The sequence below is a fragment of the Anabrus simplex genome, chromosome X (genome assembly GCF_040414725.1).
Source record: "Anabrus simplex isolate iqAnaSimp1 chromosome X, ASM4041472v1, whole genome shotgun sequence".
Classification (NCBI taxonomy): domain Eukaryota; kingdom Metazoa; phylum Arthropoda; class Insecta; order Orthoptera; family Tettigoniidae; genus Anabrus; species Anabrus simplex.
Window position 1 is genome coordinate 211,802,076 of NC_090279.1, and position 144,179 is coordinate 211,946,254.

Here is a 144,179-nt window from a genome sequence, read left to right on the forward strand (position 1 = left end):
TTCTGGTACTACGGGGTGGAACGTGGAGGGAGAATAAGAGAACTAAATCTGGAGACTAAATACTTTAGGTCGGCTACTTTCCTCTGAGCAGAAAGAGTTTTGAGTTTTAGTTTCCCAAGCACTTGGATGGTGCTTAAATTGCGACACGCAGGGACCCTGTCTCTGGTGATAGCACAAAAAAAGAGATTGTACACGGTGAAGGTGGCTGAGATTTGAAGAAATAGAAATGGACCAGACTGGAGAGGCGTATTCAACAATTTGTAAGATACAGGAAACGTAGAGTGCTCTGAGGGCATTTACATCTGTGTTGTCAGAAAACCTGTAGAGTAAACCAAGGAGTGACATAGGACATGAGGTGACCCTGTTTATGTGCGAGACAAACAACAGTTTACTGTCAAAATGCACTCGTAAGTCTTTTTGATTGTCAACAATTGCAACCGGTAAGTGATATTCTTGTAGAAAGGGGGATTTACGAAGTGTGAACGAAATGATGGAACACTTGGAGGGATGAGGTTTAAGACACCATGTTGTACACCAACCTGATCGTGAATCAAGTGAATTTTGCAATTGGATTGTATCTGTGGGAGAATCGATCTGCTTTAAGATTTTACAATCATCTGCAAAGAGAAGGATTTCACATGAATGGTGGGAAACAGTATTGATAAGGTAATCAAAAAACAGGGTAAAAAGGAGACCTAGGACGATTGTGCTGATTCAAGTGCAGTTTGTAGAGGAATACAGGATCAAGGTACACTCTCTTTTTTCACGTCACTATCCAAGGCCACCAATTTGTCATTTTTTAATCTTTCCATTATTTTCATTTTAGTTTTACTGTCTAACACTGCATTTACTTTTTTTTTTTGTAGACGACTTGTCACAGAATACATTAATGGTCAGAGTGAGAACTGATGATGCTAAATTGACTATAGTTGATGAGAGCAACCTTGTGCTTGACTTTCTAAAACTTTCCGTGTGTGATCAGTGAGGTTTGCTAGGCTGGTCACAAATGCAGCCGGTAAGGCTCCCACTAACTCAACGGACATATTGAGAATGGGAACTGTAGCTTCACACAGGGAACGATGCTTTCTAAAAATCTACCTGCTGGTGTTATCGTCAGATCTCAGAACTCCGGCTGGATGAACAGTTCACTTGTGGAAGACTGGGTAAAGTGTGTCTGGCAACGTCGCCCTGGTGCATTATTGGGACAAAAGAGCTTGCTTGTTCTCGATAGTTACCGCGGCCACACAACAGACGCTGTGAAGAAACATATCAAGAATGGGCAATTCCGGGCAGGATGATGTCTATGCTTACAGCCGCTGGATGTCCGCGTGAACCGTCCATTTAAAACAGTCTTGAAACAGCTTTATACAGAATGGATGGCGGCTAATAATCACACACTGACGCCAGCTGGTCGCATACAGCGCCCGGAAGTTCAGCTGCTGTGTTCATGGATTTTGATTCACGGCTTCTGCTTAAATGAGGCTTATGTAACACGTGTCTTATGTAAAATCTGTTCCATGGAAAAATGTACATATAATGAGGTGTCCGCTGAGTAAAGGTATCCGTTAGGGCAGGTTTGACTGTACATGCGACTCGGGACCGGTTCTACCACCTACTGGTAAAGTAGCGCATAACTTGCCCTCCGCGTAAAAGGATGTTTCCTTTCGACCACCCCCAGGTAGCGCTATCGGCAGCATAAATCGTAGTTACCCGGCGCGTAACTTATCAGCCACTTCAAGAGCCCGATAAGACTTTACCTGCCGGACAAGTTTTGAGAGTTGAACAGTATTAGCTGTATTTCTGGTGACATACAACTTAAATTAGCTTAGTATACTGAAAAAAAGCATGATACTGTAACAGTGGCCGATATTGTATTGCAGGATCTTGAACATTAATGCTTCCCTTGAGTTGCAACGGTCACACCAGCCCCTCGCATTGGTAGCTGAGGGAACACATTTTATAGGTCAAGCTTTCATAAAAAAACTTTAAAAGGATATAAAATCAAAATCTATTTGGAAATCATTTCAAATGGGCTTTGATTTTCTACTTTTTCAGTTTTCAGACACGAGGTATAACTTAGTGTATATATCCTAATTACCTTAAGCGTTCTCGTAGCGTAATGACTAACATGCTCACTTCATAGCACGAGGTATGCAGGTTCGAGTCTTTATTATGACAAATCTTTTTTATTTCCATTATTAGCGTTTGCCTCTTTTCATATGTTCTTTTGTTAATAATATATTTCATTGAAATATTTAATCACAATATTAAATCTACTAGGAAATTGCTTTATATGTATGCTACTTTAGAAACTGATGTTATGATTAATAACACATAGGACTGTCGCCCAGGTAGCAGATTCCCTATTAGTTGTTTACATAGTCTTCTTGTAAATTATTTCGAAGAAATTGGAAACTATTCCACCAAGCTCGATAGCTGCAGTCGCTTAAGTACGGCCAGTATCCAGTATTCGGGAGATGGTAGGTTAGAACCCCACTGTCGGCAGCCCTGAAAACGGTTTTCCGTGGATTCCCATTTTCACACCAGGCAAATGCTGGGGCTGTACCTTAATTAAGGCCACGGCCGCTTCCTTCCCACTCCTAACCCTTCCTTGTCCCATCATCGCCATAAGACCTATCTGTGTCTGTGCGACGTAAGCAACTAGTAAAAAAAGGAAAAAAAAAAAGAAACTATTCCATTCTCGAATTCCTCTTCCTATGAATGGATATTTATCCCGATTAGTTCTTTACATTTACAGTACCTTCCAACTTTATCTTCATAAAGTTAAACATTAGAATGAAATGCTTTATCAATAAATGGAAGCATGTGGAACTAAACGAGGTCACAGAACTAGTTGGAATTAGAGCATCATGGAGATACTTAATCAATTCACAGAAGCTTGCAGATAGAATGCTCAAAGGCAATAAGTCCGTAAAGAAGGTGTGTATATACGTATATGGAAGCACGTAAAAGAGAGTTAAGAACGAAAATACATTTTAAAATGTAAATTAGAAATACGATGAAAACCTGTGTACCTTCTATTACGGAGCGAGCGACTTGACCAATCCTCTACGAGAATACTTTTTTGAAACGCTTCCTACCGAGCTTGATGGCTGCAGTCACTTAGGTGCGGTCAGTATCCAGTATTCGGGAGATAGTGGGTTCGAACCCCACTGTCGGCAGCCCTGAAAATGGTTTTCCGTGGTTTCCCATTTTCACACCAGGCAAATGCTGGGGCTGTACCTTAATTAAGCCCACGGCCGCTTCCTTCCCAGTCCCAGCTCTTTCCTGATCGTCGCCATAAGACCTATCTGTGTCGGCGCGACGTTAAGCCAATAGAGAGAGGAAAAAAAAAACCGCTGCCTTACATGACAGGTTATAACTGGCGTAAGAAAATGTAATCTTGAGATTTTAATCCCAATTAGGTATTGATATTGAAGATCATAGTTTAAAATCACGAAAGCTTGACATAAATCGTTGTCCATAACTCTTAAGACTCCCCTTATTAGGTTTTTTGGTGATAATCAGTAGACGCAAGCACAGGGAAATAAGACAATCGAAATGTTTTCATGCATCTGACGATAGATAGCATCACACTCGAAAGCGAGGAGTCGCTGAAAATCAGTCTAGCCAACTTCGTATATTGGTGTCTTGCTCTGGATAGCTACCTAGCGCTTGCGCTAAGGTGGTCGGACGCAAGCCAAAGTACCAGCCGATTTACACCTCCAGGTAGTTTACCTGCTGGGGCAGCTGCCAGCCACTTTACCAGCAGACGGTAGAACCGGCCCTAAATCTCATAATTTACCTTACTTCTCACACATACGATGTACTGAAATTACTGCCAGTTCAACAGTGTCGCACATTAAGCTCTTTAGGCCAGAGAATACAGTAGGATATGGAATTGTCTAGCTGCCTTTTACTAAACAAGGAGAGATAGCTGCTGGGAATAAGATAGCAGATTATGTTAGACAGATCAGCCTTGAGCTTCGACGGTCTGAATTGTATGGAGGGCGTGTAATCAAGCGCTGAAATCCATGGCGCCCTACAGGGAGACGTTGGACCATCTTGCTAAATTTTTTGTTATAGGATTTAGCTAAGACCTTCAATTACCTAGCAATGACAGAATATCGAATGTGTCACATTTTGTCAGAAACAGCTTGTGATAGGCTGATTTTCATAATGCTACTCCGTGCATACTGTCACAGCAAAAAATAAGACTTTTGGTTAATCCAAAGATTGATTAATCAAGAGATAGATAATGGAGGTTCTACTATACAAACATACTCAGACTTTCCTTATAATATTAATGTAGATTATATGTGAGACTACAGTTTTTTTCTTTTCCTTTTTCTTCTAGTTGCCGTCTCCGGAGTCATCATGCAGCAGATTTCGAACCGGTCCAAAGTGCCAACCATGATTTGCTACTTCTGCAAACACACAGAAGATAATGAAGTCTTGTATGGGAAATTTTATACCATGGAGGACATTATGATCCATTACTTCTGCTTGCTGTTGTCTTCAAACATCGAGCAGAATGGTGCAGATGATGAAGGAATTCTCGGTTTTCTAATGAATGACATTCGCAAAGAACAACGTCGTAGCCAGCGTTACTTGTGTGTCTACTGCCACCGAGGTGGCGCCACCATCTGCTGTTCCACCAATAAGTGCAAGAAGGTCTTCCATTTGCCTTGCGGTTTGAAGAGAGGCTCACTCCATCAGTTCTTCGGCCAGTATAAGTCTTACTGTAGCGGTCATCGACCAGTACAAAGAGTTCCTGCCCCGGTATTGAAACAGTTACAAACTGGAGACATCAATTGCACCATCTGCTTTGAGGAAGTTCCGCCAACCTTGTGTAGGGATAATTTGTGGGCTCCGTGCTGTAGTAAAAACACGTGGTTCCATCGCAATTGTGTCCAGGCTTTTGCAATGAGCAGTGGGTATTTTTTCAAGTGCCCTCAGTGTAATGACAAATCTCACTTTGAGAAAGCCATGTTGCAATACGGCATTTTCATACCGGAGCAAGATGCCTCTTGGGAGCTGGAACCGCATGCTTACGAGGAGCTGCTTCACCGTCACAATCGCTGCGATGCTCCTGTCTGCAAGTGTACCAAAGGGCGGGAATACAGCGACGCTGGCACACGATGGGAAATAATTTTGTGCAAGTTTTGTGGTGCTCAGGGGATACACAAGGCTTGTGGCCGCGAGAAGTGGAACAGTTCGAGATGGGAGTGTCAGGAGTGTATTAACATGCTACAGAAACGGGACTCACCTGAACAACCCGCGAATGAACAGCGGGCCGTACCTTCGAATAGTGACGACAACTTATCGAGGGCTTCGTCCTCCACCGCGGCGTCCCCCCCTCCGGAAAATCCTGTCCGCTTTGAGCAACACCAAGAGGAAGAAGATGACATTATAGTGATAGATGACGAAGATGACAAGAATTTAGTTCCAACAACAACTGGAAGAATAGTTGAGGTGAGATCTTCTAATGCGTTTTTCACTATGAAAAACAATAGTTATGATGATGAGGATGACGAGGACGATATAATTGTCATTGATGACAGTGATGGTGAGGACAATGATGTTAGGTCTAGATTGAATACTCCCTCCCTTCTATCTCTTTTATCAAGGAACAGCATGCCAACCCAGCCAACCTTTGCAAGGAACACATCTGTGATCCAGTCTGTTCCCAATAGGGTTAATTACCCAAACCTGTCTTATCCCCGCATGGATAGTGCTACTCCTCAGTCAGGTCCCAACAGGAACAGCATTGCATCCCACTCATTTCCTGATAGAAACAATAACGCTCCTACTAGACACAGTGTTGCAACTCCTTCAGTTTCGTCTAGGAGCAATACTGTGGCCCCATCTGCGCCTTCCAGTAGCAGAGTTGTGAACCCTTCAGTTTCCACCAGGAGTGGTGCCTCCAACCAAACGGTGTCCAACAAAAATAGTGACTTTGTGATCGGTAAAGACGGAGCTGCCATCGAGGTAGTGCGCTTGAGTGACATTCCGCTCAACGGTCAGCCCTTGCAAGTGGAAGGGGATGTGAATGTCACTGCTCAGCCGTCTTGTGGGTCCATGATGTTCCTGTACCAGCAGCCGGTCATTGTGCACACAATGCCCACTGCCACGGCCTTCATGCCGGAGACTGTAAAAGAATTCATTTATTCGAAGAAGAGAAAAATGCAGTAGTAGATCTTATCGTTCTGTCAACAACCGTATTTAGTTGCAGAATCACCTGTCATATTTCAAAGCAGACTGGACAAGTGATGAGAAATGAGTCTGCCCTCAGATGGTTATCAGGTATTTGTGTACAAAGTTTTGTAGGAAGAAATGTGGGTAGTCCTTTTAGTCTGTCAGTAAAGTGCAAGTAGCAAATCTTTCTTAAACCATCCTGGAAAATCCAAAGCAGGTTTTTAAAAGTTATTTATTTTATTTATTTTTTCCTGGTAAGTGGAAGATTTTAGGTTATTAATACGAGAGATTTGCTACTTGTACTTAAAAAAGTCATGAATCAGTTCCTCACAAGCTAAAACATAGAAATAAGCATTAGACTAAATAACATCTAAGGAAAAGAAAGATTGGAGATAAGTAGAATCAACATATTGATCAGTAAAACATATGACAATATTCACTTGTTTCAAGATCTTGGCTGATGTATAGAAAAAAATTTTCAAACCCTGTACTGGTAGGAAACGTATCATATAACATCAACATTTGACTGGCCATTCTGGCTACATCTTTTGAGGCATAGCTTATTTACCATGCAAGATATATGTATTATGAAAGAGGTGTTAAGTCGATTTGAAATCAAGAACAAATAATCTTTAAATCACTATAAGAATGATTTTTTCATTGAACAATATCCTCCTTATTCATTAAGTTATGGTTAATGTGAAATTAAAAAAAAAAATATTTGTCACATATATACATGTTTCAATCCTAATTGGATCATCTTTAGTAGACTGCTGAAAATTGACATATACATATTGTAGTTAAAACATTTTAAATTGAAGCAAGAATGATGTTATGAATGTTAAAATGTTCTTTTTAAGGAAAAGTTCATGCTCTTATAAGGTTGTGTTGAAATCTTTTCGCTACAATATGTATACGGTATGTCAATTTTTAGCAATCTACTGAAGATGATCCAGTTAGGATCAAAACATGTGTAGAAGTGACAAATGTGAAATTAAGTTTTTAAAATTCACATTAACCGTAATGTATTGAATAAGGAGGATACTGTTCAATAATAAATCATTGTTATAGTGGTTATAGTGTTATAGTTTAGCTGACAATACGGAAACGTGAAATTTATATTTTGTAAAATCAGGAAGGCATGACCGTTTTTATGGATAATCAGCGTATTGTTTCCAATTTGATGTCCTAGTTCCTTTCACAGCAAAAAAGAAAATGTTAATGTTTCCTTCTACAATATTTGTGTGTGAAGAATAATTTTGCATTGTGGAGGCATAATAGTCGGCCCCCGTGGTGTAGGGGTAGCGTGCCTGCCTCTTACCCGGAGGCCCCGGGTTCGATTCCCGGCCAGGTCAGGGATTTTTACCTGGACCTCAGGGCTGGTTCGAGGTCCACTCAGCCTGCGTGATTAGAATTGAGGAGCTATCTGACGGTGAGATAGCGGCCCCGGTCTAGAAAGCCAAGAATAACGGCCGAGAGGATTCGTCGTGTTGACCACACGACACCTCGTAATCTGCAGGCCTTTGGGCTGAGCAGCGGTCGCTTGGTAGGCCAAGGCCCTTCAAGGGCTGTAGTGCCATGGGGTTTGGTTTGGTTTTGGAGGCATAATAATTCCCGTGGAGAATCTGCACTGTGATGCCAACGTGTTCCTGTAGCTCTTGTTATAATGAACAGGCTATATTATTACAGGCATGTCAACTCCTCTGATTTAAGCGGGAGACTCCCAGTTTTTCGTCCTTCTTCCCACTCTCCTAATCGCAGAGACTTAGCTTCCGATTTTGAGAGCAGACTTGTTTACGGTTTGAAAATACCATGTTGTTCCTCATTCCTTAGGGAGCTGGAGAAAATTTTCAGTCGGCACTGGCAGGGCAAATGCTATCAGCTCGTGGTGATCTTAAATATGGCAGAATCTCTAACCTAATGCTTTATATTTTATCTTCTCGACATATCAGTGCCGACTGTGTAAGCAAGGTCAAAAGCACAGTTCAGATCAGTATATCTCGAAAAAGAATCCTTGAAATAGAAAAGACAAGCATCTGTTTGGCAAGGAATGTGCTTTGAGCAAATAATTTACTTCAGAATTTTTGAAGAGGTCTAAGGCAGTTACAATGTAGAGTCATGTGTTCAGCTGTGTGCAGTATAATGTGTTAAATATTCTTCAATTGATGCAAGTTGCTTCATCAATGATGGGTTGTATTAACCGACAACAAAAGAACCCTCGGCTACTTCGGTTCGCGCAGCTTGTTCCGGTTCATCCCGATGTTACCCGACGAATCAAGGACAAGCACATGCGCAACTGGCTGACAGACATGCCAGCTGTCAAGCTGGCGTTAACACTGCAAGTGCAGTCAGGCTCTTCGATTGAGGTTATTCTTTCATTAAAGCTGGAAACGCAATGCAATTAAAAGAACAAAAGTATTAAGCATTGAGTTTAATGGAACTACTTACATTACCCAAGCTGTAAACCATATTTTAAAAAATAAAAAATAAAAGTATACTGTTCCAATAAGCGTACACACAGAGGACATAATATGAACAACACAAAATAACCGTCGAAGATACTCTCTGCTACAGTCAAGTATCTTTTCCGATTTGAACACACTTCAATTTGTCCAGTGTAGATACAGTATTTTCATCATGTAAAATTCGCTTATTTTCCGACGTATCACATCTTTTGTGAAGTCGTCTGTTTCGTTCCTTTTCTTGCCATCAGGTGTAGAAAAATGCAAACGACCCTTGGCCATAGACGTCTTCCCTTCCGCTAAAATACGTTTCACCAGTTACTTTGAAACACCTGTTGCTTCACTTGTTGAAGCCACTACATTATAATTCAGTTTATGGACTGTTTTCTGTTCTTGTAAGTGAGCAGCTACGTTGTATACTATTTCCCTGGCTTGTCCCCGTACAGCCCGTCCAGATCTGCTACCAGACTTCGAAGTAGCAGCCATACCTACTGTACATTCAAATGACACACTCACTAGAATAACATGGTACACAACACTATATAGCTGAAAGACTGGGCTGCCATCAATTATTTCGCTGCTGAGTGGCTTTAGGTGTGTGTGTGTGTTTTGGCATACCAGTTGCGCAACTGCCGATACTTCTAATTCTGTTTTTTACAGAGTCAAGAATTTAGTTTATTCACCTGGTTAATGTGCTCCGTAATGAGTAATGACCCTTGAAGGTCGCTAGGTGACACTGTTCAACATTATATACATAAAAACATTTACCAATACAGTACACGCTACACGCGAAGGAATTATAGGACTATAATTAATACAACTAAAGAAAGAAATGCGAATAAAACTGACAAAACAACAAGAGTGCTAAAACGGATACAGAAGTGACAGCGAAACTCTTGTGTAACCGCGCTTCACAGTGTGCACAGTACGGTGGCCAGGCAGCATGTGACCCTCTCCACTATTCCCTATGATGTCAGACATCCACTCGGAGAGAATGCGCGGAGAAATGAGCTTTGTGCAGGTTCTTTTGTTAGTTGCAGGGTAATAACATATGCCGATACACCTTAGTCTCCTTATTTTTACTTTTGAAAGTTGGCAGTCTGTTATTATTATGATGATTATCATCGTAGTCATTTGTCATCGATTTCTCTCGCTCGGGATATTCCATCTTTCTCTATCAAACCACCATTGCTGCGTTCGGCTCTTCTAATTCAGGTAGCTTATTTACCATGTAAGGTATATGTATTTTGAAATAATTTAAAGTAGTAATAATATCATCATCATCATCTGGTCTCAGCTACCGTGTGCAAGCATTTTAACTTGACGCCATCTGGCTGCTTGCTCGTCAATTTCGACGTTCCGTTTTACTCTACGTCTACTAGATGGCACAGTAAACCAGATTTCTCTTGGGTGGTGTCGGGTATACACCAAATGTGTCGACATCGTGCGACATGGAGTGTCGAACGGACCTTTTTCCTCCCTTCAAAAATGCGACCACCTCCACCGGGTTTGAACCCTGTATCTTGAAATCCGGGAGGCTGACTGATCCACAGAGGGAGCTAAGAATTACAAATAGAAGTGTTAAAAGCCCTTTTCATATCATGAAAGCATAGCAGTTTTTATAGAGAATCTGCTTGTGATAATTTTTTTTCCATAATTTCATTAACTCATTTATGCCTAATTACTTTTTAGTTTTTTTTTCTGCAGATACGTTCAGTATGGACATAAATATGAACCAAAATTGTTTCATTCATTTAGGTCCTGTATGAACACATGGGTCCATTAACAACGAGGTGCTTCTGAGAATTACCAGAAATTTTACCAGGCTACAAATATATATATTTTAAGCAAATGTACATTGTATATAATTATAAAAAGACTACTTTCACTTCAGTAATCGTTTCTGTTTCCTTTTATAAGGAGAATATTTTGTTTGCAGAACAGATAATTAGATCTAGTTTAGATTTGCTCATGATAAATTGCAAAGTGAGTATCAGAATGAGGAAAGTTACATCTAGCACATAGTTTGTGTCTTATTACCACAAATTTTGAATCAGTGCCTAGGTTGTTTACTTTTAGGAAATGATCATGATGTTCTTCCCTCTGTCGTTCATTTGCAACTTCAAGCACCAGAAGTCAGCATCATGCCTTTAGAGCTCTTCCTCCTGTACCGAATTACCTTAGTACATTTCTGGTAGAATTACAGAACATCTAGAGAAATTTCATAGCTACAGTTGAGAATCCAGTTATAATAATCAGTACATGCATCCAGAAAAGCATCCAAGTAATGTACAAGGTGTGACTAAGTTGTAAACTGAACTTTTATCAAGACAACAAAAGATAAATATCACGTATTGAAAGAGTGTGATGTACTTATCCAAGTCTGGTTAGGGGTGCGCGGCTGTGAGCTTGCATCCGGGTGATAATGGGTTCGAACTCCACTGTCGGCAGCTCTGAAGATGGTTTTCCATTTTTACACCAGGCAAATGCTGGGGCTGTACCTTAATTAAGGCCATGGCTGCTTCCTTTCCAATCCTAGGACTTTCCTATCCCTTCGTCGCCGTAAGACCTATCTGTTACATAAAATCAGCTTCATGGTCCGTATCGCACTTCAATAGATGTTAATTTTAAGGACACTTCCTCTAAAGCATTACTTTGTCAATTTTATATATTTTTCATCTAAACAGTGTTATGTGGCTGAAGATGTTGATAATATACGAAACATGTACCACTTTTGACCATTTAAAAATTGCCTTAAGCAATCATTGTATCGACTAGGTGGAAAATAAATTAAATACTTAATTGTGAATAGACCTATCTGTGTCGGTGCAATAAAGCCAGTTGCAAAAATTGCACTACCCGGAGATCCAACGTTTGCATCCCGTCACTGACATGGCTATCCTTGGTGTAGTGTTTCTGGGGGTTTTTCTATACCCACTCCTGGCAAATACCATGTTAGTACTGTACTTTAGGCACACATCCCTATCCTGCACTTAAATAGTTATTGATACACACACACACACACACACACACACTATCCAAGACCTGACAGTTTTACAGGTTATCAGACAATTTACTCACTCTTTTTTTTTTTTTCCTAGTTGCTTTACGTTGCACCGACACAGATAGGTCTTATGGCGACGATGGGACAGGAAAGGGCCTGGAGTGTGAAGGAAACGTCCATGGCCTTAATTAAGGTACAGCCCCAGCATTTGACTGATGTGAAAATGGGAAACCACGGAAAACCATTTTCAGGGCTGCCGACAGTGGGGTTCGAACCTACTATCTCCTGAATACTGGATACTGGCCGCACTTAAGCGACTGCAGCTATCGAGCTCGGTATTTACGCACTCATCCGTAGTCAGGGCTAATAAACAGATGCCCCTAAAATGAACCAACATCATATGAATATCCTAATTGTTTTAATGGCGATAGCTGTCGGAGATGTACGAAGTGACCATAAACCGATAGTTTCCTTCGCTTCCATGCCTGAGTGACTGGGAATGCGACTGAATTCAGTCAACTTGTTTCGTAAAGTAGTCGACTGTTAGGATAGTGATAACACCCCAGCGTCAGTGGGTAGGGTCTGACATATCCCACTCTGAAGAGTCTAGTGTCAGACCTAAGACGAAACGCTGGTTAATAGAGCAAACGCCTGAAAAGCCTTACATCTAATTTTTGATCTGATAGTTTAAACTGTCGACTAGTTCGATCGTCCACATCTCTACCACCACCTCTCGTACCTTGCCGGCCAACATTCTGGTGGTGAACAATTTTTCCCACCAGCGGGACTTGCACCAGCTAACCACGGTGTCAGACCATAGAGATTTCATGCCTTAACGATCATGAGCTCCAGACAGAGCTGCTGATAAACTTAACATTTTAAGTTTCTTTCTTTTCCCCGTTGAATGGTGACTTTCTCTCAGTGTCACTTAAAATTGAGGAATGATTTGAAATGTCTTCACTGGTATTCAGAATATTATTTGCAAAGTATGATTCCAACCTGACTACCAATTTGGTAATGAACACAATACTTCAAACATTCCTGTCTCGGAAGTCAGCTGCTGACAATGACTGTTCCAAGTACCGTTTCAGTTGAAACAAGGTAATGGCCTTACTATTTAAAAACAATTAAAAAATCCATATAATTCTTTGCTAAGTTTTGTTATCAGTATGTAATCAACATTAGCATTGTAAAGACCAAAGAAGTGAGAATAATAATTAATTGTGTTATTAGAACAGTCGCAGTCATGATAAGTGAAGTTTTTTTTCCTGAAGATGTAAAGCAAAGTCTTCCCGAAACTTAAGATTCCCTTTCCTGTAGAAAAAAGCCCAAAATATATCATGTCTAATAGTAAATTAATAAGATGTTGTACTACAGGAAGCATGAAGAAAATATGACCGTATTCCTGTAACTTTTTAAAAGCTGAATTAGCAATTTACTGTTCATTACCTCAGTGCTGAGATTTTCATTCTCATGTTATATTTTTTTTTTTTTATTTAGAAGCAGTAATTTTAACTTACCAGGAGGGGGACAGATTTAAATTTAAATGCAAAAACCCCTATACTTGTTGAATTATCGATAATAAAATTTAATTTCCAATTTTTGTGCCCTCCCCTGTGTTATACAAGCTAAAGGAACAAAGTAAAATTATTTCCTAAAAAGCTGCCTCTGGATCAGTGGTAGTGTGTTGGCCTCCGGATCCCAAGATAGAGGGCTCAAAGCCGGCAGGAGGTAGTCGGATTTTTGACAGGAATTGGTTGAGGGATGTTCCACCATTCAACACTTTATACCTTTAATAAATGAAGACTAATTTTGATTCTCTTGGAATCATCATCAGTTCAAACAAATACATAAATCAGAAAAGGTATCACGACTAATACACACTTTACATCGAATATGCCTTTAAAAATACGCTTAAGTAGTTAACATGAGTTGTACGTCATAAAAACACCTTGAATTTTAAATGACTTCCTTAGAGTACAAGTCTCAATAATTGAGCACCCTATGCACAATTTTCAGCAAAGTTTTAAAAAATTGTGTAAAAGCTTGTGGTTAAGAATCTTACAAAGTTCCTGTAGATGCTGTGGATGTAACCATAGTTATAAAGATATATATGTCAAAAATGTAAATGCTTGATTTGGTTAATTTATTCATAGTCAAACCGTAAGATAGGTTAAAAACTAAAAAACTTGTGTCAGAGTAGACACTTTAAATGTTGTGAAAAAACCTTGTAAGAGTGCCGATTTTTGAAGGGCGGAGGAAAGTCCATTCGACCCTCCATGTCATAAGATGTCAACATGTTAAAGATCTCTGCCAATATATTTCATGTTTACCCCAAAACATTTATTAAAACTCAGCCCTTGCTCCTCCCTTGCAAGTAGAAACGTTAACATTTTAGCCCATTTGATAAAGGATGTTCTAAAAGCAAAAAAATCACAATGCGGCAAAAGAACTTTGTTTACATCGCAGATAAATTCCAGCTATAGATGACAGATATCTACAGAAAGCTCTAGGCGGGCATAACACTCATGGACCGGCCACATAAACCAGTCTATGGAACGAGAGATTATGATGCTGTAACAGTGTGTCTATGGATCTTCAAGGTAATTTTGACCCAAACAAAGAAATTTAAACACTGTGGAACAATATGATTTCTGTCTTATCTCCAGCATTCTTCTGGTACTTACTTTTATTCTTCTCTGAATTTTTGTGTGTGAAGTCCGCTTGTATGTAGTTGTTATTCCTTATGTGCTGTTTGAATACCCTTTCAAAAAAATCCTAGATTACCTATGATGTTCATCTGATCATTTGCACATTGCCTTGTGTAATTTTAAATAACATTCAATAAGGATGTTTGTTATGCACACTTCATTGAAAGTTTCCAATACCACCTTAAGGTACTCTTGTTCCCATAATGTAGAATTTATTTGAATAGTTAATGATTGAGTAAGAACTTCTTACTTCTGTAAGGTATGGTCAAGAATGTGATAATCTAGAAGACACTTTTGGCAGTATTCCTACTTTTGTTGAAGAGTGTAATTGTGCTCCAGTTTGTAATTTGGCTAGTGCTTATTTGTATGTGCATATGTCCACCCATCAGCCTCATTTGCTGGTATGATTAATAATATATCCATACTCCAAGTTAATTGTTTTATAATCAGCAGATATTATCATAGAATGTGCATTCATATGTTCTACAAAGATTATAGCGAGTAGTTGCCAATGTTTACGTTTAATCACAATGTTAAATATTGAGTCCGCAATATATGAACACACTAGGCCGTGGATCTTTTTTTAAGTATGCAAGCACGAAAAAATCAAATAGCTTAAATGAAATCAAATCAAAGTTTATAATTTTTATGTTCTGTATTGATGACAATATAATTATTATAGACAGATGAGGTTATCCACGTAATCAATACAATATAAAATTAGTACTTCCAATTTATTTTAATCATGGTACTAGTTCTGGCCTATTGATATTTAGCCATCATCAGCTTTGGCAAATCCGTCCGTTCTACTGGATCGTTTTGCTTCATTTCTGTTCTGTTCTCTCCGGAATTAACCTGCCGGTGAATCACGAGACATCGCTAGGTCTCTAAGTTCAGCCAACTTGGAGTAATCCTAAAATCAAATCATTAAATTATCACTCCAATAATTGCAGGCGAAGGCTTACCCTAATTTTAAAAATATTACTAAAATTTATTAAGATCAACCTAATGAATACAATTGAGTTCCTAAATTTAGGATTTACATCTTATTATACTAAAATTTGAAGGGACATGTTTTGCCCGTTATAAGGGCATCATCAGCCTTTTTACACTCATACATAAAAGATAAAAATCAGGATCCTGATTGTTTTGGTCAAAATATAACATTAAGAATGAGTATTATACAATGTGAGGGGCTGCCTGGTCTAGGCGGTAAAGGCATGCTCGGTTCACCCGGAAGGACGTGGGTTTGAATCCCCGTCAGGAAGTCGTAAAATTTAAGAAACGAGATTTCCACTTCCGGAGGTGCACATGGCCCTGAGGTTCACTCAGCCTACACCAAAAATGAGTACCAGGTTAATTCCTGGGGGCTTCTGTATGACCATTAATAAAGCACAGGGACAAACTCTTGAAAAGTGGGTATTCTGCTAACCCGAACCAGTATTCAGCCATGTTGTAATATCTTGGGCAAGATCGTTTGATGTTCAGAGCACAGAGAAGTGATATAAACTAAATTATGAATGGATCAGTTGTTCATAAAACTATTAAAAAGGGCAGGCAAAACAATATGACTGCAAGAGGCATATCAAGACGGGTTATCTGACCTATTTATAAGGAATGCGGTGGAGCAGCACAGGTCCTCTAGTAAGATGTTAAAACACTTGAAAAACTAATTGGCTGTACATGTAACAACCTATTTACCTTTGTTTCATAACAATCAACTAAGATCTAATTTAACATCAATCTATTATAATCTTCATTTTTCACCAATTGCTTTTAATTTTATACAAGTGTTTGGCCTTTGGTCACAGGAGTCCCGGGTTCAATTCCTGGCAGGATTGGGAATTTTAGCCATCGTTGGTTAATTTTGCTGGCTCGGGTGTTGAGTTTGTGTTGTCTTCATCATCATTTCATCCTCCTCATGACGCGAAGGTCGCCTTCGGCGTCAAATCAAAAGACCTTCACCTGGCGAGCCGAACATGACCGCACACACGACATTTCATTTCATTTAACAAGTTTTCAATCAGTTATTTATAGACCTTCAAGACTGATTTATATTTACTAAAGTATACCAAGAGATCATAAGAATTTTCAAGTGTTTTGTTATATCAAGACATTTTAATGGATATTGAATATTACATCAGAACTATTTTCAAGTATTATGCTATCTATTTTTGTTATGTATGGCCAATTCGTTTAAGTTACTATCCATTCATAGAAGAGTAATTTATTGCAAATAAAAAGGAATTTCAAAAATAATTGAGAGAATGTCGTATTTACAGCATGGGTCATTTTCGACCCCAGCATTCAATTCGACGTTTACCGACATAGGTACGCGTTAGATATTACTTCCAAAGCATTGGCACATACCTTTTTTGGTAATTCGTTGCTATTCAAAAAGAATAATAAAATAATAAAATAATAAAAGTGATATGTCAATATTTTATTCTAACTGGACTTAAAATCAAAAACCTCTCTTCCAGTAACCTCAAAACTGGTTTTATACATCACTTCTCTAAGTCTACATGCTTGGGACCATTTCTTGAAAATATTTTTATCCATTCCAAAATGTCCCTTTTGCATTACCGAGTGAAATGAAATGGCGTATGGCTTTTAGTGCCGGGAGTGTCCGAGGACATGTTCGGCTCGCCAGGTGCAGGTCTTTTGATTTGACTCCCGTAGGCAACCTGCACGTCGTGATGAGGATGAAATGATGATGAAGACAGCACAAACACCCAGCCCCCATGCCAGAGAAATTAACCGATGATGGTTAAAATTCCCGACCCTGCCGGGAATCGAACCCGGGACCCTCTGAACCGAAGGCCAGTACGCTGACCATTCAGCCAACGAGTCGGACTTTTAAAACATTGTAGAAAATAGGTAGTTTGCAATAATTGTAACACATTTATATCATCAAAGATTTAAAAGTGTCTATTCTACAGATTAAAAAGTTGCATTAAGACCTATTGAATACTTTTCCCATTACACATTGTCAGACTCTTTGGCTGAATGGTGAGCATACTAGCCTTCGGTTCAGAGGGTCCTGGGTTCGATTCCTGGCCGAGTCGGGGATTTTAACCTTCATTGGTTAATTCCAATGGCCTGGGGGCTGGGTGCTTGTGCTATCCCCAACATGCCTGCAACTCACATACCACACACAACACTATCCTCCGCCACAATAACATGCAGTTACCTACATATGACAAATGCCGCCCACCCTCATCGGAGGGTCTGCCTTACAATGGCTGCATTCGGCTAGAAATAGCCACACAAAATTATTATTACACATTTTCCAATAGTATGCCTTTTAAACAACAAAAAAAGGCTCACAACAAAGTCTTACACATAATGAGATTGAGTGTGTAATAGTTTGAAGCATTCAGATACACAAAGTGCTACAGAACACAGACACTGCCAGCATGTCTCTTTTCTCGTTACTTTCCCATTTCCTGCTTTTCCTTTATCTGCACAGACTTTACAAGTGCATCCAAATCACCAGAAGTACCCAGCGACTGCGAATCATTCCCTGCCTTTGAATTATCATTGCTTGCATCACTTTGTTCTAAAATAATGAAAACTACATTACTAATTTGTTTCTGAATAAATCTCCAGTCATAGGAAGATCATGAAACATTAGCTAAATAAACTACAAAGTGCAAAATCAAACTTGGGTAGAATATGATAGAATAGATAAATACCTTCATCACTAACATGAAATTCAAAATCAAAGTCTAGATCTGAATTGTCTACCCCTTCTTCTGAACCACTGTCATCAAAATTCTCTTCTAATATTTCTATAATTCCACTTTCATTCAATGATCCACTCATGATAGCAGAAACAAATCACAGTCTAAACACTTCACACGATGTAAACAAAACTCTGAAAGCATGTGTCTTCAGCAGCTGGAAGCATGGAGTGTAGAAGCGAACATGTGCAAAAATAGGTTTGAGAAAACAATGACAGAGGACACGAGCGCACAGTGTAGTTGTTATAAAAGATCTACAAGGTGATATATATAGAGTTTCCCCACAATTCTCGTTCTGGCTGTGTTGACAATGTAACAAATATGCGGCCAGTCTGCGCTGTTACCCCACCCCAGTACACACTCGGTCTCCAGTGTGTTAATAATGGCTTGGGACCTCCAGAGAGGCCTGATGCATGTCTTTCCGAGTTGACACCATGTAAGTGATCTGTGGGGATGGGGCCTAGCATGATGAATACACAACACACAAAACAAACACACACACACACATCCATTGGAATTAACCGATGAAGCTTAAAATCCCTGACCCGGCCGGGAATCAAACAAGGGATTCCCTGGACTAAAGGCCAGCATGCTAGCTCTTTAGCTGGACTGTATTCTGTTAATTTACAAAGATGCTCATTTTAGAGCAAAGTCCGGTTTCTTGGCAGAATAGTCAGCATACTGGCCACACCAGTTAATTCCTCTGGCTCGGGGACTGGGTGTTTCTGTTCATCTGCATACAGCACACCACACTACCAACCATCGCAGAGGGTGCCTCTATAAATGGTTTGTGTCGGGAAGGGCATCCTGCCATAAAACTAGGTCAGCTCCACTTTAGTGTGAACCCTAAGAAATTTGAAAAAAAAAAGCCAAGAATAATTATGGATCAGGAAAGCTCTGTGTTCTGCCTAGCGTGTTCATATATGCATGGTACATTCTACAAAAATGGTTTGACTTGGAGACTCTTTTATTTCATGTAAAGAATAAAGATACAATACCACTATTCGGGGAGAAAACTAAAAATTCCTGCATTGAAGATTTTGAACATGTTTTAGATTTCAGTTTAGGTGTTTTTTAAGAATTTTGCCACAAATCTGCAGTGTTTTCATCAGAGAAATATGCACATTGTGAAGATGCAAGAATGGGTGTGTGTTATCATTTTCATCCTAAGAAAGCTCTTAATTTATTGAACGTCTAGAAATCATCTTGTGAGGAATATTTTTCCTAGTCTCTGTAGTGTTTTCTAGCCCACAGACTCAAGTATTATGACGAAAGGGACACGCAGTAGAAGGTCTCAAAATAATTGTTAATGACAAAATGACTATTGTGGGGTGAAATGTGATTGTTTTGTATATGTGATCGTGCTACGGAGTCGTGTGTTTCACACGTTAAGATCACTGCCAAGACTTTATAACTATTGAATCGTCTCCGTTTGTTTCCTTCTAATTTTGTATTGTCGTTAAGCTTGTTAATACTATATACATCATCAGTAACTATTTAAATGCAACTTGGAATGTCAGTTCTCTCTGTGCATTGAATTTGAATGAATAATTGGATCGTGAGAAAGGAACTGTGGTGATATCTTAGGTGTCATAATTTGTTGTTCCTTTGACCATAAAAAACTGCCTTGACTTTGGTCATACTACTGTATTTCCAGTGACCAGTTTCACATTGCTTAAGGGTGAACAAGCATCTGACTTCAAATTTTTTTTTTTTTTTTTTAAAAATCCTGTGTCAATAATTATTATGAGTCCATTATTCTCCCAGGTAACCAGTCATCCCCCCCACCCGACTCGCATGTCCTCATCACCAAAGCCAGTTTATACGCAAAGCTTCACGCGAAGATCATTATCTCATTTAGGTTGTATCTTTTAATCTTGAAATCATTTGTTAAGAATGGAGTGGATTTTAACACATGTAGTAGAATTTCTTGTGAATTTAGACATTACAAGCAGAAAACACTTCCTGTTGTTAAGGTAGTGTGCCTCGTTCTTGTGCAGAATTTTACAAGTTTCCTGCATTTTTCTTGTAAACCATCAAGAATAGGCCTCAGGCATAACTGCCATGCCTGGAAAGGATTTTATCCAGTACAGAATAAATTCTACATATTCTCTATTATATCCACCTTTTGTGTCCTTGCTAGAATCAGCTATTCAAGAAAAATCAGTTTTGTTTTTGTTGTATGACTGAAAAGAGAGTTCATGCTACTTTGTTGTTAATTACGAGGGTTGGTACTTTAATAGTTGTAACCATTTTGTTTCAATTATACAAAAGAAATACATCTGTGAAACTTCTACAGTCCCACGATGAAGTGTGGAGTGTAGTACATTGTCGCTGGTTGCAGATGTTGTAGAAATGGACAGTAAGATAAAGATACCCTTTAGAGTATATAATTTGCATGATTGCATGCATGGCTTCGGGGTTGTCGTTTTCATGAAAGCACAGGATTGGTTTAAATATTACATGGGGAGAAGGTGCAAGTTAACAGGCAGGTGGTCAAAAAGACCCCGGAAAAAGCATTACACTGTGTTATATTCATACGATCTCCACATCCATTCAAATGATTGTCGTTTATTTTCTAAACGGCGAATGACAAAGACGATCTTCATACGTTGCTAGCTTCGTATAAAAGGCTCTCTCCCAACTTCTTCAGGAGGGTTGAAGGGCGTCTTTATGTGGAAATTGTAGGATAAGCAGAAAGTGTTATTTGTAGTCAGTGGGTGAACAGATAAAGAGACTTCCAAGATGAAATAAATCTTTGAATTTTCTTCAGATCAGTGAAGAAGGCATTCAAAAAACTTCTCCCCCATGTACATTTCACTCTGTTATACAGCATATTTGTGATTCCCCTTGTAAGTCTTATATAACCCGAGAAATGTTGTAATATGTGAGATAATTAATTTGAATCAACCGTGGCTTCTATTAACCATTTCTTATGATGTAAAGTACCACTTCACAAAACGTGCCTGTGAATGTTGTCGGTACTCTGTGAAGAGGTGGAAATGTTTGCCTGTGATCACAGACTTGTCTTGCACCTTACAGATGACTTGTCTGTTGACGAAGCTGATTAAATCACTCTTAAATGCATTAACCAAAGAAGTTGTAATTGCATATGTGAAAAGTACTTGTTTATGGTTCATTACATCAACATTATTTACGTGTAATGGAATCAAGTGATAGTTTAAAATGTTGTGTTCAAGTAATTTAGAGTGGTTAATTTTTAAGTACCGTATATTATTTTTCATATAGGAATTAAGGATAAATTGGACTGTTATAAGTATATTTTTTATGTTATTTATAGATTTTTTAAAATTGAGTTACAGTACAGTTCTGTCCAAATTAATTGGAACATGACCATAACACTATTATTTTGCACAATTCTCTTTCTCTCAAACATAACGTGCATTGTGGACACCAAAGCAAATGGAAGTTGGTCTGTGCATGTTTATGAATAATACTAAAACCATGCTAATCAGAAGTATATTACAGCTGAACAGCAGCAAACTGAATAACTGCAATGGTTTATGTTACCTTGGTAACAGTCTTCCACAAGACCGTCGTGGGGAAATGGACGTTACCCACACTCTTGACAAGGCCACGGTGGCGTTTCAGCAGTTAAACCCTATTTGGTCACAAAGAAGTAACAAGACCAACTTGGCGAGTTTCAGCACAGGTAGCTAAATGTGTTTTCACTGGCATTGCCTATGTAAAATTTCTAATGTCCCTTAATATGAATGTGGCTCAAATACTCTAGCGGAGTGGATTCACGATGTTGCAAGAGACCACCGATCCATCTTCGGGATGCATTCCAAGTTTGCCAGAAAATGGATATTTGAAGAGTGCAGTCCCATGGGTATCGTTTTTGAGATTGAACCAGTCTGTTTGTGCCACTCAATAATTTGATTTACAGTGCCTGCACCGACACAGGAAATATTCTGTGTCAATGTTACAATTGCATTACGCTTCCTGGACGTCATATCCACACAAAGTAACCTCAAAAAGTGCAGCACATGCAAATCAGTGCACTTGTAACTTTAAGTGATAGTTATGCAGAGCGGTTACTGTTCAGTCAACGAATAAATGATGCACAGAAAGCACCAGGATCTAAGAATAAGCAATGTATGATACACTGTTACCAACCACTGTCAATATTGTTTAAAAAAAACTTGTCCCAATTAATTTGCACAGGATTGTGCCATAGTTTTATGTGTAATGACAATTGTTTAATGCATCAATACATGAATCCTGCTGGAACAAGGGTTTGTAGGGACAAAGGTGTATTCTTGATCAGGTATCTGCTTTGGAAAAATGCTTCAGATGTAATACGAAAACTTTCAATGCCTCAAAGAAGTGTTTAGTATCGAGTACTAGAGGGATATATTTAATGTTTTCACAAAACTTCCAGCATGTTGTGAGTTATTGGAATGTTTTGGACACCCATCTTTTCTAAATTAGTTCAGCATGCTCTACTTCTGTAAATACAATTGTATCAGTCAAAACAATTGGATGCAGATGTTCCATATCTTAATTCCTTTTTAAAATGAAGCTTAATTGTGAGGATTGTTTCATAAGTCGTGTTTTCCGTCTTCTGATAAAGCAACAGCAATGTAAATACACAGTTCAAAACAAATTAGGGGAACGTGTTTTTGAATGTATGCCATGCTCCACAAAACAATACCTCACACCCAGATATATTACCAACTAAACCTTTATTCTTTATCGTTGGAGTATACAAAAGAACATTGATGGATTCATGTTAGCCGGGCTGAGTGGCTCATACAGTTAAGGCGCTGGCCTTCTAACCGCAACTTGGCAGGTTCGATCCTGGCTCAGTCCGGTGGTATTTGAAGGTGCTCAAATACGACAGCCTCGTGTCAGTAGATTTACTGGCACGTAAAAGAACTCCTGAGGGACTAAATTCCGGCACCTCGGCGTCTCCGAAGGCCGTAAAAGTAGTTAGTGAGACGTAAAGCAAATATTATTATTAGGATCCATGTTAATTTTCAGAACACAAACAGAAATGTCCAAATAGGGGCGAAAACAAAGTGATAACAGTCCTCCAGGGTGGATTTTTATCACAGAGAGCTTCAGTATGGTGTATATCCTCCACGAGCATTTATTACAGCTTGGCACCTACGTGGCAGTATCAGGTCCCATTCTTCAATGAGAGCCCGTTCGAAGTCTTAGAGTCTGTGGTGGAACAGGACGCCCATGAACACTTCCGTCAAGCTTATCCCACATGTTCAATGGGATTAAGGTCAGGACTCACTGGTGGCCATTCCATCTTTTGAATGTCCAGTTCTTGCAAGACAGCTCTGGTGATGTGCACTACAGAGCCCTGGCATTGTCGTGCATGAGTACGAATTCAGGGCCAACACCGTATGCAGCAACCAACACATGCTGTAGTAGTATCTGCTCGATGTACCCCGCAGCGGTCGCCTTCCTGGACAACATTGGCGTGTACTGCTCACCATAGCGTCTCCATACACGTTGACGTCCACCACGCTGTGTCGGGGGAAATCTGGATGCGTCTGAACAACACAGTTCTCTATTGGTGAAGTTGCCAGTTGACGTGGGTACAGGCAAACAGAAGGCGAGCTGCACGATGTTGCTGCATTAAACGGGGCACTCGATCAGGACGTCTGGGTCGTAAGGACACTTCTCTTAACCTGTTTCTTACTGTCTGGTCAGACACCGTACTCCAGTGACCCTCTTGAGGTCTTGTTGCAGTTCTCTGGCAGTTGCTGAACGTCGCCGCAACGCACAGATGGTCAGATATCTGTCATCCTGAGGGGTTGTCATGCGTCCACGACCTTGTCCAACCCTCCTTGTGAACTGGCCTGTTTCATTGTAGCAATTCCACAAGCGGTGAGTAACTGACGGAGAGACATTGAGATCCACAGCAACACGACTAAAAGTCCATCCTTCCTGGATCAAAGTGACAACCCTTGCGACTAGAACCTTGTTAAGATGTCTCATTGGATGAGCTGGTTGACGTACCGCGCTTAAATGACCGCAGTAGTCTGTGTACCTCACGACACACGGTCGCACTGCTATTCACTTTGTTTTGAGGGGTCACCTGACAGTTTAATGGATGGCTACGCCTACAGATGGAGTATAACTTTGACATACCCTGAGTAGCTAAGGTCTCAAGGTTGCTATACAACCATTGGAACCCCATCTACCAAATTAAGGTTCACATACCAGACGTTACAAAACATGTTCCCCTAATTTTTTCGAACTGTGTATTTAAAGCCACTTAAATGTGCTTCTCAGTGCTAGTGCCAAATTGGGTCTAGGTACAGGAGCTAATGGCAAAAGGCAGTCAAAAGATTAGGAAATAGAAATAGAGGTTTTGTTTTTGAAATTTGGAACACTGACAACAGAAATACCCATATGAGAGTATAATTCTTCCACAGTCCAATACTTGTCTACTGAGCATTTTTCGATAACGGTCACCAACACCTTTGTGTGGGTAGACACAAGACGTCCAGTCTGCAACAGTTACTTGTCTACATTTGACCTGACACTTCTCTCTTAGCTCCACTTGACACCGACTTTAATTTCTCTCATGGAGCCTTGTAGTCTTCACTCACAACCGTTCAGCTTCATCCGTCTTTGAGCACGGTTGGTAGCACACATTGTTAATAAACCACTGATGCACACAGACACCATCGGACTGAACGAGTTGACTGAGCTTGCTTTCAGGTGATAGTGGGTTCGAACCTCGCTGTCAGCAGCCCTGAAGATAGTTTTCCATGGATTCCCTTTTTCACACCTACGTCACCGAAAACCTTCGGGAAGGGGCATTGGTAAGACAGATGTAATCAGCTGGTGGAGTTCTTAAATATGACCGAATCTCTAACGTAATGGTTTTTATTTTATCGTTTCAACATAGCAATGCCGACTGTTGCGACTATATTTTTTTGGCATATTTACAAGGACAAAAATTCAGTTTAGATCAAAGCTTCTGGAAAAAAGGCCAGTGCTTTTAGCATAAATCCAGTTCAGAAATTTATGAAGAGACAATATGTCAGTATTTATGAATAAGTAAATAAGAGAAATTACATAATTGAGTAGTATAATGTGTTAACTATTCTTCAAAGTTACGTCATAAACATGTCGGGATATGCCGCAAAGAAAAATCTGATTTTTTTACTTTTGAAAGTTGGCACGTCTGATTAAATATATTTGGGACTTAATTGTTCAGAAGATATAACATGGCTCCCACGACTTATGAAACCATCATCTTCAGCACATCATGCACAGCTGCCAGTCATTGGTGGGGTCTGTTTAGAACGTAAGCCTCTCCATCTTCTGTCGTTACTTCACTTGTTTCAGGCACCTATCCCTCTACCACTCTGTCGTAGATGAACCTTTTTTTCTTTCCCTACCTCTTATTCATGTAGCTCTTCATCATAATCATTCTTTGACATTAATTACATTGTTTCTTTCCCATTTTATGCTGTTGCTCTTTGTACAGAAAACGTGTAAATAGATAGTAACTTTGTTAATTTGTCGAGTTATGCTGAACTGTGAGAAACTATAACCTGCAGTGCTAATCTGAAAAATGCAGGTCCTTTAACAGTGACTGCAGTGATGTTATTTATTAGTGTAAGATAAGTGACGTGCAAGTTCACCTGTATTTTTTATAATAACTATTACTTGGCAATGGAACAGTGTGTGTTGGTGATAAGTGTAAGATTGTAATCTGACAGATAATCAGTAACTATGTTGACACTAGAGTTTAAGTGCACACATTTATTGTAATCTGATGAGTATTTAGAGAATGTATATCGAATCTAAGTCGCAATAAATACAATTGCCGAAACATTTGTCTATGTTTCTTAGTGTCCACGTCAGCCCCACTTTGGCAAACAAGCGAAAGTGACAAACTAGGGAGTCTATAGTTCTGAAATTTTGGTCTAGATTTTATCATTTATATAACGCCTACCCTCTGACAAAGTCTCACTTCTGCTGCCCCCGCCCCGTGCCCTAATGGGTGCATTACGAATTGCCTTTCTTGAAAGTTGGCATCTTTGCACATAAAACCAATCATTACATATAAAAATTGACTTGATATGAGTAATCACAACTTCTGAACAAAATCTCAACTAGAATAATCTCTACACAGGAAAGGGCAAGAATATCAACACGTATGAAATAGTACTGGGAGGATCGCAAGGCTCCGAATTCCTACCAAGAAATCGAAAAACCAAAGGATTAATTAAAATGATCCAATGTGGTCTCAAAAGAAGAAGAATCACAACTTCTTTCAGCTCTCCTAATTTTTTGACAATTTGCCGATTCGTTAGTTTGCTAGAGGGAGGACGATATGATTTAGCCTTTCCAGATTGATGTATAGGTACCCTTGAAGACAAAGATGATGATATGGCTATGTTTGGGGCTGGGGATGTCTGGAATTAGTCTTGAATTTCCCGACACCATTGTACGCATGGCAACCGGTGTTTGTATGTTTACTAGGTCAGTAACAGAGTGAGCTGACGGTTAGGGGCGTGCAGCTGTGAACTTGTATTTGGGACATAGTGCTGTGAACTCCATCGGCACCCTTGAAAATGGTTTTCCATTTTCATACCAGGCCAATGCTGCAGCTGTACTGTAAGGCCACGGCTGCTTCCTTCCTACTCCTAGCCCTTTCCCATCCAATCGTCACTGTGAGACCTATCTGTATTTATAATCTTGACCGTAATAGCCACCAATGGTCCGTATTGGCTTAAAACACTTATTAGTTATTTAAAGGTCCACCTTGTCAATACAATTCAAAGTTTTATATATTATATGTATCAGTAAATATACTAAAGTACATGTTTTGAGAATCCATTAATATTCTCTTCTTCAGCTTACAGATTAAAATCACATGTATGTAATAGACCTTATTTTTTAAAAAATATGCCCTAACATAAAACTGGTTTAGTATATTTGTGTGTGAAGATTAACCTGCCAGGTTAAATTGAATTTCCATTGTATTGCATGTGAAGGCCTTGGAGATGTGTTGACACTATCGGCAGACTCAAGTAGTTTACGGTATGTATTTGGTGTATTAGTAAATATACAAGACTTTGAATTGTATTGACAAGGTGGTCGTTTAAATAATTCATAACGGACCTATCTGTGCGACGTAAAGCCATTTGTAAAAAAAAAAACACACACACACACACTAGGTCAGTAGTGACATCTTCTCACTGTGTGCTTCCTTCCTGTAACGAAGGGCTGGGGAGTCTCATATCAAGTAACCCCGTTCTTCTACTCAGTCCAGAATCAGAATCCCTGAATTGGCTGGAAAACTAACCCGGGGCCCTGGAATAACAGACACACTAACTACACCACATGGCTGGCTAATAATAATTAGATTAGTATTATATTTACAAGGTCTAGAATGTCTTTCATACCGGGCGAGTTGGCCGTGCAGTTAAGGGAGATAGTGGGGCCCTGGAATAACAGACACACTAACTACACCACATGGCTGGCTAATAATAATTAGATTAGTATTATATTTACAAGGTCTAGAATGTCTTTCATACCGGGCGAGTTGGCCGTGCAGTTAAGGGAGATAGTGGGTTCGAACCCTATTGCCGACAGCCTTGATAATGGTTTTCCATGGTTTCCTATTTTCAAACCAGGCAAATGCTGGGGCTGTACCTTAATTGAGGCCACGGCCACTTCCTTCCCACTCCTAGACCTTTCCTGTCCCATCACCATAAGACCTATCTGGGTTGGTGCAACATTAAATTTTTTTTTAAAAATCTCTTTCATTTCCTGACAATTCGTGAGCCTTGCCATCCTTTTGTGCAAACAATCACTTTTCTTACAATTTTTCAGATCTCCCCTTGTCTGGCTAAATGGTCTTTGGTCACAGGGGTCCCGGCTTCGAATCCTGGCAGGGTCGGGAAATTTAACCATAATTGGTTAATTCTGCAGGCACAGGGGCTGGGTTTATGTGACGTCTTCATCATCAAATCAAAAGCCATACGCCATTTTTTAAAATCTCCTCTATGGGTGGAATATAAGGATTTATTATCTGTACCCCCTGCATGTCATAAGAGGCTAAGAGAGGAACAACCAACTCGCTCTCTTATATTTTAAGCCCAGAACATATCCATGATTCTGTGCTTCTGCAGCTCCAGATCTACTAATGAACCACAGTGGGAGCAAGGATGTTCAGAATTTCTAAGACAGGAAGAGAATTCTCTAAGAGTTGAATTGTATGGATGGGAAATAGTCTTGTTCGAGGTTACCATGCTACATAGCTTTCAGAGAATTAATAACTGGGTACACACAACAAAGGCTGAGGAATTGCAATTTTTATACTCTGCACAGCGGCCGGTGTCTTAAGTAATGTACAGCCCCAACATTTGCCTAGTGTGAAAATGGGAAACCACGGAAAACCATCTTCAGGGCCGCCGACAGTGGGGTTCGAACCCACTATCTCCCAGATGCAAGCTCACAGCCGCGCGCTCCTAAACACACGGCCAACTGTCCCGGTAAGAAAATTAAACTTCACAGAAATACAATAGGCATTCTCTTTTAACCCCTTGACATTGACCTCCATATGTCTTATAGTTCTTGTTTTCTTCACTTGCTGCCAACATCCACAAGTCCTGTGTACGCCTAACTTCATTTTGTTCTAGCTTGTAATGTTTTAATGCTGTTACACATCAAATCGCACAGGTTTACAGAGGCCCATTGTTTAAAACCTGCTGACCCAGCCACAAGAGTGAGATACTGTGAGTAGTTTCTTGCATCATTGAAAGATAATCTATTTGACCCACAGCTTGTGTTCTTTTCGGATAAGGCCTGGTTTCATCTGAACAGTCATAACTCTCCCTATTAGTGTGCAGAAAATCCTAATGGTGTTTTTGAAGTCCCTCATTATGGTAGGAAGATTGGTATTTGGTGTGCTGTTAGTGTAAGACAGATAATTGGGCCTATGTTTTTCGAGACGTCAGTAAATGCAAAGAGGTACCAAGATGACATTTTGACGCAGTTCTTCCATAACTTAACTAAAGAAAAAAAATGCGTGGATGGTTTCAACAAGATTCAGCCCCTGCTCATACAGCAGAAGATTCCCTTCCTTCAATCTCGGAAGTGTTTGCAGACAGAGTGATCAGTGGTGGACTCTTTTCCCCTCGTTCCCCAGATCTAATAGTGTGTGATTTTTACTTGTGGGGTGTCTGACTCGTTGGCTGAATGGTCAGCGTACTGGCTTTTGGTTCAGAGGGTCCCGGGTTCGATTCCCGGCCGGGTCGGGGATTTTAACCTTAATTGGTTAATTCCAATGGCATGGGGGCTGGGTGTATGTGTTGTCTTCATCATCATTTCATCCTCCTCATGACGTGCAGGTCGCCTACGGGTGTCAAATAGAAAGACCTGCACCTGGCAAGCCGAACCCATCCTGGGATATCCCGGCACTAAAAGCCATACGACATTTCATTTACTTGTGGGGTAAGCTGAAAGAAAAAATGTATCGAACAAATCCTCACACATTGGAGGGACAAAGAAAAACATTACGAATGAAATCAGAAACATTACAGTGGCAGAACTCACTCATGTCAGCCAAAATGTGGTTACCAGATACAATACCTGTATAACCCAGGAAGGACGATACTTCCAGCATCTTTTGTAAGGTAAGATTTCATATAAATTATTTAAATGCTTAAAGCAGGACTGCCACGAGCGACATAAGTTCGGCTGAGGCAATTGCCGTAGCGCAGGGTACAAACACCGTGCATTCAGTCTAGTTTATATGGGAGCCCTGATGCACTGTATGTCCAGCACTGGGTCACTACGTCAGCAGTTCGACATACAATGTACGACCAACGCAGCGCAATATTTGAAGCTTCATATCTCATAAGTCAATGCTCCTATGAACACATTTTTGTGCCATTTCAGTATTCAAGTAAGTCCCTTTGCTGCCATCTGTGGAACGCGCAGGAAATATGATCACTTTTGATCAGTCAATTTCCTCGAAGTTCAATTGCGTGGGACTTCAGAGCACTCTGTTGTGCATCTAATGACTTATTCGAAATATAAAAATCACTACAGTCAGCTACACCCACCTACTGCAGGCAGTGTGCTTTCACTGGTTCGAGAGGGGAATCCCATGTTCTTCTATGTCCTGAGTTCCCAAACTTTTACATAGAAGTAGTGAAATTGTCAATTATGAGATCAATAATTATTCTGCCCAAGGAGAAGTGGCAATCCAGAAAGACGAAGATGATAGTAATCTAGTGACGGCACCCGATGTGTCAAGCTTAGAGTAAGCATGGCATGATAAAACAATTTGCAAACTACACTCAAAATAACTTTCTTAGATCACCCAGGGCTTCAAAAGGACTTTGATGATGTGATGGGAGCCTGATACAAAAGCCTATCCTAAGGAGCTGTTTTAGGAAGGATGCCTTCTTGATATAAATTTTTAGAGAAGTACTTACAAGTCACTGGAGTCAAGTTCAATGTTTTAAGTATCTTGACTTCGTACGTGATCACATGTGGAACAATACTGCTGAAACTAGGTCCTGGATTGTACAGGCAAGGATTGCATTCAAGAGAACAAGTAAATCCTCTGTAACAGTGATTCTAATATTAATCTCAGTCTCCGTTTACTTTGGTGTAATGTATTCTGTCTTACAATATAGTGCCAAGACCTGAACCATGACAGAACACAGCCAAAAAATTCACTCCTTTGAGATATGGTGCTGCAGACGCCTGCACAGAATATAATGCGTTGATATGTAACACTAAAGTATTCCAACATCTGAACAAAGAGCTGGTGGCCATACATAACATCAAAAACAAAGAAAATAGACAACTTTGGCCATATCATTTGAAATGACACACACTTCTCTACCTTATCTTACAAGGTAAAATTGAAGGGAGGAAAAGTAGGGGAAGAACATCTTGGCTATGAAAATGGTATGGACTCAGTACCCCACTCTTTTCTGACTTGCTGAGAACAAGAATCAGATCAACCTGATGACAGCCACCATCCAATGAGGATGGCAGAAGAAGAAAGCACACGTTCTTTTTGGATTCTTAAAAATTATAATCGATCACTACTGATCTGCATTGAGGGCAGTCGCTCAGATGGAAGATTTCCTATCTGTTTTCCTAGCCTTTTCTTAAATGATTACAAAGAAATTGAAATTTATTGAACATCTCCCTTGGTAAGTTATTTCAATCTCCCCTTCCTATAAACGAATATTTGCCCCAATTTGTCCTCTTGAATTCCAACTTCATCTTCATATTGTAATCTTTCATACTTTTAAAGACACCACTCAAAATTATTTGTCACCTAACGTCATTCCATGCCATCTCTCCACTGACAGCTTGGAACATACCACTTAGTTGAGCAGCACGTTTCCTTTCTTCCAAGTCTTCCCAGCACAAACTTCCCAACATTTTTGTAATGCTACTCTTTTGTCGGAAATCACCCAGAACAAATCGAGCTGCTTTTCTTTGGATTTTTTCCAATTCTTCAATCAAGTAATCCTGGTGAGGGTCCCATACACTGGAACCATACTCTATTTGGGGTCTTACTAGAGACTTATAAGCCCTCTCCTTTACATCTTTACTACAACTCCTAAATACCCTCATAACCATGTGTAGAGATCTGTACCCTTTATTTACAATTCCATTTATGTGGTTACCCCAAAGAAGATCTTTCCTTATATTAACACCCAGATACAATAATCCCCAAAGGAACTTTCACCCCATCAACACAGTAATTAAAACTGAAAGGACTTTTCCTATTTGTGAAACTCACAACCTGACTTTTAACCCTGTTTATCATCATACCATTGCCTCATTGCACTCATTTTTGCCATTAGTCTCCCATGATCTACCCTGCTATCTGCTATATCTTGCTGGAATTCTACAAGTTGAGCTTCGGTTAAATAACCTTTCCTACACCCGAACTGCCTTCTATCGAATCAGTTATTAATTTTGCAAACATGTTTAATATAATCAGAAAGAATGATTTCCCAAAGCTTACATGCGATGCATGTCAAACTGACTGGCCTGTAATTTTCAGCTTTATGTCTATCAATCATTCCTTTATACACAAGGGCTACGATAACAACTTTCCATTCATTAGGTATAGCTCCTTCAGCAAACAATAATCGAATAAGTACTTCAGATATGATACTGTAAATTATACCAATTTATCGTCTTTAGTATATCCCCAGAAATCTTATCAATTCCAGCTGCTTTTCTAGTTTTCAACATGCGTATCTTATTGTAAATGTCACTGTTATCATAGGAAAATTTTAATACTTCTTTAGTATTAGTCACCTCTTCTATCAGGACATTATCCTCGTTACCAATAATCTTCACATACTGCTGACTGAATACTACTGCCTTTTAAAGGTCCTTGCATACACACTCCCCTTGTTCATTAATTATTCCTGGATGTTCTTCTTGGAACTTGTTTCTGCCTTAAAATACTTATACATACATTTCCATTTTTCAGTAAAATTTGCATAATTCCCAATTATGCTTGCCATCATGTTATCCTTCACTAACTTCTTTGCTAGATTCAGTTTCCTAGTAAGTTACTTCCACAGCCATTTCTAACTATTTCTTTCCAACCTGCACCTCCTTAGTCTCTTCCTTCTCTGTTACAATATAGTGGGTCTTTACCATTCCTTACAACCTTTAAAGGTACAAACCCGTTTTTACATTCCTCAACAATTGCTTTAAAACCAACCCAGAGTATGTTTATATTTTTATTTACTATTTTCCACGATCATATTTACTTTTTTTTAAACTCCCTCAAGCCTGTTTTATTAGCCATATGGTACTGCCTAATAGTCCTACTTTTAAGACCTTCCTTTCTATCACATTTATTTTTAACTACGACAAAAACAGCTTCATGATCACTAATACCATCTATTAGTTTGATTTCTCTATAGAGCTCATCTGGTTTCACCAGCACTACGTCGAGAATATTCTTCCCTCTAATTGGTTCCATCACTTTCTGAATCAACTGTCCTTCCCATATTAACATGTTTGCCATTTGTTTGTTATGCACTTGTCGTTCGCATTGCCTTCCCAATTGACATTTGGTAAATTGAGATCACCCACTACAATCACGTTCCTTACCATATACTTTCCCACATAGCGGATTATCTTATCAAATAATTCTGAATCAGCATCAGCGTTACCCTTTCCCGTTTTGTACATTCCAAAGACATCAAGTTGCCTATTATCTTTATAGAGATGAGCCTTACACCTAGAATTTCATGTTTATCATCTTTAACTTTTTCGTAGCTTATAAATTCTTCTTTCACCAGAATGAATACTCCCCCCTCCTACCATTCCTATCGTATCATTATATCATATATCATTTCTCAGCCATGATTCAACCCCTATTACAATATCTGGTAAGTATACACAGTATTTCTAAATTCCCATCACAGACTTTGAGGGCTTGCAGTGGGGACTAAGACGGTTAAGTTTATCAAAGGAACTTGTGTCCGGAAATGTACCACCTTCCCGCTACCCGCAAAAAACTACCACAGCACACTTTCACAGCTCCCACATTTTCGGTGCTCTGTCCGTCTTCTGCTGCTTTTCGTCTGGGTCCAATTACAGGCGGGGCTCGATGTGACGACCACTGACGTCAACACAGATGGTACCTACGTATCATGTTCTCGTACACACGATCATCAGTACCTGGTCCTCCAACATCCGCTGCAGCAGGGGTTTCGTAAATCAAGTTTTCAAACGAGCACATAGGTAGTAGTCTAGCGGTGTCAAGTCGGGTGAAGGTGCAAGCCAAGCAATCGGGCCACCACACCTACCCAATATTGCCCAAGTTTTTGGTGCAGAAGAATTATTGTATGTACAACTTACTGCTGTGTATGTAGTGAAGAATTATTGATGTACTGTAGAACGAAAATCACAAGTACATCAGCAGGTACAACACGTCTCCATGTGGACTACACACTTAACTGAACGGCATGGAATGTAAACAAACCTGTAGGGGTACGGGGCATCACATGATCATTCAATCACGTACGTACTCTAGTCGGTGGCGCCGAAAATGCAGGAGATTTGAACGTATGCTGTGGTGGTTTTTTTACCAGTAGCGGAAAGCCTGTACGTTTTCAGACACGAGTTCCTATGCTAAACTTAATCTTCTTGGTTCCCACTGCAAGCTCAAAGTCTGTAATGGGAATATAGAAACACCCTGTATATCCATTAAATTACTTAATTCTATTTCTTTCTTTACAATACTTCTACATTCAACACTAACATTCTTAAGTCATCACCACTTGATCCCTGTACCCTTATCACCGCTCCGTAGACCACCCCATTTCCCTGAATGTACCTCCCTGTAACCCTTCTAAACAAATTTCCAAACATATGTACCACTGCGATTTAAGTGAAGACAGCCTGAGCGCAGATCCCTTTCTCCTACCCACCCATTAGGATCCAGAAATCTCACTCCATTTCCAACATACCCACTCCATGAAAAGAAATTAATTTCATTTTTTAATGGTCCGTATTGAAGTTAAATTATAAATTAAGAGTAAAATATTTCCATCTTTTCAATACAAAATCAAGTAATGTGGGTTACATTACGGAAGAAACATTTATTGGAACTAGTTTCGACCTATTTTTTAAGCCAAATCGCGAGTTGCACAATGTATCTGATAGTTCATAGAATTTGTAAAAAAAGTTGTGAAAACACAGTGGCTTGACACTATAAATGTGAAAAAGTCAAAATTGTTGTAAAAGTTTTGGATAATGCATAAATTGATACAATTAGCTGTCGAAGGAAGAATTCAAGAATAATAATTTCGGCGTTGATTCTTGAGGTTTGTATATATATCACTCCTTATTAAGTTCTGATAGTTGCGCTGCAATGTGTTGGACGTATTGTAGGTAAGGTCTCATTGGTGATCAAAGTTTCAGGTTGTTTAAAAATGCATACATCAATGCATATAGTTGTTTAAGGATAACAAAGATTCTTGGGAATTGTGCATCACACGATGCAGAGTTTTGAAAGCTGCAAATCATCAACGGTAGTAGTAGTGCTGAGAAAACAATCCATGAACACGCAGTGAACAATGTAAAAAGATGGTAAATAGAAGTCATTCAAAGAAATTAAAGTCCTTAAAAAAGTGAAAGTAGCGCTTGAAAGTTAAAAAATTTAAAAATGGTGGAGAAGATTCGCAGTTTAATGCGGAAATAAATTAAACAAATAAAGTTGTAAATAGTAATAAAAGCCAAATTAGTGAAATAATAATTTAAAAAAGGGGAAAAATATGAAAAAATTTAAAGAAAATATGTAATAAGTGACTCACCTTACTTTGCTAAGTGTTGGACGAATTGGATAACTTATGTGACGGTAAGCAAGATAAAGCGAGGGGAAATTTCGGAAAGAAATGGGGAATGGAAATGGGGGGAGAAAACGAATGGAAGAGGTGATAAAATATGTAATAGGTGAATTAATTTGCAGTGCGAAGTGTTGGACGTATTGCATAATTTATGTGAAAGGATGCAAGAATAGGAAGGTAAAAAAAGAGAAAATAGTTTGGAGATAATTGGGGAAGGTGATCTTGTACTGAAAAGGTGGAAATATTTTACTCTTTACTTTTAATTTAATTGTACCCACTCCATAGTCTTATAGGCTTCTGTAGTGAATATTGCCGTTTTCTTACTCGGACAGCATCACCTGAATTAACAGTGCACTCACTGTGAAAATATTTTTCAAGCCCCAGTAGAGTAATAACATTTTCGCTATAAATTTATGGTGGAACGGCCTTTCTAAAAATTTAACCAGATGTGAGAATATATTGCCTCACCTCTGATAGCAGTGATGTACAGTACACTGCCATATCTCTATACTGCTAATAATAAGAGATGGCTTGTGACATTTCGTAGAGGGAGGTCCGTTTACTGCCTGCCGAGGCGGGATAAAGGGAGTGGATGTGTGGTTGCCATGGAAACGAGGGTGGGGCGACTGCGGTTGCCATGGAGATACAACTTCTGGGAGGCTCGTCTTGCTGGGAGTTGCCAAACCTCTCACTTCACTTGTGAGCTAGATCTTGTTGCAAGCAGTTCAGTGTGAGTGGCCGTTAGTAAGTTTCTAATTGTATTTTAAATACTATTTACGTACGTATGCACGTGCAATCATTGTATTTATATTTTGAGTACGATGAATACTCCTCGAGGGAGAGGGAGGCCCAGGACTCGTCCATCTCGTGAAAAAAATACCGCCGGCCATGGTGTGACAATTCATCACCAAGGAAGAGAATTCTTTGAAGAGGAGGCTACGAGTTTATCGGGAAGGAATGTTCCCTTAATTCCATTCCAGAGCAAAATTTGTTCTATTTGCGACCAGTTCCATTACAGTGGAAAACAAGAATGTGAAGAAAGACCAGTTCTTGTCTCATTTGCGATCACTGTAAAATTTTCAGCAGCCTGTCAGGGTTTCCCAACTTTAACGCAGCAAGGGGACTGCTAATTAAGGCATAGCTTTATATAATGGATACTCTTACAGAAATTTACGGAAAAGTGAGGATGTTTGGTGACAAGGGTTTGTTTTACCACTGGATTTACGTCGCAGCGACACAGATAGGTCTTACGGCGACAATGGGATAGGAAAGGCCTTGGAGTGGGAAGGAAACGACCCTGGCTTGTTGTGTTTGTTGTGAAAATAGGAAACCACGGAAAACCATCTACAGGGCTACCGACAATGGGATTCGAACCCACTATTTTCCGAACGCAATATATTCTCTTCGCGCTATCATTATAGAATCGTCATTTCTTCAACTTATTGTAATCTAAACATTTTCTTAACATTAAGTTCTGGAATCTTGTACATCTAATCGAAGCGTACAGACAAAAATTATAATTTTATTTTTATAGATGAAAGTAGACCGAGTGGCCGCGCGTTTTAACGCTCTGTGGCTATGGAGCCAAGCTCTGCATTCGGGAAACGCGTGGGTTCGAATCCCACCGTCGGCTCTTCTCAGAATAGTTTTCTGTGGCTTAATATCTTCACTTCCAGGCAAATGCCGGTACAGTTCCTATCCATAGGCACCCCTTACCCAATTTTATTCACCATAACACATTTCGTCTTCATTAGCTCCTCAACTGAGGTTGGTGCCAGGAAGGGCATCCGGCAGTAGAAACATGCTGTGTAAATTAATTAGGAAACCACGGAAAACCATCTTCAGGGCTGCCGACAGTGGGGTTCGAACCCACTATCTCCCGAATACTGAATACTGGCCGCACTTAAGCGACTGCAGCTATCCAGCTCGGTAAATAAAAGGTTTATTTGAGTCCTGTTTATTCCCTGTCAATCCCGATATAAACGCATCAGTCTCAAACGGTAAATATAAGTAATTTAATGACTTTCAACATACGATTCGTAAGATTCCCAGTTTCGCCAGTTACTTGAGGGATGTCTTCCTGTACTAATCCTTCAGTAAGGATTTCCCTCACAGCAACCTGACTGTTTGTATGTCACTGATAAGAACCTGATTGTATAAGAGTGATCGCAAATGGGACGACACCGCCTGGCCAGGCAGTCTACAACAGATTACAGTGGTCAGAATGACGGAGAGAACAAGTGAGCCGGAAGCGAGGGGTAAGAGCATGTACAGAAAGGAATGCTGGAATGTGGCAACATCGTGAAATGCCACGTGCAGTGCTCCTCCCTCCAACCTTACCTGTCAGACGCCATCTCTTCTTATTAGCAGTATAGAAGTAACGCATTCTTTTTTAATTTCCATACCTAGTATTACAATCAACCAATCGTTTAACACAGCCTCTATTCTCAATGAGTTAACAACTGATATCAGCCACATTATTTGCGCACTTACTGTAAAAACTAGTTTTCCTTTCAAACTTGAATTGAATGTTTGTTTACACCAGTAGTAGGAGTCGTGAGTCAATGGGTATTACTAAAAGAATTTGACAGCACCACAGCTTTGAATTGTTGATAACTTTGACTCTTTGTCCAACCCTTGTCCTGTTTCTCTATGAGATCTGGTATGACGAGAAATGAATCTGTCATGGCAGGTTTTTCTTTTATGACTGGATGCCCTTCCCTGATGTCAACCGCGTCAGAGGAGTTAATGAGATTAAATGAATGGTGATATATGATAGTAGGAAGGGGGAGGTTGAAACCCGGTGCTGGCACATAACCTACTCCTGTTGAATAGCACCAAGGGGTCTGCTCAACGCTTAACATCTCCATCCGATGGACAAATCACCAACAGCGTCATGTGCCCTCATTCCGTATGAGCACTGCGGAGGGGTTTGGAATTCAATCCATCCTTTTGGCACGCAATCTAGTGATTAGAAATCGTATACCACCACCTCCCCTAACCTGCCGGCCAACATTCTGATGGTGATAATTTTTCTACCAATGAGAATCGAACCGGCTAAACACGGTGTCAGACCGTTTAGACATGAGCGCCTTTAACGATCATGGGCACCAGGTGGGCTATATCTTTGACTAAATATGTGCGGTTTACTCCTGTATGAACTTGTATTATCTCATTAAAAACTATTTAAAATAGGATGCTGGATAAAGACTCGCCTTGCCAACACTTTATGTTAATCAGTCTTATTTATTCACTAAAAATATTATAGGCCTACATGTTTTGAGAAGAACAAACATTCTCTTCCTCAGCAATATCGTAGATCTCTCAAGCATCGTATTTTAAATGGTTTTTTAATGAGATGAGAGGCTTGCTAGTGCGCACAGTGGGAAGTTCTCATGGAAGATGATTGATCACATTCAATATTCAGTATAATCCCAAATACTACCCACACTTTTTTTTTTTTTTACAGAAATATTGCTCTTTAAATTTGGGTGCAGGTCATATTTAAGCCGTTCATATCGTGGTCTCACAATACAATGTTCCGAAGACACATCAACAGCAGTTTCAGGTCACGAGACTTGGCAATGGCTGAAATCAAACTCCCGTCGCTTGCTTCCGTGTTACCGTTACCAGATGGTGTGCTTGATTAATACTTAGTGTTCCGAGTGAAGAAGCATCAGTGGTAACAAGTAATGAATTCAAAAAAGCGTTTGTGGTCAGTTACTGTGAGTGAAAAACTTAGAGGTATAACAGAAGCTGAAACTATCTGAAATCATGCCATCAGCAGAAAATATGATGATGAATTATGTATTCGCGATTGGAGGAAGAAGGACATGTTATTAAAAAGTAATGGTTAATGTAGAGCTCTCTGAGGGGAGAGTGCACAGTTTCCTGAAATTGAAGAACGGCTATATAAATACATGACAGAAATGTGAACTAGGTTATGGTTTATCAAATGAAATGTGTCAACTAAAATCATTAGAGATCACAAAGGAACTTTAAAAAAGGAGGGTTTTACTGCAAGCCGGGGTTGGACAAGGAACTTTTATCGATGAAACAGATTGTGTGTGTGAACACATTAATCTATTTCACATCTCTCTGTTGCCTACAATGAAAAGCTGATGGCCATTCATCAGCACGTTATTCGTTTATGGAATCAAAATTCCTCTTTGCATTCTCAAACTGGGAATGCTGATCAGACGACCATTTATTTCGAAATGCTGGTAGACAATACGGTTCACATTAAGAGCTTTAAAAGTGTTACTGACAGGACAGGTAGTAACAAAAAGCAATGCTGCATGATAATACTATGCACGTTAGTTGACGGAACCAAACTTCCTCCATGAGTGGTTCTGAAAATAAACACACTTCCGAAAGTAAATTTGCTGTTTCGTATTTTAGTTCAAACCCGAGAATCCGGCTGGATGGACAGTGAGCTAATTGAGGACTGGGTGAAGTGTGTTTGGCAACATCGTCCAGGAGCTTTAACGCAAGATAAGAGCCTGCTTGTCGACAGTTATCATGAGCATTCTAGACACCATGAAGGAAAAACTGATCTGGCAATAATTCAGGAGGGCTAAACTCTATGTTACAGCCATTGGATTGTGTCGTTAGAAATTCAGGTGTGCAGCTCTTATTTGGTGGTGGGTGGTATGACGGTATAAACTAAAGCGTATTAGTGTCAATAACGAAAAAAGTACGCTTACGCGCAGTCGGATACTTCAGTGAAAGGGCTCCTGTTATAACTGAGGGGTATTACACAGGTTAATATGGCAATTTTCAAGAGGCATTTAAAATAAATCGCCGTTGCAACAGTTTTCTCGCCACAAAAAGACTGCAATACTCTGATCGTAACATAGAAAATACATGGAAACAGTATAAAGCCGGACTGCTGATATTACGTACATATTATATCAATGGTGGTAATTTAACAAGATAAATGTAACATCACAGGGAAAATCACTGTCATATATATGAAAATGCTTCACCAACAGTTACCCATCACATATAATCTACTAAAAGAAATGGACAACACGACAGTAAAATGGGAGCAAGCTTATTATCTAGAAATTTCACTTAGATAACATTCTCTCTTTGATTTTACTTCACTAGATACCGTAGATGGGAATACATGAAAAAACTGTTAAAATAACTTTGAATATTTAAAAAATAAAGGTGCGAAATTTCTCTATAGGTTCACTCTCATGAGAACTATACAAACATAACTTGTTGCCTTTTGCCCTGAGAAAGTCACATATTTCAACAAAGATAATACCGAGCAGATCCAAATTATGAGGAGGTGGGGGCTGGAATATCACCGGAATGAGTCAAGTTAAGGTTTGAAGGTGAAGATAATAAAGATATAGATGCATCTCCAGGCAAGGGAAATTGGTGCAAATGCTACAGAACAACAACTGAATGTAAAATAATATTTTTATTATTTTCCACTGCATTTTAATTCTTTCCATTTATTTCCTTTAACTCCTACTTCCTCAGTGGGTTTTCTTTTTTTTTTTTTTTCTTTTCTTTTATGTGCCTGGTTCTCAAGTTTCTTTGAAAATTCTCATCGCACATTTCAATTATGCAGCACTTTGCAATAGTTGTTAACAAACACTTTCACACATTTTTTAACGATTTTTATCAGTCACACAATAACTGCATTCATCTTTTATACTGCTCTATAAATTGATTACCTAATGTAATCACATCATCCCTCTGATTTTCAAACTTCAGCAATTCAAGTTCAAAACTTCTGGTAATTTTTAATTATTATTTTTTTTTTTTTTTGTAGTGGTTTAACGCCGCACTAACACATCAAAGATTTCAGTGGAGCAGGGATGGGAAAGGGCTGGAATTGGGAAGGTAGCAACTGTGGCCTTACTTAAGGTAAAGCCCCAGCAATTGCCTGGCGTGAAAATGGGAAACCATCCCTGGTGGGATGGTGACTTCTGTACCCCATTGCGAAGAGATGGTTTTGGATGATATGGCTGCTCTCATTTCATTGGTGTCCAGCACGATCTGCTGCACTGGGTCCGTCTATCCCCTCTTACCATCCAAGCTGCCAGGTTGTACACCACGGCATTTTATTCTGGTGGCGATGGTTTTGCCTGAATCTACATACTCGCAGTACAATCTTGACGCGGTGGCCCATGGAAAGCGCAGTGCCTGCTTGAGTTCAACACCAACATGTGGCCACAAACAAATGCGCTAAGATCCCATCCTGTGTTCATTTGTTACTCACCAAACCCAAATGAAGTCCAGCAATGTGATAGTCGTGTACCACACCGTACTCTTTACTAGGCCGACCACAGCCCCAGCAGCTATCTGTAATTCAGTTATCAGTGTATATTCAATTCAAAGCTAGAGAAAATCTGTGGCTAAGTAATTTTGCTAGAAGGTTTAGGTTTAACCACAAGTTGTTGGATTGGCAACGGCGATATGATCATTTGTCCCGTAGCAAACGAAATGGTGTATGGCTTTCAGTGCCGGGAGTGTCCGAGGGCTTCGGCTCGCCAGGTGCAGGTGTTTTGAATTGACGCCCGTATGTGACCTGCGCGTTGTGATGAGGATGAAATTATGAAGACGACACATTCATCCAGCCCCCGTGGTTAACCAGTGATGGTTAAAATTCTCGACCCTGCCAGGAATCGAATCCGAGACCCCTGTAACCAAAGGCCAGCACGCTAACCATTTAGCCATCGAGCTGGATTCCTCCTATAGGAACCTGACAGCATGGTGCCTTCACAATTGTTCAAATAAGTCAGTCATTGTGACTGAATTCTTGAAGCACCACACCACAAGTTTAGTGCTAACTAGCTTATTTAAAATTAACTAATCACATCACAGAAACTCTTGAGGTGGCTTTCATAGTTTTCAAAAAAGCAAATAATGGCCAACCGTTTTAAAAATCCGAATGGTGTTTTTAATAACTCTAGTGTTTGAAATGGTCCTCTTTCTCTTGTGGTTAGCAGCAGTTCTCCATTCTTCTCACTTGCTTTGCTTTTCAGTTTGCAGTATGATTTGCATTACACGTAGTCTAAACGGCATCTTCCTCTGTGATACCTTTAGTTTATTTCTCCTAACAAGTAACTTAAGTTTTAAATAAAGACAAGAGGGGTATTTTCAATTTTGTAATATTTGGCTGTATGCTAACCACGTTTTTATTTATTTCTGGATAGAAATCTTCAGTATAGAGGTACAGGTGTTGTTATGAAGAGAGTTTTAATTTTTGCAAATGTATTTCATTAATTGAAGTTGGCACTTTCCAAGCCTATTACCGATTGGTCAGATGATTTTGTCTTGTTGAAAATGGTTACGCATGCAACAGTCATGTCCGTCATCAAGTTGTGATATCGCATCATTAAGACATATCAAATGCAATTTAGTATTGAAGGCACCAAGTTCCTTTACTTCAAAAATCAAAAACAAACATTGGCGCCCAACAGCACGGCTCTCAATAACCTGAGATGTTCAATACAAGCAAGATCATGAAATGTGAAATGGAGAAGTGAAAACAATGCATCGCAATTGAGGTTAAGCACCGGAGTAAAAATACAACACATCTCGAATTCGTGGAATCATTCACGGATATTGCATTCTCGTTCATAACGAAAATCAGACCGCTGAGGCCAACAACTTCAACGGAGTGCAGCATAAATCAGTAATCAGGCAAGTACGATTCGATGTTACGTACATACAAAGAAGTAAAGACAAGATTTCAATATTTACATTCTTCTCACCGCTCAATGCAAGAATCTCCGTGAGACCGTGAGTCTCTTTGACATATACACCGTCCTAGCTATACTCCGCACAGCCTTACATCTAAATTGAAGTTTCGCAAAACAAATGAGCATCGCCTTTCCTCTGTTGCCAGCGCTCTACACCCGTGAGAACAGCTGATGCAATACGACCGCGGTAAACAGCCCTGATGAATATGGATTGAAAACAAATTCACAAAAACTACACTTACTAGCAACATCTGACACTAAAAGATAATATATTATTAAGAATAAAAGAGAATGAGGAAATAACACATCACTCACCGCTAATGGCTGGCACAGGAAGGAGGTTATGGCCTACAAAGGGAACACTCCATTGATCTCAGAGTCGCTGGAATCCCCCAACAATGTGAAAAACACACTAATTACTGAAGGAAAATTCAAAAGATCGCGAATCGTACCGAATAGCATACACGCTGAGCAAGATAGGTTAACCACGTGGTGAATGTAAATATTAGAGTTGGCAACTAGGCTTCGAGATCGTGCTCTGCCGATATAAATCGATATGAATGACAGCTTGGGATTGGTTGGATGTCTGTGCTTCAGCGCATAACCGCCAGACAGAGCCAAAATCAGCCAAAACATCAATTTAGAAGTAGAGCTGTACGGAGTATGCATATACGGTACTCTTAGATTCTAGCCTCTTTCCCTTAGTGCATGTTCGTAACATAAACATGCAGTGATCAACATAATAATAATAAGAAAATAATAACTGAAGTCCATTGATCCTCCTGTTGTCATAAATATAAAAGATCCATATTCATTTGTCATATAACCTCAATTCAGCAACACGATTCCTTTGAATTTATACATAACCTTCACACAATCCCTTCGAACTTTCACAGCATAACCTTAATTTCATTATGTCGCAACTAATGAAATTGAAACAATCGCGTGGTCGAGTAAAAGGCACATTAACAAGAATAATAAAGTCGATTACAGCTGACATGTCAAAATCAGAGGCGAAGGTTAGAATTAAAAAATGTGAAGAGCTATGGAATTCTTTTGAAGAAGTACAAATGAAAATAGAGGAAACTGAGATCACTGATGAAACAGCTGCATTACAATTTGAAATGGAATGTGAGGGAGAGCGAGAGCTATTTGAATCTATTTACTTCAGCGCAGTTACACAACTGTAAACGATAATAGATGAAGCAGAGGATGTTCAAAATAATTTACTAGCTCAAATGAACACGGCAGTAAACAACGCCGTTCATTAACAGGAAGTTCCACAACATCATAACAGAAGAATGCAGAAATTACCAGAAATTAAATTACCGGAATTTAACGGTGAATTTACAAAATGGTTGCTTTTTAAGAACAATTTTGAGTCAACCATTCATAATGATACTCAACTAACAAATAACCAAAAATATCAGTATCTGATCGGTCTTCTTCAGGGCGAGGCATGCAAAGTCATTCAAGCTTTTACCATTTCAGAGGAAAACTACACAAGTGCGTGGAACTTGCTTGTAGATACTGATAATAATCGAGACACATCTAGATGAACTTTTTCAAGTTTCCTACAGTTTTTAAAGAGAAAAAATCAGAATCACTCTGGCAATTACAATTTCATATTCAAACTCACATGGCTTCATTAAAAGCAATGAAGCAACCAGTACAATATTGGGATACATTGGTTATTCATCTAGCAAAGAAGCAGCTGGATTTCATTGAGCAAAGAGACTGGCAGGAAAGGGTGAAAGGCAACGCTCCAGAAAAGATGCCAACATTGGATGATTTCTTGAAATTTTTAACTGAGCGTTCCCATTGATATATGCTTTTAAATCATAAGAAAACCAAGCCACGTGGGAAAGCATAGAAAAAGGTTGTCTGGACAGATGAGCTGAGCTGAGTGCACGAAGCACATTAGGCAATTGATCGCTCTTGCCAGCAGGGTACAGTTCAGATAGTAGGTGGCAGGATCCTTACACGGGACGAAATGAGATCCCCAGTACATCTGCCAGTATACGTCACTGGCAAACAATACAGGAACATCCTGTCAGATCATGTCAACCTGTTTTCTACCCTACAGCACCCTGCCAGAGACCTGTACCCATGAGTGGGACATTGATGATGATGATGATGACGACTTCGATGACATCCACGGACATTAGGTCAACTGACCTCAGTCCTATTGACCACATCTGAGACAACAGAGGGATGTGCGCACCCTCCAATCAATCTCCGCAGATTATGAGAAGCTGTGCTGTGCTCATGGGCTAGTATGGTTTCCGGTTGCTTTGAGGAATCCATGCCATGCCACGCCACATAGCCACCGGTACCTGGACAAAAGTGTACTCATGCTACCGGTACTTGCCAGGTCAGTGTAAATTGCTTAGCCATATTACGATGACTGTTGTTTAAAGGAAGCTAACATTTGGTCAATGGCCCCTTCAAAAGTCCATTTAACCACTAAAATAAGAGATTTCATTGCTGTTTATAAATGAGTTCAGCCACTTTAAATTTAGGAGTGGGGATCTCATCAAACGATACAAACTTCATCACAGTCCGTACTGACATGTATTCACATAGCCGCCAACTTTTAGAAATAAAAAATGGGAACACTTTTTAATTCTTGGATTTCGTCACATATATTGCACCACAGTCTCGGTGAAAAAAAAAAAAGGACAACATAAAGAGTCATACATATCTACAGTTACAACGTCAATTGCCCATTCAATTTAAAATCTTAAACCAAGAAAACCTAAAATGGTTACAAGATTATGTACCTAATCATTCTCATTTACGACACATACATACGAACGTAATATCATATCGACACACGGAATAAAATACATAACAGTTTCCTTTACAAGACTGTGAAATAAACAGAAGTTCAATTTTATAGTCATTTCTGAACACTTGAAGGTAACGTTTGTTATGTTTTCTGGCCATATCGTAAAGAGAAAATACGAGTAACTGTCACCGACAACTCTCTGAAATACATTTTCAAGTCATTAAAATTACGAAAAAAGAATGAACAAAACTGCACTGAAATGTGCGAAACTACCACATACAAAATAGATCATTATGTCTCGTACATTATTAACATACGACTTCAACAGGGGTAAAAGCACAAAATCGCTAGAAAAAACACATGGTCCACAACTCCAATGCAAGTACGCACAGGAACAATTTTGACAGGGCACGAACCACACAATAACAAACTTACTCTTTCGTCCCGATTAACGGAGTCGCTAGTCTCTCTCACTTGTAGGACGATAGCCGTCCCAAATTCCCAGCTGTAAAGCGCACACGCTGCTGTAGTGGACGAGAAACACGATACACGAAGGCGACGGACGGTACACTCGCCACATAAAGCATAAAAAAAATACGCTTGCAAATGAGATTGCATAAATTACACAAGCACACAAGAATTTATCCTAGGGAAGAGTACTGACCGTACTGGAGGTTATGTTGGTCAAAAATAGGAAGAAAGAAATGAGTTTTGAAAACGAGACGTTTCTGGGTAAATCAGAAGGGTTGGGTTCATCATGATCCGTATTGACAAACGTGCACCTTCATTTTAATTTCTTATTAATGTGGTGATTTCAGTCTGAAAATGTTGGCTGGTTGGCGTTAAGTAAAATAAAAATTAAAAAAAAAATGAAGGACAGTAGGAGGAGAGTTTTAAACAGTCTATATCTGCTAGCCTTAGGTTCCATTTTTTTAAAAATACAGGTTCGAGGATGAGGTGAGATGAATTTACATGGCAAGCTTTTACGCCAACCTCAGTGGAGGAGTTCATGAAGATGAATGACGGTGAATGAAATTGAGTAAGGAGTTGGCTGTGACCTATGAACAGGAACTGTCCCAGCATTTGCCTGGAAGTGAAAATGGCAAACCACTGAAAACCATCCTCAGGATAGCCGACCTACAAGTCTTCCGAATGCAGAGCTTGCTTCACAGCCCTAATGCATAAACACGCAGCTACTCTGCACGGTATAGTCTTCTAAACAACACTCTACAAACTGTTTCCAATTACAACACTGAATTCAAAAAATTCCACCCCTCATTAACAAATTAGTTTTTTATGGCTAAAGGCGTTCATTAATTGGCTACAAAACCTCCACCATGTCATTTTAAAATGTATTTAAAAAGTTGTTTACATTTCTTAAGTTACAAGAACACGATAAACAAAGATACTCCTAGATTTATCAAATACAGTACAATTAATATGCTCTAGCTTCTCCTCGATCACGCCTTTGCCTTCCCCAATCCTGGCCGGGCCGGTTGAAGTTCTGGCGGTCACGGAAGCCACCTTGGTTTCCTCCACGGTTGAAGAAATTTCCTGTGGACAGATATGACCACATATTCATGAGATGAAGTAACAGCATTAAGAACATAATGAAACTAATAAAGTATCCAACATTAAAAAAAGCAGACGAAAACACAAAAGTGAAGAGAAAAAGCTGTCAATAAACGTGAAGACAAAACAAAAACAAAATACGAGAGCAAAGCACGGGTGGTGATTTTACAAGAAATGCTTATTAAGGACTATATTTGTATATTCATTTTTCTTGACCAGTAAACCACCTCTTGTCTTGCATTTGCAACCTAATAGTAACAAACACCACTGGCAGCTACCACAGTGCTTTCCTTCAACCCCCCCCTGCACCCGCGCGCATTCACAAAACTCTGACAATCTATGCCCGCCCTTTATTATACATCTTTAGCCGCGGCAACCGGTTGTACAGCACTCGATCTCAGTAAATAGTGAAGAGAGAATGACATTCTATTAGCCTCTACAGAAATATGTCTCAAATCCGCAGAATGGCATCGCAACATGCGAGCCTTCGAATTCTTAGAAAGGCCAGGCATACTCGGTGGCCGAGTTATAACGTAACTACTGTACTTGATGCTTAGTAAAATTAAATTTTATACACGGCAGGAATATTTTCGTGATGGATTGTCATATTGTAAGCATACGTGAAACAGGTATTGCTGGCAAATTTTCAAAGGGTTCTTGATATTTATGATGCCAATTTTAAGTTAATGGTTACCAAACACGTGGAAATGAAGAATAATAATTGTGCAGCCACAAGAAAATTCGGCATTAGCCTGAAGACAAAGATAGCTTAAAAAATGCATTCAATGGTCCGTAAGAAGGATGCTTTAAAGAAGTCGAAGATGAAATTGCAAGGTATGTGCACGAAAAATGCAAGGGCAGAACGGCCATAACACGGCGCAACAAACTCGTTCATAGACTTTCAACATCCGCGTCGTTATTAGGCCTGTACATCACCAGCCACTGATGTCGCCTGAACCTGGCAAGCGAGAAGTGCGTCTAGTGGCAGCCGGCTGAACCTGACTGAGTAAAATTAACAGTTTTATAGACAGCAGGAATATTTTCCTGATGGATCATCACATTGCAGAGATGCATGGAACAGGTATTGCCTGCAAATTTTCAATACATTCTCTTTGATATTATGATGCCAATTTTAGGTTGATGGTTAATAATTTCGTGTGGCTATTTCTAGCCGAGTGCAGCCCTTGTAAGGCAGACCCTCCGATGAGGGTGGGCAGTATCCGCCACGTGTGGTAACTGCGTGTTATTGTGGTGGAGGGTAGTGTTATGTGTGGTGTGTGAGTTGCAGGGATGTTGGGGACAGCACAAACACCCAGCCCCCGAGCCACTGGAATTAACCAATGAAGGTTAAAATCCCCGACCCGACCGGGAATAGAACCAGGGTCCCTCTGAACCGAAGGCCAGTACGCTGACCATTCAGCCAATGAGTCAGACAGTTGATGGTTATTAAACCCACGGAAATAGAGAATAATTGTGCAGCTGCAAAAAAAACGCATAACTACAGCCAATGTTCGGTGTTGGTGTGAAGACAAAGATAGTCTAAAAATGCGTATTGTACAAAAAAGGCATTCATATGATTTTTCAAAGCACTTTTTAAGCCTGATTTAATTATTACCGAAGGTAAAAGTGGTGGTGAGGGGAGGTCGATTTGGATTCGAAGAAATACGGTATACTAAAAAGCAGTATGAATATAAAACAATATGTACAAACACTTTAAAAAATTAAATGTGCAAATCAAAATGCTAAATTTCTGATTCCTAAGCGCTAAAATTCACCATATCTGAAGAAGAATACTGGAAAGACAGGGAGTGGAGGGCTATGGTACACTGCCCTACCCAGAGTGTCTTGAAATGGGCATAGAAGAAAGTGATGATGATAATGATGATACCTTGCTTCATTTCAAAGATCCTTTCATTGGAGTCAACAAAGTTGTTGACCTTGTCAGTCAGCTGGAGCGCAAGCGATTGCAGGCGACTGGGCTCACTGCGATGCATCACCACTGTCTGTGTTGGGTCGTCCAAGGAAGCCTGAAAAAAACAATGGCCTGGTATTGTAGGACGGCATTTTTACTACGCTGTGCATGTGAATACAACAGCACTACATTATCATTACAGATTAATACAACACTGATTATTCCAGAGCACAGCACTTACCATGAGCTCCTCGTTGATGATCATCTTACTGATGATGGAGTGTACGATAGGCCGACCCAATTCAAACATTTCGCTAAGTGTTTGCATGGAAATTGAGTTGTAGACATGGGAATAGGTGAAGAGGTATGTCCGCAGAGCCTCCTCCTGAATCAGCCTTGTCAGCATGTCTCGTACCTTGTCGGCTTGGTAGAACAGGTCCCAAACCTGAAGAGACAAAACGAGATGGTGAAAGTACTGATGAGTATCCACCAAATGGAGTCCTGGTGCAGAATAACACAAGCGAATATACTGCAAGGCAAGTCAAGAACCAGAGAAAATATCCAGTTCCCAGTATGTCGCCCATGGATAAGGTGACTAGATGACCGTATATCTGCCAACGTTTAGAAATATAAAATAGAAAGACTTTTCAATACACAATAGACAAATAAAGCATCAAATAGATACACTTGAAAATGAAGTTGCATAAATTATACAAGCACGTAAGAATTTATCCTAGGGAAAGAGTATTGACCGTACTGGAGGTTATACTGGTCAAAAATAGGAAGAAGTAAAAACAAATCTAAAAATCTGAATAAGAGTTAAAAAACGGAAAGTTTCCAGGTAAATCTTAAGGATTGGCAGGAATGCGTCCAAATTTCACCAGACATTTCCAGTTTCTTTAGAATTTTTTGAGTATCCAGCCAGATTTTCATTATACAGCCAAAATATCTGGGATTACAACTTTTAACAACATAATGTATCAATTACTGAAAAAAGTCACCGAGTACTCAGCTCTCAGGCTCTTTGGAACCTCAACAGCTCCACCATTGGCTGTCATAGATGGCCCAGGCATCACTGAAGAGGCATACAAGGGAAAAGAGGAGCGAGAAAATCGAATTAATCAAAAATGAAAATACATTATTAAGAATAAAACAGAACGAGATAAATTACTCACAAGCTAATGGATGCCCCACAAAGGAAACACATCAAGACATGGCAAACACACCTGAACTAGATACACTGAACAACATACAGAAACGTAAACAAAACTATAGCAACACTGAACTATTAAACCTATTAAGAAGCTATAGGCTACTGTACTAACTTACACTATTTTAACTGTAAACTATGCTATAATGTACTATACTAGTGAGAAAGACTAGATATAACAATGTCAAAAAACACAAAATATTGAAGAAAATGCAGAAGATGGCGAATCCCATAAATGGTGAATGAAGTAGTTGAATTATGGTGAATGTACACAATAGAGTTGGCAACTAGGTTTCGAGATCGCAATGTCATAATATACATAAAGATGAATGGCAGGTTGGATGTCTGTTTCCATGCACAACCACCAAATAGATCCCAAAGCAACTAAAAGTCAATTTAGAAGCTATGATGTTCAGAGTATATGCTGGGATTAAACCTACCTACTCACATAATAAAAATAAAATTCATTCACAAACTGCAAGAGAAGTCATCTTCAAAGTTATGGCCACATGATACTGTGCAAACAATTTGAAAGTCAATGGCCTCAACTGAAGGGTACAGCAAAATAATGTAGGAAAGACATTGCAAATGTGGCATGACAAAAGCTCACCCAAGCACTGTACATAATTAACATCCAAGTTACAGCAAGTGAAACTTGTGACAAAACGACTCTGAAGTTATTGGAAGCTGAAAAAGAAGCAAGAACAACTACAATAGCTTTATTAGTGCTACAAGTATGAGATAAGTAACCCTAACCTTAGCATTCATCTTCTCGTTAATGATGTAGTTCTTACACGCTGACCAGTTGCCATTACGCATGGCCTTGGATGCTGCTACTACATGTTCCCTCATCGATTCTGGAGGACCGATCAGCGACTGGCGCTCGCTGGACCGTAGCTGCTGGTAGAACGTTTTAGATATCATACGCCGACGGGCATCAAACTCGTGAGCTGCAAAAAAGGAAAGGAAAAAAGTTATTAAATCTTCCTTCGGGAAAATCACCTGATCATAAATATGTCTTTCAATAAAATGTGTGATGCCATGTTACCTAGCAACTGTCCAGGCTGTGATGTGAAGCATTGATTGATGGCTATGGCCCATGCAGCTGTTGCTAGGTAACATCGAGTCACACATTTTTTTTTACACAAAACTATTTCATTACACAAATTTTCGGATGACCCCCAGCTCTAACAAGAGGAACTTGCAAAATGTAACAATCCAATTTGCCAGAAACTTCACTCAGATAAGAGGGGTTGAAATAAGCGAAAACATGTTTCGGCTTATCCGAAGATACTTGATAGTTTCTGAGAAAATAATGGTTGAGATTTCCAACGTGTTTTAAGGGACTATTAGCGTCTAGCCATGGCTTTGCATTTTCGCACCCTGTGTTCAAATTTTGATGACTTGTGTGTTGTTTTTTTTTTTTTTGTTTCAGTTATTTACTTTTGTCAATTGACGGGTACTACACAAATAGTTTTGTTCAATGTATTTTCAAATATCGTCTATTAATGTTCTGCCTGGTAAATGAATTTTAGAACATACACTGTCCTACACTCATTGCACAACAAAGGGATATCGCGACTAGACATGACACAATAAAAATCCATGCACCGATTCATAATCAACTCCAAGCGCCAGTTTTTGGAAAAATTATCAGTTATGCGTGGTATGTCACAAACATATTGCCAGTACCTGAAATCTTCAGTAATATTGACAACGTTTCTCTCCCGAGTGACATTCCAACCCAGAAATTTAACTGTGACAAATCTACTTTTGCACGGTCGTGGTGTGCGAAATTTCTATGTTTTGAATTTTTCTACAATCAATATCTGCTCGGTCTTGTTTTAGAGTTGCTTACTCGTGTTGAACGAGGCCTAGCTCTTCCCACAGTCCACGAAATGTACTTCATTAACACTTTAGCGTCGACGTGTACATTTGCTTTTTCTGCGGTAAACTGCTGAAATGCCGTATACATTTTTCAAGTTGTTGTGGGCTACGGATGTTCGTAATTTCATTCGTAGATGATAATCAAAGACATATTTTATGTTCAAAGTTACTATTTTTGTGTCCCCCATTGGGGTGACATATGGTTATTAGGTTGACTATGCAACAGAGAAAGCGCATGTCACCCCTACAGGGGTGACAACCTTTTTACCTTTGTTGTTGTGGAACACTGTGCTCTGTACAGTGAGCTGTTGATTTACGCGCCTTTCAACGAGTTCCTTGTAATTTACAGTTTTGTAACAAGAAATTAATTCATGTTATGTGTTTCTGTGTTGAGTAAGCCATGATTACCGATAGAGAGATAGAAGAACAACCTGAAAAGGGCTCGATTGTTGAATCAAGAGATGTTGACATTTAGGATTTGCAATGTGATGCCACCTTTTCCGAGTCAGAATTCAACAATAGTTTGTGTAGTGAGGACACTAGCAAAGATTCCGGTGCTGCATCGGGCAATGATTCAACCAAATCATCAGCCAGTGACAATTACTGGGGAACATTCCCAGGTTTGCAGAAACATTTTTTTATTCACACGTAGCCCCGGTTTACAATTTCATCTGAGTGCTAAATCTCAACCAGTATGTAAGAATAAATCAATAATAGACTCCAATCCACATTATTTTCCTTGCCATTAATAATTGAATTCTGATGGTTGCGTATGTCACCCCATATGGGGTGACAAATGTCAGAGAAATTCCACTGTTTGTTGCGCAATGCCCAGCGTGCTGAGAAAGGAATGGGCACTGCGCTGCACTCTATGAACACCTTACGTGAACAAGCAATGCAATACAACAGCGAATGGTAGCGCTAGTTTCGTGCGACAGCCTAAAGATGAAAGGCCCGGACACACTGCCGTGTCACCCCATGAGGGGTGACATACTATATTTTGTATGAGGGTCCGTCACCCCACATGGGGTGACATCGTCTTCAAAGTGTTAAGTGCAACGGGAAGGCCAACATAATGTATATTACATACTTCATTTATTCACAAAACTATTTACACTGTACAAAATATACATTAGAACGCCGTGGTCCATGTTGTAGCGCACAAACACAATACTGTTACCCACGCTCGTCCAAGTCTCGGAACTCACTGACACCGGTGAGGCGTGTGACTCTGTCCCCTTCCACTGGGGCTGTAGCAGTCTGATTGTGCTGACCTCCGACAAAAGAAAACACATGGCGTTCAACAATATCATCCAAGGGAATGCATCGTATCTTCCTGAAGCGTTAATGTAAGTATGAACTTACAAAACATTGTAATCCCTCAAAAAATACCATATGCCTATATAAAAAAAAACACAACACTTATTATGAAATCCAACTGTAATTTTACAACCAACATAACGCCCTTTGTATTCACTAGCTTGATAACAAACATCTGCGTAGTAATTGTCAATGAACATAAGTAGATAAACAAAAGGAAAAAGAAACAATTCATTTGGATTTGAACACGAGGCGTAAAAGTATGACGGACTGTAATTTTCTCGGAAAAGGTCGAGTGTCTACGGATAAGTCAAAACATGTGTTTTCTTATTTCGACCCCTCTTTCACTTAGCGATGTTTCTGGGAAATTGGGTTGTTAAACTTGGCAGGTTCGCCTCCTAAGACATAATATTTATGTCAAAATCTGAATTTTCTAACAATATCCCCATGTCAGAGTTTTATATATAGTTTTACATAGTAAGTGCCAAGGCTTTTTCTTTCCCATTTGTATTCCATTTTTTTGACAAACAATTTCCCCTTTCGCATAAATGTTGATGTACGAAACATGAACATAACTGCCTATTCCTCCCAAAGAATTTTTCAATTACTTCGCGCATTCTGAAAATCTGGACCTGGTCTGAAACCAAACTGGATTTCATCCAATTTACTTTCAACCATTAATCGCAACCTTTCTTCCAAATACTTACCGTCTATTATTTGGAACTTTTTGCTAATCATATCCAAGCATTTTTTATCTAATTTCCTCTTCCTGGAGATTGCCTATACTTTGTCTGCAGACAGATTTCACTTTCTCTATCTTTATGATAGAGTCTATTACAGATCTGGTGCTACTACATTCCCATGTGTAGTGGTGAATAGCCATATGCCGGAAAAATGAACTCGTTAACTGCTAATCCCGTACCAGCACAGAAGTCCACTAAATGCTCCCCATTCCTATCAGCTTCCATATCTTTACCACATTTACTCATCATCTTCTCATACCCTTCAGTTTTACTTTCAATTATTGACTGAAATCGCCAATTAACACTACCTTATCCTTGCTGCTGACCCTGACTATGATGTCATTCAGAGCTTCATAAGACTTGTCAACTGCATCCTAATCTGCACCCTCAAACAGATCATTTTCGTCTAATTCCTCCAACTGCTAAACCAACTCACACGATTAACTTATTTACTTGGTATGAGGCTCCTGATGAAAACTCCTACCCTACACTCTGCCCCCCTCTTCACACCTGTTAAGAACACCTTAATCTGCTATCTCTTCCTTGATGTGTTTCCTTGAACATTCAGACACATCCTCTTTGCTGACTCATCGAGCTTGAATTTCTTTCTTCCACACGCCCCTTTAATCTGTCAGCGTGGAGTGCCGAGCACTGCTCGTCATGCAGTGTGCATCGCGGGCAGTGGAGTAATGAGCACTGATCGCACAGTACATGCACGTACTCTACTGTGATCTAGCGGTTATGATCGAAGTTGTTTGTGTTCTAAAGCATTTCTGCTTGAACCGGAAGGTTTGACCTTTCGAACGATATACCTTGATCCCTATTTTGATAGTGTTTTGTCACTGAAATTTGAGTGATATCTCAAGGAATGTTTATCTCTGCCACCAGGGGCAAGCACTGATTTTGTCTGCTATCTGGCGACTACTATGCATACCTCTTGCATTATACCTTCGTTTCCGCTTGGGGAAGAACCTGGCTGTCAACAGAATCATAAATTTTATCTATCCAGGGCTCTCTTGAGACTGTTTTTTTTCCGCCCTCTTTCCTTATCATAAGCCGTCTTGCATTCCGTCTGTCTTGAGTGGAGATGGCTTTTATAAACAAGCGCGGGTTATCGACCTTGGAAATAGAGGATATTTTAGAACAGCTGAGTGGTTCTGATGAAAGTGTGTTAGATTCAGAGTTATGTGGTTGACATCGCTGTCCACAAAGTCCTTGGTTTAGAATCAGATACGACTGACAGAGCAAACTGCGTGTCACAGCTCATTACGTGGGAACCCAGGACCTCAGAATGAAACAGTTAGGAAATGTGATGGTGTGATGGTTTTTAAAATGTTATTTGCAGACGAGTTAGTGAAACTGATAGTTCGTGAAACAAATTTATATACTGAGCAAAGAATCTGATCTAGGGGTTTATTACCACTTCGTTCCAGAATGCTGGATTGGAAACCAGCCACAAAGGACGAGATATACGTTGGGATTGCTCTTTATATGCTAATGGCTGTAATACACGAGCCTACACTAGAAAGCTATTTTTCTAAAAGCTCTATTCTGTCTACGCCAATTTTTGGGTCAGTTATTTCAATGCATGTGTCTGAATCAATTGGTAATTTTATGCATTTCAATAACAATGAGGCACTTGATACAGATCAGGGACCCTCCAAACTTTTCAATATGTATCTGAATATTTCGTATGCTACAAACAGAAAATTCGGAGAGAGACAGCGTTTCGGTGTTCAGACTGCGAAACGGGTGATGTGGATGTTGATTCCCATAGGGAACCTAAAATATTTGTCCTGAATGAGTAAATTTGGGTCTCTGTGTTGAGAGATGCTTCAAGACGTCCTACACCATACTCAACTATTAAGGTAAGACAGCACCATATTTTCTAAACATGCACATGAAAGTTTTATTAAAATCCGTAAAATAGAACCAAAGTTGTGTTGCTTTGAATAAAGCCTTGCACGAAACTGGGAAAATTTAAACACCGCTCAGAACTCCTCCCGCAGCACAGAGACGACCGGGCATTTAAATCCACCGCGCTGAGGGGTTAATATTGATAGCTCCCAATCAACTTTAATTTTGTTCGCCAAGCTGTTTACAATAGTCCCTCACCTGTCAAATGAAAGTGAGACGATGTGACTCCCATATATTATGAGCTCTATAAATTCTGTGAAACAGGATGCTACCTTACTTAACATAGTCCCAGCGATGTTCTCTCCCCTAACAGGTTACGCACCACTGGTGGATTGTATAGTCCTAGCCATCAGAGCACAAGGAGGGCAATGACTCAGAATATATCCACAATGCCAAGTCTCATTCCAAAGCAACTGGTATCCCGAGTTTCAGGACCACTTACTAGGCCACTAAGCCGTTGCCCAAAGATCGCGAACTAGGATGTGAATATAGTAACGAACACTATGAACCAGCCAGTTTTTATTTGTGCAATTAATGAGCTACTGTAGATATGTACTTTTTAGGTGCAATATTTAACTCTGCAATGTTTGTGTTGTTAGGGTCAGCTCCAATGTCAAGCTAATCAGTACTGCCACCGTTTTTGAACTTGAGTACTGCACAGCATTACGAAAAATATCACAACCCTTCTGCAATATTTTGCTATTTTAAGTTATTTGGTATAAATTTTAACTTGATGAATAAATGAAGTGATTTATGTTACTTATCACAACTTTATCAAATTATTCTTTTGTATTTCTCGTGAAATTTCCTCACCCCTCAATTTCGACAGAATACGAACACATTATCCCCTACCTCTCGTAAAGGGAGACCCAGAGGAGCGTGGAATGGCAAACCTAGCTGAATCTAACTTTACTTCCACTTGCTTGTGTCGGGCTCCTCATCTTCACCTTCTCTGACCGACCTCGACCAACATTTGTTCTTTCCTGACCCTGATGATATTAGGTTTGCAAGTCTCATTGTCACACCCTTCCCTTTCTTCTGCCGATACCTTCTTTGTTTTTATACTTGGCTTTACGTCGCACCAACACAGAGAGGTCTTAAGGCCGGTCTCCACTGATTAATATTTAACAACATGTTAAAAGTGTTAAAAGTTAACAGGTAACACCATCAACATGTTAAATGTTAAATACTGTTTCATTTGACATTGTGTCTACACTCAATAAACATGTTAAACTTGACTTCCTTTGTTTATATACAGGTAGTTCATCACATTAATTTGTGGTAATACATTTAGGTGGTGTCTATTATTTTCAAACAAGGACAATGGACTCAGATGAAGAGGATTTGGCCTTTGTTATTGCCACTGCTGCTTCTTGTTATGATTTTGAAATACAGTTTTATTAGGCACATTTCCTCCCCTCATCCTGCTCATTGCTTCAAAAACAAACCACTTTGAAGTATAAACTTTGTTCGCTCCCGCCCCCCACTTCCGAACTTTCCGAACTTTTTGCAAATCTCGAATGTACTGGGAGCGGAGAACGCTAGACTTTTTTTACATTCACTCGCGGCAACAATTATAGATAATTTCGAGTTCCTGGAAACTCACAGAGGTGAGATATCTATTAGGTTCCACCTATTCAATACTAATGAAGTGTTGATGTTACTAATAACTTTTATTCAACTTGGGACCGGTTTTGACACAAAATGTCATCATCAGCCATAAAATGAATCACAAATATATAAACAAAGACATAATAATCAAAACTATTGTGGATACATATTGAAATATGATAATTAAAAATCTTTAACCATCCATTCACACCATTCCATTCTTAACACATGGTGTGGATGGACGGTTAAAGATTTTTAATGATCATATTTCAATGATATTGTACCTAGAGATCTGGAATATCTGTTTTGTGCGTTTGAATTAGTGTTTTTTTTTTAAATTTGGTTAGAAACATGTCTTCATGTGCCATGGAAAAACAAATATTCCTCTCAGAATTGTATAGGACTTAAAATAACCTCCCCTTTGTCCCCAGAGTACCAACATTTTCATAATGTATTCAGTTATTTCAAGTATTGGCTTGCCACTGTGTGTACAATATCCGTTATTGTTTGTCAAATGCAAATCTTGTGTCTATCTGTAGCTTTTCCTAAAGGCAAGCACTATGTTTCCCCAGTCCATTTTGTTGTATAGTCATTGGTGAAATACATTAATTCCCATTGTTTATGTGCTTTAAAACATTATATATAGCATAATAGTAAGTTTAAATATCAGATAATTCCTTTCATTAACGGTTTTCAGCAACAGAGAGACGGGAAAGGAAAGATAGTGGCCGTGCCCTAACTTAAACAAGCTGGCATAAAAATGGGAAACCACAGAAAACCATCTTCAGGACTGCCAATGGTGGGATTCAAACTCACCACCTCCCAAATGCAAGCTCACAGCTGCATGACCCTAACAGCATACTGTTGATAAACTTAACCATAATAGGTATTTATTTGAACCTGTATTGATTTGTCTGAATCTACTAAAGAAATTATTTAAAATAGTTTATGTTGGAGTCCACCTTGTCAATACACTTTTAATGATTGAAAATTATTTAGTTTATCATACATGTTTCAGGAAAAATATCCATTATGATTCCTTTACTTATGTTTATTTGTAGCAGACATTTTTGTGTACCCGCCCATTAGTCCATGACGTTACAGATTCTGGCTTGGTTCAATGAGGGTTAATGGAGAATGGTTGCCATGTTGTACTTCCTCGCTATCACCATCATCATCATCTACGTTTTAAGAAAAATGAAAGGGGGTGATTTATGTGAGTAAATGGGGTAGTGTCACAAAAAAAGGAGGCTCACCTGCCATGTACGGGATCTCGATGAGCATGGCCGACACCAAGTATACACATTCCAGCAACTCGAGATTAATATGCATGTGGAATGGCATCTGACGCTGCTTCTCTATCTTCTCTTGTTCCTTGCTGCGCTCATGTTGTCTCTACAAGAAAACACGGAGGTTATCATTGCCCACAAATCACTGGCACCCTCGTCAACTCCAAGACAAGACATGTGTCTCACCTGGGGGAGGAGACCCTGTGCTAACAGCTCCTTCACCTTGCCAGTCATCATCAGGTCCACCAGACAGTTGTGAGCGTCCTTGATGTTGGCGTGGCGGAATGCGCACAGTCCTAAGTGGGCCATGGTGCGATTGTACAAGATCTGAAACACACATGATCGCCGGCTAGGAAAGCATTGCAACATCTGGCCAAAATGATAAATGAGAGAAAGTCTCAATAAAATTCTAAGGAAAGCAGCATGATTTGTTCTGGGTGATTTCTGACAACGGGCTAGTGTTTCAAAAATGTTGCAAACTTTGGGCTGGGAAGACTTGGGAGTAAGGAGACGAGATACTAGACTATTAAATTGAAATGATAAATAAGGTAGTTCAACCCATTCAATACAAATATATACGAAATGTAGTGTTACATTCCTATTTAATTATAAGTGAAATCGGTACCGGTTTTGACCCCAATCCGGGTCATCATCAGCCGAATCAAACGCAAAACACAATGCATAGGTAAGAAAGAAAGAAAATAAAAGATCAAGTCCCCACAAAAAAGCAGTTGAAAAGGCATGCCTGAATGAAAATCATCAACAAGAGAATGTGTACATTGATTTGAAGCACAAGTCAATTTATTACAGGCAGCACGCGCCAAATTTCCATAATAGCCTTCAAAGACCATCGAAAGGGCTTTATATTAGATCCAATGATCACATCCCAAACATCCAAAACACAACCCAATTAGGTACATGAAGGAAAGAAAACCATCCCATTCTATCAACAAGAATACCAGCAGGATGATATCGAAGTCATAGGATTAATGGTTGATGCAAGAGGAAACATTCCTCTCTTTTTCGTCCAGTTCTGCAAATCATTTAACCTCAATCAGGAATTAATAGAAGAAATTGCAGAGACTGCCTTGAAATATTCCGTCCAAATCCTGATGAACCATATCACCTGAACTTTTTAATACAACATACAGTATGTGAAATATGTTAACCAACTCACAATTAATTTTAATATTCATCTTGACTTCCTTTGTCTCCAGTTGGGGAAATGTCGAAGCGAGCAAGCAAGCAAGTAAATTAATTATATAGTACAGAGGCCTGTACACTCCAATACAACTTTGAATATAATTAATTTTATAACGAAGTTATGGTTAGCTGTCCAAGAGATCCATTTACGAATTACCACATTTGTTTCCGAGGGAGTTCATGTCCCATACTATACCTGGGTTGAAGGATCCGAATGCTGAATGGTCTCCTGGAGATGAGACATGAGGATGAGATCTCGAGCCTGGAACCAATTGTCGTGCAGGGCGTGGTGGTAGATGTGGGAGAGGATGGCACGTGTGCGCAGACGATCGGTACCGTCCTTGGCATAAACAAACTTGCACAACTTCTCCATCACCTGTACGCTTGTCTGCACATCAGCAGGGATCTCGCCCTGGAAAATGAGACAGAAACCATAACAACAAAAATTCTAATGAAAGGAACAAACTTATCAAACTTATCAAACTTATCAAAGTCCAATGTTACTAAACAATCATCAGAGACTACACAAACTCTTTATCATGAAATCTAAATGAACAAACAACAGTCACTTTCAAGAGATTTTCAGTCTTCTTCACATTCTTCTCTGGCTTCACGTCTAAATGGTTAGCATGCTGGCATTTTGTACTAGGGGTAACGGGTTTGATTCCCAGCCAAGTTGGAGATTTTATCTTAAACAAGTTAACTCCTCTGGCTCGGAAACTGGGCGCATATGCCATCTTTGGCATTAGAATTCATCACACGTAGGGCCCCATCCTCACAGACATGCAGGTCGCCTGTAAGAGTCTACTCAAAATAACTGCAACAGGCCTCTCCGGAGGTCCACTGCAATCATCATCATCATCATCATCATCATCATCTTCTTGGCACCAATGGTCAACAAATACAGCTCGCGAACAACGAATACTACAAAACTGAGTCACGTTACGCTTTGTGGAGGGACAAAAGGCAGAAATCTCACTGCAGTCCTGAGCTATAGGGTCCAGAGTTAGTGTAGGAGTTTTCATACCCAAAACCCTGCTCATCGCCACTCGCAGAGATCGCGTCGAAGTTGGGGTGTTCAGACATCTTCTCAGCCAGGGTTTCACAAGTTCTTTTGATAAAGACTCGTGACTTGACTTCTAGACAAAGGATGATGAATTAATTTATTATGGCTATGTTCACACGACTATAGAAATGCACCAGTTCTGTGACTAGTGGACATGAGACTATTCTACTGCTCCTTTAGTTGAGTTAACACACTGTACATTGGTATATTAGTACCATGACAACAGCTGTATACAAATATTTGAACCATATTTTGAGGCTTTATAGCTTTGACACTTTTTGAGCTAAATGAATTATATTATTGCACACTAAATTATATGTCTCAGTGCTGAACTCATTTGATTCTTTTATTTTCAAATATGAAATGAAGCCTATATATTTAACACGTTGTTGAGTGTTATATTTGCTTTCCATTTACACCATAACCTCGTTAAGGTGTTTCTACAGGGGAAAAACAAAGAGAACGTATTAAGCACAGAAACGTACTATTGAATACGTGAATAAAAACTATCCAACAGGGATATGGAAGCACTTGACACATGTTTTTCCCCCACATGCGTGAATTTTACATCGCGTATGTATGGTCACAGTGAAAGATGTAGGCAATCTGCCATTCCTAAAGAAGAGACAAGAATATTAAATGACGTGAAAAAGACAAGAGAACAAAGACGAAAAACCTGTTCCAGTGGAGCTTATTAAATAACAACAGTGTATTAAAAGGTGTGTAAAACACCAGGCAAATACGAAATCATTTGCACTGTTGCCCACAGAACTACCAACGAATTTATGCTGATCACAGTCTTTCTGAAACAAATGTTAGTTCAAATCTTGTACTTCGGACCAGTGGGTTGTTAAACATGGTTTTCTGGTCACCCTCTTCGACCATGAATCACTTGGAGATTAAACTTGGCTCTGTGCGAGTGAACAACTTTGACTGCCATCCCGAATGCGACATCACTTGGATCGACCCCAGTTAGGGTTACCAACTGAAAATTTCCAAATGCAGGACATTACTTAGCAAAAAGCAGGACATTTAAGAAAAATGCCTGACAATTTCAATCGATAACAAAATTATACATATATTACACACAACTTTTTACAAAAGGAAATACCTTACTTAATGATCAGTCCTTGCTGCAGTTCATTTCCTTGAAGCTGTATTTTTCAACAGAACCTACTTTTGAAAGAAGAAGCGAGTTATTTTCTTGAAGTACATACTTTTGAAAGAAGACGCGAGTTATTTTCTTGAAGTACATATTTATAAAATTCTTCATACGACACATCTTTGAAATTGAACTTCACAAGTAACATTCCTTTTACTGATTCTAACAACAAACGGTTCCTTTCCTTTGTCCATTGAGCATTTATGAATGAAAACACACGTTCAGTGGAGGCATTGCTGCCTGGTATGGCAAAGATAAACTGGCAAATGTTCAAAAGTTCAGAAAATACCTAAATATTCTGGCACTTATTAAAAAAAAACAGACCATTGTTGGTCTAGTGTTGTATCTTTATCCAAAGTTGAAGTTTTAGAATAAGCCCTTACGTTGCAGAACTGGTGACGCATAGCCATTTTAGGCCTAATGTTAAACATATGGGAGAAACTACGTACAACTTAAAACCGGGAAAAAACTCTTTGCAGTGCCAAAATAGATTTCAGTTACTGCAGCAAGTTCCAGAAGAAGACACACCAAGTTTTCCAAATAATTTTAAATCCAGTGGAGGTAACCTACAGAAGAAGAAAACCAACCGAAAGTCAAGATCGCCAAAGATTCATCTCTACGCAGACAGTCAAGGGCGGGGTATTGCAGAAGGCATCAAGGATGAGCTGCAGAATCCAGAAACTGAGGTTTTAGGACTAATAAAACCAGGTGCCAAAACTGAAGACGTCCTTTCAAGTCGTGATCCTGTGTTAGAGAAGGACAATTATGTGGTAATTGTGAGTGGTACAAATGACATTGCTGCAAATGAAGGTGAGGAACTAATTACGACTCTCAGAGGTAAGATTTCCAAACTACCTGACTCAAAAGTATTTGTAGTTAATGTGCCACCTAGGTATGACCTTTTAGAGGACTCATGTGTGAACAAAGCTGTACATGATGTAAATATAAAAATCAAGAGATTATGTAAGAGTTTTAGAAATGTCTATGTAGTAGATGCTTTAGGTCTTCGTAGGCAAATGTTCACTAGGCATGGGTTACATCTGAATGGTAATGGAAAAGCAAATCTCTGTAGACAAATTGCTACAATTATCAACAGAGATTTGCAAACTAATCTGTACTTAAGAAAACCCATACCACTAAACTGGCACATACAGGGAAACTTGCCAGAAAACCCAGACCCTTAAATCAAGATCTATGTACAAGGATCTGGGTTCCAGGGACGTTCTCAACTCATGAGTCAAACGTTACCCAATTGCAACAGTCAAGTTTTAGGGAGGAAGGAGGTCTGAGATTGCTCTTGGTAAACTGTCAGAGTGTAGTAAATAAACAATTAAAATTCGGTACAATGATGGAATCTTATGAGACTGATGTGGTGATAGGAGTAGAATCATGGTTGAGAGAAGGGGTGGGTAATAGAGAAGTATTTCCAGAAGGGTACACAGTCTATCGTACAGACCAAGGAGATAAAAAGGGAGGGGGGGTGTTTATTCTGGTGAAGGAAACTTATTGTTCACATGAATGGTTTACCGATGAAAGGGATGAAATATTAGGGATAAAATTAGTTTGTCATAATATGAAGGAGGTGGGAATTATAGGAACATACAGGCCTGAAAGAGAGGAAAGAGACATGGAAATATTTGAGAAAATAATAGATTATACTCATAAAAACAATAATGATATGGTAATAATTGGGGGAGATCTAAACTTGCCTGAAGTTGAATGGAATGGAGCTGCAAGTGAAGCCCATGAACAGAAACTGGCAAATAAGTTAATTTGGGAGGGGGGATTTACACAAGTAGTACAAGAACTGACTTGTCTCAATAACTTACTAGATGTATTCTTGGTTAAACCATGGGAAATTGTTGATAAAACTGAGGTAATTGAAGGAATAGGTGACCATAAGGCTGTAATAATGGATGTAGGACTGGTACCAAAAAGGCTTAATAAGAGGGTCACACAAGACAAGAAATTGTACAGAAAAACTGAGTTGATGAATTTGGGACTTACCTTAAATCACAATTCAGTTGTTGGATAAGTGAAGGGAGTAATGTGGATACACTTTGGGCTAAATTTAAAGGAATCATTTGGGAAGGAGAGAAGAGATTTGTACCTGTTAAGAAGGGTAAAATGACCTCAGATCCTGTTTATTATACAAGGAAAATAAGAAAACTAAAAAGAAAATGTACAATAGTAAACAGGAAAATCAAAGAGGGTAGGGAGAATAAAGAAACTAGAAAACAGCTAATGAGGGAACTGAATAGAGTGAAAAAGGAAGCAAAAGAGAATTATATGAATGGCATTCTTCAAGAGGATAATGACCACAAAGGGAAATGGAAAAAGCTGTATTCATATATTAGGAATCAAAAAGGAAAAGGAATCCAAATTCCTACAATGGTGGGAGGAGGAGGTGAACACTATTTAACAGATACTGAGAAAGCAAACCTCTTTAGTAGGAAATTCAGAGATTCAGTAGAAGATTGTCAGGACTTGGAAACCATAACAGAAGATAGAGAGGGAGAGACACATAGGGAAACAAGAAGCTTCTCATTCACAAATGAAGATATTTTCAGAGAAATCCAACTGCTTCAGCAAGGAAAAGCAGCAGGAAGTGATCAAATTACTGGGGAGGTATTAAAGACAATGGGGTGGTAAATAGTGCCTTATTTAAAATTTCTCTTTGACTATGTCATAAATAATAGTGTAATACCAAAGGAATGGAAGGAATCTATAATAATACCAATTTATAAAGGAAAGGGTGATAAAAGGAAACCAGAGAACTACAGACCAATCAGCCTGACCAGTATAGTTTGTAAAATACTGGAGAGTTTAATAGCAAAGTACATCAGAGGGATATGTGATGATAAAAATTGGTTCATGAGGAGCCAGTATGGATTTAGAAAGAAATTTTCTTGCGAGGCACAACTGGTGGGATTTCAGCAGGACATATCAGATCAGTTGGATTCAGGAGGCCAGTTAGATTGCATAGCCATAGATCTTTCCAAAGCCTTTGATAGAGTGGAACATGGAATATTATTAAAGAAATTGGAGGGAATAGGATTGGACGTAAGGGTTATACGTTGGGTAAGAACATTTCTAAATTCAAGGGTTCAGAAAGTCAAAGTAGGAAATAATATATGACAGGAAGAGAAAGTTTGGAAGGGAATTGCACAGGGTAGTATAATCGGTCCGTTACTTTTCTTAATATACGCAAATGATTTAGGGAACAACATAACATCGAAAATAAGATTGTATGCAGATGACATAATTGTTTATAGGGAAATAAATAACATTGAGGATTGCTCAGAATTACAAAGGGACCTTGAGAGTATCCAAGAATGGGTTGCAGAAAATAATATGAAGATTAATGGAGGCAAATCAACTGTTACAACTTTTACAAACAGGAGCTTTAAAACTGAATTTGAATATACTTTGGATGAGGTAGTTATCCCTAAAGATGGCAAGTGCAAATACTTAGGTTGAGATTTGAAAGTAATTTGCACTGGAAGGGTCATGTTGATGACATTGTTGGGAAAGCATACAGATCGTTACATGTCATAATGAGGCTACTTAAAGGATGCAACAAAGAATTAAAAGAAAAAAGTTACTTAAGTACGGTTTGTCCATTATTGGAATATGCAAACAGTGTTTGGGATCCTCACCAAGAATACCTAATAAAAGAACTAGATGGTGTGCAGAGGAAAGCAGCAAGGTTTGTAACAGGGGATTTCAGGAGAAAGATTTTTTTTTTTGCTAGGGGCTTTACGTCGCACCGACACAGATAGGTCTTATGGCGACGATGGGATAGGAAAGGCCTAGGAGTTGGAAGGAAGCGGCCGTGGCCTTAATTAAGGTACAGCCCCAGCATTTGCCTGGTGTGAAAATGGGAAACCACGGAAAACCATTTTCAGGGCTGCCGATAGTGGGATTCGAACCTACTATCTCCCGGATGCAAGCTCACAGCCGCGCGCCTCTACGTGCACGGCCAACTCGCCCGGTAGGAGAAAGAGTAGTGTATCAGAAATGTTAAAGGAACTTGGTTGGGAAACTTTAAGTAAGAGAAGGGAGAAAACTAGACTTATAGGATTATATAGAGCCTATACAGGAGAAGAAGCATGGAGAGATATCCGTGAGAGGCTTCAGTTGGAAAATAATTATATTGGTAGAACTGACCACAAGTACAAAATTAGAAGGAATTTTAGCAGAAGCGATTGGGGTAAATTTTCATTCATTGGGAAGGGCGTGAAGGAGTGGAACAGTTTACCAGGGGTAGTGTTTGATCCTTTTCCAAAGTCTGTACAGATATTCAAGAAGAGAATAAACAGAGAAAATAAATGAAATGTTAAGAGTGCATTCGACCAGTGCAGGATATTGTAAATAAAAAATGTGTGTGATTAAATTAATTCCATCTCCTGGTCTATGGAGTTTGGACAGCCCAGGTAGGGGACTGCCTGTAGGGGTGAAGTACAGTGGGGACTTCGAGGGCCCTGGGACCGCTACGGTAGCTGTGAAGGCCCTTCAGGAACTCTGAAAAGTGGTGGTAAAAGGGGCTCTGGTTAAGACGCAGCAGGTCGTTATGCTACTTAGGTTCCAAAATGGGTAAAATATAAATATGTAAATAAATTCAATGTTAATTTTAATCTTATACCAGTTGTATATTATTATTAGAAGTAATTTCACATACTGTGTATGAGTTGACTATGTTTGTAAGATATTATAAGTAGAATTTTGTAAACAATATAAATTTATTAAGGATAATGTGTGTGTTTAATAGAACAAATTATTAGCGTAAATTGTATAATATTGTATTCTAGGAAAATTTTCTTCGTCTCTTGTTAATTTAAAATTTAGTGCTTGACAATAATGTATTTTAGTGTACCATTTGCCACCGAGGTAGACACCTCATTTGCAAATAAAGAGATTTTGATTTGATTTGGTTGAATAATTTTGAATCATCTATTTCTACAACTTTTGACTGTAAGTACTGAATACATGGTACAATATCGTCAAAGCTGAGATCTTTAATGTTTTGAAGTTTCAACCATTTGAAACACTTGAATTCCTCTATAGGATGCATCCATTTATCCAAGTACTCAGTGCAGGTTTTATAGAAACAAGATACATTCTCCATAAACACTTTGCATTCTTTATCCAAACCAGCTTCTGAAAATGTATTTAACATCTGTCTGACTTTAAGGGGAATGAATTGACCTTCAAGTCTGCCTTTCAATGAAGATTGGACAGATTCTAATAGTTCAAGCACTTCTACAACTGAATTATGTTCTTTCTCAAGTGACAAAATTTTATAGTGAAAAATGTGCATGGTTAAGGACAGAAGCAAAAGATAGAGCTCTGAAAAGTCATTTTCAAGGAAGTCTCTAATTGATGAAGGCACTGACTTCCTACCCTGAGAAAGAAAGTAGGATTTCAGAGCTGGGAACAATTGCAGGATTCTTTCAACTGCTGGATACAATGTTAACCACCTAGTCTTAGAATGATTTAAAAGCTGCAGATAATTTACATCAACAAATTCACAAAAGTATTCCAGTTCCTGAGTGTGCACTGCATATATATGAAAGAAGTTGAAAATTTTCATCACCACAGACTCAATATCAACAGGAAGAGCATCAGCTCCATGTAGCAAACAGTTATGTAGAATGTGAGCAGGACATCCAACACCTATGTTTTCATTCAAGTCTTTTTTGAGAGCAGAGAATATTCTTCCCTTCCCAAGTGCAAGGCCTCCAAAATTAACACTGGCATTGTCTCCAGAAAATGCAATGCATCTAAAAGTAATTTAATGCTTTTTGAGAGTATCTGAAATATAGGAGGAAATACATTCAGAACGTTCATTTGGACATGCTTGTAAATCAAGAACTTTCATCTGAATGCCATTATTTTTGTAATCAAAGAATTGGATGACAATTGGAAACAACTTTAGTGTACCATGATTGCTTGCATCTGTTCCTAGGCCAAAAAATGGAACTTTATTGTTAAGAGTTTCAATTATATCTGTCGAGTGAGGAGCAATAACATTATTTATTATGGCTTCTGTTTTAGTTCTTACACAGGTCAGTTTCTGTGCTACTTCAGAACCTAAGAACATACTCTTATTCAATTTAGCTGTGCAGTCCATTGATTTGTATGACTGGTGATGGAAAATGTATGAAATGACATTGTAGCTTCTGCGGCTTGAACTTTTTTATCATCTGGTGAATATTTTGGAGTGACAAATGGTAACATTGAACATGATATTGACCTAGTTCTCACCGTCTGTTCGTGTTTTTCACTGTTAACGTGTCTTTCCAAGTCACCAACACCTTTGTATCCGACATTAACATAACTATCACACACTACACATTTCGCTTCACTTTCACTGCGTCCGTGAGTAAAGCAAGGATACTTATGTTTTAGTTTATCCGAAAATTTACACCATCTTTTTTTACATTCACTCCTTTCAGGTTGCAAAGATGACATACTGGTACGTAATAGGATGCAATGAGATTAATATTTCACTCCACTCACTGCATACTCGCAATATAATTTACGGCGACAACCAGATAACCAAACATGATAGCTGCAAATCACATGGCAAGCACATGTAAACTGTAGCTCTCGACACTTCCGGTTTCTCTCAACATAAACGTGGAAATGAAGAGCGTTGATTGGTTGATCGATGCCTGGACTTCGACTTCAATATATCGAATATTAGTATTTATTATTTCCACACTCGGAAGTAGTGCCCTGAGCACATGGAGTTGATGTACGGTACAATAACATGCTGTCTTCAGCCTAAAACCTAAGTGAGCAATATTGTAACGAAAAATGCCGGACAATGTCGATAAATTAGAAATGCCAGCCGGACATAATCAAAATGATTGAAAAGCAGGACATGTCCGGCAAAAGCCAGACGGTTGGTAACCCTAACCCCAGTTGAAACTCAAAAGTGCAAGTTTCAATATACACGCCACCACTGAAATGTGCAGATGCCTGTCCACTCCTTGGATTTTAATTTTGTCTTCATTAGAGATTTCATGACCTTTTCAGTATCCACAATTGGGCTACCACAAGATAAATATGCACAACGCTAACCAACTTCACACGCTTATGTTCGTAATCCACAGGCAGTCTATGACGGCACAAACACTCGCTACAGTACCCTTCACTGTATCACTCATCAGAATTTATTTCTAACAACTGAATGGAATGTGAAATACAAACACAAAGAGGCTTACTGAGTTATTCAGTAATACAACAAACAACTGGCAGGCAAAACTTTCCTGAGGCTAATGGCTTGTTCCCCAGTAATGTTCATGAATTGAAGACCTTTTCCTGTTTTTGCACAACTTTCTCTGACCTGTCTCATGTGGCGAGGGCTCTTATTTGTGTTGGAAATCATGTTTCTTTTACAAGGGATGACAAAAAATATTTTCAGGGCTACAAAAAATGTGATTGTACCAAGCAGTAAAGCAAAAATTTGTGACTCAATAAGTGAGGTATTTTTATACAGATTTACGACGAATCAGAATTTTCAATTTCCGACGTGCTAAGTGAGAAAACTTGCTAATGCGGAATACACTAACGAGGCCTACTGTTTTTCAAATCATGCCTGTAATTAATCGATTTCATACTCAGATCTAAAACTGTTACATTAGTACAGTGGAACCTCGATTATCCGTTCCCGGAAAACACGTTTTCCCGGAATATGCGTTCAAATTACGTGGTATCGCGAGCATCGTAATTAAATCACGTTGTAAAAGTCCCGCATTATCCGTTCCTCGAAGAAACGATTTCCCGCATCAACCGTCCAGAAATTCCAGTCCCATCAACGCTAAATCCTCGATCAGTCGTTTTTTTAATAAACTGTATCTCACGAAAGTACGGCTATGGCATATTTATGGATCTTGGCGTCACTGCGATAATTAAAGCAAGTACTGTACCGGTACCGGAAAAGCGATCGGTGGTGAACTTGCATAAAGGACCATCTTAGCATCGCATTCGGGTGGTACTGTTTAGAGAATCTCGGAGAATCATAAAGCAGAGTGGCCACAACAATTGCAAGGACACACGGCGCATTTCGACAGCTCTGCTTGAAGACGGAACGAGTTTCGTCAAATGTTCGCACTTATAAAACGTCCATATTATGTCCAGGGTTAGATGTTTATATTTTTACATTTTTTCGATGGTGTGTTACGACCGCTCTACTACGTCTTACCTTCTGCCTTCTGTCGCATTCATCTGCTTGCTGGCCCAGCTGTTCACTAACTGGTCTGCTGCTGCTTCCTCGTTGTGACATCACACCTACGTACTTTTCATCGAGTAACTTCTCGAATATGTTCACCACCTATATAAGCAAGCTATTCCTTACTCTCGGCGGTCAGACATTCAGTTGGAAAACAACTCGAGTGGAGAGAGCGGAACTGTTCGCCAACAGCTGGTCCGTTGCGACGTTTTACCTACTTTTATTTGTGAATTGCTGCATTGATTTATCAACAGACTGGGTGAGCAAAAGTTACAACCTTTTATATCTTTCGCGCTCAATATCAAGATTTGAACTTTGAATGTTAAATTATTTAGGGGTTTCATGGTTTCTATTCTAACTAAGTCCTTCAGACTGGAACCTTTATCAACCTCATACGCCAGAATAAACTGTGCTTGGACAAGTGAGAGTAGTGTTGCCACACCTTGAACTTTTCACTGACCCGAGTGGTCGTTTACATTGCCAACGTGATAGCGTCTAAGCAGCCTGGAAGGATTCCCCCCCCCTCTTCATTCCTTCTTTTTTTCTTCTTCCCTCCTTACTCCGCTTCCTTTTACTTTCCTTTTCTTCCTTTCGGATATTGAGTTCTATAAATTCTTGTCCTCCGATGCGCTATAACTCTCCTGCCCTCCTTTGGGTGCAAAATGAAGATTGTAAGGGTGGCCTTAAATCATTGTTTATATAAAGATTTAGTGGCTTTGTTTCTTAATTAAAGTGTTTGTGTACTTATATAGGTGTTGATTCTAGTTTTCCCTGTCGAACCTTGCTCTTGAGCTTTTCTTGAAAGTCATAATAATAGTTCCCAAGAAATCTTAATAATTATTATTATTCTTGATTGTGTCTTGGTTGTCAAACGGGCTGAGCCCTTGTTAAAGTTTGTAATTCCCCTTCTTTGCTTGTTGTACCCTGCTTATTCTAGTCATTTGAAGTTTAAAATACAACTTGTTTTAAAACCATTCTCCCTTTTGTTACATTTGGTCAGTTGTGCGTTCTCTCTCATTCTTTACCTTTCCCTTTTCCCTTCTTTTTAAAATTAAAAAAAATTGTACTTACCACGGACACCCCTCTCGGGTTGCCCGCCGTGGCGTCCACTGGCTCTGCTGATTGGTGAATGATAAAATCTGATATACTATGTTTCACCCACCGAGGCATTGACCGCAAGTCTTTCGGTGGTCGGACAAATCACCACCAGTGAAATAACTTTGGTTTACCTTGAGCGTTGTGGTGTCCCAATGATTATCTTTTGACGATTTTTGTTGTTGTGGGTCGACCATCTCATTTTCTATGCTAAGGTTTTCGTTCCTTTTGCCACTGGTATGAATAAAATATTTATTGGCACCCCACATTGACTTATCACGCCACAGGTGGTACTGCCGAAGAGGTTTTCGGCACTTTGCTCAGGGCACTGCAGAGTAACTGGGCTTTCAGGCAGGAATCAAAACTGCTCCTTCTTAACACAAATTCAGTATTTTTGATATTATCGTACATGATTGTTAGCGAGACCAAAACAGATGTTGCACCTTACATTAAAAAAAAAAAAAAAAAAAAGAAAGCCATGGGAGGTCTTCGGATTACCTATTACTGTTTATATAGGTCCTAATGTAAGACTGGGAATTTTATGTTTTCGTGTTAAAATACCAAAAAGGGCCAATGACCTTTGATGTTAGGCCCCTTAAAACAACAAGCATCATCAAAATACCAAAAACCGCAGTCATTTTATTTGCGCACGTTACATTTTATATGGTTGGTATCATTCCAAACTCGTACTGACATGTGCAGCGAGCGCGCTTTCCAGATGACCTCAAGGTCACGAATAACCGTAATTTCTGAAGTTTTGATATTTCTTTTATCTTTCCAATTTGATTGGATTTGTGACGCGCAGAACTGAATATAATGCATTCGAAAACTGTTAAGAATCGATACTTACATTCGAAACCATGTTTTCGAGTTCAACATAACCTTTAAAAGTCGACGTAGGCCTAATTTGCGCGGTACGCGATTTTCAGAAATTGACTACGAACAGTATACCGGAGACCAAATTACAATGAAAGATTAAGAAATGAACGAATTTCGCCATCATTTTGGGTGCTTTTGTATCTAATGTGCTTTATTTTATTAGATGAGAGAATTAAAACTACTAGTGGTCGATTGTCTTTTGGCTTGGCGTTATTAGATTTTTCGAAGAGTTTGGCTAGCCCAATCAAAGTTGCTGAACGGGAAGAAGTTTTCACGGGAAACTGACGAAGATTCTCCTGTAAAACTGAATATAAGTACCTATCGATATTTTGAACTTGCGTACCGGTAATTAATGCGGTTTCGCGGTCTAACATGCCCGCCTCTCATCCAGAGGGCCCGGGTTCGATTGCGATCGGGTCAGGCAATTTTACCTGGATATAGGTCTGGTTCCAGGTCCACTCAGCCTACGTGATTACCTTTAATTGTGGAGCTATCTATTGGTGAGATGGCGACCCCGATCTACAGAGTCAGGAATATCGGCCGAGAGGATTCGTTGACTGACCATGCGCACCTCGTAATCTGCAGGCCTTCGGGCTGAGCAGCGGTCGCTTGGCAGGCAAAGTCCCACTGGGGCTGTAGTTTGGTTTGGTTTGGGAGTTTTTGTAAGATTATAATTATACATATTTCATTTTTGTGATGTTTAGCCAAATTGTTGATGGTTTTCATTCATTCCCGGATTTTCCGTTTTATTTTCATGGTCCCTCGAAAAACGGAGAACCGAGGTTTCACTGTAACAATATATGCTATCTGCAAGACAAAATGCGATTGATAAAGATAATCCTTTTCTACAACACAATTAAGAAAATGTTTACTTGCTGTGATAAAGCTTGAAACATTTGAGCAAATACAGAGGTGTACTGCTATAATCATAAGTGGGTATGTATCTCTACCTGAATTACTGACTGAAATCATTCATCATCAATTGTCTTCCAGTCTGGATCCTGAATTCCAATTTATAAAGGTTTCTATCGTGCTATCGCTCAAAGAATCAAAACACAGTGGCGCCACCGTAGCAACAAGTGGGAAAACAAAGCACACAGAATACAGGGTTGCTACTGTTCAAAACAATCGTTTGTATTCTATCCAGCAATGGTTAGTGGTCCAATCCAACACCAGTATAAGGAAGTGTTAATGCTGTCATTCACATTTACCAGAAGAGAGACTGATGTATTTCCACCATGTTATGATTTCTTATAAATTACAACTGAGGAGCTACCCGACAGCAAGATGATGGGGTCTCTGGTCTAGAAAGCTGAGAGGATTTATTGTGCCAACCACACGACACCTGGTATCTGCAAGCCTTTGGGCCGAGCAGCAGTTGCTTGGTAGGCCATGGCCCTTAGGGGGTCTGTTACGCCATGGGGTTTAGTTGATGACAATGATTGTTGTTTATAGAGGCCTAACAGCTAGGTCATCATAACCTAATGAGGTGAACTAAACAAAAATTACAACTTCAAAATGTATCCACTGACTAGAATCTAAGGCGAATGATGATAAAAAAAAAAGGTCATGAAACAAAACAATCAGTGGATCCAATTCACAATGCCTTCATAGCTGGGATGATACTCATTATCTAAAGGGGTCCAAAATCCAGGTCAACAGCCGCTCATAATGGTACCTAATCACAGGTAATGTAGACCCATGGCATGTCACACACACTATATGATTTTTCACGAGAGTTTAATCCTGATGTAAACAAGGTATGTCCACGCCTCAGCCAAAGAAAGAGTTGTGATTCGCTGATCGTGTAGTATCGACCTCCGCCCCGTCAACGTCTCGTGTTCGGACATACAGTGCTGCTCATATGACCTAAAATAGATGATGAACAGTTTTTGAGCTGTGTGAAACTAAACAGAGGGGTCTGAAGGGAGATTCTGGATTCTGTTCACTTATTTTATTAAAAACATTCACAACGCACTGCCTATGGTCACTTCTGAGCGGTTTTCCTCTTTTGTGCTTCACTATTCGGGATGGTCCTACCTCTTGCTCCATTTCTCTCACTATGAATACTGACACTGACAGCTGCTGCAAGATGCAACACCTTATCTGCACACTGTACAGCTTGGGACTTTCCCTCACTATGAGAAGACTTCCTGCATTACACCACGCCTTCTCCCTTCATATCTCGTTATTTAATCACTGTTTTATTTTAAAAAATATAGATATACACCGGTATATATGACAACCATATTTTAATTTGATTACGTACTCTTTCAGACTATCTAAATGTAATAAACTAAGATAAAATTAAATTAATGCGTCGTACTAATTTTCTTCGAGCTCGCATACAGTCCAGTAAGTGCGATGGTTGATTCTCCAATCAACTACGTATATGTCCACGTGCAAAGCCAAGATGCTCCGCCTATTTGTTTACATCAGGATTAAACTCTCGTGAAAAATCATATAGCACCACTCACAGGTAACACAAACATGTGCCGGTATACCCCTGGGGTGGAACTAATCACAGGCCATGTATACTCATGGTATTGCTCACATAATGGTACTACTACTCTCAGGCAACGTAGAGCCCTTCAACCAACCGGTTGAATGCTCACGACGAACATTATCACAAACAACGCCCACACACACAGTGTTTCTCGCATAATGGTACTGCTCCTATGTAACGTGGACGCATTGTTTTCCTCGCAAGGTGGTCTAGTCGCACGTAACGTCAACCCGTGGTGTTCCGCATGTAATTGTCCTAATCACAAGTATTTTCATGGTTCTAATTTCATCATCCCTTGGTCGCCCCCTTTAGCCGTCTCTTAGGACAGGCAGGGGATACCGTGAGTGTATTCTTCGTCGGTGTCCCTGCCCACAGGGGGTTTGGGGTTTAGATTTTTGGTGTATGAGCAGTAGGAGGTTTTTGTAAACAAAAATGTCCAAATACAGTACAGTATCTTGTTACTTTTGTTTTCCCCAATTTTTTGTCACCCGCATGTATCGTTTCTGTTTCAGAACAGCTGGGTCAAACTTGTAGTACAGGTGCTCAATTTTATGCAAGTAGATATGGCACAATTCAGAAGAGAGACTCTTCCATCGTCACACCCCTCCCCCGAAAAAAAGGATGCATCGATGTCCGACAGTTAAGTTTCCAAAAATCACAGAAAAGAGAAAACACTGTAATGTTTACATCTACAAAAACAAAAAGTTACAACAGGCAAGTTTTGTTATCATTTGTAACCATACATCTGATCTGTCCATCAATACAACTGCAGCAGTAAGGCTAAAGAAGCTAGAACTTTCACCTCAGCTCTCACACCATAGGAATGGAACACTTACCTGTTTCTGTTTCAGAACTTCTGGGTCAAACTTGTAGTACAGATGCTCGATTTTACGCAGGTAGATACGGCACAATTCAGAAGAGATGCTCTGCTTCTCTAGATATTCCTGGACTTTGTCGATGATGGAAGCCACACGCTTCTCATCCTTCAACCTAGCGATGGAAAGATACAAAAGAAATGATCACTTTCTCAGGTATATATGGCATTAAATATTCTTTCAGGTATTTTCTACAGAGTACACACAAAGTCCGTATCATTTATTTCTATTGTCAGATACCCATTGATATTGATTGTTGACAGCAGTTGGTGCCAAGATATTGAAAGAATAGCCAATACAAGTCATTATACGATTGAGGAACGTTTGCTGGCCGCTGTGTGGATTAGTGACAAATCAATTTAAAATGTGACGGACGATTTCATTGCGCGGTTTGTGAAAGCAGCACCGACAAAGATGTTGTTAGCTTGGGAAAAGAAAGCCTATTTAATGGGCAGCGTCCGCGACACGCTGAGAAGTTGAATACCATCCGCCAGACCTGAACTTAGCGCTGATGTGGAGAAATTTATCGAACAATCTCCAGTCAAATCCATACGTAAACGTGAGTTGGAGTTGGGAACACGGAATCAACCAGGAGAAAACTCATCAAAGTGGATCTGAAAATGAGGTGTTGGGGCCAATTGGCTGCCAATGAATTATCAGTTGATGATTTGGTTAGACATTTTGATGCTTGTGGTCGGATGCTGCAACAATTCCAAACAATGGCTCAGAAGGCAGAAGTCTTGTTCACTGACAAATACGAGCTTTATCGTAGCTCCCGCAGTCGCAATGTTTACTTTTTTTTACAAGTTGCTTTACGTTGCACCGACACAGATAGGTCTTATGGCAACGATGTGATAGGAAAGGCCACGGAGTGGGAAGAAAGCGGCTGTGGCCTTCATTAAGGTACAGCCCCAGATTTGCTTGGTGTGAAAATAGGAAACTTCAGAAAACAATCTTCAGGGCTGCAGACAGCTCACCGCTGCACGCCCCTAACCACACAGCCAGCTCTCCCGGTAATATTTACTTTTGGCGAAAAGAAAATCCACATTTTTTCAAGAAATTGAGCAAAACCCACATCATGTGATTTGGGCCGTGTATCCAACGAGGTGTATTTACATTATTCAAATGATTCACTTAGATATATCAAGGGCAAATATAACATCATGCAACGAAGGAGAAAAACACACAATTCAAAGACGAGGACAAACTATGCTGGCTTCCCTGTGCAAATGCTTTATTTCTTACATTAATGTATTGTTTGCATTTTTTTAATGCCGTGTACTTGCACGGAAAGTGCCCGACGCCCTTAAAACATCATGGCTTAACAAACTTCTCTATGACGAGGGAAGGAATTCTCTCGCTTGCGTGTGCACTGCAACACAGTACAATGACCACCACCCTTGTACGATTTTCGTGCTGGCACTTCTCTCCTTCAAAACCGTAAGTCCATTTGGGCTAAGCATTAAAAAAAAATTTTAAAATAAATAAATAAAACCAGCTTCATCAGCATTGACAATATTGTTCAGTGCGTACGAATTGATTATAGGAGGCACACTTTTTCGCCAACTGTCGGCCTCGCCAGTGTTCACGGATTCTGCTTCTCCGCACACGGCCTGCTTTGTGATATTGTGGCGTTCCTTAAAACGCTGAATACAAAAGAATTACGATTTTACTCAAACTTAGTAAACATGAAGTACAATGTAACACAGTCAAGTGAGCTACCCCAGGCAGCTTCCGAAAGATGCATGCTATCATGATGCAGAGAAAACTTGAATTTAAATTACTTTATTTTATTTTATGTAAAGGCACTTTTGAATTAAAAGTCAATTTCGGTAATGGGACTGGCATTGTTCTTCGGATTACAAATTATCTGCATTTAGAATTAAGCATTTCAAATAACATGCAAAACTGTACCTCATGTTTCCAGGAACGAGAGCTTTTTCGACTTAGGCGGAATTCTGATTTAACCGATTTTGAATTATCAAGGTTCTTCTGTAAATAGTCAATGATGTCAGCATTCCAGCCTCCCAAATGTTGGCTCTTTAGGGTACAGTATTATGTACTTCCTAGTTTACCATGGGCTTACGTTTACTGTAAATGTGCAGCAAGACTTACCTCTCGACATACTCATTACTATGAGGATCGCATTCCTTCAGCAGCTTGGTGAACTCCTCGTCTAGACGCTCCACCATGGTTAGTATACAACCACGCACCTTGTATGGAGCCTTGTCCAGCTGTTCATTCTCCTCCAAGACGTGCTCACCAATGACGATCTCTGGAGCGAGTAACAGCATGTCCACAGTGTCCGAGATGTTATCCAGCAACCTGACACAAAGGACAAATATAGTAATCATAATGTAAGGCTACGCACTAAAAGGCAAATATTGTCACCCTATTCTCTTTTCTTAATGGCTCATCACTGCTGCCAACTTGACTCGTTACATATTCAAATCACGAGACATAACCATCAACAAACTAACTTCAATGCAAGAAACAATAATGGAGGATCCTTCATCCAAGTAAATGATAAATGATGAATCAAGATATTCATAAGTAAGTCAGTTTTCAAGCTTAATGAGGAATTAAGGACATATACACTCTCTCTCACCCTCACTCTCAATTTTATGTTATATATTTCTGCCTTTATTTTGATACAACCATTACTACAACCATATTCTTCGGCGTTTGTCTTGTGTAAATAATTCAGCTCCCTTCTTCAAATTTATTATTTGTCGGGCTGAAGACAAACCACGCTGTAATAATACACACAAGCAAATATATTACATGTACATCTGCCGCAAGTCAATAAGAATACAAAAAACGCTAAGTCGTGACAAGACAAGGTTAGGTTAAGTTAGGTTGATAAAGAAATTTGAAATGAACTGATCTTTATGGAGGGGGTAATGTCGCTTTCCTTTTCAGAGGAGTTCTTGCAGATTTTCTTGCTTCTTAGACATCCTAATCGAATTCTATACATACAGTAAGTACTGGATGAAGTAAGATGTAATTAATGAAATGCTGCATTCATCATGTCTCATCAACTACGTTATTAAATGCATTATTCGAACATGCCACAATTGTACTTACCTGCTATTACACAAACAGATTTACAATCCCACAGAAAAAGAAAATATGCTTCAATTATTCTCACAAATGTAACACTAGTGATTTTCATAACACAACAGTGGCAATACATAATTCTTGCAAATCACGAAATAAACCATGGCTGTATAGCACCAACGTGCCAGATTAACAGTAACTGTAAGACGTCATATTGGCAAGTAAGGACCCTAAACTGTATGGTTAGCGTCACTGAATCAAAACCAAATAACTAAAAATCACTACGTTCAGTATTAACATGGGAGAAAGAGTAAGATTGTACCCTTACAATGTAGCGTATAGGTTTACGCGCCTGGGAGTATACATGAGATGGCCACAAGTTTGCATGCTGAATATTGCACCACAGATAAAATTAAGCTACAAGTACAGAAGACCTTGGTTAATTTAAAAGCTTTTAACTAAAATTTGTGAATAATAAGACCTTTTCTCACGGTCCGATGATATTCCTCTTCTACCCAACGTTTATTTTAAAAAATATAGGCTGCATTTTTTAAGCAAGAAAAGATTGGTAACAAAAAAAAAAAGATATATTAAAACATTCTACATCTCAGATGTGAAATAATCATTATAGCAAATCAACAGCGACTATTAAGTATTCATGGTCTAGCTGCAAATAAGTCTACAATCAAACGACCGGTAAGCAGCACCAGCTGTTTAACTTGTGCATTGAAATACCAGTAGCATACAGTGAACCATAATTTAAAATTGGAAATAAAGTACAGCAGCAATTACTGGTAAACCAAATATTGCCAACATTTTATTGTCGCTACTATGGTAAAACCTGCTGTGCAACTTCATTACTTCAAATTACTTCTAATAATAATATGTCATTTGCTTTACGTCCCACTAACTACTCTTTTACGGTTTTCAGAGACGCCTAGGTGCCAGAATTCTGTCCCGCAGGAGTTCTTTTACGTGCCAGTAAATCTACCGACACGAGGCTGACATATTTGAGCACCTTCAAATACCAGCGGACTGAGCCAGGATTGAACCTGCCAAGTTGGGGTCAGAAGGCCAGCGCCTCAACCGTCCGACAACTTACTTCTAACCACTGTTCGAACACTATTCATCAACACAACCAACTACTGCAGGTGTTTCCACAATACAGGGTTATTAGCAACCAAGTGTATTCTGTGGGCATTAAAGAGGACCAATCACAATTAAGAGTTTTTCACACACTGTTGTTCAAAACCTTGAATTTGAAGATAACTACTTCATCCATCATTTCAAATCACTTCCAATAAATACCACACACGCTTTAAAAATACTGCACAATGTCCTCCCCTTCACATTCACGCTACTGAAACAATTGCTATCCTTCACGCAAAGTGTATTGTCTGGTCAGCACAACTGAGCCATTCACTAGCTTTACTGTATAATGCAATCCATCCAATTTTAACATTTTTGGTACTGCTAAGACAATCTCTGTTGAAAAAGAAACGCATCTAGTATGCAATAAAAGTTTTTTCACAAACATTTTCAAAAGGTGTATTCAATAAGAGCAGCATCCATTACACAAATAAATACAGTATGATAATTTAGACTAAAATATTTATAAAGGCTTTTCCCTCGAAGAATAAACTGCGATGGGCAGGACACGTGATCCAAATGGAAAATTATCATCTGCCAAACAAAATCAGGGATGGGGAAAAGACAAAAACTCTCTTACCATTACCTCCTGCAACTGCAAGCCGGAGTGTATTGAGTTTGAGTTCTTAGCAAGCAAGTGCTCTGAGTCGAGACACATTTACATTCAAGCTGAAGCCTTTGAAAAAGCAAATCTCTGTTAGAAATTGGATGAAAAGCCCTAGACAACAGATTCTAAATACTTACAAAGCAGGGAATATCCTTCAATGCATGGTTTGTTGGTGCCTCTTCAACACACAGATTGGATTCATTAAACACGTCTAAACTCATCAAAGGAACAGGGACACTAATATAGAGCAGCAGCCAATGCGACCAAGAATTTGAAATGTAATGTTTTAAAATGTGATACTCACTTAGACCAAAACTCAGGCTTCATGGCATCCGAGACTTTAGGGTTGTAGTCAAAGATGGAGGAGATGATGGCAAACTTGATTTTGACAGCCACAGCAGGGCCCATGTTGTGAGCTTCGGCCACGCCCATAAGCTCGTGCAGCAGTTCGATCTGCTCTCGCCGGTCTGTGCGCTTCTTGCCACGCGCTGCTACTATCTCGTTCAGCTTCTTTACCACAAGGTTCAAGTCGATCTCGGCATCCTTAGCGAACATCTTGGGCTTCTCCTGAAAAATATTGGTTGGATGGTAGACATGGTGTGTATCCAATTATCAAATTACAAATGAATGTGTACCGACAGAATTGTAGAAGAATTTTCCGCCATTTAGAGTGAGACTAGAACAGAAATGATTGCTAAGCCTAACAAGATATTTAACAAACAGCGTTCCAATAACGGACACTGACAGCTCATAAGAACAGACAATGAGACGTGGTTTGCTGATATACCCAATAACTAACCATAATGACTCACTTCGATGCAGCATACATTGTGCAAAAATGTCAAGGGGTCTCTGATTATGATATGAACGTGAGGATAGAATTTAAATTCAGGCATTAATTTCTGAGAAAAGGTTTACAGAAGAAAAGAGGGGCGGGGGGTGTGAGAGGAAGGAGGCAAGGAGAAAGGGGGAGCGAGTGAGGAATGAAGATACATGAAAAAGAAAAAAAATTGTGGCAAAAATGTGAGAAAGATAGATGCTAAATGCTAAAGCTATTTATATTTTTGTGAAGCACTCGCATTGCTAAGCCAATAAAAATGTTTGCAGAATCTGATCAGTTCAAATGGTGTGCCAGAAGTTCAAGGAAGTTCTAAAGCAGGGATAGTTCAATTTTTCCTTGTATTTACGCAAGAATTTTGTTTGCTAGCAATGATGAAATATATACCTTCTGTGCTTCCAACCACAACAACAAAAATGGCTGCACCATGAAAGATGAAATGCCTGGGCGACAATAGACTAACAGTTTTTAGTTGATAGTAACTCTAATAATGGCTTTCTGGACAATGAAGGAGATGGTGAGTATGAGGTTGGAGATGAAATGAAATGGCATATGGCTTCTAGTGTTGTAAGTGTCCGAGGAAAAGTTTGGCTCGCTAGGCGCAGATCTTTCGATTTGACTCCCTTAGGCAACCTGCGCGCCGTACTGAGGATGAAGACAACACATACATCCAGCCCCCGTGCCAGAGAAATTAACTAATGATGGTTAAAATTCCCGACCCTGCCGGGAATCGAACCCGGGACCCCTGTGACCAAAGGCCAGCCCGCTAACCATTTAGCCACGGAGCCGGACAGGTTGGAGATGACATGATACAAAGTGACGGTGAAGATAAGGGCAACGACATCGCTGAGGAAGATGAAGTTGAAAAGAGTAGACCTCCACTAGTACGAAAGAAAAAGATATGTCATTTTCATGGATTGCTGGTTAGTGTACTCCAATACCTCACACTGCTTATTCCCACAATTCAGGTGTTGTAAACATTATATTACACGATCATTCTATAGAAATAGATGTCTTTCTGTGTTTGTTCAGTTCTGCACTGGTTCAGGTTATTGTGCAGGCTACCAGTGAATATTAAAAGAAGGACTTAACAGTTTACCCAATTTCTTTGAATACTAGACTACAGAAGTCTAGTGATACAAATGTGAACAAAATGTATGTTTTTTGCACTTGTGACGTAGGGTTGTGTGTTGTACTTGTACCACAGTGAAGTCCATCTTTAGACTTTGCACATCATCAACATGTAAATTTATGCTTAATTTCAATTTATTTTCAAAAAATTTCAGTTAAATTACTAGGAAAGGTATTTTTCAATAATCTCATATTCTTGGGGGAAAAAACCAGCACAGAGGGAGTATGTACACATAAACAACCTAGCAACGGAAGGGTAAAGAGAGGTCTGCTCAAAGGAGCTCAGAATATTTTTTTGTAATTTTGCAACAAATTTAAAAATTAACATGAATAATTAAACACATCAAAATGAAAATAAAACTCCCTCATTCATAAAACCACATTCATTTAAAAAAACCTGGGGCGTACTATCATATTATAAAAAATGAGTAAATTTTGAAAAATAAAAACTGGTTTTGAATGTTTTATTTAAAGTTAAAAACTTCATAACTGATCCGTATTGAACAAATAGTACCAATGTTAAAAAAGGAAAAATGTTCCACCTATTTCAATACAATAACACTGTTGCATGAATCAATGTAGCAACATATTTAATTTAATTTATTAAGGGACCAGTTTCGACATCTGTCCATGTCATCATCATCCTACACAAAAAAATGGCAAGAAGTTAACACAATGGTAGCACTTATGACACTTTTCCTGAATTACAAATAGAAGTTCATGTAGAGGTCTTTTTAACCTCAAGATCAGCAAGAGTAGCAAGAGTGCTCAAGAACCTCTACATGAACTATTTGTAATTCAAGAAAAGTGTCATAAGTGCTACCATTGTATTAACTACTTGCCATTTTTTTGTGTAGGCTGATGATGATATGGACAGATGTCGAAACCGGTCCCTTAATAAATTAAATTAAATATGTTGCTACAGTGATTCATGCAACAGTGTTATTGTATTGAAATAGGTGGAACATTTTTCCTTTTTTAACATTGGTTTTGAATGACAGAAATATGGCACATTATTTTATCCGACTTGACCGTTAAGCCTGAAAAGAAGAACATTTCATTCAGAATAATTTTATATTGGCACGACTTGTGTATCGTAATTCATTCATCAAGTCTTGAGTCATTCACTGTACACAATATTTTCAGTACATCTCACATACTGCGACCGAGGGGTTACCTTCAAGAGTAAAATGGTCAATTCCAAAAAATCGGGTCATATACGGAGAGATAGGAACAAGAAAGGATGAACATAATGGCAGGTCAGAAGAGGCTGCAAGAGAAACAGGAGACAAGGACAACACACATCTCCATACACTGACATACACACTCTCCTCACCAATCCCAGTTTAACTTCCATGTCTTCCGAGCCCCAGACGAGCTCGTAAGTGCTTCCCAGCTTCATCAGGAGGACGATCATCTACATTTGTTGAGGGACCATATAGATAGATCTGCAGGCTTGAAGCAGCAAGTGTAGGATAAGGAGCAAGCCACATGAAAGCAGGAAATGGGTAGGTAAGGTAAAATAAAGATGAATACAGATGGTAAAATATTAGGAACAGAGGACAAACACAAAAGGAGAAAAGGACCCCAATGGGAAAAATATAAGTATTAAAAAGGAACAAACAAGTGTCAAATCCAGTTAAAACTGGTTAGGACGCTCTTGTGGGGACCAAAAAAAATGTCATAGAGAGGAAACGTACGTTACATGTGTAGATTAACATCCACTTTCTCAATAAACTTTAATTTTTCATCATTTGTAAACTGTCTAGCCCCCTCCATAACTAAATGTCCTGCAAACCACTATGTGTAAGTACAGTAGGGCTAATTTGCGTACATCGTTACACAATTCACTAACGAACATAAAATTAACCCTCTTGCACTCAGCGCGCCGATCCATTGGCTGTCCTAGTTAGGGATTTTGATGATGATGATGATGCTTGTTGTTTAAAGGGGCCTAGCATCTAGGTCATCGGCCCCTAATGGTACAAAATGAGACGAAATGCGGTTAAAAGTCCAAAATTCAACCAATGACTAAAATTTAAAACGTGATGATGAAGAATGAAAGGATAAATATGAATTTCAAATAATCACCAGAGCCAACTCACAATACTGAAAGTTAAAAATAATTCCAAAATCGATCCACTGGCTAGAAATCAAAAAGATGACGAACAATGATTATGAACTTAAAACAATCAGTGGATCCGACCCGCAATGCCTCACCTTCACCAAAACGATATTGAAAAATTTGTATTACTGACCAAGGGACTGCTTATAAAGCATAATTCTGAATTGATGATTTTGTCCAAAGGGGTCCAAAATCCAGGCCAACAGCCCCTCATGATGGTACTTATCGCTACTAAAGTAGAACCATGGTATTTCTCAAGTTGGGTACTAATCAAGAGTAGCGTAGACTCACAGTGTTCCAAACTTTATGGTACTACTCACAGTATTGTACATTGCACAGGTAATGCAGACCTATGGTGTTTCTCACATAAAGATGCCACTCGTAGGCAATGCAAACCCATGGTGCTCCTCATATAGGTGTACTAATCATAGGGACTCGTACTATCCCGTGGTGTTCCTCACGTAGTTGGTACTAATCACAGGCAATGCCCAGACCCGTGGTGTTTCTCACAATGGTACTAAGCACAGGAAACGTAAGCCTGTGGTGTTCCACATATAGTGGTTCTACTCGCAAGTAAAGGCGACCCATGGTTTTCCCTGCGTGATGGTACTAATAACAAGTAGTTTCATAGTTCTAATTCAATCAACCGTGGGTGAATTCTTCATCTGTGTCCCCCATCCACAGTTAGGGATTATGGTCATTTGTGTGACTGTTAAATGGCAACAGATGAACATGACACTGACTTAAAACATTGAATTTGCATTTTACTCATCAGACAGCTCCCTCAGCCCTATGAAACATTTTTATTTTAACAAACGAAACCTGTCCGTTGTGTTTATGTTGTGGTGGTCTGAAGTTATTGTGTGGATCTGTTTTTGGCTGGCTTATGAATACAACGATTTGATCTTGCTAACAGTTCGATTTAGAGTTTATTTTGTTTCTTTGGTATATCGTGTGTTCGCTGTACTTCCCGAACCATAATTATAGATGTTCTCTTCACTCCTTTATTACATGTGCTTGCGTCACCGTTTCCTCGTAACGGCTGGGCCATGTTCAAGGCCAAATAATTCCAATATCCTTCAATTTTCAGATGATTTAGACAGCAATAGAGACTTTTCTTTTTGTCGAAAGTGATTCTCATGTGGGATGTGATGGTCTTACTCCTCAAGATTTCCGTATAGTCACAGTTGCTCACTGTGCATCGGACCGTGAAGAACCTGACATCGATGACCAGATGTACAGAGAATAACTGACTCTCATACTTCATCATACTGGTATCAAACTAATAAAAATATAAATACAATGAAACCTTGTTAGTGCATTCCTCATTAACACATTTTCCTGCTTAGTATGTCGTAAATCCTGATTCTCATCATATTAAATCTCTCACTTATCGCATCACGAATTTTCGCTATTACCGCTTAGTACAATCACATTTTTCCTAGCTCTGAAACTGTTATTTGTCATCCCTTGTGAAAGAAACAGGATTTCCAACTCGGGTAAGAAAGAGCCCTCGCTACAGATGAGTGATCATAGGAAAAGGCCTTGAATTCCTGAACTTCACAGGATAAGTTGCGCCTTGAGGGAGCAAGCCGTTAGCCTCAGGAATGTTCAGTTTTGCTTGCCGGTTAAAAGCGAGATTGCTGAATAACTCAGAGAGCCTGTTTGTGCTCTTTTTTCACATCCCATTCAGAAATTGATTTTGTGATGAGTGGTACAGTGAAGGTTAGCAAACATTTGTCGCCTGATAGCCTACATCTAGATTAGGAACATAATCGTGTGCAATTGACCATTATAGTGCAAATTTGTCTTGTGACAGCTTAGTTGCGGATTTGGAAAAAGTCGTGAAATTCCTTATTAACAAGGACAAAATTAATATCTATCAGAAAGTGGACTGGCACCCGCATCTTTAAGCATGCAGAGGTAGAGCAAATGTTGAAACTCGTAAATTCGAGTTTCGACTCTAAGATTTGAGTTAGTCAAATGGAAGTTTTGTCAGTTTCAAAGTGGTGGCCAAAGTCGCAGAGGTCAAATGTAACCTCCAATTCGCTGTCTAAAAGTGTGACTGGAAAATAATGCTTAATAACCCCCTCCTCCAAATAAAAGTCTTCTGCTAATATTTGTTTTTAAGAAGAGTGTGATCTGCAATAATACTTTGATATTTTCATTGGCCGCCATACAAATGTTTTCATATTTGTTCTCTTGTGTTTTTCACGCCTTTTATATATTTATTGAACGAATCAACGACTTCCCGCAATTACGGGTTGCCACAATGGACAAAGTAAAGCATGTCAGGATAGAGAATGTTTTTATCACATAGAAATATAGCGATGATACGGATTTTTTTAAAATGGAGGTCCGAACAGGTGAGTTTTCAGGATGTGTACAGATCCACGTATGGTGGTGGTAACTATTCTTTCAATGCTGTTCATAGGCAGGTCAAACTTCTTCCAGAATTCTACGAACAAGGCAGGTATTGTGCCACGAGCACCAATCATTAGGCCGATAATCTCTACTTCACTCAGCTGGTATTTGTTTTTGTAGAACAGAATGGTGGGCGCGTAAATGTTCTTCTTTTCAAGATGAACTTCAGTAGACTGGTACTCGAAAGGGCAGATATCATTTTCATTGTACCCGCGGATACAAGACGTAAAATGAAGTCGTGTCGGAAAACATGCTATCTAGTGTTTCCATATCCCTATTGTCCAGTTTTTATTTGTGTATTCAGTAGTACATTTTCTCGTTTAACACGTTCTTTTTACTTGTCCGCTGCAGAAGCATCTTAATGAAGTTTTTAGTGTAATCTTTTTTTTTTTTCAGATTTAAGAGTAAAGGAAAAAAAACATGATGTCCAATATTTCTGTCATCAAAAATTATTTTTAACTTCTCAAAAATTATTTTCAATTTTTTTTTCACTTCACCAATAATAATATGTCCAAGGTATATTCATTTCTGAAATGTTCACAGTTTCTTACGTTAGTGTGATTTCTTTGATTGTAATATGTGTTTATCTGTGTATATGTTGATTTTTTGCAATTTGGTTGCAAAATCACAAAAATTAGTTTAAACTGCTTCTAGCAAAGCTCTGCATATAGGCTGAGTGCAAGAGGGTTAAATATTCATAAACACAATATTGTGTATGCTGTGTGAATATTTCACAAGTAAATATGGCTTCCAGATATCTCCAAATTATTCCAAAGGTTTCACTGAGGTAGAATGGTTGAGAAATGCTATCGTAAAACAAACACTGCACGTGACAAATTTCATATTTGAGCCCGTGTTGTCAAAAAGTATTATCTTTTGAAAATCTTAACAACAAATGTTCCACCTTTACAATCCCATAATCGTCTTTATTAATAAGACAGCCTTACAGGCTGAGCAGCGGTCGCTTGGTAGGCCATGGTCCTTCGAGGCTGTTGCGTCATGGGGTTTGGTTTTATAAACTACATTGGTGATGCATGTAGTCTTATAATATAATAAAGACTATTATGATGGCATTGTAAAGGTGGAACATTTGTTGTCAAGATTTTCACAAGTTAAAACAAACACTACTGTACAAGAGAAAAAGAGCGTACTCACTGAAGGAATGGCGACTCCCCCCTTCACAGTTTCCCATTCTCCTTCATCCTCTTCTTCCTCCTTCCTCTGCTTCTTCTCCCTCTCTTTTCGCTCCTTATTCTTCTCCTTGCGTTCCTTCTTCTCTTCCTCTTCCTTATCTGTTGTTCTAGAAAAGGAACAAAATTATTACTGGAAGCATTAACTGCCATGTCACACTTTAATGGAATGACTAATTGAAGAACAGAATTAATATTTTCTTTTACAAACTAAAACTGGAAAAATAATGCTGTTTCCATTTTGATATAGTAGAGTTCTTTTGTTAACTGATTAACATGTGGCCAGGAAAGCGAAACCTACACCAGGCCTCTCTGGAGGCTACATATTATTATGATACACAAGGTGAGTTTCCCATCTATGGAAAAAGAAAAGAAAGGTGGTTAATTCAGAAGGTGGTAAGGAAGGTAGCAAAGTGAAGATGAATAGCACAAGTCACTACAGTTTTTTTTCTACAAGTGCGTGCTGCTAAGGCCTATTTCACACTTACTCGGCTGTCGGATAACCGATGCCTGGTACACGACTGTCAGGAAGAGAAGTGTACGAGACGTTTCATACCTGCCCAATCAAAGTTGTCATATAAACGATACCCGGCTGCCATGGTACTGTAGTACGAAACCGGCAGTTCCTACAGTGCACACCGGCTAGGTGCCGGCAAAACCAGATTGTGAGGGTAGTGGGAGCTGTGAATCAGTGGACGATTACACATCTAGCTAGCACGGCAGCTGTCTGCAGTCTTCAAGTGTTGTGTTTCCTTTTTTTTTTAATAGGATGGATACATTCTCTGAAGGATGTGTTGTGGCGCTGAATGCAGTTCGTCAAAAGTTTACATGCTCGTCATAAAATAGTTGAAAACCTTGTCCCCATCATTTCTTAAATCTTCAAAAGATGTTTTGAGAATGCTCCAACCTCGCCTCTTCTAATATTGATTGGATGAACCCAATGCAGTCTATTTCTTCAAATGCCAATGCAAGACTAAAAACGCTAGCAATTTATTTCAATCCATTCCCAACTGTGATGTGTACATAACAGCTGTATTGTGCTTGTCAGGCATATGTGAAAAGGATTCACATTCTTGTCCGACCCGGCTAGATATCTGTTATCCTACAGCTGGGTAAGTGCGAAATAAGCCTAAGACAGCAAATGATAAATCTAAAGCAAATGTCAGTCCATAGAGACACTCATAACATACGTAAGTGTGAATAGAAAGTGTGTTCGAGACCTTTCCATACTGCAGTCCAGACTGTTGACGAGTGTGCCTTGTTTACTAGAGTCTACAACACATGAGAAACAACCCATAGCAGTTGTCCAAAGTGACTTCCGTTGGCATGCTAGAGGCAACACAACACTGTGCACATTCTTCTCAAACTCTGATAATCTGCCATTAACAATCAGTAGCAGTGCACTGGACTATACTTCTCGTCTTACTATTCACCATATCACTCTCACCCCTCCCCCGAGTCACTTCCCTGAGTTTTACTGAAGAGGATCTCCCCCCCGTACCATTAACCCTTTCAAGGTCAGGTTTTTTATACGCTGACATACCCCACAATTTAGGTTTTTACAGGCACATTAATAAACCTCTCTAAAAATAGCAAAACACACTCATGGGACACTATATTCACAAAAATAGATAAAATACAGATGAATAAAATTGAAAACCACAATATCATAAAATTTACCTGCTTAAAAGTTTTTTTTTGTATGATATTCCTCAAAGCATGGGGCTGGGCACAGAGTTTTGTTGCAGTCCTTGCACTGGTAAATTGTCCTCCTGGTCTTCTTCTCTCTTCTTGCAGTGTGTGCACACACATGGCACACTCTGGATGGCGGTTTCCCTCCTGGTTGGTTTGGGGGAATAACAGAAAGGAAATGTCGCTGGGTTAACCTTGCAGGTGTATCACCATTTGAAGGTCGGCCTCCATTAGGTCGTGTGGCTCTTGGAGGAGCATTCTCTGCTAGTGATCGGATGACTTCCATTCTGAACGCCTTATGAGGTCTCTTTAGTCCTTTCAAAACCCTTTCCAAAATGAAGCTGTTCAGAATTACTATCTCCAACAGGTGGAAGAATAGCTTTTTATACCATTTTATGGATTTTCGTGATGGCTGCACACCCGTAATCATCTGGTCGGATCTATCAACTGGTCCCATTTTCTGGTTGTAGTCCTGAACAGACACTGGGATAATTCTCCGTTGTCCTGTGGCCCTTTCAGTCTTGCCTGTATCAACCATTCCACTAGTATGAGCAGTTGTGAGCATGTTTACTTCCCTCCTATCCATCCATTTGACAGCAAGCAGATTTGAGGTATGCCTCTCCTCTACCTCACCTCTTCGTAGTTTGGTAGTGGACCCTGGCATTCCCCTTCTGTTTTTCCTCACTGTTCCACAGGCATGAGTACGCTGTGCATGCAGAGCTTCTAGAAGTTCTGGACTGGTGTAAAAATTGTCAATATAAAGTGTATGCCCCCGATTGAGATATGGTTTCATAAGAGTGAGGACAACAGAAGCAGAAAACCCTATCTTTGAATCTTCAAGTTCTGTTGTGGCTCCAGTATATACAATAATATCTAAAATGTATCCAGTCTCACAGTCACAAAGTACAAATAACTTCACACCAAATCTACTTCTTTTTGAGGGAATGTATTGCTTGAACGCTAAGCGTCCTTTGAACAGAACTAGACTTTCGTCGATGCATAAATCTCTAAAAGGCTGAAATATGGCAGGGAAAGTTTGTTTCAGATGGTCAATAATAGGCCGGATTTTGTATAGTCTGTCACCTTGAGGTTGGAAGTTGTTGTCATTGAAATGAAGGAACCGTAGAATTGCTTTATACCGATTACAGGACATGAACTGTGAAAATGCAGGAGTGTGAATGAGAGGATCGGTAGACCAGTACTCTTCTAAGGTGTGTTTGTTTACATGACCCATTAGCATACTTATCGCTAAAAATAAATACATTTCGTCGACAGTAACATCGGTCCATTTTGACGCTCGGGATGTGGGAGAAATGACCGAATTTTTCTCTGCGTATTGAGCGTGATACAAGTTCGTTTCTATGACTATTTTTTCCACTAAGGTATGCGGAAAAAGTCTTTTGAAAATGTCTACTTCTGGAGAGTTTTCAGTCAAAGATTGATCCTGGATTCCTGCTAGGTCAGGCTTATAGCCGAAATCAGTAGGTAAAAATTTATTACTACCTGTTTCTTTTTCCCAGACCCGGTGATCAGTTGATACATTTCGTTTCTGCCTTTTCGCGGTAGCTGGTTGTAATTCTTCATCACTGTCACTTACACCTTCATCGTCGACAGTTGAAACTTCGGGTAAAATATCCTCAACACTTTCTAAATCACTTTCACACAAATCTGAACCCTCACTTTCATCATTCATTAATATTTCAAACACTTTTTCATCACCTTTCAAAACTTCTGCATGCCTGCGAGCTGCCATGTTTATCAGACTGCATTGACTCGCAAGTGTAGTAGACATTCACATTAAAAATTAAAGATAACAGTGCTTCCAAAGAGAATACACATTAGCGCAAGCTTCCGTAATGTAGCCGATAGATGGCAGATACAACACATTTTTCAATCATTGCTGAAAGTCAAAGAGAAGCGAAGATATGATGCTCGGAAGTTCGACACGCAATATATTGCGCCGTAACTGCTGTGGCACTTCCCGCGAGACGCAATATATTGCGCCGTGACCCGGAAAGGGTTAAGCCTGGTTATAGCTATTTCTCTTTTCCTTGCTGCAGGTTGTGTTCCTAAGGGTCCACTAAGGAATTTGTTACGTCTGCTGTTTTGTAAATATTTTCTGTTATTCTTGTGTTAATTTGAGTTCTTAGTATTTCTTAACATGCTCATTTATTATTTCTTGACATTAGTTAAAGACTTAAATGTATTGTTATTTCTTGTGATATATAGCCGATTTTCTTTGAACCGCCTTTTAAGCAAAACCCCTTCTTAAGGGAGAAATATCAAATACCCCTGAGACTCGTTTAAAATGGGTTTCTACTAATATTTCACACCTCCGATTAGCATTGTGGTGTATCACTACCGAACTTGGTTAGATTATGTTACACAAGCCAAACATGAGCACATCACCACTTACCTCTTTAAGAAACGTTCCCTGACGCTGGTGTACTTGTCTTCATCGTCACTGCTGTCCGATGTGCTCTCCGAGTCGGAGCCCCAGTAAGAGTCATCACTACCGTCATCATCATCCAAGTCCTTGCGCTGTGGAACACGATATAATTAAATAAAACATCAGGCTGTTTGCAGTTTTTGATAGAGCATAGTTGTAGAGATAATCACACCCACCGGTTTGGTAAACTTGGTGTCAGCAGTGCTGGATTCTGAGCCAGCCTTTTTGAATGCTGCAGGTTTGGGAGCCTCCGACCCAGAATCTACGTCTTCTTCTGCAAATAAATATGATACAAAACAATTCAAAACTCAAGAGAAAAATTAGAATGTATGCACTTCAGACAGATCTAACAAGAGGTAGTAAGTAATGGAATGGAGCAAGCAAATGAAAAGTTATATAACACACCCACAATGAACCGGGTTAAGAATCAACAAATTTAACCATTTTTGGTCCTTAGTCCGTATTGACTAAGCTCATATAAATGCTATGGGTAATAGTTGGGTCTGCCCTGTCAATATATTCTCAAATTTGTAAGCTTATGCAGTTATTTTGACTCGTACATGTTTCGGGAGACACCACTCTTCTTCTAAACTTCTACATCAAACAAAACAAAAATGGTGTGGGAATGTTCCACAGACCACTGCTGAAAGCAGCGACACACCACCAATACACTGTGCCCAACATGTGCAGCAATCCGTCCATGCAGCTTCCCGCAGACCCACAATGCAAACCTGTTCAAATGGCTGCACAATAGGAGCATGTACTCGTCGGCAGGGCATGGTTGCACCCTAGAATGAATGTTGCAAACACTGTTCACCTCTAAACCCAGCACAGTTACTGCCTGTAAAGTAAAGACAGTGAACATGGACAGGCCTCCTGAGCGCCATCTGAACGCCAATGTTCGTGACAAATGAATCACAAACACAACAACCCCTCAGTGTGCACACTTTCGATATTCAATTATGCACAATGTTAACACGTTCAATGCGGATCACACGCTGGGCGCGTGACGCTACTTCATAAGCAGGTGCGGAGCACGCGCCTAGCGCATCATGGGACGGTTCCTAGGAAATGTAAATCACAGGTTTCCCGCATAGTAAGAAAGGCTCTAATTGTCAACCCGCACATCGTGTAAGTCCAGTCTACTAGCAGATTCATCCGTGGCCATATTTGCGCATGGGTTTTCCGTTTCCCGCGTATTTCCTCTCCAGAGTTGTCGTCGTACAGTATGTTGTCATTCATTTATTGGATCTCTGAGCAGCACGACCACTTCAATGCAAGTTAAGACACTGCATTTTCTGTTTATTAATTCTTCAGGAGAATTACGAGTGGTTCCACTTTTGAAATAAATGAATTCCACTACTGCAATATGTTCAGTAAAAGAACTGAACTTGTAATTGTCGTTTATTCTTGCATTATATATGTGTATAACACGAAAGAACTTCTAATTGTTATTTATTCCTCATCACATTTATAAGTAACTTGAAAGAACGTGCAGTAATCTTTTTTGACTGCGTCGTGATGCTTATGCTATCATTTTTTTTTTTTCTATGGCCGACAATGTGGTTCCTTCAACATCACGAGACCTACCCAATTAGCCAAAATATTTCATTTTGGTTTGTCAAATTCTGTAAATAGAGAAGTCTGTAACATACTTTATGCATTTGTTTGCTATCCGCGGTAAATAATGCACAGTAATCTACCAACGCGCGTGATCCGTCTGGTGACCAGTATCACTTCTCGATTTCAACCACCGTGCGGGTCACACACCAGGCGCGTGAGTGGAATAAGTGCACGAGTTCGTTAGAACTCGTCCTACCAACGTACAAAACTTCGATAATTACAACTTTTAAAGCGTCCCACACAAATATTTCACTCAGGTTAGTGGGTATGTCACGCTCTGCTAATACGCAGTGAACATGTTAACCTTTTTTTCACTGAAATTGTCTCGAGTTGTTTATTGCTCCATCTAATGATGGAAATGTATATTCGATTGCTTTTTATTTCCGTCATGTCTTGTTTTTCATTTGTTCTTTTACTATGTTTTTAACATATTTTTAGCTTTTATTATGTAAATAAATTTAACCCCCCTTATTTCACTGAAGATGGCTCAAACGAGTTGAAACTATTACTTCATCTAATGATGAAATTTTTTTTTTTTTTTTTTTTTTTTTGCTAGGGGCTTTACGTCGCACCGACACAGATAGGTCTTATGGCGACGATGGGATGGGAAAGGCCAAGGAGTTGGAAGGAAGCGGCCGTGGCCTTAATTAAGGTACAGCCCCAGCATTTGCCTGGTGTGAAAATGGGAAACCACGGAAAACCATATGATGAAATTATGTTATGTATTGAATATAAGGATACATTAAATTTTCCTTTGTAACGTAAAAAGTTGGCATGAATTCAAATCCGACCAAGATCAGATGTGGTATTTTACATGCACAAAACGTAACTGGACCATGGTCAGGTATGGGCTGAATGTGTTACCATGATGAGCAAATGAGAGGTGTATACAGTGAAACCTCGATTCTCCGTTTTTCGAGGGACCATGAAAATAAAACGTACAACACGGGAAAACAGAAAATTCGGGAATGAATGAAAACCATCAACAATTTGGCTAAACATCACAAAAATGAAATATGTATAATTATAATCTTACAAAAACTCCTAAACTAAACCAAACCAAACTACAGCCCCAGTGGGACTTTGCCTGCCAAGCGATCGCTGCTCAGCCCGATGGCCTGCAGATTACGAGGTGCGCTTGGTCGGTGCGACGAATCCTCTCGGCCGATATTCCCGGCTCTGTAGATCGGGGTCGCCATCTCACCATTAGATAGCTCCACAATTAAAGGTAATCGCGTAGGCTGAGTGGAGCTGGAACCAGACTTATATCCACGTAAAATTGCCTGACCTGGTCGCAATCGAACCCGGGCCCTCTGGATGAGAGGCGGGCATGTTAGACCGCGAAACCGCATTAATTACCGGTACGCGAGTTAAAAATTTCGATACTTTACATTTAATTCTACAGGGGAATCTTCGTCAGTTTCCCGTGAAAAATCCTTTCAGTTCAGCAACTTTGATTAGGCTAGCCAAACTTTTCGAAAAATCTAATAACGCCAAGCCAAACGACAATCGACCACAAGTAGTTTTTAATTCTCTCATCTAATAAAATAAAGCATATTAGGTACAAAAGCACCCAAAATGACGAAATCTTTTCATCTCTTAATCTTTCATTGTAATTTGGTCTCCGGTATACTGTTCATAGTCAGTTTCTGGAAATCTCGTACCGCGCAAATTAGGCCTACATCGACTTTTAAAGGTTATGTTGAACTCGAAAACATGGTTTCGAATGAAGTATCGATTCTTAAAAGTTCTCGAATGCATTATATTAAATTCTGCACGTCACAAATCCAATCAAATAGGAAAGATAAAAGAAATATCAAAACTTCAGAAATTACGATTATTCGTGACCTTGAAGTCATCTGGAAAGCGCGCACGCTGCACATGTCAGGACGAGTTTGAAATGATACCAACCATTTAAAATGTAACGTGCGCAAATAAAACGACTGCGGTTTTTGGTATTTTAACACGAAAACGTAAAATTCCCAGTCTTTCATTAGGACCTAAACAGTAATAGGCAATCCCAAGACCTCCCATGGCTTTCTTCTTCTTAATGTAAGGTGCAACATCTATTTTGGTCTCCCTAACATGATCATGTACGATAATATAAAAAATACTGAATTTGTATTAAGAAGGAGCAGTTTCGATTCCTACCTGAAAGTCCAGTTACTCTGCAGTGCCCTGAGCAAAGTGCTGAAAACCTCTTCGGCAGTACGATCGAAAAAATGTAAAAATATAAACATCTAACCCTGGACATAATATGGACGTTTTATAAGTGCGAACATTTGACGAAACTCGTTCCGTCTTCAAGCAGAGGTGTCGAAATCCGCCGTGTCTCCTTGCAATTGTTGTGGCCACTCTCTGCTTTATGATTTTCCGAGATTCTCTAAACAATACCACCCGAATGCGACGCTAAGATCGTCCCTTATGCAAGTTCACCGCTGATCGCATTTCCAGCACCGGTACAGTACTTGCTTTAATTATCGCAGTGACGGGGCGTTAACGCCAAGATCCATAAATATGCTACAGCCGTCCTTTCGTGAGATACAGTTTATTAAAGAACGATTGATCGAGGATTTAGCGTTGATGGGACTGGAATTTCTGGACGGTTGATCCGGGAAATCGTTTCTTCGAGGAACGGATAATGCGGGTCTTTTACAACGTGATTTAATTACGATGCTCGCGGGACCACGTAATTTGAACGCATATTCCGGGAAAACGTATTTTCCGGGAACGGTTAATCGAGGTTCCACTGTATGTCTGTTCCACAAAGAATAAACGTTCACTTTAGAGAGGGAAGAAGTTAAGACTGCACAGTTTGGCACTGATACACGCTCAGGCCTTCGTGAAGTTCGAGCAGGAACTTCTAACCTCACTCTTGCATGTCATCCTGGAAACAACATTAAACCGCGCAACATTTCGAGAGTTCAAGACTTCCTTCATGACTTACATGACAAGTTTTGTACTAGTGTGAACTCTAGAGAGGTTTAATGTTCCAAGCAATGCAAAATCCCACTCTGCACTGTCCAGCTTCTTCACGATAACACTGCACTCATCCCACAATGCTACTGCTACAATAATTAAATCAGAATAAATGTACTGAACAGTTTCCTCTCTCTCTAGCCAATGTTAGCACACCTCTCATTCACTTATCATGGTAATACATTGCCACATACCTGACCATGGTCAAATTAGGTTCCATGTATATAGAATAACACATACAACCTTGGTTGGATTTGAATTCACGCCAACTTTTTACATTCAAATGTACGTTAAATGACATACACTGTTGTTGTTGCTGTTGCAGTCATCAGTCCATGGACTGGCTTGATACAGCTCTCCATGCCATCCTATCATGTGCTCTCATAATGTGACTACCATTTGTTTGGACCTTGAAAATAGACTTGGAAAGAAATCTTAAACTGTCAAAAGATTACAACGCTCCACATGCAACTGGCTAAGTATCCGTCCAACATATTTTTATGAAGAAAGAATCAAGAAATTGCCAGTGCAATGGAAAAAATGTGAAGATATTAGCAGGGGGTACGTAGACAAATAGTTTTGTGTCTGTTTTGGTATACAATAATCTGCACACCTGTGATCTTCCAAAAAAGCCCCACAGTCACAATCAGGTACCCACCCAACCTCGAAAACATTCTAACTCTGTATAAATCATACCAACCTCCAACTCCTTCCGGTTCTTTCCCCTGTGAATACAGCTGTTGTAATACCAGTCATTTACATACTCACCAGCATCACCAATAAGTCTTACCCCATGCAAGGCCATCATAACTGCACTTCATCCAACATCATCTACCAGTTTCAATACAGACTCTACCCAGCTTTCTCCATTGCCGTAGCTACCAACACATCTGCCGAACAAACACATGGCCACCATACTACCTAGAATTCCTGTCCCCATTCACACCCAGCACCGCCAAACCACAGTTCATGATAGTTTTACAGTTGAAGTCCTCAAATAGTTATCACAACTTCCCACCCTCTTAAGAGATTCCAAAATTGGACATCAACTGATGCACAGGCCTAGAGAAGCACACGGCCTTAGAAATACAGTAGAACGTGGATAATTCAAACTCTGTTAATTCAAAATACTGCCTAATTCGAAGAGCTTTCGTTATCAGAAACATGAGGTACAGTTTTGCATGTTATTAAATTATGTAATTCAAAAAACAGATAATTCATGCCTTTACCGAAATTCAGACTTTTAATTCAAAATTGCCTTAACATTTCAAAAAACAGTATTGTATAGAGTAGTTTAAATTCAAAATGTATCCATGTCATGAGAGAGCGCATCTTTCAAAATGTGCAGGGGTAGCTTTCTGCACTTTCACTCACTCTGGTGTCTACAGTGTGTTTTATATTTGCTAAGTTCAAGTGAAATTTTAATTCTTTTGTATTCAGAGTTTTAAGGAACGCCACTATATCACGCAGCAGGCAGTGTGCGGGGAAACAGAATCCGTGACCACTGGTGAAGCGGACAGTTGGCAAAAGACTCATATAATCAAAATGGAAAATCTAAGTTCCCATGGAGGGAATTAGATATTTTTCCACCAATAGAGCATATCAAAAATCAGATGTATGGCTTTTCAGGCGTTTGCTCTATTAACCAGCGTTTCGTCTTAGGTCTGACGAAACGCTGGTTAATAGAGCAAACGCCTGAAAAGCCATACATCTTTTTTTTTGCTAGGGGCTTTACTTCGCACCGACACAGATAGGTCTTATGGCGACGATGGGATAGGAAAGGCCTAGGAGTTGGAAGGAAGCGGCCGTGGCCTTAATTAAGGTACAGCCCCAGCATTTGCCTGGTGTGAAAATGGGAAACCACGGAAAACCATCTTCAGGGCTGCCGATAGTGGGATTCGAACCTACTATCTCCCGGATGCAAGCTCGCAGCCGCGCGCCTCTACGCGCACGGCCAACTCGCCCGGTAGCCATACATCTAATTTTTGATCTGATTTTTTCATATAATCAATTCGTACGCACTGAACAACATTGTCAATGCCGACGAAACTGCATAGATTTTCAATGCCGAGCCCGAACAGACTCATGGTTTTAAAGGAAAGAGGTGCAAGCCGGGAAATCGTACAAGGGTGGGAGTAATCGTACCGAGTTGCAATGCACTTGGAAGCGAGAGACTTCCTCCGCTCATCGCAGGAAAGATTAATAAGCCACGATATTTTAAGGGCATTAAGCACTTTCCGTGCAAGTACAGGGCATCTAAAATGCGTACAGTACTACAATAAATAAAGCTCTTGCAAAGGGGAGCCTGTATAGATTTCTCGTCTTTTTCCATGCTTTGGTGCTCTGTCACTGCAGTGGAGGCTTGCAGTGGTGTTCACACAAGCTGCCAGCACCTTGGGAGGGCGAAGCATTCCAACTGACAAGCCCTCTGCCACACTGTGGCGAAACACCGGTAATTTCATGACTGGAAAAGCCTAGAGCTTACATGTCACTACGACTATCACTGCTGCTCTAAAAGACGGTTGGGGCCTCAACGTTGTTCCCTGTTATGAGATAGCTACACGAATGGCGGAACAAGGGAGCTTCGTGACATCAAACATGGAATGGATAATCACTGATGTGAAGCTGACAACAAATGTTCATCAGTTAAAATGCCGTACCTTTATCTTCCTCTTCCTCGTCGTCATCTTGATCAGGATTCTCTCGGAACTTTGATATGTCTTCTTCAAACTCCTTATTGTACTTTCGCAACTTCTGACGTAATGATGTTAAAGATTTTGAATTATTCTTCGACATGTTCTTTCTGAAAACAAATGATGCATCATATATAATTCATTGAAATACAGCTATTATTACATTATACTGTACATAATATAGATAAGGAAGATCTTAATGCATTTGTTTTTGCTGATCATGTTGGCATTTGGGGAGAAACTGAGAGAGATGTTCAGAGGAGACTGGATCTTTGGAACGCCAAATTTAAAGAATATAACTGTGAGCAAGAGCAAAACAGTGGTAATCAAAGTTAGCAGGACAAATACATCTTGTAACCTCACCCTCGAAGGAGAGAAGATCGACTGTGTGAATACCTTTAAATATCTGGGGAGTACAATATCAAATGACAGAATTACCAAGAACAAAGTGTTGAACAGGGTGCAAAAAGGATCCAACTTTTTCCACAAGTACAGAACATAGTATGGAACAAGGGAGTTCCTCAGAGGGCGAAAGAGACCCTGTTTAAGACTTATCTCCTGCCCATCATGACGTATAGTCTGGAGAGTTACGTCATACATAAAAGAGAAGTAAGTCAACTGCAAGCTGTTGAAATGGAGTTCCTTAGATCAGCTGTACAGAAAACAAGGAAAGAATTAAGAATGATCAGCTACGAAGAGACCTGGAGGTAAACCTGACCATGGAAGAAAGACTGTTGCAAAGCTCAAGTGGCTAGGACACGTTAAGCGGATGCAGGCGACTCCAACACCAAGGAAGTATTTCGAGAAGATCGTTCCGGGATGAAGACCAATTGGACACCCTAGAAAAAGGTGGTTAGATCAGATAAGAGAAGACCTAGAGAAGAGAGGAGAAACATGGGATGCCCTAGAGAGAAAAGAAGCGTACCAGGAAGCACACCGTTCTTAAACATTCTACCTGGCTCGGTGGAAAAACTGATGATGAGGATGATATATAATGTTTAGTTACAGACCTTCCTTCGCGGTCCTCCCAAACCTCGTTGATGAAGTCCTCCATCTCGACGAGGCAGCGCACGTAGAAGCGAGGAGTGACACCATTTTCTTCTTTGTTGATAACTGTCAACGCCTTTGTGTACGCTCTCATCAGATCCTCAAAACCTGCAGGAAATAAAATTTAAGTAAAAATAACCAAGGAAATACAATTCAAGTAAAAATAACCATCACATGCTTTTTTTGAGTTTGTAATATTTGAAGCCATCTCTTTTCAGTTTCGACTCAATGTATAACTTTTAGTTTCTTCAGTCTGCTGAAACTGAGTAAATTTATAAAGTACCTGAAAGGGAAAACACAAGGTAACATGTCCGGCTCGCTGGCTAAATGGTTAGCGTGCTGGCCTATTGTTTCCCGGCGGGGTCGGAAATTTTAACGCTCAATGGTTAATTCCGTTGCCATGGGGGCTGGATGTATGTGTCTTCTTCATCATCATTTCATCCTCACCTTGACGCACAGGTCGCCTACGGGTGTCAGATCAAAAGACCTGCACCTGGCAAGCCGAATATGTCCTGGGACATTTCCGGCACTAAAAGACATACACCATTTCATTTTCATTCATTAGCCTCTTTTTCAGGTGTAATACTGTTATCATATCATCCCTCGAAAGGGAAAGTATCGTAAGCGACAAAATATGACTTTTACAGGAGATGATGAAAACGACTAGCGAGTCGAATACTTACAGTCTAGGCACTTTCGTTTTATTGATGAATGTCGCTTGCAATTGTTTGCCGGTCGTTGTCAAGTGCATTGTTTAACAAAGTGGTCCTCTTACGATAGCTTCGGTATCGCTTACGATATTTTGGAGCGATCGGTTTGAAGGAATGTAAGGCATGAGAATAATAAGAGATTGTCTTATATGATTGCATTAAGAAATGTAGATTTAAAAAATTGGAAAATTGGCTTACTACAGTACAATAAGAAAATCTAAGTGGGAATTACGCTGATTACAGTACAATATTTCCTCAGCACCGTGCCTTGTGTCGCCTGCTAATCTCCTTGGATAACAGTCATCAGAAGCACACTCAGTTTCCACAGCAACTCACTGGAAAATTTATTCACAAGACAAGTACTGTCGTGTCATGGCGTGTGGCCTCCAGAGAGGCCAGGCGCAGGTCTTTCGCTCTATAGGCGACCACGATTAAAACCTTTCTGTTACTTCTTCTGCATTCCAATAGTACTGTATACCGGCAGTCAGTCAACATGCGGATAGGTCCGCCAGCAGGCTTTGCCGTACGTTTCAAGTGCCAAATTGATTTGAGAGAGTTATAAAACGTGTACTACAGCAACCTCACACTCCCCCCAGAATTAAAACTTGTCGCTTATGATCATCTGTATGCAAATTACAGATTCTAACTCAAGCACTTAAGATGTAATGACTGGTGCTTACCGTACAATAACCTGGAGTTGTTTATATCAGGCATCGTCAATCAAAAGCGAAATGCCTTCGGAGCCAGTTTGCTCTCCGCTCTTGAGGAACAAGAGCAGCTTAGCGAACAAGCAGGGGAAATGCATGACGTAGTACACACCAAAGGTCAGTGGCGCAAAGATATAGCACATCTTTCTGGACAGGTTAGATTGCGACACAATACGCTTGAACTCATATGAGGTAACAGTAGTGTGTTTTATCCTCACACCACACGATGTTCAAGCCTAGTCGGTAAATGTTTCATTTACTATGGAAGAGAGTTCAGCACAGCCTAGGTCATCGACGCCAACAAGTTTCGAACATTCTTGGGAAGAAGAGTATTTAATACTTCAAGAAAAAAACACACAAAATGTTTAATATGTAATGAAATATTGAATGACATCCAAAATTTATTAATCTGCAGCGCCATTGTTCCTTATGTCATTCCAACAAGTATGATAAATATGAAGGCCGGGAAAGCATAGCGTTACTAGAAAAACTTGAAAATAACACATTTGAGGATTTACATACATTTCATATTACCCTACTCAACTCTATTTTATAATGTTTGATAATTCCTCAGAGATGATTTATGTACATACCGGTATGTACGAGGGCAGATCAGAAAACAAGTTGCACTTCCCAGTTATGGCCATTTATTACACCACCTATACAACAGCAACACGACTATAACGACATACTGTAACGTCACTTTTCCACATAGTTTCCAAGAGACTCCAAACATTTCTGGGAACACACAACCAACTTATCGATGCCGGATGCATAGAAATTTCCTCCAGCGTTCTGCAACCACTCGGAGACAGCGGCCTTCACCTCCTCATCAGTCTGGAAACGTTGACCACCGACCTCCATTTTGAGCTTACCGAACAGATGAAAGTCACATGGCGCTAGGTCGGGACTGTAGGGTGTATGTTGCCAGACCTCCCACTTGAAACGCTGCAGCAGTTCTCTCGTTTGGCGGGCCTTGTGAGGTGTTGCGTTATCGTGCAACAAAATCACACCGCCACTCAATTTCCCGCGGCGCTTCTCTTTAAGCGCTTTACGCAACCGGTGCAACGTTTGACAATACGACGCCGCGTTGATCGTCGTTCCTTTCGGCATGAATTCCACGTGCAGCAAACACTACATGTCAAAGAACCACAACCTTACCGGCTGAAGGTTGAACCTTGGTCTTCTTTCGTTGTGGTGATGAGGGGTGCACCAATTCCATTGATGTTCGCTTTGTTTTGGGGGTGAAGTGGTGGACCCACGTTTCGTCGCCTGTGACGATTTGCCGCAGAAACCCGTTGCCGCCTGCGGCATAGCGTTGCAAAAATGCCAGGGAGGATTAGAAACATTGTCCCTTGTGCTCATCAGAAAGAAGACGTGGGACCCATCTTTGACACAGCTTACGATATCCAAGGTCCTTGTGAATAATGGCGAACACACTGCCATACGACATGTTCAGCTGCGTCGCGATTTCTCTCAGTTTAATGCGCCGGTTCTGTGTAATGATCGCATTCACACTGTTGACCTTTGCACGGGTCCTGGACGTTGCGGGCCTGCCTTCGCGATGGTTGTCCGTGATATCCGTGCGTCCGGCTTCAAATTGCTGACACCGCTTTACGATACCTTGCTGGGAAATGGCCCGCTCCCCATACACAGCACTAATTTCACGATGAATGTCCATGCAATTCTTTCTTTTGGCCCATAGGAATCGGATTGTCGTACACACCTCATATTTGGAGTGAACGTCCAGTTGACGCGCCACTGCATTTGGCCGCTATTCACACAATACTAGGCGAGACACCACAGCGACCTGCCTAACAGACGTGTGGGCAGTGTCTGTCCCTTTCTCCGCTGTGCCCACATTTGCAACACACACCGCGCTGCTGCGGCGCGTTAGTGCAACTAACCTTTTGATCCACCCACATATTTCATTGCTGTTGTTCATATGGTAACATTTCCGAGCGGCAGATACAGTACTTATGTTATATGTTATACATCTTATGTTATAAACCTCATTTTAGGTCCGTATTGAAAATTTTACAGTTCAATTTTTCAACAGATGCTTCTGCCTCACTTGCTGACGAATTTCATCAGCGGCCTTGGAAAGATTGTATTCATGACAATCAAGTTTATGCTTGTGTTCACGCCCTCATGTCGTTGGCTTTATATTATTACCACTTTGGTTTTCCACTAATATTTTATATGAACTGTTTTAATTAGAATTTTAATAGAAGAAGTTTTAGTCTCCAACAAGATTATAGTTTAATCATAAGACAGTTTTCCATTAGCATCTTTATATATTGTATCACTTTTCACTTTTTTATGTTCCGAATTTTAATAACTGACTAAATTTTTAACTTCCACTTTTAATTTAGTTGTATTTTTGATGATTGTGTTTAGGCTGAAGATGCCCTTAATTGAGGGCGAAACATGTCCCATGTAACTAAGAATCTATTTATGTAACCACTACTAGTGAAAATATAAGGTACAGTACTGCCACAGTATGCAACCCGCCTGTCCGCTGCTCTCTTATCACGTAATTGACAGGTGTCCAGAGCGGAGCAAGTAACACCGGCTCCCTAGAGCAACTACGTGATAACGTCTACTGTATATTACTGAAGGTGGTTACGATTTTAAAAATGTACGTTGTTTTTACCCTCTAGTTTCATTTGACACTTACGATACTTTGCCTTTCCAGGGACGGTATGTTTTCTCTTTCACGTAGTTCATAAATTTATTTACTCAAAGTTAGTTTCAGCAGACTGAAGAGCTTAACAGTTGCATTTTTATTTTATTAAAAGAAAACCAGCCCGTTTCCGTGCGTCACACCAGACTGCAATGATCGTGTGGGTTCCGCACTTCGTATTGCGGTTGTTGTTTTTTTCGATAGTTGGGCACAAGGAGGCAGCATATGTTTAAACTTTTGTAAACAAAACATACTATGCGGCCTCAAAGTAAGCTGTCCCTTTTATTATCTTTTACATATCGAATTTGTTATGAATAATTTCAAAATATCCTAGAATCAACATAGAAGATATACATATCATCACCAATGCTTCTTTTTGAACCTAGTGCTTATAAACTGTCAATCTGTAACTAGCATGATGTTGCGAGTTAGGGTTTAATTGAGATAATGGTGTGTTTCCAGTGGAGCCAACTTTTGAAGTGGATTATCAGTAATCGCCCCCTGCCCCCGAGAAAAATTTCCAGTAGAGAGCATGCTCCTGCTCGACAATGACACCCCTTTTGCCTTTCCCTCTAGCAATCTGTTTGAAAGTATATCATATTACACAATAAAATTTGCATACAACCTGTAAGTTCTGTGACAAAACAGGTAGAACTCCATAGGCTACACCGCAAGGATTATTATATAAAATGTTACTTTAAATGCTGTTCGTTCCTTGTAGCTTGCTTCTCACGCAGCAGCTGCTTTTCAGTGTAGGTAGTTTTTCTTGAAGCACCCTTCCCACTGTGATAACATTTTTGTCTCCAGTGCAGATGTGCTTAATGTAGGCTTCACTTCTTTCTGTCAACTGTCAGGTACACTTAACACAGCAAATACACCATTACTGAAGGATTTATAGTGAAGAAGAGCAGTGCCTGAACTCCTTCGTCCACAATGAATTTTACAACATTTATGGGTAGCAAAAGGTAGTCACGATCGAATAAGTATCGTTGCCAACTCTCAAGCATTGAAACGAGGACAATTTAGGAGGAAGGCTCGGACATTTTTCCTTCTTTTCTTGTTTTCTGTAGAAAATTATTTTTACGTGATAATGTCAGCTTTTCCGTAATAATTTCCCCTTTGACCGTAATTCCGTAATCATGAGGTGAAATATGTAATAATTACGGACAATCCGTAATAGTTGGCACCTCTGTGTTTCAAACCTCAAAAATGATCATTAGTATTCTAGGAAAATTTCTCTAAATAAGCATTAGTATACTTATGTGAATACAAAATACATGTATTTATATGAATTTTAGGGATATCAGATGAAGAAATAGTGAGGTTAAAATATGCATCTGATTATGATGACTTATTCAGTGAAGATGGTGATGATGAATGGGTACCTGAACACAAATCCTCACACGTAGGCAATGATTCTGATGATTCTAATCATGGTGGTGATATTAATGAAGAGGAAGAACACACAGGAGAGAATGATTCTACTGATAATTCCCCTACTACAACTAATCACTTACCTGCACCTCAATAAGCGAGTCCCCAACCAGCATTGAACCGAAGACTACTTTTCAAAGAATATTCTGTTTATATAAGTCCTACCTATTTTACTTCATATATTTGATTCACTGTAAATAAAATCATCCAATTAAAGAATTCCGTATGCTCATTCAGCAGAGAAATGTGCTCAAATAAACCCTAACTAGCACAATCGTGCAGGCGGTTTTCCACGAGAAGGGCAAAGAAAATTTTTTTTACTATTCTTCCTGAAATCTAGGCTCAAAATTATGTACATTGAAATAATGAAAAATTCAAATTTCAAAGAAAAAATTCTCAGGGTGAAAAGGGCTAAACCATCAGAAAGCTACAGAACTTGTAAAGTACATACTGAATTTCTGGCGTACAACACAAAACAATAAGATACTGAAACATGTAAATGTTTCAAGTTCAAATAAAATGTATGAAAACACAGAGAAAGCAAATCCTATCAAGCAAAACAAAAAACTAACACCATCCAGCAAGTAAATAAAGAAATAATTTGCCAAAAGTCAGAGTAATGAGAGAAACTGTAACGATTAACACTGAAAATGTTATGGAATTCAAAACGAGAAATATCTTACTTGTCAACATGCTACTCATGTCCTTGATCTTCTTGTGATTCCGGATCTGCTTGATGAGGTTCATGAGATCCTCATATCGCTTCTCCTTGGCTGACCGCACCACGCGTTTAGTCTCCTCTTCTTCATCGCTGAACTACAACAAACAAAGAACACATTTTACCCAAAAGGCATGACTTGAATGGAAATATCCCTGGATTAAGGAATTTCTACTTCTCAGTCTGATTGATGACATCTTTAAGAATGTTGCTCCACCTAGACACATGAAAATTAATAAAGTCAGTGAAGTGTGTAGCTAGTTTCCAAAAAATGGAGGAAATAAAGGAATTTCACAAAGTGGTTTGGTGAAACTGTGAGTTTTTGACAGGTTTATATAGTAATAGTAACAATAACTAGCAATCACAAGGCCTTGGCCATGGCATGGAGGTAATTTTTTTTAAATTTCACACCATCTAACCTACCTACGCATCAATTTTGACGATTCGTCTTACTCTAACAGAAGGCTGGCATTGTATGACATGGTTATCAACTGGACTTCTGTTTCCACTATTCAAAAAACCGGATTACGCCTGGTGGATTAAGACGTGATGCAGAGAGAGTTGATAGGTTTATATAAAGAGGAGCAAAAGGATTAAAATACAAAGTGCCAGCAAATACTCTGACAAAGGTGTCTGCTAACTCGGACTTCATACAAGGCAGTGAACTTTGGCCTTCAACAAACTGCCAAATAATATCTGAAGTAACTGTTCACAGTTCATGGATGACTGAAAATGCAAAGCTTTGAAGAACAGTTGCAAACTAATTTAAACACATTAATAAAGAAGGTACTTGAAAACAAAATGAAAATATAAACAAATGTGTTCCCCTAAAGGTCTATTCACACATATCCGTGACGTGTCAGTGCCGTGATGTATCAGTTCCGTGACTTACGTGACGTCTCAATGATCGCTACCCACACCTATCAGTATTGTTTCAGTTCAGTGATTGCCGAGATATCAAAGTTTACGGATGTGGAATTGGCGGCTATTGCTATAATTCTAGGTGCAGAGGGACAGTGTCAGTATAAAAAAAGGAAGTGGGTACACGAGGCATGGCAGAATAGAGAATGTGATGGCGAATTCGCTATCCTGTATAAGGAACTAATTGACGACCAAAATAAATATTTTGAATATTTCAGAATGTCTGAAAATTGTTTTAACATATTGCTGAGTAAACTGGAAGTTCATGTAAAAAGACGAGACACCCGCTGGAGAAAGGCGATAATTACAAGTAACAACTCTCATTATTGTTCCGTATTGAAGATGACGTTAGGCATAGATATCAAGGATAATTTAATAAAAAACCACCTATTCAGTACTTTCCACGTTTAATGTGGAAATAAGGCAATAATACCAAGAGAACGGTTAGCAGTTTGTCTGAGGTAAGTGAATAATACAGTACAAATACAATGAAACAAATATTTACTTAACCACACACATTGAACTTACATCGCTCATTTTATATTCACTAGCACATACAAACTTCACAGCAGAACACGTCCGTGAAAGAGCAAAAATATCGTTGGCGACAATACTCAATATCACGGAACGGATACTGCACTGATACTGACGCAGATAATACGGCACTGCGCCGGACAAGTGTGGACACGACAGTCAGATTCAAAGGAAAAATATGAATCATCACTGACACCGATGCAATTTCACGGAACTGACACGTCACGGATATGTGTGAATAGACCTTAAGAAGGGAAGAAGCAAATGACAAGAAGGCTGTCGCCGTTGAATTGGATCAAAAACAGTTATGAAGAACGATTTGTGTGAATATCAGCAGAAACCTATTTAAATGAGGGCGAGGGTCTTAGTACCAAGGTGGAGGAACTGGTATATCTATTGCTTGCGAGGCCAATCCTGGAAAATGGAGCAGCTATGGTTGATATGTCTCAGTCTTGTCCTTGCCTGTGACAATATTAAAGTGACTGAGATATGAATGATGCTATAATGCTTATTTTTAGAGAATGAATTAAATTGCCCGTCTGCGAGTTTCTAATGGCTGACATTTGACATCTAGCACTCCATGTTGCCAGCAGATTTGGACTTGTAGAAATACAAGAATATTATGTACAAGGCTACAAATTGGTATATATATATATATATATTACTGAATATATTCTCCACTTATGGGCAAGTTATAATGAAACTGTTATAACAAAACGTAGTCAATATTTTACATAAACACTACAAAAACTAAACTACCAAAAATGTGTTTGTAATTTTGTCTTCCACCAAATTTATGAAAAATACAATGAATTTTTATATATTTTTTTCCTTTTTAACCTTACCAAACACTTTTCCTATACTGAATTACTTGAACATCATTTATGACAAATGTTTTCTTATTATTCTTTTATAACAGTCTATCAGCATGCTCATGGGATGCTAAACGCTTTACTAACAATTTTATAACTCATTATCTTGTCCCTCACTGCCTTAATAGCCTTTTTATAGAATCCTTGTCCCATTGCTTGCGTTTTCCTATCTGAATAAAATAATAAACTTCATAAATAACAAAATGAAGTATTGTAATGACTGCTAGTAACTCACGCCAACCACCTCACTGTAGTTATCACACACTCGGAACTACAGCACACGACTGAAATGTAGTCCAGTATTTCACACACATCAGTGCTCAGTCTAGGAATAACAAGCCCTTAATTAGAATGCTGCAGCTCAGCATGAGAAATGAATCCTCCTTGTAAGCGGAAATGGAGCACCTCAAATTATCAGTTGAAAACTTTACTTCCAACTTCTACAGATCGGATGATTCTATGCTTGTGATTAAGAAATATTGCAATGGCATAAAAAACATCCACAATAAAGAGGCTTCGTAAAGAGAAAAGAGACCCGCATGAACTTAACACCTACAGAATGACTGCCCTGGGAAATAACTTATTACAGGCTAGCAGGGGGGGGGGGATTCTCAGAAGAAATTGATAAGAAAATTCTGGAAGAATTCAGTTTCAGAAGAGGGAGAAATGCAATTCAACCAGTAAGAAACCTCAAGTATAAACTAGAAAACACTGACTACCTTGGGGCAAATTTCACAGTGTTCATTGGCTTCTCCAACAAACTTGAGTCTCTACAGAAACAGAGTTTCCTTGAAACTAGAACTAGCGGTAATACATAAAACAGAAGTCCTGGTACGCAGCATGCTGAGCAACAACACAGTCCTAATTTCAGACAACGTAACAACTTCAACAGCAGTCATACAGATTAATGATCCCCTCAGTTGTCTAGATGTTGCTTGGACAATAAGACAAGAAAATATACATCAATGCAGATGATGTGGTTGTGGGATCTCACAGCACTAAATAATTACCAAAGGCAATCACCGTGCTCGAGAAATGGACAGACAAAATGAACTACAGGTTAATGCAGAGAAGGTCGAGTATCTCCACAAAACAAGATAGACATGTTTTACGCCAGCAAGTGCAGTGTTCTTCCTATGGGCAAGCTCACTGGGCACAGGAGAGGGATGGCGCGGTATGCCATCAAACGTTTTCTTCGTAGACAAAGACCTTTGCTTTATACTGCAAGTAACGAAATTCATAATTTGTTTTGTGCGTGCATGCATCCATGTTAGCTCACCTCGTATCACTGTCCCATGACACAGTCGTATTTCAGCTGTTCCCAAGTGTGTATGTGTGTGTTTTTGTTCTTTTTTAAATTCCGTAATTGGTTCATTCGTAATCTGTTTTCCCCCCAGGGTCAGTTTTCCCTCGGACTCAGCGAGGGATCCCACCTCTATCGCCTCAAGGGCAGTGTCCTGGAGCGTGAGACATTGGGGAGGATGACCAGTACCTCACCCAGGCGGCCTCACCTGCTATGCTGAACAGGGGCCTTGTGGGGGGGATGGGAAGTTTTGAAGGGATAGACAAGGAAGAAGGAAGGAAGCGGCCGTGGCCTTAAGTTAGGTACCATCCCAGCATTTGCCTGGAGGAGAAGTGGGGAAATGACGGAAACTACTTCCAGGATGGCTGAGGAGGTAATCGAACCCCCCTCTACTCAGCTGACCTCCCGAGGCTGAGTGGACCCTGTTCCAGCCGTCGTACCACTTTTCAAATTTTGTGGCAGAGCCGGGAATCGAACCACGGCCTCTGGGGGTGGCAGCTAATCACACTATCCACTACACCACAGAGGCGGACTCTGTAATTAGCCATAAAGGAAATTATGACTCATGCATTCTCAACAGCACAGCATGTGTGTGTACCATTCATACGTTAACTCAATAGCTCACGAAGTTCGAAGACTGTTTCAAGGAAGATTCCTGGATGTAGACGCTCCAAGTCGTAAAACAGTCCACAATCTTTATAATAAATTTCATAAAAATGGAGTATCCAGCCTGAGAAAGAAAAACAAAAGAAATGCAGCAGAGGGTTCGCACGAAAAAAAAATTAGATAACTTCGGTCATCGTTTTGAAAATTCTCCTAAAAATCACTTTCTGTCTTGCACAATAAGTTGGGTCTGCCAAAAGACTATAAGACTTCTACACTTAAAGCCATATAAAATAAATGTAGCATATGCTCTTCAACCAGGTGATGCTTTACGTAAATGCACGTTTTGTAAGGTGGTGGTGGTGATTATTGTTTTAAGAGGAAGTACAACGAGACAACCATCATATACACAACACTAATCAGAGAGAGAGAATGAAATGGATGCGACACTTTGAAAAATGAAGGTATCTGCTAAAGAAAGACAAGGGCCACAAAGGACGTGAAAAGGAAAGACTCCCTAGGCCTCGCAACCTCATACCGTTGGGGTCTGAAAAGAACAAGAATCGACCAAGGAAGGTCGGATAGGATAGATAAAGTGAGAAACCTGAAACAAGTAATTGGTAGCAAAGCTAGGACTCAGCTCAAGAGCCCTGTGGTTGCCAAACCACTCTCCAAAGTTCAGGGCTCCTGGGTCACATTTGATAAGTAATGAATTTCTTAAAATAGTTTGAGTTACTGCGGTATAGCTACTGATCTCAACCCAGGTTTGGCAAGCGAACCTGTAGTCGCCCACAGTAAAAAAGGTAAAAATATACACTGTGCACTGCACGCTCTACAGTATCATTATACGGAAGTAGAAATTATGCAAATCGTATATCAAATTCCTTTCAGAAGAGAGATATGTTCATTGTAATGTCCAGTCCATCCTCAAAAGTACATTTACTTTTATAACCTAATAACGAGCAGCATACGGCATTCTCCATTGCTTAAGTAGCTACTAACATTGCTACTGGCCAACGTACAATGGGATGTGACGTCATTGCCAGCAATGATGAGAATTACATTGTTACCAACCTTCGCAGAATAAAAGCACCTGTGAAGGAGCATGCTATCTGCACGGTACAGAAAAAGGTCATTTAGTAGCTGTCATCTATCTTTGCACATCAAGGCCACACTCCCTTCAAGACGCTTTCTCCTATGGCTACGCCGCATACTGTTCACACAGCAAGAAAACAGGTTGGCAGCCTTGACCACCACCCGATCACATCAACCGCAAGAAAGTAACAAACGACAGACATTTTGTGCATAGATGTTTGTGGTATAAGTGGTGCCCCGTGTCACTGTTCTTGAGCTCCATGGGATATAATAGGCCCTAATGATGTAAAAACTCTATACACCAGAGTAAAGCATATTTCATCATCCTGTAGGATCACATACCTAGGCCTGACTTTACAACAATGATATCAGTCAGGATACATACAAGAATAAGAGTGACAGCAGCTACAAAGGTACGACATCAGAGCCCTAACCATCATTAGTCCAACCCGGGCGACAAGATTTTCACACACGTGTAACGACTGGCGTTTGTTTACTCGCTCGCAGCCTTCTCGGAAAGGATGTTGTCCAGCAGTGCTCAGCGCTGCCAAACTCTGTAATTAGGAACTACGCTCCGATAGCTGGTGGAGGTGATTGCTACACCATTGGTCTGGAGTTGTTCTTGCCGCGCGGACGTTGGATAGGATCTGGACAAGATCATTGGTCTGGACGGTTAGAAGCCATGAAGCGCCCCTAGACCTCTAGTATCGTGGGAAACACGACTGACCTGGACTGGTTCTTGCCGTACGGACGGTTAAGATACGATCTGAACAAGACCATTGGCCTGGACGATTAGAAGCCACGAAGCAGCCCTAGGCCACTAGTTTTGTTTATTGTGCTGTGGTTGGTAACGGATTATGATTAACTTTCATGACGGGAAGGAGATCACGTGCCACTTTACATTGGCCAATAGGAATACAAGCAGCTACTTCAGAAATGAAAATGGCATGTAATAATCGTAATTATGTTATGAAAGTAAATGTACTTCTTGGGGTGGGATCGTGGGTTCCTGGACATTGCAATGAACACATCTCTCCTCTGAGATGCTCTCCAAGTATGATTCCATTGATTTCGACTTACTTATAACACTAGAAGTATGTTGTCGCCCGGGCTGGACTAATGCCCACTAACCAGACTATCTCTCAGATCTGCAATGCAACTAAGTTATTACATGAAATGAGTTTCATTTTTTAATCTGTATTATCAACTTTAAACAAGTCTTACAGTTTGGTTTGAGGATAAATCCACCTTTACAATATTGGAAATTATTTATTCCTCCTCAGAATAACAACAGTGGGTCATGTTTTCTCTCTCTCTTGTCCAGACATACAGGGACAATATTAACCTGGGACAAACAAAGTCTTTAAGAACTTCACAAGCAAGTTTTCTTATGGAGGTTCTGAGAAACAAAATATACAATTCAAGACTGATTTACAAGTTTGGGCAAGAGCCCTTTCTAAAAGAAAACTTTACCCTCCACAGTCACCTGGAGGAAAATGAAAGGAGTATGGCTTTTAGTGCCGGGAGTGTCTTTTCATTTGAGGCCCGTAGGCGACCTGCGCATCATGATGAGGATGAAATGATTAAGAGACATACACCCAGCCCCCATGCCAGCCAAATTAACCAATGATGGTTACAATTCCCGCCACTGCTGGAAATAGAAGCCGGGACCCCTGTGACCAAAGGCCAGCACACTAACCATTTGGCCATGAAGCCAGAAAGCTGGAAGAAAATACTAGAAGATGAGATGAAAAGAAGGGAAATTTGGCCGGAGTTCTGTACAACGATGACGATGGTAAATAAATCGTGCACTGACATGAACCAGGACGTTCAACATACAGTAAACAATCTGGCAATGCATGGCTAGCAAAATAAAATTTTCTACGTTTAAATTCTACCATGAACTCTGTTACCGATACCATGATGTTAAGTGTGCAAACTATGAAAAATATATTATAGATTAATGCACACATTGAAATGTAACACATTTGCACGAACTGTGCGCCTTTATTAGTTTACAAACTGACATCTGAACTATAACACCACACCTGTTATAAATCCCATAAACGTCATCCAAATAATACTCAAAATCAATCTGTGTGGCTGAGTTCCTTAGATATATGCTGCCTTAAAGTATTTACTTACGGTAAAGGTAGTAGGCTGCTGACGAGGCGCCAAATCCTCACTTGACGAACTTTCCGAATCTGTATCGTACGGTCCACTGTTGAAGAACCGACTCATTTTCGATAATTATCACACCACAAAAACTGAAAATTAAACAAGGTACAAACAATTTTAAAAAAGGTTTACTAGGAACCTACAATAAATACGATAAAAGAACATAACCTAAAATTCACATATGGTACGTCAAAAGTAGCAATAACATTATAGTTTTAGACTCAGTTGATGACATTGAATTAATGTATGTCTTAATTATAGTAGACTAAAATCTCTTCCGAACTTTTCGTACAACAGCAACTTTGATTTACTTACACGACAAAGAACAACAAAAACTAATAAAAATCTGTATCAGTACAGCAAGGAGCGATATACACGAAAGAAGAGCGTGAGCGAAACAGAGAAACCAAACTGAAACCAAAGAGAATGAGTAAACTGAAACCCAAAGAGGACAGACTGCAACCACTGAAGCCAAAACCGGAAGTGGCGGAATCAAGGACTATCGAAATTTCTTCGTCTTTCTACGTCTTCTTCTTCTTTTTCTACATTGTAATTTAATGGGGTTCGCTGAATCGTTGCCTACGAGATACACAAGGCCGGGAAATACAGCACACTAGACTCGTCCTCGAGATACTTTCGACAAACGCCGCTAGAGTTCTCTTTAATAATCAGTTTCAACCGCTCATTGCAACACGTTCGAATATGAAAAACTATAAAAAAATCATTAAAACTAGTAATTTCAGAAGGCAGCAAACAAACATGAGATCAAAGATAGACCAGGAGCAATTGTTTGACTTATTTTCTACAACGTATTTCTTACAATATGCTTAAGCGAAATAAGTAATTCACAAAAGAAGCAGAGAAATCTGATAGCGAGTTTGTCACTTCTTACCGATTCCTTTAATTGTGCCCCATAGTATCCGATAAGCGGATCGAGATTGTGGTCATAAATAACTTTGGGTTTAATCGCCCTTTCACCAATTATCAGCGATCCAATCCTTTCTTCCGCACATCTGATGTTTTCACATTCGTATTGAAGCCGCTGTTTGGTGAGCGATGGTATGCCCGTTTCGCCATTAGAAAATCCTATGTAATTTTTTAGCGTCTTCTGATACGGTAGAGTTAGGCAGTGCAAGGATCACAGAAATCTGTAACTGGTAAGTACTTTCCTATACCAGAGGACGCGAATACTTAGCGTCGTTTCACCGTATTTCTCTTGTTTCTTCCCGTAAAATTAAATTTGTGTTCGCCTCTGTGGTGTAGTGGTTAGTGTGATTAGCTATCACCCCCGGAAGTCCGGGTTCGATTCCCAGCTCTACCACGAAATTCGAAAAGTGGTATGAAGGCTGGAACGCAGTCCACACAGCCTCGGAAGGTCATCTGAGTAGAGGTGGGTTCATTCCCACCTCAGCCATCCTCGAAGTGGTTTTCCATAGTTTGCCACATCTCCTCCAGTGAAATGCCGGGATAGTACCTAACTTATGGCCACGGCCGCTTCCTTCCATCTTCCCTGTCTTTCCTTTCCAATCAACCCATCCCTCCACAAGGCCTCTGTTCAGCATAGCAGGTGAGGCTGCCTGGGCGAGGTACTGGTCATCCTCCCCAGCTGTATCCCCCGACCCAAAGTCTGGCGCTCCAGGACACTACCCTTGAGGCGATAGTGTGGGATCCCTCGCTGCATTCGAGGGAAAAACCGACCCTGGAGGGTAAACGGATGAAGAAAGAAGAAAAAAATTAAACTCGTTCTAACAGGAATAAAGCTCCTAAATGACCAATTTTAGCATGCTTTTCAATTTGGTTTGCTTTTTTCAAGTTCAGATACTGTAAAACTTCTTTTTCTGATTTCATTACCCGTAACCTACTTCTCAATTTACAGAATGTTTTCTGTAATCTGGTATTTAATTTTCTCATCCGTATATTTTTTAGATTTAACAGAGATACTCGTAGACTTTCCTCCATATAGAAACGAGACTTGTACTCCCTTTTCGTTTGTGGCTGACGAATGAAGATATGGTATGTTCATCTTTATCTGAATAGGAACTTTTACTAAATTTTGCGGCTATACATAATTTTTGGAAGCTGGACACTTCCTGCGTTTGACAATAGGATACACAACGAAAACAGAAGGAAGTTTGATTGATGTGATTACACTGAAATTTGTTTTATGAGAAGAATTGCTAGGTACCTAAAGAGATCCTACTATATCAACTTGCCTAGAAATAGTTTGCTCCCATTCCTCCCTTAAACCGCACTCGGAAGGGAAAATATGGAACGTCAGTTTTCATGCTTTTTAGTGTCATCCGAAATACAGAGAGGTACACAACAGTGCACCTTCTTCCCAACCTCACAGACACTCACCGACAGAAACAATATTCACAATAAATTGCACAAAATCAACACAGCATCACAATTACTCCGCATATCACAATGTTAAAGTCCGCCAAGAACAGAACGGAAACCTTACATCTAGCCGCTAAACCGTGAATATGGTCAGGCCGCTTTTTCAGCGACAAATTAGTAGCTATATCCCGGCCTTGTATATCTCGTAGGCAACGGCTGAATAGCGGTTTACCCAGTCACTGACCCTGTAATGAACATCAAAGTATGGAGGAGACAAAACACAACTGATAAAGTGGAGAATAGAAGATAATAACTCTACTACAAATATACAACACACAGGAATAGCACAAGGACACAAGGTGCAAAGCTTCATGCCAGATCGATCCTTCTCGGCAACTTCCTACCGCACGAACATGACCGGATCAACATACAAGGGAGTTACAAGGGGAAATAATTAAAATAAAGTGTTGGTTTCGGAAAGGAAATTAGATAGAGCAACCACCGTAGGGGGCGTGGAATTTATTATCAAACATGATAGTTGAGTGGGTAACGCGAATTGTTGCCTACGCTGCAACCCTCTTATTCTATTAATTTCGAGCATCCGACATTGAAACAACCGAAGTACGACATTTGCAGAGGTTAGACTCGAGAATTTCATACGATATAACTGATCAGGCGTGCACATGTGATTGAGACGCAAGAGAATAATATTAGTGATATGACGTCTAGAAAAAGTATGTTGTTTAAACTACGGAGATATAATCGGAAGGAGCGTAAACAAACTTCGACCCATTCTACGCGAGGGGGCGACTCCAATCATCCTGCCATAATTGTCTGATCTTATCTCTACAACTGCTCCAAAAATCACTAAAAGGTAATGCCAAATTGTATGCTACGCCCTGTCCTTGAGCCTCCACATTACCCAAGGCATCAGCCTATTCATTTCTTTTAATACTAGAATGACCAGAAATCCAAAGTAGTGTAACCATTATTCCTAATTGATGTATACCGAAACAAAGTTTTCGAAAAGTTCGAATGTATCAATTTTTCCGGTAACTTGGATTGTTTAAAGCTTGGAGGACACTCAGGGAATCAGAAGCAATGTAGGCACTGTCGAGTTGCACATATTTTATGCGTAGTAAGACTTGACGGATCGCAAAAGCCTCCGCCGTAAAAATAGATGTCTCCGACGGGAGTGTATAGTATTTTGAAATGTGGAGATCTTGGGAAAGAAACAGCGGCCCCCACACCTGAAGGGTTATTAGGTTTGCACCCATTGGTATGTAAGATTGGGGAAAGACAATGAACATCCTGGGATAATGCTATTCGTAAGTATTTCCTAGAACTGTTTCCAAACAGTTGACCTCAGTGTTGAGAACCACCGCATGAGGGCAGAATAATGTGAGGGGCGTAATAGTTTCCATGAAAGATAAGAAGATAATTAGATGTAGACGGGGTACGTATGATAGAATGTCGAAGGGAAAAAGGGAATTATATCCCCAGGCAAGAGCTGTGTAGCGGCGTAGAGGAGTACCGCGTTCCGGATACTATCGTACGAGTAAGGATAATATGGGAAGGAGGGGGTGGGAGGTAATTGAGGGAGTCCTGAGAATAAATTTGGAGGTAAGCAATTTTCTCCTCAAATACAATAGGAATTCCGCAGCCTCAACCAAGGCCACGTTATTGGGGGAAGATTGCAGAGCCCCGATACAGAGTTTAATAAATTGTGCCTGAATCGAGTCCAATTCAGCAAGCTTCTTATTAGCCGCCGTGTCAATGAAACCCGAGCCTTAATTAAAAGTCGAACGAATGATGTTTTAATACACCAGTAACATTGTACTTGGATCGGATCACGAAGACCTTTGCCTTAAAGCAAAAAAGTAATGTTTTTTCGGCAGAGATCTCCCTGCAAGGTATTGAATGTGAGAATGCCATAATAAATTCCTGTTGAGCTAAATACCTAAGTATTCAGCCGACGGGACAATCGGGATCGAAAAACATTGAAAGAGGACAGGCGGATGATCAGTACGCGGGGACCAAGAGAAAATCACCGCTTTATATTTTTCGCAGACCACTGCTAATTGATGATCTTAAAGCCAAGTAGCCAAATCCAGGAGAGTCGTGTGTAAGGAAGTGTTGATTGCTTCGATAGACGGGAGACTAAGATATATAACAAGGTCATCGGCAAATTGTAACATACGAGCCCTACGTGTTATAATTTTTTCAAGCGACAGAGAATATCTATATATATATATATATATATATATATATATATATATATATATATATATATATATATAAAATAAGAGTTTTGTCTGTACATTGCTCAGAATTTGAAAAGAATTTTATTTCTGTATCGATCATCTCCACAGTAACAAGAAAATGCAGTTTTTACTTTTCCGTAATGTCTGTCTGTCTGTCTGTCTGTCTGTCTGTCTGTCTGTCTGTCTGTCTGTCTGTCTGTCTGTCTGTCTGTCTGTCTGTCTGTCTGTCGGTACACGCATCACGAGAAAACGGCTGAAGAGAATTTAATACAAATTGGTATGTAGAGTCGGGGGATGAGCCGCTACAATCTAGGCTATAAATTATTTTATTCACGCTGAGTGAAATGGTAGTTTAGGGGAAGGCCTAAAATTCAATTCTCAAATTTTTATATTATTAGTGGTCATATCGACAAATACTTTAGTTATGTAGAATTAATTTTATGATCATTTACGTCTTATGCATTTTTACCGTACCGGCTATGATAACAGAGATATTCATGAATTTGGATTTTTATTGCTTCCATATCAATGCCGAGCCCCGACAAAATGGGTAAACAGAATTTAATGAAAATCGGTATATTGAGTCGGGGAATAATAAACTACAGTTAGGCTATAAACAATGTTATTCACCCTGGGTGAAATGGTAGTTTAGGGGAAGGCAACTAAGATTTAATTTTAAAATACCTATGTTCTTGGTCCTACGAGAAAGTACTACATAACAAAAGTTATAGAGAATATAATTTCCGATCATTTAGGTTTTATTCCGCTTTACCGTACCGACTATGATAAGAGTGGTGTTTCAGAACCAGAAGACAATTCATAATGTGAAGGCCTACAATATCGAAAGTGCGTAACATTGATCAACAATAACATTGCACTGATCGTTGTTTGTTGTAATGTTCTTTGTCTCTTATGCTTGACATTCAACTCCGATAGATGGGATTACTGCCGCGTACCGAGTATAAAAGCCTAACTGAATATTGGCGGGAAATAGTTGAGGAGTTAAATAACTTTCTTCTTTAGCATGCCAATCCTCTTGTTCATATATTTTCTGATACTGCTGGTACGTAACACACTGGTTCATCATAGTATGCCAGCTATTCGATACGTACTCTGACGCGCTGTTTTGAATGAGCAGTGTGCACACTTAAGTCAGAGGCTCAGTTAGTAGTAGTAGCAGTAGTAGCAGCAGCAGCAGCAGCAGCAGCAGTAGTAGTAGTAGTAGTAGTAGTAGTAGTAGTAGTAGTAGTAGTAGTAGTAGTATGAACTGGTCTGGAATTACAATTTAGCCCTATTCCAAATTATAGTACCAGAATTCACTAAGTAACTCAAAATTCAACCTTGAAAAGAGCCGTTTCTTAGGAAAAGCTTCTTCCTCTTCACTATCATTAAATATACATTAATTTTATTCCAAATTAGCAGCGAAGATGTGGTTTCTTCTCTGGCTTGGAGAAAAAATTGCCTCCACGTCAGATAGTTCTTTCCCCCGCCAGTGTAGTGAATTGAGATTTTCCGACTCATCGCGTACTCTCAGGAAGCCGATAAGTAAACGGGGATAGCTTTTGCCCTGGGACTATCCACTATATGAACACCCCCGCCCAAAAAAGGACGAAGATTGCTCATGGATCACAGATGTCTGCGTTTTGGTCATTCCAGCTCTGTAGCTTTGGACTGTTAGTTCGGCGGCATAGTACTGTTCGTTAAAAGTGAAAAAATGTGTGGTTTTTCATTTGATCGAGTATTTCATATGAAGGCATTGCTTTTAATCGCGCCATTCCTACCGACGTCATTGTAATGACCCATGTTCATTTCAATTGGGAAAACCACGAACAGAGTCTTTCTGAGAATCCATATGGGCAGGCGGAAAGTGAGTGTCTGCCATTGTAATGAAAACTCCCCAACTTGATTGTGACTGACAATAGGCAAGGCCTACCATTACAATGAAAATTCACTAACCCAGTCTTGATATTAGAAAAGACGTTGGTGACTTGCCCGTCGTGCTTCTAGCGCAACGTTAAGAGCTATGCAACTTAATACAATCTTGCTCACAACGTTTACACTACCTAACCTAGAATTCTGTATAAAATTTAGGATTCCGTAGCGAAGCACGGGTACATCAGCTAGGCGGTAAATAAAATAGAACTGAGAATATCCCCTTGAGGCAGCCCGGTAGACGTCATTCGTGCCTTGATATGAGGAAACTGTTTTAATTGAAGTGTTCTGCTCGAAAACATATTCAAGAGAAGCGTAAAAAATAGGAACGGGAAGTTATAAAGGGGCAATTTTTGAAGTAACACATGGAGGTCAATGATGCCATAAGCCCCAAGTAAGTAAAAAATATAGCCATCAAGCGTTCCTTCCGACAGCGTGCGAGAGTATATCGGTTAACAAGTTAATATCGTCAGTGGCAGAACGACCCGGAAGAAGAGCGAATGGGTATTTGGGAAGGAAATTATAATATTCTAAGGACCATTGAGGCGTTCAAGAAGAAATTTTAGGAAAATTTTCCGTAGACATTGTCCAAGGTGAATGCTCCTGTAACTCTCGGGAAGTAGAGGGTTTTTACATGGGTTTAAGATGGGAACCAAATAAAATTCGTTCCATGAGGGAGAAATCCGAGCAAACTCGATGCAACGATTGAAAATCTGCAGTAAGAGCTGTCTCGCCAATGAGGGAAGCTGTTTTAATACGGAATATGATATATCATCCCGGCCAGGGGCCGAGGTGCAGGACGTTTGGGTAGATACATTTAATTCGAATATATACATGGGACGAAGGAGCGAAGAAAATTTAATGGAGATAGGAAGGATATGGAAGCTATAATTCGGGGAGACAATATCCGGAGTTAAATGATGAAAGAAAAGCACTACAGACTTCGTATTATATTTTATAATGAATGGTGTGCGAAGAAATTGGTCTGATAGGTGTGCAATCGCTCTCCATATGTGTTTTGATGGCGATTATCTATTAAGGGAGGAAATAAAAGACTTCCAAGCTAGGAGGCGTTTGTAGTTAAATTTCTTTTTAATTCGGGTGACAAGTACTTAGTAATGTAAATATTCGTGGAAAGTTCCCAAAGATCGAAAGGAGTGAAGTGCTGCTTTCTTTCATGAAATTCAGGTGGCACACTCATTGTCCCACCAGCGTGCGTATTAGATAGTTTCGGGTCTAAAAAGCGGCCGGTTAGGATGGTATAGAGGATGGTTGCCTAGTTGTACTTCCTATTAAAACAATAATCCCCACCACCACTTAGGATGGTATAGATCTAATTACTGAGTAATTATGGAAGTCAAGGTATTATAGGGCATCTGTTGACGGTCAAGACTAGATAACTTGTTCATCAAAAACTGTTGAAATTGGGTTGTATTAAAGTGCAGCATTCTCCTACCCACTTTGACCGAAGGCATATCAGCTAAATGATTGTCAGAAAGTACGATAAGGATGTGTGGTTTATAGGAATCAATAAGTAAAAAAAGTCGTGTCTCTTACTTAAAACACTAAGTGCATTCCACTGTAGAATAATCATGTTTTTGGAACAGACAGTGCTAAAGAGTGGAGAAACAATATGACTTCGTCCTGCATGGTTAGAAGCATCTTAGACCATTTCGAATCATGTTCCGCTGCCCGAATATAGGCAGATAGTTTGTCGGAAATAGCATTGATGGTGGCCTCTAAAGAGGGAGATACCGGGAAGCGTTCTCTTAGGGCCGGTTTCATCAACACATGTTAAATATATACTAACAAGTAGTTAGTTAATACGCAGTTAAAATTTTAACATCTTGCTAGGTTTCTTGCTTTTCATCAAACTTTTCTTGTGAAATGTTAACTAATCGACTGTTAACTCTCCCAATATTGCAAAATTGTGCGAATCAAGGAGGCAGTGGTACGAACATGCTGTTTTACAGCGCTCTCCGATACGCTTTTGTTTGCGTACAGCTGTAAAATATGGCGCGACAAGTGAAACGGAATCGTAGTTCTAATTTTTCCTTCTTCGAAAAAGAGTTGTTAATTGAATTAGTTAGTAAATGTATATAAGTTATTGAGTGCAAGCGCACGGATGGCTTGACGATAAAACAAAAGGACGAGGCGTGGGAGAAAGTCCGCGATGGTTTCAATGGGGTTAACAGATACTTTTTTTAGCGGGTATCCACTGTCACCTAACAAAATCACTTCGTTAATTGTCCAACTTCAAATTGTGCTCCGATATGGGAGTTATTAAATATTGTATTGTCGTGTGCAGAACCAGACCACCTAGCAAGTATATCCCTGATTTGGAGGTTAGGCGCATTAATCATCTGAACATTAACAGAGAAATATCCCTTCCGATTACGATATATTTCGGCCCAACTGTCTCCAGGTGATTGGATTCTTACATGTGTGTAATCTATTGCACCTAGAACAAACACTAGGAAAACGGCTTATTTCATAGAAGTCGCGGATAATTTGCTGACGCTCTTCTACTGAAGGGAATGTAATGTTATATGCCTCCTCCTCATGGATGCTATTGCTGCGGACACTCGTCAAACAACTCTACTAACAGTGGCTTTAGAAATTCTAGCATTGTCTCCGACCATTATGTGAAAATAACCAGTAGCAAAAAATCGTAATATTATCAGTACCTGCAACATTGGAGAAAGAGATTAAGTTTCTCTTCGTAGCATATTCTAACCTCAGTCGAATTTCGTCAACAACCTTAGCAACGACTATTTTCGATAACCTGTATCTATGAAGAAATTCCGCATCCGTCACATTTTCAAAAGTCATTACGTCGCTGAACTCTTGTTCGATCAAGATTGTTTTGTAAAAGATCTAAATAGAGCAATTATGCATCGAAAGCGAGATTCACAGCAGCCATTTTGGAATAGGTTGATAAATGCTAATGTTAGCCATTTAACATTGGAAATGGCTGATGTTAACTTTAATACGCAGTTTAACATTGGTTAATGTTAACAGTTGTTGATGAAACGCAAATTTTCTTAAATCGTATGTTAAAATGATTTAACACCTTGTTAAGTACTAACATGTGTTGATGAAACCGGGCCTTAAAGTGTTATCTTCATTGTCAACAGTACTAGGAAGAACCGGCGTGCGATTCCTAGATACCTACGGAAGACATGAGAGTAGGTTCACTCCTAGAGGAGGAAGGCATATGGAGAATATCACGGTATCCCCGTACATCGAATCCTGGTGAAAGATCATGTTTAGGCGGTGACGATTAGGGTTCGGTACTATGCCCCTGTTTCGCCACAGTGTGCCGGTGCACAGTTGCGTTCCGCTGTTCCGGAACACCGGATGTCAATTGTTCCGAAACATTCTCAAGTGAGACCGAGGTAGTGACTCGCTATCCCGTCGGCAGCGCCATTATGCACTGCCCTTCGCCTACTAGCTGACTGTCTATACCGGCTGTGTGCCGCCATGTGCTGAAGTGTTCCGTGTTCCATTTTCCATATCCTCCTTGTTATGTGAGTTCCGTTGCACCGGCAACTGGCTTTCGGTACATGCGAGTATTGTAATGTGTTCTGTTTAGTTTTCAACTGTTTTGTAAGAGTGTTCTCATTGAAGCGTAGTATTATAACCGAACGAAAGACGGTAAACTTTGCATAAATTCGCACCGGAGTCCTGTTTAGAACTTTTTACTAGAATAAAACCGGACAGAGTGAAATGTATTTTATGTTCTTCTATTTTGTCTGCAAAGGGATCTCAACTGGCACAATGACAAGCCATTTCAAACTTCAATATCCCACAATTTTTATTTTCGTGTTCTGTTTGTAGAGTTTTATTTTTAATCTCCTGTTCCGCTTGTATATAGTGTTTAGTTTTTATCTTCGTATTTTGCTTGTATGGGTTAATTTTTATTTTCGTGTTCAGCTTATATATTCTGTACGTAAATAGAGTACTGACGAACGTTTCTTCAACTGTGCTAGTATATTTTTAAGTGGTGAAAATAACATTGTGACATTTCTAAACACATCTACTGCCAGTGTAATTGCGACAGGTGTATTTCAGAAGGAATGAAAACATTCTTATCCTAAAAACAACATTTAGACACGTTTTTCGGTGCGTATTTCAGAGTTCCGACTGCTTTTTTAGGTGCCGTGAAGTTTTAACTGGCCCTAATTAATCACAATACAGGCCGATATATTCAACTCGTGAAAATATCCTTGGATTAGTTACCTATACTGCCATTGTAACCGTGTTATGTGTATTTCATATTGACCGAAAAATCTTAACCTAACAGCAGCCTTTAAACGAGATTATTGGGCGTGAATTTCAATGTTTCGACTGTTGCTTCACATTCCGTGCAGCTGTATGCTGGCCGTAACTACACGCAGCACGTCCGGTAGAGCAACACTTTCCCGCTGACGTGGAGCATCTTGTGTTTCCTCACGAAGTTCTCTCTACTGTGCAATTATAGTCCCGTGTGCCGACACACTGTACCGAAACACTCCACCTCAAGTTCCTAATGTTCCGGAACAACTGACTGTTTCGGTCTGCCCAACCCTAGTGACGACTGTACAACAGCCGTAAATTTCCTTTCTTTGGCGTAGGAGATTGCGGAACTTGAGAAGTAGATCGCGAAAGGGGGGAAATTGTTGTGGGGAGATGAGAGGGCCGAATCCATTTTCTACTGGAGCAAAACCGGACTGTGGATTTGAAGTATAAAATTCCATTGCAAGCTTCTTCTTTAATTCCTTTGTCATTTATGCTCGGGGCATTGGTGGAACCCACTTGATGTTCCCCCAGAACAGTTGAAACTGTCGTCGTGAATCAGTACACTTTTGGGTCTCGTGATTTTGTGCGCAATTGGCACATCTAGGGCATGTAGCTCCAGTATGTCCATAACGTTGACATTTAATGTAAATCGTGGGTTGAAAAACAAAAGCTTCAACCTGGGTTCGAACCCTATATGTAGATAGGTATGGAGGTAGTGCCTGGTTGCGGAATGTATTCTTAATTGTCCTTGTGGGTACGTAGTAGACCTTGCCATCCTACATGGAACGCTTGTTCATATGCTGAGCTCCCACTCTAGGTACGGGCGATTCAGCGTTGTTGCGAATGTCCTCTTCTGTCAAGTCCCTATCCACCCCTCTGATCACTCCAACCTTATAGATAGAAGCAGATGGTATAAAAGCTGTAAGGTGCTTTTCCTGTAAAATGGGATTTGACAGGAAAAGATTGGCATTCATTCGGCAGTTAAATTCAATTTGAATCATATTTTTCCCTCTTCGAGAGATTTGGGTAATACCAATAAATTTCCCTTCATAAAAATTTTTGCCGAGGGCCATTGGATGCATAATACCCAATTTTTTTACTTTCGTCAAGGGATTCTACAAAGACGATATTAGGGCCGGTATGGTGTGCATCATATAATTTGGCTTCCGGTTCAATAAAGACTTTCATTGTTAGATGGGACAGAATTACGGTCAGGTATTAAGGGATCAGGAAACACGATAGTCTCCTCCATGGGTATGGCTCTACTGTCAATTAAAACAGTCTCCTCTCCCATATTATTACCCCCACTCGACTCCGCCATGAGGCCAGGAGTGTGGGAGAAAATCAGCACATAAACCAGCTACTATTCTCTATCACCACTCCAAAATATACAGAGAGAAAGAATAAACACACCACAACAGTCCGAACATGAGTTGCACAACACGCACAGAAACCCGCTAGCACATCGGTACACTATATCCGCTCACCACCGGGAACCAGCACGAACTGGTTCTTGAACCTGAACAAAAACTTTGTTTTATAAACTTTGTCGTTCGACGTTTTTACGCATACGCCACAAGGAACATAACCTTTAAATGGACCGTGACTGATTAGAAAGTCGTTCAGTTTAGCTTCGTCAACATTCTTCTCCTTCTTCTTGAATTGTAGGTTTGGACTCTCTTGATTATCGCCCAGTCACTGTAACCTTGCTAATAATTACACTCGTGTATAACTCATGAATTGAATTCTTGACGAAAATAACCTTGGGGATAGTAAACGGACAATTCAATAATTGCATATGATGTATATGACACACTTAATTTGCTATGTATATGTACATTATCACACGCATACGAAGAATGAACTGAGGAACACGCTTAACAGTAGAAAAGAGTTGCAGAAGTTATTCATAATATAACTATTAGAACGCTATGTGAGATTCATCAAGAAATTTATTTAGACTATAAATACGGTTAGGGAAAAGTGTTGCCTAAAAGTAAGATATTCTGGTGGGAAAGGGAATAGCTATCTTCACTAAACGAGTTAAGAAAGATCTTCGAGGTAGGGTAACTCGTAAACTGGACACTGAAAGATGATATGATTGCTATCACCACTAGACTGACCACACACACAGGAAGCTTGTTGCGCAAGATGAAAACGTGCTTTATATTGAGGCGTCAACGCATAGTTGAAACGGAGACGGATGATGTTTGTGATGTGACGGCGAGTATAGGAACCATAGAAGTACCAAGGTTTGAGGGGATGATAGTTTGGAGTTGATAATAAAAATGACCTTTTTCACATGAAGATTGTTGCCAAACAAGCTGCAATGTCTGGCAGGCTTCAGTATAAATTACTGATACGTAATCTAAAGGAGGAATCGCAATGGAGATAGGTGCAGTAGACTGATTAGTTAGTTTAGCAGCAAAATCTGCTTTCTCGTTGCCAGGAATTCCAACATGTCCCGGTATCCGTGCTAAGATATACTCGAACCAGCTTGGGCAAGATAATCCAGTAAATATTTCACATTATATGAATACCAATTGAATGAAGTCGAATTAGAGAGTAAGGCTTGTAAGACATTTTTAGCACCCGTATATATAGTAGCTTTTCATATGCATTATCCTTAACATGAAGTAGAGCTTGATGGATTGCGAACAATTCGGCGGTAAATACAGAAAAATTATAGGGAAGGTTAAAACTCTGTGATGGTATAAGGATGGGAATTTTTAAAAAAAGGCTGCTCCGGTGCCATTTACGGATTTAGCACCACCGGTATATATGCTAATTTTAAGATCAGATAAGGAGATTTTAACTCGTTTGGACTTAGATGAGGGATGAAAATATAATTTACCGAAGGGTACACCTGCTCCGTTCATTTAAATAAAGCACCTTAAAGAACGACATCTTAAAGCTAAAGTTTGCAACAAGTAGTGCAAGGAATTAGGACTTTTCCCTACAGATGCCTCTATTAAAAAACTAAGTCTGTGCCCTCTGTTGTGAAGAGGAATTGCTTTTGATGTTCAAAGGTTTACTACACTTCTGTCTCTGGCCGCCGACTTTAAATATTGACCAATAGGAAATTTTGTATATGTATTTTTAGTCAGTAGGTTCCGTCTTGTATCTATTTGATTACCCAATAAAAATTGCGGGGGGGGGGGGTGTCTGGCCTTAGCCAAGAGCTCTCTAGAACCATCTTCTCGAGTATAAAACCTGGCATATTTTCGAGCCACCTTGTCTTATTTCTTCGCTCCAGTCTTGTGTGTGGTTGTGAGGGGAGGCGGAGTTTCCGCTTTCGTCGCCGAGATGCCCAACTTCGCAAGGTAATGGCAGGCCTTTAAACTAACGAATAGTCTTGGACAGCTAACTCGAGGGGAAGGTTTCCGATCTTTAACTATATAACTTTAATTTTCTGACATGTAAATTCCAAGTTCGATGTACATTTCAAACTAGTCAAAAGAACATATCCTGAAATCAGGGAATAGAGTGTGACGTACCCTCTCGAATTCCCTTTCAACTTGAGGTGACTATGATTTTGTAACCGTTTTATGACTATAACATTGTAACTTCAATTTCCTCCAACTAGTCACCTCAGTAGTATAGGCTTAGCCTCTCTAACGTCGGACAAGAAGCCCAAATTGGATCTTAATGATTTAATTGCAAATTTCAAGCAGCGCAAGAATCCGCCTTCATATCATTTTGATTTTGGGCCAGTAATTGAACCTGTTGTTCTTCAACTAAGGCCCGGCATAATGAGTAATCCATACCCCTGTAAAATTCTCGTTCATGGTTTTATGTTAAGATGTGAGGCTGTTGAGCATGTAAGACAGTGAATAATGTTCGAATTGTAAACTGTAGGTTGTGCCTTTCGTAGGGCCAGGCATTTCTGGAAATAGGTTCTTAAACGTAAATTCTTATAGAACAAAGACACTCTTTCTATTAATTTAAAGGTGTTAATGTAAAGGTTTAGTGGTGCCTCTGGAAGGCCGTTGTGTTAAAAGTTAGTCACCTAGACAAATTTGTGGAGCAAGGAGGCTCTTACTATAGTGTAAAAGGAATTGGGTAAACCGTCTCCTTGACGATTGAGTAAATGGAACAGTAGCACTCAAGTCGAGCTGTGAATTTAAAGAGCTGCAAGCTCAAGTTGATAGGTTACTTTTTAAATATTTTGGTTGTACCTACATTTTACCTGAACTAACTAGCTAATTCTGTAATTAAATTACGTTTTCGCTAAGCGAATTGTTTGTTAAAATTTAACGTCCGAAAAGAAAAACAAAAGATAGCAGGAAAGGAAAAATAACTGTGATTTTAAAGTTTTAAATTAATCATCTGATTGTCCAGTTTTGACCCATTCATGCCCGCACCTTCTTTCTCCTCTGCGTTCCATAGATAACTCCGGAACACTAATAGTTGGTGTAAAACACAAACTTTCATAAAAAGGAATACATAGGAGGTTTGGGCATACGTAGGAATGAATTTTTTTGCTAGTGGCTTTACGTCGCACCGGCACAGATGGGTCTTATGGCGACGATGGGATAGGAAATGCCTAGGAGTTGGAAGGAAGCGGCCGTGGCCTTCATTAAGGTACAGCCCCAGCACTTGCCTGGTGTGAAAATGGGAAACCATGGAAAACCTTCTTCAGGGCTGCCGACAGTGGGATTCGAACACACTATCTCCCGGTTGCAAGCTCACAGTCGCGCCCCAACTCACCGGGTGAAATGACATTTGCTGCGTATGAATGAACTGATATGCTTTATACAGGGCAGGGGTTAGATCACCGCGCGGAGCTTTTGGGCAATAATATTCATGCAATAGCTGCAACTTGGGGATGAGGGGAGACTGGGCCAATGCGAAATGCTTGAGTAGAAACTTATGAGCGAGAGTTCGTCGAGGTATCCATAGGGATAATTCGCCAGTTTCAATCAGTAAAGCATTGGTAGGTGTTCGTTTTCAGTGCGCCTATACATACTCGTAGAGTCTGAAATTGAATAGTATTTAGCTGTGCGAGAGTTGTGTGGGAAGCCATATCGATAAAGAACGCACAATAATCTATTATAGATCGGACAGAGGTACGATAAAAAATAAGAGCAGTTTTGGGATCAGCACCCCTGCTTCGACGTGTAACCGTGCATAATATTTTGATAAAGCTATCCGTTTTATGTCGAATCATAGCTACATGTTGTTTCTACGTCAATTTATGATCCAGTTTAAAATGCAGATAAAGATGTTGTGAAGCGAAAGGTACCGAAAATCCAGCAAAAGATAGTGGAGAACTATTATAAGTACGTTTATGAGTAAAAAGCATAGCGGCGCATTTATTGATTGAAAGTGTAAAACCATGATCTTTTAACTAGTGTATGACTTCATTCATCACTTGTACAATGATTCTCCTACATTCATCTATATTTTCATGTGAAGCATATACTACAAAATCATAGGCATGAATTAATACTCTTGCTCTTGTGGTAATTATTCGTTCTAAGTCACTAATAAAATGTGAAAAAAGAACTCCGCTTAGTGTATCTCCCTGAAGCAAGCCCTGTGAACACTGGCGACCTGGAATAGCGGAGAGACTAGTTTTAATAAGCAGTGTACGATAAGTATATAACTTTTCCAATAATGTTATAAAAGTGGTCGGGAATCCTTTCGAGTCCAGGTGAGTAGTATTATGGGAGAGTTCTGCGGCCTCCTCCTCCTCCCGCGGGAAATTTGAATTCTGGCGGGAAATTTGAATTTTGGCGGGAAATTTGAATTTTGGCGGGAAATTTGAATTTTGGCGCGAGATTTGAATTTGTAAACAAAGCCACGTGCTTTTTGACAGCTGTCATCGACAACAACGCATCGCTAACCTCACTGCTGCCATCTTGACGGGACTAAACTTCAGTAGTGCCAACTTAACCTAACTAGCGTGAGGTAAACAAAGCCACGTGTTTTTTGACAGCCACGTGCTTTTTGACAGACAACAACGCATCGCTAACCTCAGTACTGCCATCTTGACGGGCCTAAACCTCAGTAGTACCAACTTAACCTCACTAGCGCGAGATAAACAAAGCCACGTGCTTTTTGACAACTGTCATCCGCCATCTTTAAACTACAGAGCACTGTGCTGCCCTCTTTATCGTAGTAGATGTAAATTCGTCACCTGTCATCGGCAGTGCTGCCATCTTGGCGGGCCTAAATCTTAGTGCTACCAACTAAACCTCACTAGCGTGAGATAAACAGATCCACGTGCAGCTGTCATCCGCCATCTTTAATCCATAGAGCATAGTGCTGCCCTCTTTATCTACTTACCTATGAAATGTAGTACGTCACAGCTGTCATCCGCCATCTTGCATCCGAAACCTCAGTGCTACACTCTTTAGCTGGATACCTTTGAAATGTAGTGGTGGCAAATTCTTTATGCTCTTGTTTGGAAACAAAGCCACGTGCAGCTGTCATCCGCCATCTTTAATCCAGAGAGCACCGTGCTGCCCTCTTTAGCTACTTACCTTTGAAATGTGGTACGTCACAGCTGTCATCCGCCATCTTGCATCGCAAACCTCAGTGCTACACTCTTTAGCTAGATACCTTTGAAATGTAGTGGCCGCAATTTGAAAAATTCTTTATGCTCCTGTTTGGAAACAAACCTATGCGCTTTTTTGTCAGCTATCATCCGCCATCTTTAATATTGAGAGCACCGTGCTGCCCTCTATGTGGTGGTGGTAAATTCTACACGCTCTTGTTTGGAAACAAACCCATAAGCTTTTCTGACAGCTGTCAACCGCCAGAGAGCACCGTGCTGCCCTCTTTATGCCGGTGGCAACTTCTACGTGCTTTTTGACAGGTGTCATCCGCCATCTTTAATCAAGAGAGCACCGTGCTGCCATCTTTAGCTAGATACCTTTGAAATGTGGTGGCGGTAAATTCCACGTGCTCTTGTTTAGTAAACAAAGCCACGTGCTTTTTGACAGCTATCATCCGCCATCTTTAATCAATAGAGCACTGTGCTGCTATCATGCGGGTAATTTCGTCAGCTGTCATCCACCATCTTTAATCTACAGAGCGCCGTGCTGCTCTCTGTAGTAGCGGGCAGTTTGAAAAGTTCTGTTACTTGTCATCCGTCATCTTTAATCAACAAAGCTTCGTACTGCTATCTTTAGCTACATACATTTAAAATGTGGTGGCGGATAATTTGAAAAAAAACTTCCGTTAACTATCATCCGCCATCTTTATTCAACAGAGCATCGTGCTGCTATCTCTAGCTACATACATTTAACATGTGGTGACGGCAATTTGAAATTCTATCTAGATGCCATCTTTAATCAACAGAGCACCGTGCTGCTATCCCTTTGAATTGTGGTGACGGATAATTTGAAATTCCGTTAGCTATCATCATTAAACATTAGTGCATTCGCTAACCTAACCTCTCATCTACTATCTTGAAGGAGACTATACGACACCTCCTCTACCTCCTCCTCCTCCTCCTCCTCCTCCTCCTCTGTCAAGGCATAACTTTATCGAACACGCATCGCGAAGGCAAGAGTGTGCAGCGATATGCATGTTTAGACTTGCGGATTACGAAAGAAACATAACAAGACTTGAACCGAACACTGCACTCGATGTCGTTAACTTCAACATGTGATTCAAACATTGTCTGGTGTGTTCAGAACACTACATAAGTAGAATCGAACGCTGTACAACATGTTAGGGGATACCTTTGTTCTAAGAAGATCAGATTGAAACATAACAAGACTAGAATCGAACACTGCACTCGATGTCGTTAACCTCAACATGTGATCAGAACATTGATTGACGTGTTCAGGTCACTAAACAAGTAGAACCGAACACTGTACAACATGTCAGGGGATATCTTTGTTCTAAGAAAATTAGATTGAAACATAACAAGACTAGAACCGAACACTGTACAACATGTTAGGGGATACAACTAAGATTTTAAATCGCAAGAATTTGTTTTAAGACTAGTTGCCCTTCCTGGCGCAAAACTGGCAGTTTCTAGCCTCTTACATCATACACTATTGTTTTCGACTGGTTGCCCTTCCTGACGTCAAAGAACTCGGATTAAGAATGTTTTACAACAAGTTGCCCTTTCTAACATGAGAATCGGGGATTTACAGCTAGATGCTCGCCGGATGCCCTTCCTGACGGTATAAGTTGCCAGGATTTGGATCGCGGTATCCATCATTGTGTCTGACTTGCGTGTATGCAAGCTCACGCGTATTTTTTTGCTGAGATATCATGCTACTTCCGTTCGCCAGCTATAGCGGAAACTCGCAGTACTGCGTCTATTTCGTCTTACAACTTGCAGGAGACAACATGTGTACATATAATTTATGATCTTTCATCCCCCTATTTTTTTTAAAAAAAACATGTAAGTATGTAGTATCTCGCAACATTCTTATCCGTATGTGTGTGTGTGTTTCGAGAAAAAAAGAGTAACGTGTATCAGTGTTCTAGTCGTGTTGCAATTACTAAGCGAGTGACCGAGCGAGTTGGCTACGCAGTGTGCTTTCTTGATTTTCGTATGACATATATCAGTGTATTTGCAATTACTAAGCGTCTTAGCAGTGTGATGAACGAGTTAGCTACGTGGTATAGATTTTTTATTTTCGTACTAATCAAATCATTTGAAGTGTTGCCGAGTTAGCTATGCGATATGTGCACAGTGTGTTTTTGATTTTCATACTAGGCAAGTGATAGGCGAGATAGCTATGCGATATGTGCACAGTGTGTGTTTTTGATTTTTACACTAGGTAAATCATTGAAGTTGTACTTTTGCTCTGAAAACATCAAACAATGTTCTTACAGTGTTCGATTCTAGTCTTGCTATGTTTCAATCTAATTTTCTTAGAACAAAGGTATCCCCTAACATGTTGTATCGGATCACATGTTAAGGTTAACGACATCGAGTGCAGTGTTCGATTCTAGTCTTGTTATGTTTCAATCTAATTTTCTTAGAACAAAGGTATCCCCTAACATGTTGTACAGTGTTCGGTTCTACTTGTTTAGTGATCTGAACACATCAATCAATGTTCTGATCACATGTTAAGGTTAACGACATCGAGTGCGGTGTTCAATTCTAGTCTTCTTATGTTTCAATCTGATCTTCTTAGAACAAAGGTATCCCCTAACATGTTGTACAGTGTTCGGTTCTAGTCTTGTTATGTTTCAATCTAATTTTCTTAGAACAAAGATATCCCCTGACATGTTGTATAGTGTTCGACTCTACTTGTTTAGTGATCTGAACACATCGATCAATGTTCTGATCACATGTTAAGGTTAACGACATCGAGTGCAGTGTTCAATTCTAGTCTTGTTATGTTTCAATCTAATCTTCTTAGAACAAAGGTATCCCCTAACATGTTGTACAGTGTTCGGTTCTACTTGTTTAGTGATCTGAACACGTCAATCAATGTTCTGATCACATGTTAAGGTTAACGACATCGAGTGCAGTGTTCGATTCTAGTCTTGTTATGTTTCAATCTGATCTTCTTAGAACAAAGGTATCCCCTAACATGTTGTACAGCGTTCGATTCTACTTATGTAGTGTTCTGAACACACCAGACAATGTTTGAATCACATGTTGAAGTTAACGACATCGAGTGCAGTGTTCGGTTCAAGTCTTGTTATGTTTCTTTCGTAATCCGCAAGTCTAAACATGCATATCGCTGCACACTCTTGCCTTCGCGAAGCGTGTTCGATAAAGTTATGCCTTGACAGAGGAGGAGGAGGAGGAGGAGGTAGAGGAGGTGTCGTATAGTCTCCTTCAAGATAGTAGATGAGAGGTTAGGTTAGCGAATGCACTAATGTTTAATGATGATAGCTAACGGAATTTCAAATTATCCGTCACCACAATTCAAAGGGATAGCAGCACGGTGCTCTGTTGATTAAAGATGGCATCTAGATAGAATTTCAAATTGCCGTCACCACATGTTAAAAGTATGTAGCTAGAGATAGCAGCACGATGCTCTGTTGAATAAAGATGGCGGATGATAGTTAACGGAAGTTTTTTTTTTCAAATTATCCGCCACCACATTTTAAATGTATGTAGCTAAAGATAGCAGTACGAAGCTTTGTTGATTAAAGATGACGGATGACAAGTAACAGAACTTTTCAAATTGCCCGCTACTACAGAGAGCAGCACGGCGCTCTGTAGATTAAAGATGGTGGATGACAGCTGACGAAATTACCCGATGATGGCAGCACAGTGCTCTAATGATTAAAGATGGCGGATGATAGCTGTCAAAAAAGCACGTGGCTTTGTTTACTAAACAAGAGCACGTGGAATTTACTGCCACCACATTTCAAAGGTATCTAGCTAAAGATGGCAGCACGGTGCTCTCTTGATTAAAGATGGCGGATGACAGCTGTCAAAAAGCACGTAGAATTTGCCACCGGCATAAAGAGGGCAGCACGGTGCTCTCTGGCGGTTGACAGCTGTCAGAAAAGCTTATGGGTTTGTTTCCAAACAAGAGCGTGTAGAATTTACCACCACCACATAGAGGGCAGCACGGTGCTCTCTAGATTAAAGATGGCGGATGATAGCCGACAAAAAAGAGCATAGGTTTGTTTCCAAACAGGAGCATAAAGAATTTTTCAAATTGCCGCCACTACATTTCAAAGGTATCTAGCTAAAGAGTGTAGCACTGAGGTTTGCGATGCAAGATGGCGGATGACAGCTGTGACGTACCACATTTCAAAGGTAAGTAGCTAAAGAGGGCAGCACGGTGCTCTCTGGATTAAAGATGGCGGATGACAGCTGCACGTGGCTTTGTTTCCAAACAAGAGCACGTGGAATTTGCCACCACTACATTTCAAAGGTATCTACCTAAAGAGTGCAGCACTGAGGTTTGCGATGCAAGATGGCGGATGACAGCTGTGACGTACCACATTTGAAAGGTAAGTAGCTAAAGAGGGCAGCACGGTGCTCTATGGATTAAAGATGGCGGATGACAGCTGCACGCGGCTATGTTTCCAAACAAGAGCATAAAGAATTTGCCACCACTACATTTCAAAGGTATCTAGCTAAAGAGTGCAGCACTGAGGTTTCGGATGCAAGATGGCGGATGACAGCTGTGACGTACTACATTTCAAAGGTAAGTAGCTAAAGAGGGCAGCACTATGCTCTATGGATTAAAGATGGCGGATGACAGCTGCACGTGGATTTGTTTATCTCACGCTAGTGAGGTTAAGTTGGTAGCACTAAGGTTTAGGCCCGCCAAGATGGCAGCACTGCCGATGACAGGTGACGAATTTACATCTACTACGATAAAGAGGGCAGCACAGTGCTCTGTAGTTTAAAGATGGCGGATGGCAGCTGTCAAAAAGCACGTGGCTTTGTTTATCTCGCGCTAGTGAGGTTAAGTTGGTACTACTGAGGTTTAGGCCCGTCAAGATGGCAGTACTGAGGTTAGCGATGCGTTGTTGTCTGTCAAAAAGCTCGTGGCTGTCAAAAAACACGTGGCTTTGTTTACCTCATGCTAGTTAGGTTAAGTTGGCACTACTGAGGTTTAGGCCCGTCAAGATGGCAGCAGTGAGGTTAGCGATGCGTTGTTGTCGATGACAGCTGTCAAAAAGCACGTGGCTTTGTTTACAAATTCAAATCTCGCGCCAAAATTCAAATTTCCCGCCAAAATTCATATTTCCCGCCAGAATTCAAATTTCCCGCGGGAGGAGGAGGAGGCCGCAGAACTCTGCCATTATACTACTCAGGTGCTTCCATAAGAGGCTCAAAGGTACAGAGTCATATGCAACTTTAATATCAAGAAAAAACTTAATTGCACTGTGCTTTCTATGCCTTGCTAAAAGAAGATCAATTAGTAAGATACTTATAGGCTCCTGCATGCTTCTATCCTTACGGAAGGTATTAATTTTGTGGAAGCATATTATAGTGCACCAATATCCACACCAATCGCTATGAGAGGATTATCAAGAAGCTTTTTCTGATGCATGCCGGGATAGTGTGCTGGGTCTGCTGGGGTTTCTCCTGGCTTAAGATTCAGTATTAAACGGAAAATATTCCATTGTGCCGGTACGTGTGATGTAATTAAGACGTTATTAAAGAAAGAAAGAAAGAAAGAAAGAAAGAAAGAAAGAAAGAAAGAAAGAAAGAAAGAAAGAAAGAAAGCATTACGTGGTGAGCGGAAGCAGATAGCAATTTTAGCATAGTGTATGTAATACTATCCGACCCGGGAGAAATACTATTGACGTCAGAAAAGTTGGATGGCGCAGCCACGCGGTAGAATGTTGAAGCTGCAACATAGTGACTGGTGAGATTTATTTACATGGTGAAGCATTGACGTCGTGATGGAAACAGAAAGAAAATTGTCAAATTTGAGGAGGTACTGCTCTGTATACGGTTGCAAATCGTATAAAACGGATGCGAAATCTCTTCACTACTTTCCTGTACAAAAAGTTCAGAGAGAAAGATGGGCTTCCGCGCTGTTAATTGGAAAACGCGTTACGCGATACATGACAGTGTGCAGTCTGCATTCTCGTGAAGACGACTTCTTTCCACAGCGTAGGTACCGGTACTGTTCATTGTACTCATTGATAGTTATTGTCTCTAATTTGTATTCACAAATATTTAGCTACATCAAAAATACTAATAAACTTGTAGCCTAATACTCCTGTGCCGCACATAGAATGTTATCCGCTCTTTGTAAACTTCTTCATATGTGTAACAGCAGACAGTAAATTAACTATCTACATGTGAGTAATATCTTTAACTGGTAGTAATTAAGCGCTGCATTAAAAATGCCTATAAAATACTTGTAACAATGAAAGAAAATATGTAGTATTTTTCCATCATAAATTAACTTTTCTTGCTATTTGTTTTACGTCACACCGACACAGATTGGTCTTATGGCAACGATGGGAAAGGAAAGGTCTAGGAACGGGAAGGAAGCGGCCGTGGCCTTAATTAAGGTACAGCCCCAGCATTTGCCTGGTGTGAAAATGGGAAACCACGGAAAACCACCTTCAGGACTGCCGACAGTGGGGTTCGAACCCACTATCTCCCGGATGCGAGCTCACAGCTTCACGATCCTAACCGCACGGCCAACTCGCCCGGTCATCTTAAATTAGAAGCCATAACCTAATTATTTGGTAGAATTGAACAAACCAAGTATTCTTCAACCCCAAACAGCTGTGACTGTAGAGGTTATAGTATTCTTAAATTATAATTTTCCAACTTTGGTCTGCATATTCTGTAGGTAGTTATAATTTTTATAATTATTGTCGGTTCTAAGTTCTAAATTTTGTGCTGATGGTAAAAATGGACGAACATTAAGTATATGTGGGCTGTTCCAACACAAGCCTGTATAAAGCCTAGGATTTATTTGCTTTACAACATTTACTTAGTAGAATTATTATTTTCTTTCTTCCCCAAGATTACAGTTTACAAAACAGGTAACTCCCCCGTCACCTGGCTAAGGCTTTGGCATGGACCAAATCAACAAGAAATTACTCCATAACCTCTAATAGTGGAAAATTACAGTAGCTTAACTGTTAAGGTGAATCAGCGTGTCAACGGTAACATTTCTCTGACAAACCCGCTTTACATATACAGTTGCACTTCACATTTTCACCCCCTTGTTCAAGACAACATTAACTTTGTGCGGTTTTGAATCGATGTGGGATGATTGTAAACACAACGCTACAACACCAGTTTCATCTTCGGTTTCAAACTTTTTACCTACACATACCAAGTAATTACGCTTGAATATTTCTTCCCCTTCCACCAATGGACGCGTGAAATCTCCGACAACTCTCAACAGTTGCGTATACGACACCAAAGACATTTTGAATACTTAATAAATCCTACAGACGCACACCCGATCACTGTCATGTTTACTTCCCGTCACTATCTCGTCGCCATATTGGAAACAGCTGACCGTAAGCTCCTCCCCCGTTTCGGACGTCAATTAGTGGAGGCTAATACAGATTGTAGTCCGTTGAACTGGATTGGATTTAATAAAGTGCTGTACTGAGAAGAAGGTTTACTGTTCGAATGAAAAGGGCGGGGAACTGTATAGTCATGTGTAAGAGAGGTAAGAAAACGGAGAAGAATATCTTGAGGTATAATCAAGGGAGTATTATTATTTTTCAGCACGGGTAAGCGTGCGTATAGCGTTTCAGAGACTGGACGCGGATATGTGCTGATTTAGCGATGAAATTAATGATCGCCAGGCAATCCGTCTGTTTTAATTAAATATTTGCTTGATGTGCGCGTTATGTTTTTAAACTCTAAATAACTTTGTTATGTCATAGCCTTTCTATAACGCCGAAATTAGAGTTTCCTCTGAAGTATCATGTTATGGCATTCACCATCCCACCAATGGATATACTGAAATGGACGCGAAGATTTAGAAGCAGTTAATTTATATGGATGAAACGTATTGACATACTTATGGAGTAGAAGGATGAGGTCAGAATATATTAAGATCTGGTGCTGCCTATTGCCAATGTGGTCGTGCACAAATGCGCATTAAGTTATTTTGCCAAAAGTGACGAAAAGACCTCACATGACTCATGTGGTGAATGGCATTGTAAGTCAAGCGGGAGGAGCCCTTACCGTATGTGAAATATATTGGGTAGTGATCGCTGGAGTGCGTGTCGGCAAGTATCTGCCTTGTTGTATTAAGGGTCATATGAGACCGACAAAGAGTTAAATCAACTGCACAAGGTGGCGCACACGGAGGAGATATTCTCGTTGGCGAACCATCATTTAGGATAATAAAATAATGCGATTGAGATTCAAGAATAAGATGTGTTCCGTTTGCCGTTTCCCGTGCACTTCCCCCAAAAGTATGATGGCAATTCATATCTCCCAAGTTAATGACAAACTCTAACGTAATAAATTGATCGAAAAAACTTGACCATTGAGAGGCTGTAATATGCACATCTGGAGGGCAGTATATGTTAATAAGATACAATTTTTTGTAAATAATTCCAAGGACAAAGCTGTGAGGAATATGATACGTAAAAGTTGATTATGAACGAAGATCGCTACCCCAGTACTACCATTATAATCCTGGCGTTCGAGATTGAATCCCGGAATATGGAAATTGATGTCAGGAGAAAACCATGTTTCTTGTATGACAATTATTTTCGCAAAGGTTTCTTTTATCAATAACTGCAATTCATATTTTCTAGATATTAGACTCCTGGCATTCCACTGTAAAACGCGTATCATAAAGTGGTAACATATGTGCAATCCTCTCTTGTAATTGATAAATCACGGGAGAAATTAGGGATGCTCCTCCCAAGTTTTGAAGTAGTAGAAAAATGACTTTTTTATTTCCTGTTGTAAATGAGTCCTTTGCATGTGTAAATGCTGTTCTTGCTGCAGGGTCGGGGAACAAAGTCCCGTATTCGGTAGCGTAGTAGCAGTAAAGGTAGAAGCTAGAGCGGGGGTCTGTGATATAGGCAGGACAACTTATCGTTCCGACGGTATGTCCTCGTGCCTGATGAGTGACATATAACCTTCTTTATCAAAGCCAGATGCTGGCATAGGTCTTGCGTCTTTTTAACGACATGTGTGAACTTCCGTTTTTGCCGATTTTCGGTATAACTGGAAGTAGGGGGTATCCTGAGGGAGGGGGAAGTCCTGTGGATTTTGTTGCTGGAAGGGCGTTTTTCTCTTTAGCCTAATTTTAAATAATACAAAATCACTATGTCAAATTCCTACATACACTGTCATACATATTTAATTTCATATCCAATTGTCTTTTTAGCATTCTCACACGTCCACTTTCTATAATTTCTTTACACATAATTATTTCACTGCACTAAATACCAATTTAAATTCCTCACCTTATTCCATTCTTTATCACACACTCAATAATTTTCTGATCATTACCATTCTGTTTTAATAGTTCCTGCTGACTTTCACTCAATATTTTCACTCTCATATGTTTGTATCTTTACATCTTCCTAACAATGGCAGGTCTTCATTCAATTTTCCACACAATAAACATAATGTATGATCTTTTTTTTCTAATCCAGCCCTTATTTTTATATAAGCCCAAATCCACCATAGTAAACCGCTTCTCGCATCTCTATCTGCATTACCAATACTTATCCTAGATACTTGTCTTTTCCTATTAAACATACTTAGAGACGCTCTCTTCCTGCATTCCTCCATCTGCCGTTGCATTTGGATATCCTTTACCCTAATTTAAGCCATTCTCCTAATCCTACTTCCCCTTTAATCCCAAACCTCATGCCATATGCATCCCATACCATCCTTTCCACGTACATTTTGATCTTGGCCAGCCAGCTCCCATCATACATACTTTTCATCTGTTGCTGATAAGCAGATTGTAGCACTATGCCCCCTCCCCTCTCTTTATTCTCATCCAATAATTAAGTACCCTCTTCACAAATTCAACTTCTATATACTCCCCAAATATTATTATCGCCCCAGCGTTTGCTGGACGCTCTGGGTGTCGCATCAACTTCATACTAAATTTACTAGTAATCTGATTTAGCGTATCCCTTCCTTCCTCTTGACCCCATAGTTCAGCTCCATAAAGCACTTTGCACAAAACTTATGTCTCGAACACCATCCTTTGAATAGTATAATTTATTCCCGAGTACTTGATCTCCAATATCTTGACAACTGAAAGAGCCGCCATCCCCCTCCATTTCTCTCTCTTAATATGATCTTCCCATCCCCCTTTTCTGTTTATAAGCACCCCTAAATATTCCATCTTTTCTACCTCTTCCATCATCTCTCCCCAGCCCACCCATTTCCTTCTGTTCTTTCTCGACTTGTTCTTTCGAACTACCAACACCTTCGACTTATTACAGTTAATTTTCAGGGACCACTTACTTGCATATTCTGAAACCGCATTTAAACTTCTCTGTAAACCCCACCCTGTTAAAGACATTAATATCACATCATCAGCAAAAATCAACCCTGGGATCTCTTTATCGCCTACAATCAGACATGCCCAGTTATTCTCTCCGGGACCTTGCAAAATGTAATTTATAAATAATAAAAATCAAATCGGCGATAGTTTACAGCCCTGCTTCAATCCAATCTTACATTCAATTAGGTCGCTTACTAAGTATTTTCCCGATTTAATACAACCATAGACTTTATCTTATATAGACTTAATCGCTCGGATCATGTATCCTGAAACCCCCACCCTTCCTAATTTTTCTACTAACGCGCTTCTACTCACTGTATCGAAAGCTTTTTCATAATCGATGGCAGCTACATATACTTTACTCCTTCCTTATTCAGATATTTCTCCAGGATCATTTTAACTGTCATTATATTATCTGCCGTCCTTCTGCCCTTTCTAAAACCGCCCAGAAGAATTGACAGTATCGACTGCTGTTCAGCCCAGTCTCTCAGTCTGTTTGCTAATATACCTGTATAACTCTTACTCAAGGAGTCCAGTGAATTTATTCCTCTACAGTTATTCTGGAAATTTCTCTCACCTTTCTTTTTGTAAATTGGGCATATAACCCCGTTTTGCCACTCTTTTGGAAACTTACCACCCTCGAAAATCTTTTTGAATAATTTACTATGCCCACTATCATCTGTCTATATTTCCCTATATCTTTCCAAGTAAATTATTGATTCCATTTCTTCCTGCTGCCGACCTAGCCTTCACTTTTCCTATCACCCCATTACCTCCTCTTCTGATATATCTTTATCAAGCTCATATATCTGTACATCTACTCCCCTCTGTATGACCTTCTCCCTCCTTGAATCTCTCCACCTAACCTTCCCTCCTAATAATTCGCGAAAGTAGTCCACCCATGTATCATAGTCAATATTCGGTTTGTCAATCCTCTTCCCCTCTCATTAATTATATTTACTCTGTCCTATACCCTTTCAGGTTGCTTCATTCTACATTTTCTGTTTATCGCCTCTGCTTGTTTTCTCAGTCATAATTTCTTCCTCTCTGCAATTTTAATGTTGTATTATTTTCTTAATTTACAAAAATCTTCTCTTTTTACACTCCCTCCGTGCTTCCTATATTCTTTTAGAACCCTCATGACTACTTTCCTCATTTCCTTATACTCTTTATTATACCACCCGTCTTCTTCTTCCTTCTTTTTTAAATCTAGCTATCTGAGCTACCCTATT

At 39.8% G+C, this 144,179-nt stretch overlaps 2 protein-coding genes across 2 annotated transcripts; one reads left to right on the forward strand and one right to left on the reverse strand.

The window, feature by feature from the left end:
* The first annotated feature begins 4,389 nt into the window (after positions 1 to 4,389).
* Positions 4,390 to 6,785, forward strand: LOC136886041 (G2/M phase-specific E3 ubiquitin-protein ligase). Its single transcript, XM_067158761.2, has one exon. The coding sequence runs from the start codon at positions 4,414 to 4,416 to the stop codon at positions 6,193 to 6,195; it is 1,782 nt and encodes a 593-aa protein (XP_067014862.2). The 5' UTR covers positions 4,390 to 4,413; the 3' UTR covers positions 6,196 to 6,785.
* Positions 6,786 to 47,340: 40,555 nt separating this feature from the next.
* eIF3c (eukaryotic translation initiation factor 3 subunit c) lies at positions 47,341 to 115,695 on the reverse strand. Its single transcript, XM_067159303.2, has 18 exons — positions 115,572 to 115,695; positions 115,224 to 115,345; positions 107,716 to 107,848; positions 101,459 to 101,603; positions 100,416 to 100,558; positions 93,330 to 93,427; positions 93,121 to 93,245; positions 88,978 to 89,122; positions 81,609 to 81,871; positions 78,604 to 78,813; positions 76,450 to 76,603; positions 60,863 to 61,078; positions 59,650 to 59,790; positions 59,431 to 59,569; positions 51,453 to 51,646; positions 49,728 to 49,931; positions 49,463 to 49,601; positions 47,341 to 47,556 (listed from the first exon to the last, which is right to left on the reverse strand). Exons 2-18 carry the CDS (start codon positions 115,317 to 115,319, stop codon positions 47,438 to 47,440), a joined length of 2,664 nt encoding a protein of 887 aa, XP_067015404.1. The 5' UTR covers positions 115,320 to 115,345; positions 115,572 to 115,695; the 3' UTR covers positions 47,341 to 47,437.
* Between the last annotated feature and the right edge of the window lie 28,484 nt (positions 115,696 to 144,179).

Bases quoted from the DNA above. Each gene is read 5' to 3' on its own strand.
- LOC136886041 (XM_067158761.2), top strand. From the start codon at position 4,414: ATGATTTGCTACTTCTGCAAACACACAGAAGATAATGAAGTCTTGTAT.
- eIF3c (XM_067159303.2), bottom strand. From the start codon at position 115,319: ATGAGTCGGTTCTTCAACAGTGGACCGTACGATACAGATTCGGAAAGT. The intron at 49,932-51,452 runs GTTAGGGTTACT...TTGTCTCTTCAG, and splicing joins ACGAGAAGATGAATGCTAAG to GTTTGGGACCTGTTCTACCA. The intron at 47,557-49,462 runs GTATCATCATTA...ATCTGTCCACAG, and splicing joins GATCTTTGAAATGAAGCAAG to GAAATTTCTTCAACCGTGGA.